The sequence below is a fragment of the Herpailurus yagouaroundi genome, unplaced genomic scaffold (genome assembly GCF_014898765.1).
Source record: "Herpailurus yagouaroundi ecotype Mexico unplaced genomic scaffold, PumYag 28, whole genome shotgun sequence".
Lineage (NCBI taxonomy): Eukaryota > Metazoa > Chordata > Mammalia > Carnivora > Felidae > Herpailurus > Herpailurus yagouaroundi.
Genome location: NW_024412376.1, coordinates 62,205,102 through 62,349,280, shown reverse-complemented (window position 1 = coordinate 62,349,280; position 144,179 = coordinate 62,205,102). Strand labels below are relative to the sequence as shown.

Here is a 144,179-nt window from a genome sequence, read left to right as displayed (position 1 = left end):
ATTTTTCAGGTATTAATGAGGAGTAGTTTCATAATCTCATTTTAATTCATTTACTAACAATATTTTGAGATTCTGAACTACTGGAAGGGAATGTGGTAACAGTACAAAGGTAGGGTACAACCTCTGTTCACAACTCTACACTGTTGGGTATAATTTAAGGTGATAGGTGCTATAATAAAACTAAAATATAAAGAATTGTGGGACTACAGAAGTAAAGGGACTAACAATTCCACACGGAGAATCAGAGACAACTATACAGCAAAGGATAAACCTAAAGGTAATTCTTGGAAGACAAGTAATTAAAATAATAATAACTACTGTCCCACTTATTATGTGCTAGGCCCTATTCCAAGCAGTCTATACTCATTTACTCACTTAGTCCTCATAATCACCTAAGGAGTAGGAACAATTATTATCCCAATTTTACAGATAATGAATCTGAGTTGCAAGTGGTTAAAAAAAATCTGCCCGTGGTCAGACAGGAAACAACATTTGGAACCATATTTGAACCCAAGAAGTTCAGTTTCAGAGTTTGTGCTTTTGATCATAGCCTGTTCTGGAATCTAAAACCACATTGAATGTAGTTTATATTAGCATCCGTTGTGTGCACACGGGGAAAGGGCATGCTAAACAAGAAATATGTAGAAGCTGGTGACAGAGCGCCATATTTCACTCTATTCCTCTTTGAAGTGGGAAATGAGGTCATCTTCCTCAGGTGGGAGAGGTGGGGAAACAGAGAACTGTTGGACTTGAGCAAGTACTTCAAGCAGTAAGAATAGCCACAGCATAGTATGCAGAAAGAACTACTTAGAAATACAGCTAAAATGTTAAACCTTACATTTCCAGTGGTCTAAGTCCATATTGTTATTGCTTGTTTCCCAGCAGATCTCAGAAATTGAGATACTAGAAAATATTTGTTTTGGTCCAGGGTTAACAATAAAATAGGATTTTATGATATTTTTGAAGGAGCGGCTAAAATTGTGGACTTTGTAGTATAGACTGATTAGCAAAAGAAAAATCCTGACAGAGAAAAAACAGAGCTCTGCTATTATATTTCTACCTTTTCTACCTATGAGAAATAGTCTGGAAATAGCAGAATAGTGTGATTAAGAAAGATCCTGAAGCCCTAGATTAATGGGAAGATGGTTATGAATGAATAGAGTTTCCATATGAATGTATGTTGCCTGTTCCAGAAAGTAAGACAAAATGAGAATCAGTTCATATCTGGAGTCTGACTGCTTGTGTTGAAATTCCAGTTCTTAGGAAAGTGGGAAAATTATTTTAACTCTCTGTGCCTGTGCTTCGCTATCCATAAAGTAAGGATGATAAGTGTAATCTATATGAGAATGTTACAAGAATTAACTGAGTTAAACCATGAAATGAACAGATGCCTTCCCAGAGTAAGTACTTAAATGACCACTCCTACTACTAATATTGGTATTGTTATTATTATCATACCCTAATGTAGCAAAGATACAGAGTGTCTGGATGAAGAGTTCACTATACGAACAAAATCCTTAGTTTTGTTTCTTAAAAATATTTATTCAGAATCTGAATCCATTAATATATTTTAAATACATTACTCAGGATTCCTGATTTCTAGGATCTTATAATTTGGAGTTGGAGAGGAACATACTTTATAATTTCGCTGAGTGAGTTTGTATGAGTAAATTTTAATCTTATATGTAATTTGTTGGTTGTGTCCCCAAATAGAAATACCAGTATATATTGCTGTAATTTTCAAAGTGTATAAAGTTTTTTTTTTTTAAACAATCAGAAAGCACAGTGATCAGGTACCAAGTCTGATGAGACTGCCCAAGCAAATCTAATCCGAGTATTCTGGAATCTCTCTGTTCCATAACCACCAAAATGCCCTATGTCCTGAGAACTTTACCTGACTAATCCCCTCTTATCCCGGCCTTAACTAAAATCTGGGACTACCCAGATTTGTCAGAAACTTAATTAACCCCCAGGACAATTATGAATACATGTATTAATGTGCAGCCTAATAATGTTTGTGTTTGTTCATCCAAATTCCATAATATTAGTAGAATAGACAAATTCTTTATCTATTTGGCTGACTTTTTTTAAGTTGTGTAAAATAGTTAATGCTTATAATTGCAGAGTGACTAAGACAGAAACCTGAAAGTGAATAGTAACAACAAAACCCATTATTGAATGTTTACAGTGTACCAGGTATTATTCAAAGTAATTTATATGTGTTGCCACCTATTAGTAAGCAGGTGTTACCCATTTTTTTCACCTTAAAAATGAGAAAGCTGAATCTGATAGAGAGTGTATAACCATCTATGGGCACACATCTAGGTAGAGGAAAGTGTGAGGATTCTAAAATGTGATTATAGTTACATCCCTTGGGGTAATCTTCTTGTAGCATAAATTTCTGCTATTAAAATGGGACCCAAGCTATGATGTATTTTTGGTTTTACATTAAAATATGGGCGGTATAAAATGTGAACAAAAATTAATAACTTCTATTTTTTAATGACCTCACAAGTATCCCAACACAAAAAGTTTACTGCCTTTTGCTTTTGACAGACTTCTTACTATACCATAAATGACCTAAATCTTTTTTTCTTTGGATCAGATCATCAGGGTACATTCCACATGGAGTGTTTAAGACACAATTGGTTACCAAAATCTACCCATTTGCAGACTGTTTTTAAGGAGATATTTTGTAGGTAAATATTAAATGTCATCACTTTATCAGTCCTATCACTCTGGCAGAATTCTGGTCTGTCAGTAGCCTAATCAGTAGGCTAACTCACTCCTCTCACGTGACAGACTTTTCTACATAGTCCTTACTAGAGGAGAATCAGTCCATCCTTAGAAGTAAAACTGTGCTCTCAGCAGCTACATGGATCCAAACTTAATTCTCTCTCACCCTATGGGTCCCTGACAGAATTATTTTATTATTTTATTAAACTTTCTGACTCTGTTTCGATAAATTATCTTCAGGAGGAGTTTTTGGTTTCCAAATTTAGCTGGTGTTGCAATGATTAGCAAAGAGAAGCCTCCTTACTGAATTCTACAGTGCTTCAACCTTCATAAAACCAGACTACTTTTAAAAATCTAGGTTTCCATATCAATGCGTTGCCCTCCAGAAAATCGAGTTGCCAGTAAAACCAGATAAGCCAAATATCTTTATATCTGTGGTCATATATAGACCGTATTCCTGAACAGCAAGTTTCTTCTGTTTATTATGTAAAGTCAACACTTTAATCTTTATTTATTTATTTATTTATTTATTTATTTATTTATTTTTTGAGACAGAGAGATTGAGCCAGGGAGAGGGGCAGAGGGAAAGAGGGAGAGAGAGAGAGAGAGCAGAGAGAGGGAGAGGGAGAATCTTAAGCAAGCTCCATGCTCAGCCTGGAGCCTGACGCAGGGCTCCATCCCATGACCCTGGGATTGTGACTTGAGCCGATATCAAGAGTCATATGCTCAGCCAACAAAGCCACCCAGGCGTACCAAAACTCAACACTTTAAATAGTCATTAGAGGGGTGCTTGGGTGGCTCAGTCGGTTGGGCGTCGGACTTCAGCTCAGGTCACGATCTCGCGGTCCGTGAGTTCGAGACCCGGGTCGGGCTCTGGGCTGATGGCTCAGAGCCTGGAGCCTGCTTCCGATTCTGTGTCTCCTTCTCTCTCTGCCCCTCCCCCGTTCATGCTCTGTCTCTCTCTGTCTCAAAAATAAACGTTAAAAAAAATTTTTTTTAAATAAATAAATAAATAGTCATTAGATTTCCTAAATGTGGTAAGTAAGCCTGTGACTGTTTAGGAGTTTCTCACGAATATCTAGACTTTAAACAAACAAGTTGAAGTAAATAAGCCAACTTTCAAACTTATACAATCTTTATTACCGCTAATATCTGATGACATATGGGGAAATTGTTCATTCATTTGTAGGATCTTCATCCTTTTAAATAATAATTGGAAACATTTTTTATTTCCCTTTCTTGAGTTTTATTCTGTATTCATTGATATGATAAAATTAATGGAGAATCCAAACCATAATAGTAATTAATGACTAAAATATAACGTGTATGAAAAGTTAGAATTAAAGTTCAACTGTCTTCCACTTTTTTTTTAATTTTGTAAATGTTTATTCATTTTTGAGAGAGCACAAGTGGGGGTAGGAACAGAGAGAGAGGAGACACAGAATCCAAAGCAAGCTCCAGGCTCTGAGCTGTGGGCACAGAGCCCAATGCAGGGCTGGAACCCATGAACCATGACATCATGACCTGAGCCAAAGTCAGATGCTTAACTGACTGAGCCACCCAGGCGCCCCTACCTTTTGACAAAGTATAAATCCTCAAACCTCTCCTTTTTGACAAAATAGAAATTATCTTTATAAATATAATTTTATATTATAAAATATTTTAATATAAAATATATTATAAATAGAATAATATAAAACATGTTATAAAATATAATTTACATTATAAATATACTATGGGATATTATATTCAATAATAACCTAATAACCAATAGAAACAATTTGATATTGGATGCTATGAGTGTGAAATTTGGAAAAACTGCAATCAAGAATCTTTCTGTGTTTACTTATTTTTCAATAGAATTGACTTTGAGCCTGGAAAATACAATTCCTATGTACAGCTAATGAATATCAAATTAGCAGATGTTAGCATAGTGTGAAGAGGACGGGCAGTATACAATTGTTATTCCCATTATTGCTTTCTATAAAACTAGGAATCCAGTGATTCATAAAAGAAACAATTAATATGCTTATTAAATTATCAAAATAAAGAATTTTGTTTGAAAAACCTTTTAAGACGATAAAAAGATAAACAACAACAACCTCTTCAATAAGTAATGGTAGGAAAACTGAACAGCTGTATGCAAAAGAGTGACATTGAGCCCCTTTCTTACACATAGACAAAAATAAACTCAAAATGAATTAAAGACCTAAATGTGAGACCTGAAACCACAAGACTCCTAGAAGGAAACACGCTGTCATTTCTCCTATATCTGCCAAAGCAACATTTCTCTAGATATGTTTCCTGAGGCAAGGGAAACAAAAGCAAAAATAAACTACTACACAAATAAAAGCTTTTGCAATTTGCAGTAAACCACTAATAAAACCAAAGAGAACCTACTGAATGGAAGAAGATATTTAAATATGATATACCCAATAAGGGGTTATTACCCAAAATATATTAAAAAGGTACACAACTTCAAAGCACACAAATAGTTCAATTAAAAATGGGCAGAGGACCTGAAGAGACATTTTTGCAAAGAAGACATACAGATGGCCAACAGAAACATGAAAAGATGCTCAACATCACTCATCATCAGAGAAACGTAAATCAAAACCACAAGGACGTATCACCTCCCACCTGTTAGAATAGCTGGAATCAAAAAGACAAGAACTGAATAGTGTTGGTGAGTATGTAGAGAAAAGGAATCTTCATGAACTGTTGATGGGAATGTAAATTAGCGTGGCCACTGTGGAAAACCTATGCAACTTCCACAAAAAATTAAAACTAGAGACACCACATGATCCAGTAATTCCACTACTGAGTTATTTACCCCTCAAAAGTGAAAATGCTAATTCAAAAAGATATATGCATCCTTATGTTTGTTACAACATTATTTACAATAGCCAAGGTATGAAAGCAACCCAAGTGTCCATCGATCAATGAATGGATAAAGAAGATCAATGAATGGGTAAAGAAGATATCACATATCTATGTGTGTGTGTGAGTGTGTGTGTGTGTGTGTGAGAGAGAGAGGCTCTGCACTGACAGCATAGAGGTGGCTTGGGATTCTCTCTCTGCTCTTCCCTTACTCTCTCTCTCTGTGTCTCTAAATAAATAAACTTTAAGCAATAAAATAAAAATTAAAAATTACAGAAGAAAAAGTGGCAGGCCACAGGGTGGGAAAAAATATGTGAATCATTTATCCGATAAAGAATTTGTACCCGGAATAAAAAAAAAAAAAAGAGCCCTCAAATCTCAATAATGAGAGCAAAACAACAGAAACGTATAAAAATGGGTATAAAATTTGAAAGCCACTTCTCTAAGATTTGTCAATGGCAAATAGGCACATGAAAAGATCTGTAGCATTATTAGTCATTGAAGACATAAGTGAAAAACACAAGAAGATAACACCTATTAGAATGACGTGTGTGTGTGTGTGTGTGTGTGTGTGTGTGTGTGTGAAAAGGAAAGAAAGACACTGACAATACTAAATGTATTGGAAAAGATGAAAATGAAAAGATGAAAATCATTTCATTGTCGTTTGGAATTCAAAATGGTACAACCACTTTGGCAGTTTCTTTTAAAATTATCAAATTTTACCATTATCAAATGACCCAGTAATATTATTCTTCATTGTTTACTCAGTGAAATCAAAACTGATGTTCACAGTTTTGTATGTGAAAGTTTGTAGCAGATTTGTTCACAATTTCCCCACACTAGGAACAACCCAAATGTTCTTCAACTTGTGAGTGAATGAACAACTTCTGATACATCCATATCATGCCATGTCACTCAGCGGTAAAAAGGAACAAACTATGAATACATGCAACAGCATGGATGAATCTCAAATGCATACACTGAGGGAAAGAAGCCAAATTCAAAGGCTCCATGCTGTTTGAAAGCCTTTATATGACATTCTGGAAAAGGCCAACCTCTAATGACACAAAACTGATCACTAGTTGCCAGGGTCTGAAGGTAGGTGGCAGAGTCAGAGGGAAATTGTGGAGTGAACAGAATAATTCTTGTGTGCCTTGATTTTGGTGATGGTTACATGACTGTATGTATTTATCAAAACTCATGGAACTATACACTAAAAGGGTGATTTTAGTATATGTAAATTATACCTCAGTTTTTAAAAGTCAAATAAGACACCAGAATCACAACTACCAAACTCTCTAACACATTGGACAGTCTAAATAAATTTACAGAGTGCAATTTTTTTATTATCAAAATATATTATTCCATTGCCTTCTATTATTTAAAACTAAAGAACATGCTTTGGTGAATCAAAACCAAAACCTTAGTCCTTTTTAAGGGGCTGAGACAAAAGCTGTTAATTTGCTTTAAATACTATTAATGTGATTATAAAAATGTTAATGAAATGTTATAAAAATGTTAAATAAATCTTTCATTGGATATAGTTTTTTTCATAATAAAAGCTTTCAAAGGTTTACCTTTTGGGGGTGCCTGGGTGACTAGGTCAGTTAAGCATTCGACTCTTGATCTTGGCTCAGATCATGATATCATAGTTCCTAGGATTCGAGCCCTGCATGGGGCTCTGTGTGGAGCCTGCTTTGGATTCCCTCCCTCTCTTGCTCTCTGCTTCTCCCCTGCTCATGCTCTGTCTCTCTTTCAAAATATATAAATAAGTTTTTAAAAAGGTTTGCCTTTTTTTAAAGTTTTGACTTAAATTCCAGTTAGTTGACATACGATGTTATATTAGTTTCAGGTGTACAATATACTGATTCAACGCTTCCATACATCACCAATGCTCATCACAACAAATGCACTCTTTCACTCCCACCACCTAGTTCACCCATCCCCCCCAATTCCTGTCTGGTATCAAAAGTTTACCTTTTAAGGTAAAATTGACCCCCTGCCTAGAACCATTCCAAGCACAGGTTAGATGACACTTTGTTGGGATCCATTTTAGAGACCTGTCATCTCATAACAGTATGTAAACTAGATTTTCTTCCCCCAGTTCTCTTCTATACTTTTTTGGGATGATCCAAGCCAATGGCTATCTCAACCTGATGATCAAAGAGTTTCTTTAGAAATTTTTTAAAAAGGTATCTTTTCTTATACCAATAAAACCCACATTCTTTTGTGTTGCCTATTGTTTCACTGTGTGATGAAAATATCACAAAATGACATTTGTATCACTTCTTTTAGTTAAAATAATTTAGACATGTAGAACTTTAATTATATGGGGCTAAAAATGGAGAAATTGAAGCAATATTTCAGATTAGACCTTTACTGAAACTTGGCATTTCTTTTCTATCCAGCACAAGTGACACTTCTAACCAATAGCCTTCACGTTTTTTTTTTTTTTTAACTTCTTACCAAGTATTCTGGTGTTGTTTAGACATAATGTAATTTAAAAAAATTAATAGATCATTTTCTGTAAACTTAGTGGAGAAAGTAATGCTTAATACAATTTCACTTATCTTTATGATCAAGATGGATTTCTCATGAAGAAGGTCAAGAAATTATGCTGTAGAATAAGAACTTGGTTTATGACCTTAGTTTCATCCTTTATGTGTATTGAAAAAGGTGCTCAAGATCTGAGTCATGGGGCTTTCTCTCACTCCTAATAAACTTGAGCAGTGTTGTGAAAGGTATCAGTTGAATAGCCAGACGAAAGCTGAGCCTGACAACTTTTTGTTTAGAAAAAAATAGCTCTTTTATGAATTACAGGAGAAATCTCACACACGTGTGCATGCACACACACACACACACACACACACACACACACACCTCTTACAGAAAACTTCTGAGAGTTGAGTTGGGATGGCAATAAAGTACATTGGATATTTGGATCGATATTTTTTTCAGCTTTAAAATAGTACCAAATAACATCTATCCTTACACCTGCCAGCTTCAGGAGGAAAAAAAATGTGCATGCACAAGGCATATTTCTTGGGAGGAAAGAAAAAGCACAGCCCATGATTTGGATGCATAAAGGACCCTGTATGATGCATCATTCACTGAGAAAAATGGTGCACCCTCTATCCAGAGATTTCAAATAACCAAGCAGAAATTTAAGAGGACTGAAAAATAAAATGCCAGCTTAATGAAAATGGATAGGTAGATAAGTAAGTAGGTAGGCAGGTAGAGAAGAGGTAGGTTGATTGATTGATTGATTGATTGATTGTTAGATGACAGAAAAAGTAATTTGAGCCTATACATGTAAGTTTCAAATGTCTCATAAGTGATAGTTTTTCTTAAACAGCCAATTAACAACTGATACATATCAGAATAAAGTTGCTCTGTGGTATCAGAAAGAATTTCTAGCTTTCTTCTTTTCTATAAGTTTCTTACACAGTATAAGCCAAAGAAAATTATACTGTTATTCTAGATACTAACCCAGCGTCTAAATAGCTCCATTCTCACAGCCTAAAGAACAGCAGGGAATACCTTAATGGAACATGGACTGCTTCCATGTATTCTGTCCTTTCCCTGAATCAAATCCTCTGTTTCATAATAAATAAGAGAATTTGTATGGCCATTGGTATGAAGAAATATTTTTGTTTGTGTTAGTCACAAGTATTTTTCCCTGAAGGAGAACTATCTCAAATAATCTCCTCTTTTTCCCTTGTTCAATGCTATATTCTCTTAATCTTTTCTGTTATTTTCATTGTTATAAAGACAGCAGAAGATGAAAAACCACTTCTGTAGAATCTATAGGATATATAGGAGACAAGGAATCTGGCTAACTCATCTTCAGTATTTCCTAAAGATATTCACCAAAAGTCTTGGAAATCTAATAGAACTAGTAATCCTTGTACATTTATTTACATATATATATATATATATATATATATATATATATATATATATTTGCTGGAATTACATCAACTCAGAATGGCTGTCCTGAGGATAGAAAACTAGATTGAGAGTAAAGAAAAAAAGTTTTTTAAAAAGAAAAATGAGGAAACTAAGTTTAATCAAGTAAAGGCATTTTATTAGATAGACCAGATCTTTCAACACATGGAGTATGTATGGGAAAACAAAATAATAAGGCAATCATTGATGGTAAAAAGTTTGGGAACCATGATTTAGAGGCAGGCCATCTTCCTCTTCCACAGAGGAAGCGTTAAGAGATGGTGTTTACAATGTTGAATAGAGATAAGAAATAGAACTTGAATCATCTATGCCTTTAAATCAACAGCTTTATGGAAAACTTTAGACTGTAGTATTATATTTTTAAAGGCTTATTGAAACATTACCTCAAATTTGATCATTTAAGCAAAGGGATTAATTATTTTAGTTATTTCTAAAAAGTTTGAGGCTTTTGGGTATTTCAGTTGGTTGTACATGATACATTCAATACCATTTTGAAAGTTTTAGATAAGTTGGAAATGTCATTAATCAAATTATCTAAACTGTATTTTATGGAAAGTAAAATATGACATATTTGTATACATTTTATTCAGATGTCTTGGATATATAGCCAGGATTCATACATCATATATTTTCTTTTAGCTTCAAAAATAAATGCAATTAATATGCATAATTTATTTGACACTCAGGCTTTTTATTTTTTAAATTTTCTCAAACAAAAGCTATATCATATGATAGTAATATTTGTTAACGTCTTTATTGAGGTAAAATTTACTTTCAATAAACTATTCATATTTAAAGTATAAACTATAAGTTTTGCTATATGTATGCCCTTGTGAAATTACCCCCACAATCAAAATAACAACTACACCCTACCATTCCCAAAGGTTTTCTCTTATGTTTTTGAAATCCTTCCCTCCCACTATTCCTTGTGCCCCATCATTCCTGAGCAACCATTGTTTGACTTAAGGGACAGATACATAATTTGCAAGACCCAATGCAAAATGAAAATATGAGACCCCTTATTTGAAAAGCAGAGAAAATTTTACTTTAAAGGTACAAAATTACAAAGCTTTTTCTTTTCATCCGTAATCTTTCTCATAGCTAGTCATGGTGTTTTTCATTTGCTATTTAATGGCTTTCTAAATAAAGAAAAAATAAACTTTAAAATTATTAGCATGAATTTTGCCATTTATCTTTATGTTATTCAAAGCCAATTCTAAATACAAATATATGAGCATTTAAATGATATACAAAATTACTACAATTACACCATTCATATTTAGTAGCTCATACATGCGTATATATCTTGTTCCTACCAGAAGAGTGGAAATGGGGCACAAAATTTGCAGAATTATTTTTATCTCATGTCTTGATACATGCATGTTCTACCAGCATTGTTGACCTTCAGGTAAGGTTTGGTAAGGAAGGATTAAAAGGAAATGGAACTGTGGGTTGCCTTGTCTTTCCTTTTCCTTCTGTGTCATCATTTTCTCCATAGTGTTGGCTAATATAAGAAAGTAATAGGAATAATAAAGGATATGATAGGGTTCCTTGATTGCTTGTGTTTCTTAGAATGTCATTGCCTGCTTTTTGCCTCTGGTCTTTTTTCTGTTTATCTTTTAAATATGTTTCATTTTTTTCTAGCTCCTTAAACATATAGAATAGAATAATAATAGCTTTACTTTCCTTGTATATTTATTCTATCTTTTGCGTCATGTCTGAATCACTGTTGACGAATTGGTTTTCCTGTTCATTATAGATTGTGTTCCTCTAATACTTTGCATGCCAAGTGATTTTGATTGGATACCAGGCATCGTGAATTTCACCTTTTTAGGTGCAGGGTATTCTTGTATTTCTACAAATATTTTTTATATTTCTTGAGCTTTGTGGTGGGACCCAGTTATTTTAAAAGTCCGATCTCTTTGAGTCTTGCTTTTAAGTTTTGTTAGGTAAGGCGAGAGCTGCATTTATCCTAAGATTGAATTATCCCACTACTGAGGCAAGACCCTTCTTTGTACCAGAAGTGATATCTCTGAATTTTAAAGTCTGCTGCTCTGGCCCTGGCTGTTAGAACAGCCCTGGGAGAACTGCAGCTCCTGTTTCTGATCTCTGAGGTTCTGTCTTCATGAACTGTGTCCTGTCTGGTGTTCTGCCCTACAAACTCTAGGTAAAAGGGATCTATCTCCATTTGTCTTCAAATAAGGAGAACACCGAGCTCCTCCTGGGGTTTTCTTTCCTGAGCCTTGGTCTGGAAATTTGGTAGAAAGCTAGGACAATCATTTGTTTTCCAGCTCTCAGAAATCATTGCCCTTGTCTAACTGCTTAAATATCATTGTTTCATATTTTTTTTTCTGGATTTTTAGTTATTTCAGACAGAAGGTAAATCAAGTCCCTGCTACCTCATCTTGACTAAAAGCAGAAGTTCAGGCAAATTTGACTGTTTACTTTATAGATACACTTTTTTGTTGTTTCTTAATTTCCTAATAAATATATGACTGTGAAAAATTATAGCTATTATGTCTTAAGCTTGTAGAAATTAACTGATTTATAACATCTTGAAATTTCAAGTTTATCATTTTTATTCTGTGTCTTGCTCTTCTTTGTTCAAAGTCCCCTAAGACCTTATTACTCCATATTATGTCCTGACTAAAAGCCTTGGGATCACTAGAGAACATGTGAGAAAGGCAAAATCTCAGCCTTTGCTAATACCTACTGAATAAAAATCTTCATTTGAACAAGATCCTTAGGTTAAACATGTTGAATTTTAAGAAGCACTGCATTAATGGGGTACCTCTTCACAAGGCACATAAATCTCATTTTTAGTTCCTTGACAAAGGAGTTCCTGGTCAAGGTTAAAGACTTTAACCTTGTACACCAGGGAACCCCTGTTGGAATCCAACCATTATGCATTTGCACTCCAGCTCTGACAATTTCTAGATGTGTACATTTGGATAAGGTAATTTATAGTCTCAGCTTCTTTATCCACAATGCAGAACTAATAACACCTACTTTATAGGAATACTATAAAATCAAATTAGATATTACATCTAATATCTGGCATATAATAACTTCCAAACAAATGGTAATTATGATTATTCTTAGATCATTATCCTGGAAGTTTCTGGAATGAAAGGGTCATGTCAAATTTTACTGAATTTCTCACAACACCTAAGAGAGTAGATACTTAATAAAGGTTGACTGATTGTAATGACATTTGAATTTTTCTCTAGGTAATTAAGAGAAGAAATAGAAGTTAATTAAACTGCTTCTAATGAGTAGATTATATGCCTCACTGAGCAGTCATAATCATTGAAGGAGAAAATAGACTCTCTCTACTTCATTCATGTTTTAAGATAGAGTGTGTTCAACCTATTGATTTTCAATGTTCGTCAAAACAACTTCACATGAATTTTTACCTATTTCTTGTTCCATTTTAAGCAGCAAAGTCACCCTGCCTTAATAAAATGTTTTATTAAATACTCCAGCCAAACTTTAATTGAATGTGCAATGACCTGCATTGTAGTGCCATAATTCACCTTGATTATATTGTCCGAGTGATTTTTTTGAAGGAAATGACCATCTAAATAAGAGAGAAAAAAAATTCACCCAAACACAGCATGATTCACTGTGCTGCTTTTTAAATACAAAGTTGAGGGCGCCTGGGTGGCTCAGTCGGTTGAGTGTCCAACTTCGGCTCAGGTCATGATCTCACAGTTGGTGAGTTCCAGCCCCCCACTGGCTCTGTGCTGACATCTCGGAGCCTGGAGCCTGCTTCGGATTCTGTGTCTCCCTCTCTCTCTGCCCCTCCCCCTCTCATGCTCTCTCTCTCTCTCTCTCTCTCTCTCTCTTAAAAATAAATAAACATTCAAAAAAATTTTTTAATAAAAAATAAATAAATACAAAGGTGATGTGACTGTCCTGAAATCTCTACAACATTAATTTAAAGACTTTTTTTCCCTAAACTTCCCCTCCATAACCAAATTTTGATAAAATATTAGAACTAATCTACCAGCACTCTGTCAGGTTGTCCCTCTTTTATGATATGTGAGACGCATTTTTGAAAGCTTATGAAAAATATGGTGTCATTAGACCACAGTGGACTGAAATGGTGTTGCAACCACTTTAAGAGAATAATCTAACAAATGACCATTTTAGGTCAGTGGGGGGGAAAAAAAAACCTTTCTAAACATGATTCAAAAGCCATGTACAAAATAACATACAAGAAATAAAAATGATTTTGTAAATTAATCTTTAAAGACAAACACCATTATAAAACTACTTTAAGGTTATGACATACTTGTTTAATTGATATGTTATAAATAAAAATTATATCTTAGAATTGATGTTGAGAGTGTTTTCCTTCATCTGACAAGTTATAGGCTTTGAAAAGAAGATATGATATAGAATTTATTGACTTTAAAAGAATCAGTTGGCAAAATAATTAGTAACTACGGGTATACCTTGGAGATATCATAGGTTTGGTTCCGGACTACCACAATACAGCGAAAATTGCAATAAAGCGAGTCAAATGATTTTTTTGGTTTCCCCTGTCATATAAAAGTTATGTTTACATGCTATTAAATACAATAGCATTATGTCTAAGAAACAATGTACCCCCCTTAATTAAAAAATGTTTTATTGCCAAAAAATGCTAATCATCATCTGAGCTTTCAGTGAGTCATAATCTCTTTGATGGTGGAGTCTTGCCGCCATGTTAATGGCTGCTGACTGATCAGGGGAGTTGGTGGCCAAACGCTGGAGTGGCCATGGCAATGTCTTAAAATAAGACAACAATGAAGTTTGCTGCATTGGTTGACTCTTTTCATGAACAATTTCTTTATAACATGTGATACTGTTTGATAGCATTTTACCCACGGTAGAACTTCCTTCAAAATTCTCAAACCCTGTAGCTACTTTATCAGCTAAGTTTATGTAATATTCTAAATCTTTTGTTGTCATTTCAACAATTTTCAAGGCATTTTCCCCAGGAGTAGATTTCATCTCAAAAAATGACCCATGGATCATGTGACCCAAATGATTAAAATAAATAAGATTTTAGAGAAATAAATGTTGTTTGTATATTGGATAAAAACATGGACCCAGAAGCCAGACTTCTCAGAGTTATTCTGATACCTCTACCAATAAGCTTTTGGACCCAGGGCATTTTTAAAAAATTTTTCTGTGCCTTAGTTTGCTCATTTATAAAAACTGTGGTAATAGTAAGAGTACTTTCTTAATTTGGTGATGATTAGCAAAAGTACTTTGAACAATGTCTGAAACATAGCACATACCAGATAAATATTAGTGAATACTATTATTATAAATATTAAATTCTGCCTGAACTGAAAAAGATCACTGTTTTATTTATAAGGACATACCAATGCTCCTTATGGTAATATCCATTAATGTTCCAATTGATAGTCTTAACTCTCAGTCATATATCAAAATATTTAACAATGCAATTACAAATGAGGAAAGAATAATATAAAAGGTAGGCAGTTTGGTGGTGATTAAAAACACAGCTTTGGAAGTCTGACAGATTGTGAAATCGGGTCTATCATTCATTAGCATAATAGCTTTGGTCAATCTGTACTTCGCTTTGTGAGCGTCAGTTCCCAAATTCAGAAAATGAAATTATTGGTAATTATCACAAAGAACTATTATGAAGATTTAGTTACAGAAATTTAGGCTTTTTGATACATAAAATCCAGAGTGTATTTAATTTCAGTTATATTTAGAATATAAATATTTGTTGGATTTGCCTTTTGTCCTCACAAGAAAATTCAACTATATTGTGTTAAGAATATATATACCCTAAAAATATCCAAGATTGCAAAGCAGCTTATATATAATGATAAATAAGTAGCACAGCCAAAAATGACACTTAGAAAAGTAGTTTATTTTGGCCTCAAAGGCTTTTATCTTGTTCATTTCTCTTCTTCCAGGTTCCCAGGTGCAGTAGTCCTCCCTTATCCACAGGGGGATATGTTCCAAGGCCCTCAGTGGATGCCTGAAACCATAGATAATCCCAAATCCTGCATGCACTGTTTTTTCATATATATATATATATATGACTGATCAGATATATATATATCTCCATGATAGAGTGCAATTTATAAATTAGACATAGTAAGAGATTAATAATAGCTGATAGTAAAATGGGAAAATTATAGTAATATGCTGCAATAAAAGCTGTGTGAATGTGGTCTCTCTCTCTCAAAATATCTTACTGTACTGTTCTCATCCTAATTCTTGTGATGATGTAAGAATGATGACATGAAGGAGGTGAGTGACCCAAATATGGTGATGTAGCATTAGGCTACTCTTGACCTTCTCAAGGTCAGGAGGAGGGACATATGCATCCAGACTATGGTAGACCATAGATAACTGATAACTGAGACCTTGGAAAATGAAACCACGGATAAGGGGGCGAGGAGGACTACTGTACTGCTTGGCCATCACTAGGAGATGGGAAGAGAATTTAGAAACACATACGGAAGAGAAAATCATCTGCAGTCCAGATTGCTCATTCTAATTATGTTTCTCCTTTACTGAAAGTTAAGTTCCCAACTACAAATAAGACACATAAGGTGTTGGTGTTAAAACTAAAAATTTTTAAATACCGCATTACACTGCAGATAGATTCTTATAACAAGCAAACACAGAAAAGTCTTCGAGGGAGGATTGGGATACACGGCCACCTGAATGCAGATCCCTTTCCCTGTACTCCCAATTTCTCTGCATCGCCAAAGTCAGAATGCTGTTAGGGCCTATGGACTGTTGAGAAATAGGAGACTCTGAATTGGAAAGAGTTCTCCAAATGATAATTAGTAACTAGTATGGTGCTTTTGCCTTTATGGATGATTGAGACCTTATAGACCAGTTTTACAGGGATCCTAGACAGATACCAGAAAGAAGCACATCCTGAGAAGATCCAAGCTTTCTTGTCCCTTGTCCTGAGAGAGTATTAGAAGCCTGGGGAAGAATGATCCTTCTTCTAAGTAACCTAGCAGGAGCACTGGCAAGCTTCCGGCCCATACACTTCCGGCCCAAGATAGACTTATTTCAAATACCTGTGGGGCTTGTGCCATTAGAGTCTTCCAATAACCAGCCCTCATATTCGGTGGGTTAACAAAGGAAAAAACCCAGCCATTTAAGGAATCCCAGCAAACAGAATGATCACTCAGGGTTCAGTTAAGATATAGTCATCACATCAATTATTTTAACAGAAAATGTAAAATAAAGAATGGTTAATGATATGTAAAATCAATATGAATTAGGAAAGTGAAAGGCAAAGGTGATCAGGGAGGTAGCAACTACAGAGAGCAGGTGTTACCCTCAAGGCTGGGGGAGCAAAGGAAAGAACTTAGAAATATTGACACTTGGGACACCTGGGTGGCTGAGTCCCTTAAGCCTCGGACTTGGACTCAGGTCATGATCTTGCCGTTGGTGGGTTTGAGCCCCACAGCAGGCTCTGTGCTGACAGCTGAGAGCCTGGAGCCTACTTCAGATTCTGTGTCTCTGCCTCTCTCTCTCTCTCTCTCTCTCTCTCTCTCTCTCTCTCAAAAATAAATAACATTTAAAAAGTTTTTAAAAAGAAAAAAGAAATATTGACACTTGGAAGAGAGGCCCCACAGAGCTAAATTCAGCCCTCTGAGGGAGAAGCCCTGCTGGGTTAGTAGCGACATCTTTGAGGTGGAGCAGGTGTCACATGGGGCAGGGGCCCAGACTCCTGCGGAAGGCTGGCAGCTGTCTGCTGCTGGTGAATCTGAGCCATGGTGATAAGGCTGGTCTTGTCAGAGCTGGAAGACTACAAACAAGATCCAGCCACTGCTGTGGGTGAGCACAGCTGCTGTCAGGGTGAAGAAGCATTGCTAGGGCGGCACAGGAAAAAGAAACCCAGAAGGCAGCAGGAAGCCCACAGGAAGTAAACAGAAAATAACAAGTCTCTTCAACTCCAACTGCCTGTAGCCTCTCCCTCCCTCTCTCTTTCTCCCTCTCCCTCTTCTTACCCGCCCAGGAGTCACTGGGCAGTGGAGTCACCGTCCCTGCATCACAAAGCCAAAAGTAGAAGGGTAGTTTTCTTAGCTGCAATAACTTAATAACTGGCACAGTCTGACAAAAAATTGAAAACACACAAAAATAAAGTAGCAGGGAGAGACAAGTGGAGATGGAAGATAATGGAAACAATAAGTTGATTCAAGGATAGGAAAATAAAATATCTTTCTAGAGATTGAAGAAATAATGAAAACACATGATTTTCTAACCAAATTAACAGGTGAGTTGAAAGGGAGCAGTCGCCACTGGGATCTAAATTAGTGGCACTGGGATCTAAATCAAATGAAATAAGTACCACAAAGCATAAAACACAGTAAAATAGATTGATATATGACCAAAACAAAGGAAACGTAAGAGATGTAAAGTAGAGATCCAAGAGAGCTAATGAAATAGGAATGTTAGGAGATTGTTAGGAGGAATAATAGGAGAAGAAATAATTAGACAAATAATAAAAGAAGGCGTACTTGATCTGAGGAACTCAGTTCTGCACACTCCAAGTTTCATTTAGTTCCATAGTCCACTGATAGTAAAACCCAGGGAGAAAAGTACTAAACTTAAGATAAAAGGGGTCCCGGGTGGCTCAGTTGGTTAAGCATCCGACTTCAGCTCAGGTCATGATCTTGAGGTTTGTGAGTTCAAGCCCCACATCGGACTCTCTGCTGTCAGCTTGGAGCCCATTTCGGATCCTCTGCCTCCCTCTCTCTGCCCCTCCCCACTCATTCATTTTCTCTCTCTCTCTCTCTCTCTCTCTCTCAAAAATAAACATTAAGAAAAAGAAAAATCTTACAAGTTTCCAGACCTATAGAAAAATTACCATCAAGAGAAAAAGAATGGGGAGGGGAGGAGGAGAGAGCGAGAGAGAGAAAGAGTGTGCATGCACTGGACTGGCATCAGAATTCTAATCCAAAATATAGGAAGATGGAAGCTAGGAAGAGTAAGATCCTATCCGTTAATTATGAAGGAAAAGGACTGTAACTGAAATCAAATCAAATAATTGAAAAGTTAATATAAACTCATTTCTTCATAATAAAAAATCTATGACAAATATAAACAAATTTATATAGATATAAATAAATATAAATATAAATATATATTATGCTTCAGCATCAAAAGCGTAAATAAACAAGATACAGTTATCTAACAGTAAATTATTTTAACTAAGGTGGATTCTCACAGACTAGTTGGAATTCAATTTTTCATAAGATAAGGAGTAAGAGAAAATCTAAGAAGGAAAACAAAAGCACGAATTATACCACAAAGGCTAGTGTTACATATTCTTAGTGTCTTCAGTGTATTAATATCACAAATGTTAAGAAAGGAAATCCTAGAATTTATAAAAATTAATGTTTATCAGAAATGGGTGAATCTTTTAATAACAGGAACTCTGAATTTAGAAAAATGTAGACAAACACTCTTACGTGAATATCTTCTTTTTAAATAAGAAATGGAAAACAATGCATATAGAGTCCCCATTTGGATGTAGAGCTATTTATATAAGCCTTTTTACAGCAAATATTCTCAGACTTAAAACCTCAGGATTAATCTCTAAATAAGCAAAATTTGAAGAGCATAAAATGAATCCTAGCATGTTTGGCTCTTGCAAGGCCTTTAATGAGAAAACAGATTATCTTTGTCATCTGTTATTTCCAGTTAATTTACAAGCTAAATAGAAACCCTAACTGCTAATTCATCCTAAACAATTCTGGAATAAAAGCGTGCCATTTGTATATAGTAGAACAATCATGAATCCAGGCCAAAAGATCTTCCTAGCAATGAAGACATAAATATAACTAATCACGGACAATGCAGAAGAACGAACCAAGCCATTTTTAAGAATGTGCCGAGATTGTGAACTTTATTTCAGATGCAAGATCTGCACCTCCCATGCCTTGCATTGTAGGTGCTCGTTAAAAGTTTGTTGCTGATAATAGGTTCTGGTTTTTTTTTCCCTTTTGTACTTGAGGACTTTGGTTAGCATCACATTCACTAGCTACAATATATTACCATTGAATATTTATCAAATTATTGAATGGAGGAAACAAGGATTCCAAAACCAAAATGATTGACTGACAATAAGAATCATGATTATTTTATGATTATGGATTATTAGGTGTCACTTTATGTTTTTATCCTGAGCCAGAAAAAATCACATTTGTGTGTGTGTTTTCACTTTTCCCTTTGAATAATGACACCGGACCCCAACCTCAGCTGTTGTTGTTGTTGTTGTTGTTGTTGTTGTTGTGTGGTCGTCATCATCGTTATTGTTTCCTTCCCAAGGTCTGTGAATGTTTTTAAGTAAGTTACTATTCTGTTTTACATTTTCCAATGTCTTTCTTGTTTTGTTCACAATTGTTCAGTTGTCTAAACATGTGTAGAAACAGGAACCTGGGAACTAGGTTTTCCTGCTGTATTCAGGAACGTAAATACTTGGAAGGAAGAGACTATTCATTGACAATTGCTCGTTGCTGACTCCAGTATGCCAAGGAAAACATTGTCACTTTGTTTTTTGAAACGTTCTTGTATGAGGTTTGTTTGTTTTGTTATAAATGGTAAGGGATGCCTGTTTACTTAGAAAGATTGTGCACACACCCACAAAAATAATTCACAATTTTATTAATACAAAACTCAAGAAATTATATTTTTTCTTTAGATATTTTGCTTTTTTCAATAAAGAAAAAAAGCGTTACAAGTGGAGTTGAAAACTTTTGTATGCCTCACCTGCTTCCATTACCTTTCCTCCCTTCCAGAGTTTACCGCAACCCCAAGATTCATGTGTACCAATCCCATGCTTGTTTCTGTTAATTGTATGTTTTTCTGCATGAGGTTGTTTTTATTTGAGTATAGTTGATACAATATGTTACATTAGTTTTAAGTGTACAACTTAGTGATTTGATAAGTTTATATATTAAGTTATGTTCACAGGTGTAGCTACCATCTGTCCCATTACATCACTATCACAGTTTCATTGACTGTATTTCTTGTGTTGTGCCTTTTATTCCTGTGACTTATTCATTCCATAACTGGAATCCTGTATCTCCCTCTCCCTCTCCCCTTCACACATTTTGTCCATCCCCAGATCCCCTCCCCCTGGCAACCATGAGTTTGATAGGTCTGATTCTGCTTCATTTGTTTATTCATTTTTGTAGATTCCATTCATGTGTAGAATTACATTGGATTTGTCTTTCTCCATATGACTTATTTTTGCTTAACATAATACCCTTTAGGTATATCCATGTTGCCGCAAATGGCACAGCCTCATCCTTTTTAGGGCTGCATAATATTCCTCTGTGTGTGTGTGTGTGTGTGTGTGTGTGTGTGTGTGTAACACATTTTCCTTATCCATTGATCTATTGATGGATATTTAGGTTGCTTCCATACCTTGGCTACTGTAAATAATGCTGTGGTAAGCATGGGGTGCATAAATCTTTTCAAATTAGTGTTTCTGCTTTCTTTGGGTAAATACCCAGTAGTGGAATTATTGGATTATATGGTATTTCTATTTTTAACTTTTTGAGAGATCTCTATAATGTTTTCCACCATGACTATACCAATTTACATTCCCACCAACAGCGCATGAGACTTCCTTTTTCTCCTACTTGCCACTTGTTATTTCTTGTCATTTTGATTTTAGCCATTTTGACAGGTGTAAGATAGTATCTGATTGTTATTTTGATATGCATTTCCCTGATGATTAGTGATGCTGAGCATCTTTTCATGTTTCTGTGGGTCATCTGTAGGTCTTCCTTGTAAAAATGTCAATTCAGGTCCTCTGCCCATAGATTTTAAGTTAGGTTGTTTGTGCGTTTTTTGGTGTTCAGTTGTAGAAGTATCCAATATTTTGGATATTAATCCCTCATCAGATATACCATTTGCAAATATTTTCTCCCATTCAGTAGGTTGTCTCTTTGTTTTGTTGATGGTTTCCTTTGCTGTGCAAGAGCTTTTTATTTTGATGTAGTCCCAACAGTTTTTGTTCTTACCTTTGTTCCCCTTCCCTCAGGAGACATACCTAGTAACATTTTTCTAGGGCAATGTCAAAGAAATTACTGCCTATGTTTCCTTCTAGGAGTGTTATGGTTTTGTGTTTCACATTTAGGTCTTTAATCCATTTTGAGTTTATTTTTAAATTTGATATAAGAAGGTGGTTCAGGTTTATTCTTTTGCATGTCTCTGTCCAGTTTCCCCAGTACCATTTATTAAAGACACCGTCTTTTCTCCATTGTATATTCTTGCCTCCTTTGTCATAGGTTAATTGACCATATAATCGTGGGTTTCTTTCTAGGGTCTCTATTCTTCTCCATTGATCTATTTGTCTATTTTTGTGCCAGTGCCATACGTTTTTGATTACTACAGATTTGTAGTACATCTTGAAATATGGTATTGTGATACCTCCAGCTTTGTTCTCCTTTGTCAGGATTGTTTTTGCTATTCAGGGTCTTCTGTGGTTCCATATAAATTGTAGTACCATTTGCTCTAGATTTGTGAAAAATGCAGTTGGTATTTGGATAGAGATTGTATGGACTGTGTAAATTCCTTTGGGTAATATGAACACTTTAACAATATGAGCCCTTCCAGTTCATGAGTATGGAATATCTTTCCATTTTTTTTGTGTCATCTTTAATTCCTTTCACCAGGGTTTTATAGTTTTTGGAACTGTTTTTAAATTATATGTGAAGTTTGGGAGAAAATAAATGAAAGACTAAGTAGCAGAGAGCTCTAATGCGAAAGCCATAGTTTCACTGACCAGCTAAGCTGCATGTGTTATTTATAAGGTGCCCCGGGGCAAAATTGTGACAAGGCATTCCGTCTTTTCATTCTGTCTTTGTCTATTAGTTTCTTTTCTACATAGATTATATGTACTTACATGCCACCTGGAACAAGCCAAAGCAGTCAATAAAAATAATCTTGATTACTAGATAATCCACCATTGTGAACAGTCTACCACTCGTATCTATCTTGGCCTGTAGCCTTGATATTCTTTTTACAGCTCTAGATCAGTGGAGGATTCAGGCACATGGGATATGTGCTCGCTAGGCTTTTATTTGAATTTTTGCATGTATCGCCTTCATTTTTAAGACAATGGGAAAATACAAATAAGTGCAAATAATAAAATGAACAATAATTATACTTCGTTAATGTTACAAAATATGTCATTCCAGACTTATTTTTAAGGCCATGTATATACATACATGAATGAAGTATGAATAAATGATTAAATAAGAAATGAATGAATGAATAAATAACAAAGTGAGAATGTGTGTGTATGTGTGTGTGTGTGTGTGTGTACACACACCCCACCCCCTCACCTCTCCAGATGTTCACTCAAATGCCACATTATTAGTGAGGTGCTCTCTGGCTGCCATGCACACATACATGCACACAAACACTTTGTATCTCCTTTCTTGCTTTAGTTTTCTTCTTTGCACTCAAATCAGTATTTTTTCGAGGTGTCCATCTACCCCCCTCACTGCCACCAGATTTAAAGCTCCGTGAGTACAGGATTCTCATCTGTTTATTCAACCGCTATGCCCCAAAACTTAAACCAATGTATGCCATACAATGATTGTTCAGTTGTATAGTGGATGAGGGAATATAAAAGTCTGGTTGATTCACAACTAACCTTGAGTGCCAAGCATAGTGAATTTAAAGTTCAAAGGAATTTTGTGTCTGTTTCCCTTAATGGTCTAAGAAAGAGTTGCGTTTGAAGCGAGTATTTATTTATATATCTGAAAGGTGAGGGAAAGAGGAGTGAGGATCTCTGCCTTGAGGCAGATGTGCCTGCAGCGTTTGGGGGAAGACCCAGGTGGCCAGAGCTGCTCCAGCAGGGTTAGAAGGTGGTGGTAAGAGATGGAGGCAGAAGACAATAGGAGGCCCAGTCATGGAAGGCCTTAATGCACTGATAGAGATTTATTTAATGTGTGTGTGTATATATACCTATATGTGTATATATATATATATAATATTTAGGAAAATTCTCCAATGTCAACTATTCCTTGCTTAAAAATACTTGAAACACTAAAGATTATAGAATGGCAAGTTCATTCTGAATCCCAAATAAACTTGAATTCTTGAACACAGACACATAGTCATTAAGAAGACTGTTACCTGTGAAGTAAAATAACTTGTTCCTTAATTTTTGAAGCTATATTTCTGTAGATCTAATATTAAAGATGGATTTGAGTGGCATAGGATCTAAAACTTAGATTTGGAAAGTACTTTCCTAAAATGCGAACCTAAAACATTCTAACAATCCCAATACCACTTGGCATTTTGGGATGAAGGACAGGGAGGAGTCCTAGAGAAATCACCCTACAATCTTATGTCCTCAGTATTTTGCCACACTTAATTTTGAAGGCATTTTCTGGCATCCCTTTCAGATTCTTCCACATGCCATATTTACATTAACTAAGAGACATAATTGTAAGTCGTGGCTAATTTGTTTTTAAAAAGAAGAGAAAGAACCCACAACAAGAAGCATGTTAAAAATAACACTGAAAATATAATTTATGTATTAGACTTAAACCAGTTAGTGTCAAAATACAAGCTTCCATTCCTAAGCAAGTTTAAATCTACATCATTACAGTATGACATGATGTGTCTGAATAATAAAAGACTAAGGTTTCAGAAGAAGTGACCCTTGAAAAATATATCTGTTTTTCTATGTGTGTTTTATTTAAGGAAAATGGTTAACTGCACTTGACCACTTTCTATCTATATGCAATTGCACTTACAAAAAAGATTCATCATTGATTATGCTCATTCTTAAATAAACCAGTCAATAGCGGGCCTGAAATTAACAGATGAATTTTCAGATATGGAAACAGAATAGTTTTACACCAGCGATACAAAACAAAAATACCCTAGCCATTAATGTTTGGGAAGTTGTTTGAGGTTTTGAAGTGTTTTTTTTTAATATCCTTCTTTTTGTTTTATCATTTTTTAATGTTTCTTTATTTTTGAGAGAGAGAGAGAGAGAGAGAGAGAGAGAGAGAGAGAGAGAGAGAGAATGCGTGGGGGAGGAGCAGAGAGAGAGACACACACACAGAATCCGAAGCAGGCTCCAGGCTCTGAGCTTTCAGCACAGACCCCGACCCAGGGATCGAATTCACAAACCGTGAGATCATGACCTGAGCCGAAGTCGTGCGCTAAACCTACTGAGCCACCCAGATGCCCCCGACTGCTTCTAAAATTATAGTGATGTCTATATGTGCGCACTTAATCAATGGAATCCCTGAAAAGTCTGGCTAACTGAAATTAGCTTATTATCAAAATGGGCCGATGAAACAATAATTATAACACTATCATGATTTTTTTTTATTCTTACATTAGATAATATAGAGTGTAGTTTTAGCCTCAGGAGTAGAATCCAGTGATTCATCTCTGATGTACAACACCCAGTGCTCATCCCAACAAGTGCCTTCCATCAACCATCTTCCCCACCTCCATCAACCCTCAGTTTGTTCTTTGTATTTAAAAATCTCCGGGCGCCTGGGTGGCGCAGTCGGTTAAACGTCCGACTTCAGCCAGGTCACGATCTCGCCGTCCGGGAGTTCGAGCCCCGCGTCGGGCTCTGGGCTGATGGCTCAGAGCCTGGAGCCTGTTTCCGATTCTGTGTCTCCTTCTCTCTCTGCCCCTCCCCCGTTTATGCTCTGTCTCTCTCTGTCCCAAAAATAAATAAACGTTGAAAAAAAAATAAAAAAAATAAAAATCTCTTACGGTTTGCCCCCCTCTCTATTTTTATCTTTTCTTTCTTTTCCACTATGATCATCTAAGTTTCTCATATTCCATATATGAGTGAAATCATGGGATATCTGTCTTTCATCTTTCTCCAGACTGACTTTTTTCACTTAGCATAATACCCTCCAGCTCCATCCATGTTGCTGCAAATGGCAAGATTTCATTCTTTTTCATCATTGAGTAGTATTCCAGTGTGTGTGTGTGTGTGTGTGTGTGTGTGTGTGTGTGTGAATACACATCTTCTTAATGCATTCAGCAGTTGATGGATATTTGTGCTCTTTCCAAAGTAGCTCTTTGGAGCTACTGTTGATAGCACTGCTATAAACATTAGGGTGCATGTTCTTCTTGAAATCAGCACTCCTGTTTCTTTTGGATAAATTCCTAGTAGAGCAGTTCCTGGGTCATAAGGTAGCTCTATTTTTAATTTTTTGAGGAACCTCCGTACTGTTTTCCAGAACAGTTGCACCAGTTTGCATTCCCACAAAAAGTGCAAGAGGGTTCCACTTTCTTTGCATCTTTGCCAACATCTGTTGTTTCCTGAGTTGTTAATTTTAGCCATTCTGACAGGAGTGAGGTGGTATCTCAGTGTGGTTTTGATTTGTATTTCCCTGATGATGACCGAAGTTAAAGCATCTTTTCATGTGTCTGTTTGTGATCTGGATGTCTTCTTTGGAAAGTGTCTATTCATATCTTCTGCCCATTTCTTCACTGGATCATTTGTGTTTGGGGTGTTGATTTTGATAAGTTCTTTATAAATTTTGGATACTAACCCTTTATCCAATATGTCATTTGCAAATATCTTCTCCCATTCCATCGTCTGCATTTTAGTTTTGTTGATTGTTTCCTTTGCTGTGTAGAAGCTTTTTATCTTGATGGGGTCCCAATAGTTCATTTTTTGCTTTTATTTCTCTTGCCTTCAGAGACATGTCAAGAAAGAAGTTGCTGCAGCTGAGATCAAAGAGGTTGCTACCTGTTTGCTCCTGTAGGATTTTGATGCTTTCCTTCTCACATTTAGATCTTTCATCCATTTGAATTTTTTTTGTGTGTGCGTATGATGTAGAAAGTGGTCCAGTTTTACTCTTCTGCATGGTACTGTCCCATTATCCCAGCACCATTTGCTAAAGAGACTGTCTTTTTTTCTATTGGATACTCTTTCCTGCTTTGTCGAAGATTAGTTGACCATATATTTGTGGGTCCATTTCTGGGTTCTCTATTCTATTCCATTCGTCTATGTGTCTGTTTTGTGCCAATACCATACTGTCTTGATGATTACAGCTTTGTAATACAGGTTCTGCTTTGGTTTTATTTTTCAACATTACTTTGGCTATTAGGAGTCTTTTGTGGTTCCATACAAATTTTAGGATTGTTTTTTCTAGCTCTGTGAAGAATGCTGGTGCTATTTTGATTGGGATTGCATTGAACGTGTAGATTGCTTTGGGAAGTATCAACATTTTAACAAAATTTGTTCTTCCAATCCATGAGCATGGAATGTTTTTCCATTTCTTTGTGTCTTCCTCAATATCTTTAATAAGCTTTCTATAGTTTTCAGTGTACAGATCTTTTACTTCTTTGGTTAGGTTCATTTGTAGGTATTTTAAGTTTTTTGATTCAACTGTGAATGGGATCAGTTTCCTGATATCTCTTTCTGTTGCTTCATTATTGGTGTATAGAAATGTGACCAAGTTTTGTACATTGATTTTATATCCTGTGACTTTACTGAATTCCTGTATTAGCTTGAGCAGTTTTTTGGTGGAGTCTTTGGGTACTCCATTTAGAGTACTATGTCATCTGCAAAGAGTGGAAGTTTGGCTTCTTATTTGCCAATTTGGATTCTATTTATGCCTTTATTTCATTTTTTTGTCTGATTGCTGAGGCTAGCACTTCCAACACTATGTTAAACAACAGTGGTGAGAGTGGACATCCCTGTCGTGTTCCTGATCTCAGGGGGAAAGCTCTCAGTTTTTCCCCATTGAGGATGATATTAGCTGTGGGACTTTCATATATGGCTTTTATGATGTTAAGGTGTGTTCCTTCTATCCTAACTTTCTTGAAGGTTTTTATTAAGAAAGGATGCTGTATTTTGTCAAATGCTCTTTCTGCTTCTATTGACAGGATCATATGATTTTGATCCTTTCTTCTATTAATGTGATGTATTATGTTGATTGACTTGTGAATATTGAACCAGCCCTGCAGCCCAGGAATGAATCGCACTTGATCATGGTGAAAATAATTCTTTTGATGTACTGTTGAATTCAGTTTGCTAATATCTTGTTGAGAATTTTTTCATCCATGTTCATCAGGGATATTGGTCTATAACTCTCCTTTTTAGTGGGGTCTTTAGTTTGGAAATCGAGGTAATGCTGGCTTCATAGAAAAAGTCTGGATGCTTTCCTTCCATTTCTATTTTTTGGAACAGTTTGAGAAGAATAGATGTTAACTCTGCTTTAAACGTCTGGTAGAATTCCCCTGGGAAAACACCTGGCCCAGGACTCTTATTTGTCAGGAGATTTTTGATAACTGATTAAATTTCTTCACTGGTATTGAGTCTGCTCAAATTTTCTATTTCTTCCCATTTGAATTTTGGTAGTATGTGAGTGTCTAGTAATTTGTTCATTTCTTCCATACTGTCCAGTTTGTTGGCGTATAATTTTTCATAGTATTCTATAATAATTGTTTGTATTTCTGTGGTGTTGGTTGTGATCTCTCTTCTTTAATTTGTGATTTTATCTATTTGTGACTTCTCCCTTTTCTTTTTGAGAAGTCTGGCTAGGGGGTTATAAATTTTGTTTATTCTTTCAAAACACCAGCTCTTGGATACATTGATCTGTTCTACTGATTTGTTGTTTGTTTGTTTTTGGATTCTATAGTGTTTATTTCTGCTGTAATCTTTATTATTTTTCTTCCATCTTTGGGCTTTCTTTGCTGCTATTTTTCTAGGTCCTTTAGGTGTGAGGTTTGGTTGTATATTTGGGACTTTTCTTACTTCTTGAGATAGGCCTGAATTGCAATGTATTTTCCTCTTAGGACTGCCTTTGCTGCATCCCAAAGGGTTTGGACTGTCATGTTTTCATTTGCATTTGTTGTCATATATTTTTTTATTTTCTTCTTTAATTTCCTGGTTGAACCATTCATTCTTTAGTAGGATATTCTTTAACCTCCACATATTTGGTACTTTCCAGAATTTTTCTTGTGGTTGATTTCAAGTTTCATAGCATTGTGATCTGAAATTATGCATGGTATGGTCTCAATATTTTTATACTTGTTGCAGGATGTTTTGTGACCCAGTATGTGATCTGTTTGGAGAATGATTCATGTGCACTCGAGAAGAATGTGTTCTGCTGTGTTAACATGAAAAATTATAAGTATATCTGTTAAATCCATCTGGTCCAATGTATCATTCAGAGCTGTTGTTTCCTTATTTATTTTCTGCCTAGATGGTCTGTGCATTGATGTAAGTGGAATATTAAAGTCCCATACAATCATGGCATTATTATCAATAAGTTTGCTTATGTTTGTGATTCATTGGTATATATATATACACACACACACACACACACACACACATATATATATATATATATATATATATATATATATACATTTGGGTTCTTCCATGTTGGGGGCATAAACATTTACAATTGTTAGCTCTTCTTGATGGATAAACCCCTTAATTATGATATAATACCCTTTTCCCTCTTGTTACAGTCTTTGTTTTAAAATTGAGTTTGTGTGATATAATATGGCTACTCCAGCGTTCTTTTGACGTCCATTAGCATGATAGATGGTTCTCTATCCCCTCACTTTCAATCTGCAGGTGTCTTCTGGTCTAAAATGAGTCTCTTATAGGCAGCATATAGATGGATCTTGGGTTTTTATCTATTCTGATACCCTATGTCTTTTGATTGGGGCATTTAGTCCATTTACAATCAGAGTGATTATTGAAAGATACGAATTTAGTGTCATGGTGTTATCTGTAGGTTTTGTGCTTATGGTGACCTCTCTGGCCCTTTGTTGTCTTTGCTGCTTTCCAATCACAGAATCCCTTTTAGGATCTCCTGCAGGGCTGGTTTAGTGGTCATGAACTCCTTTAGTTTTTATTTGTCTGGGAAAGCCTTTATCTCTCCTATTCTGAATGACAGCTTTGGTGGATAAAGGATTCTTGGCTGCATAATTTTCCTATTTAGCACATTGAATATTTCCTGCCATTCCCTTCTGGCCTGCCAAGTTTCAGTGGACAGGTCTGCTACTACCCTTATGTGTCTGCCTTTGTAGGTTATGGCCCGTTTTTCCCTAGCTGCTTTCAGAATTTTTTTTTTTTTTTTTTTTTTTTTTTTGCCAGTTTCACTATGACATGGCATGGTGTTGACCTGTTTTTTGTTGATTTTGAAGAGAGTTCTTTATTCCTCTTGGACTTGGATGCCTATTTCCTTCCCTAGATTAAGGAAGTTCTCAGCTATAATTTGTTCAAATAAACCTTCTGCCCCTTCTCTTGCTTTTCTACTTCTGGATCTCCAATGATACAGATATTGTTTCATTTTATGGAATCACTTAGCTCTCTAATTCTCCCTTCATGGTCTAATATTTCCTTCCCCTATTTTTTTCCAGCTTCATCAGTTTCCATAATTATATCTTCTATTTTGCCTATTCTTTCCTCTGTTTCTTCCATCCTCATTGTCACTGTACCTAGTTTATTGTGCATCTCATTTATAACATATCTTACCTCATTGTGACTATTTCTTAGGACTTTCATCTCTGCAGCAATAGATTCTCTGCTGTCTTCTATGCTTTTTTCAAGCCCAGCTATTAGTCTCACCACTGTTATTCTAAATTCTTGTTCAGATATATTGTTTGAATCTGTTTTGAGCAATTCTCTGGCTGTCATTTCTTCCTGGAATTTCTTTTGAGGAGAATTCTTCCATTTTGTCATTTTGGCTAGGTTTCTGTCTCTTACATGTTTTAAAAGCTTGTTATGTGTCCTGAACCTGTGGGTACTACTATATTAAAAAAGGGTCGTACACTGTCCCAGGCCTGGCATTTCAGGAAGTGTTTTTGGAATGAGTTGCGTGCACTCTGTTGTTGCGTTTTGGCTGCTCTATCCCACTGGTCTGTCCTCTGCAAGGCTTCTCCTTGCTTGTTGTGGCGGAGTGTTTGGACCTTCCACCAGGTTGCTTTGATTTGTTCATTGATATAACCCTGGAAAAAAGGAAAGGGCAGGAGGGCAGCCTGATCTCATACAGGAGAAAAATGAAAGGGGAGAAAAGAAGACCAAGCAGAGAATCAAAAGAACTATACAGTTAGTACAGAGAGAGAGAAAGGAAAATAAAGAAGATACAGAAAAGATGTAAAAAGAATAGAGTAAAAATGCTTGCTTAAACAAACAAAGCAGAAAAAAAAATATGTTTACCAAAAACAAATCAGAAACTATGAGCCTGATTCCAAAGGAAAAAAACAACATAGAAAGAGAAAAGAAAAGGGAACAGAAGAGAAGAAGAGAAGAACAAAGAGACAAATAGACAAACAGAGAAACACAAAAACAGTTGTCTGTTGGTGCCTGGGACTGGTGGCAGCACTGGTCTGGAGGAGAGGCTGACTGCATTTTATCAGTCAGTCTCACTCCAGTAAACAAGCAGTTACCAGGCACGGAGGGGTGCGGTTTGGTGTAAGCAGGTCTCACCTCCACTGGGGGCCGCCATCCTGTTCTCTGAAGCCCCACCATGTTGTTGTTGGGGAGAAAAATGGAGACACTCCAATCTCTCCTCCCAGACTGGGTGTCTCAAACCACACTGTTCATGCAGCCCTCAGAGAGTAGTGCAGGCAGTCAGCCTGCCCTACTCCACAGTCTTCTGCACGTTCTAGACACTTGGCTGGGATTCAAAACCCTATGTCTTAAGGGGCCTGCACCCTGTGGACCCTGTTCTGGTGTAGTGCCCCTCAGCCCTGCTGATAAAAAGCCTTTGGCTGGCTCCTGCAGGGTCATTTCTCCTTGAAGAGGCAATAAACCCTCTTCCCACAGTGCTCAAGGAAGGGGACTGTTCTCTCCCAGTGTGTCCCTGAGATTGCTACAGTGCCTCGGGGCAGCTCCCTCCCCCACAGGCACACATGCAGGGCCAGCTCAGGTTAGAAGAAAGTCATGCACTTTGGGACCTCTGAGCTTCAGCTCCTAAGGCTGTTTGCAAAATAGAAACTGATACTGTCCATATTTCTTGTTCCATGGTCCAGAGTGGTTTTGGTTGATACTGAAGCCCTCTCTCTTTCTATTCCTTTTGCCTCTCCACAGAAGGGGTTCCCTCCCCTCCATGCCTATGCCATTTTCTCTCCCCCAGTTCACATACACGAAACCTCCATCCTGCCAAGCTGTTCCCCTCCACCTGTGGAGATCTTTCTGCCACTCTGCAGATTGATTTCCTGGGTGTTCCAAGTGATCTGACCTCAATACACCTGGGTTTGAGGGACAAAGAAAATCCCAGTCCCCCTACTTCTCTGTTATTTTAACTCCTTCAACACTATCATGGTTTTTAAACAGCTGTACATAGTGCAGCGTAAAGATGCATGTAGTGAAAATGCATGTAAATTGTGTAGACAGCACAAGTGTCTTCTCCTTAAAAGAAATTAAAGTTCAGGGTTCTGAGTTCTTACAAGAAAACTAAAAATAACTTCATCTTTATCTTTAAAAAGAATTTAAGTAGGCCCCTTTTATTGTTTTCTCAGATCCATAATAAGGAACTCAGGGTATCAAATGATCAGTGAAAATGACCATTACATTAGTTAAAAGTTGGTATGTATTGGGGCGCCTGGGTGACTCAGTTGGTTAAGCGTCTGACTCTTGATTTCAGCTCAGGTTATGACCTCACAGTTTGTGATTTTGAGCCCTAACGGTACAGATCCTGCTTGGGATTCTCTCTCTCCTTGTCTCTCTGCCCCTCCCCTGCTCTCTCTCTCTCCCTCAAAATAAATAAATACACTTTTTAAAAAAAGTTGGTATGTGTAAAAATTTATAGACCATATGAAGGAAATTTTTAAGACAAACTAAATATTCTTAAGTGAAATGTAATGTCAATAAAGGCACGTGGCTGGAATTAAAATCTTTCAGGTTAAAAAGTAAAATGAAATTCAACTAAATAAAAGTGAAAGGCTCTTTCTTACCAGGACCCTCAAATGGATGGATGAGAACATTTTGTGTAAAAAGAAGCATTCTTAAAATTGTACATTTAGGAAGGCTGCTCTGTATGGATGTTGGGGCGACATAAGGCAGTAGCTCATGTTGAGCCAGGCCCCTCCCCCTCCGTATCCATCTGCACATCACCCACTGAGTAGTTGATATGGTGTTTGAATAATTTATATCAGCTCAAGAGTTAAACTTGACTGCTCTAAGGATAAATGTATTCCCTCACACACCCATCATTGATTCATTTAGGTATGAAAATGTGTACCAATTCTGACCAAAGAGATGTGAGGAAAAGTTTCCTGCAGATTTCTGGAAAGATTTTCCTCAAAGATAAAAATGGGAAGCTCCGCCCTTTCTCCACCGTCCACAAAGAATGAAGCCTAAACTCCAGTGCCACTGTTGACAATAACCATGAGGTCATTCAACCTTAGGAGAAAACCACATTGCTGGTAACCAAGTGAAAAGGTAAGAAGAGAATCCAGAATTGTTTATATTTGAGCTCCACAATGAACTAATCCTAAAGCCAGGCCTACTCCTGGAATACTAGTCATATGAGTTAAGAAGTGCCTTTTACTGTTTAAATCCATTTGATTTGCATATTTCTTGCATTTTCAGGCATGGTAACGGATAAAGGACTCAGTATATATTTGGCTCCAGGGTAGAACTAAGCATGAGCTGCCAGTACTACAACCCATAAGAAAGAAAGTCATAGTCATAGTTTAAAAAAAAATATATATATAAAAAAAAAAAAAATATATATATATATATATATATATATAGAATCTTTCAAATGAAGAATGTGAAGGCATATTTTCATTCTTTTCTGTAGACAGTCTTAGAAAGCCACTTAAAATGGCAGCTGCCATTTGATCCTTAAGTGACTAGGACCTCTGTGAGTACCTCCTACCTGGGATTTGGTATGCAGATTCAACCTCTAATCTGGATTACAGGGAGAATTTCACAGTGCGAATTTTGAACTCCGCTTGGGAACCTCTTTGAAGATCAGCCAGAAGATGATGGAAGTGCAAATAACATGCAGAAGCTCACGGCTGTCCTTCTGTAGTTCATGCTGAGCCGGCAGTCATTCTCCCAACGTGACAGAAGTCAGATTACCCTGAGCATCAGCCTTTTACAGGTTATTATGTTCTCATCTTCAAAATGCACTAATCCCCCCCCTCTATTTTTTTCTGAATTTTACAGCAGGAAATGCTAAAATTATGATTTCCTTTTAAGAAGTATACATGAATCTTACTAAGAAGGAAGTTGGGGGAGTTGTTTGTTTTTTTTTTATTTTGGGTAGCAACCAAAATAAATGGTTCTACAAGAGTCAACATTTTCTATTTTGTTTTGCGTTATGTACAGATGCTTGGTTATAATTTCTATTAAGTGTTAAGTCTCATAATGGCTTTCTTTAAGGAAATATTGTACATTTTTTGGCCCAATTTGAACATAGGTTGCTTTTAGCATGAATAAAAATACACTTTTATTAATGCATGTTTAAGTGTTTTTATGAATACAAATTTTCTCAAAAATTGCTTCATTTCTAAAGCTGAGATTGTGTGAGTGCTGAAACCTATCGAGTAGTCACAGTGGACCATGCTTAGCAAGTGTAAATATAGAGTAATTTACGTCTAATGAAATTAAAATGAATCATAATTAAATACAAGTCAAATTAAATTTTCGAGTAATTTCCATTACCAAGAGGAATGTCTTTTTTTACTTATACCCCATATTAAAAACCAAATTAGTCCCTTCAATGTATGCTATAAAACAGAAAACAACAATTTAAAAATCAATATTCTTGCTATTAATACAAACATCATGATAACAAATGATCCCTTTAAAATACAAAAACAAAAATTAACTATTTTTATAAGTAAAAATGACTTTGCACACACACTCAGGTTTCAGTGACAGAAAATGAACAGGTTTCTATTTGTACTTTCTTTTAAGAATCGATTATCAAAGACCAAATTGAACAAAAATTATTGTATGTAAGAAAAGTCAACTAAAGTATGTAATCACATTTGTTTCTGTTAAGCTTTTTTTTTTTCTTCTCACAGCACAGAACATGGGACTTCATTAAATCTCAGCATTTACATATTCATGTAAGTAATTTTTTTCATTATGAGTTACTAGTTCATATCATCATCTTGTTTGGGGTGGAGGCAAGTGTCAGCTCTTTAAAGTACCTAGGCATTATCTCTCTTTCATTAAAATACATTTTTACAATTCTACATAATCAGTACTATTACCTCCAGTTCCATTAAATACCAGAAAAAAAAAAACACCCGAAGAGCTACTTTGCATTGTAATATTTATTTCTAATGTACAAAAACACAGACTCTATATATATGAAAAATAAATATTAACCACAACCAATTTTATGTTTCCTCTTTTACTAATAATTAAAAGTAGCATTTTGCAGGGCCACCTGGGTGGCTCAGTTGGTTAAGCGTCCGACTTCGGCTCCGGTCATGATCTGTGGTCCGTGAGTTCCAGCCCTGCATCAGGCTCTGTGCTGACAGCTCAGAGCCTGGAGCCTGTTTCAGATTCTGTGTCTCCCTATCTCTCTGCCCCTCCCCTGCTCATGCTCTGTCTCTCTCACTCTCAAAAATAAATAAACGTTAAAAAAATTTTTTTTTAAATAGCAGCATTGCATATCAAATCCATTTATCTTAAGAAAACTGAAATATATAGGTGAAATACAACGAAACAATCTACATTTTATAGGGCATTATTCATCATATTGTTAAAACGTGTAAGAATAAAAACGATAATTTGGTTATACATGAAGCCAGTGTTAGTGTCCTGTCTGAGTCTTGTTCTGCCAGGATTGGTTAAGGGTCTCACCCATCATTGATCACAGGGCCACCTACTCACCTGCATGGGGAAGAGCTGGAATATTCTCTAGCTGGAATATTCTCCAGGTGAAACAAATTACCTCATACTGCTGTCAAATCTCCATGTATCTCATTAATGCCACACACTCTCCAAATGACTGAAGCAGTTTAGAGTTGCGCACACACATATTTCTAACCCCACAAACAAATCAAATGACTACTTAATTGTTAATTTTTTTTTTAAATCAAAAACATATGGGCACTATGGAGAAAATAGGCATAATTGAAAACATAAGAAAACATCAGCCATTTGTGGGGCTTATACCTTATTAGGTACATATTGGGATATACCTTATATTATATAAAGTATATTATATACATTATATTTATTATAATATATAATGTTTTATATATATTATATAAGGGGACATTTTGAAAAAAAATAGGTGCTCAATAAGCATGCGAGAAGATGCTCAATCTCATTCTGTTAAGAAATAAGATAACCTTCCATATTAATGAAATTTTTAAACTTTATGAAATATAGTATTGGATGCACAGTTATGCATAAATGCATGTAATAAGTATACTCATTTCAAAATTTTTTTTAATAACAAAAAATGAGAGAAAGCAATTGGTTAAAATTTTTCCCTTCTTTCATTTCTGTTTCTTCTTTCCTGTACTGTAAAGCTTTCTTTCCTCTCATTCATCAAATATTTAGCAGAATGTTTATTCTGTGTGAGGTATAATGTAAACTCATAAGGAGTCCTTAAAAAATGTTACATAGTAGCCTATTTTTTTAAGTTTATTTATTTATTTTGAGAGAGAGACAGACAGCAAGAACAGGGGAGAGAGAGAGACAGAGACAGAGAGAGAGAGAGAGAGAGAGAGAGAATCCCAAGCACAGTCCCCGCTCAGTACAAAGCCGGACTCAGGCTTGATCCCCCAATACTGGGATCATGACCTGAACTGAAATCAAGAGTCGGATGCTTAACTGAATGAAGCACCCAGGTGACCCCCTTTTTTTTTTAATTTTGAATTGTTTTTAATTTCAAAAAGATCACCTCAGCTGCAGTGTGATTAACAGATTTGAGGAAACTGATAATGATAAGAGGACAGAAATAATGGACATGGGCAGAGCAGTTATACAAAATCAAATCTCAGGATATTGTATAGATAATAAAAAGAATAAAATAGATAAAATACATATTTTTTTTCAGGAAGGATAACAAAAATGTTCATATTAATTACTTTTAGTGAAAGGAAATACAAATTAAGGAAACTGGACAAAAGTAGATATTTTATTTCTTTTAGTTTCTGTATTGCTCACATTCTTCTGATGGTTTATATAACTTACTTTTTTTGAGAGAGTATGTGCACACGCAGGTGGGGGAGGAGCCGAGAGAGTAGGAGAGAGAGAATCCTAAGCAGTCTCCACCACCAGTGGACCATAGGGAGCTGGACGTGGGGCTCCATTCCACTTTCCTGGGATCATGACCTCATGACTTAGGCCTAAATCAAGAGTCAGACACTTAACCAATCAACTGAGCCACACAGGTGCCCCTAAACTTTTACAATTTTTTAACAGAATTAACTAGTTTAAGATTACAGGCTATTTTGATTTTTTTAATGTAGTATAAATTAAAAGTAATTATAATTAACATTTAAAATGTTTTCTCCAATTTATGTTGTTCTTATAATTTGTCCCAAAATATTTTATAATTTTTTAAATGTTGTGATGCTCTTTTGTTAGGCTTCCTCTTCTTCTGTAAATTTATTTTCCCTAATAAATAAAGAATTAGGAAACACAGTTGGTGAGATATAATTTACACTAAAACAAAAAACAAAAGTAAAAAGCAGGAATTTTTATTTCAGTTCCCTTACAATTTATTGAGTTATCCATGTCTGCTGCCTATTTACCCTCAAAACAGGGCATATCTTTTTGCAAGAATTTGATTTTACACAGTCCCTATAGTTCCACACTTCAGACTCACATTCTGAGTTAATTTGCTTGCAAACAAGCCAAGATGATGCAATCAATATTTTTAGTGCGTTCTATTACACTCGAATAAAGAGGCTTGAAATGAGACGAATTGCCAAACCAAACTGTCTTGTTTGGTAAAAGACAAATAAGAAAAGGCATAAGGCCATCTTCAAGAATCCTTGCAGACCGTTAATGGGATTGTTTTGGCTGTGTAAAATTAGTTTCATACAAGATTTGTCTTTTTGTGATTGGCTTATATAACTTAGTATAACATCTCAAGTTTCATCCATGTTGTAGCAAGTGTCAGAATTTCCTCCCTTCCTAAGGCTGAATAGTATTCCATTGAATGTATATACCACTCATATCCATTCATCTGCAGAAGGGCACTTGGGTCGCGTCCACTTTTTGGCCATTGCAAACGATGCTGCTATGAACGTGGGTGTGCAAGGATCTGTCCGAGTCCCTGCTTTCATTTCTTTTGGGTATAGGTCCAGCAGTGGAATTGCTGAATCATATGTCAACCCTGTGTTTAATTTTTTGAGGAATGTGATGTTTAAAAAGATACATTTTGTGTTATGTTTTCTTTACCACAATAAAAAACAAAAGCAGGAACAATTAATTTCAGCTGGATGTAAAGATTCTTATCTCCCAGCAAGCCCACAGACTGTGCAGCAGAGAAGCTCTGACAAGTCAAGCAGCCTGACTCTCCCCTTCACACACAATCCATACTGACTCTTCTGCGTCTGGACTTGTACATCTTTCAGTTCCCTGATGTTTACATTATACCCGTCTTCCCATCCCAACAGGATGTGTGTCCTAATGCACAGCCAGCCACTTTTGGACATAGAAAGGGTCTTCAGACCCAAGTAGTTCACAGTGTTTTCTCAGATTCAAAATAGTTTAGAGGCCAGAAAACCTGGGTCCAATTTCTCCCTCTGCCATTTACCCAAATTGTAATTTTTTTTTTTTTTATTCAGGGACACCTAGGTGGCTTAATTGGTTAAGCGTCTGACTTCAGGTCATGATCTCCTGGTTCGGGAGTTTGAGCCCCGCATCGGGCTCTGAGCTGACAATCCAGAGCCTGGAGCCTGCTTTGAATTCTGTGTCTCCTGCTCTCTCTGTCCCTCCCCTGTTTGCACTCTGTCTTGTTCTCTCTCAAAAACAAATTAAAAACATTAAAAATAAAATAAATTTTTATTTACTGTTTGCTCATTTATTCATTTTTTAAAAAATGTATTGAGCGTCACTCTGCCAGGCGGTAAAAATGCAAAGAGATTATGTCATAAATCCTCTGTCAAGAAGTTTATATAGTTACTTGGGCAAGAATAGCCGCCTAATACCCTTTGCAGGGATAAAGTAAATAACTTTTTAAAAGTAATCCATGGAAAAGGGCTTTGTATATTCTCAAGCATTAAATGCATGAAGTGTTATTAGTATTACTCACACTGGCTCCCTGTTACACTTAGGATACTCTCAAATCCACATAAAAAATTAGAGATTTTAACTGTAAAGTAAAAAAAAAATACCATTCCTTCTATATGCAGCAAAAAGAAAAACAATAAAAAGTTATGACAAGTAATGATATTTTTTAACATTAGAACTCTAGTCCAGTTTAAACATTTTGCTTATCCAAATTTTGTTTCCTTTCCATGAGCCACATACTTGTATTTACCAATGACTTTCAAGGCATATTTACATAAAGAGAAGGTCTGCATAGCTTTCTCTACCTTTAATTAAAAAATGAAAATAAGGACGCCTGGGTGGCTCGGGTGGTTAAGCATCTGACTTTGGTTCAGGTTATGATCTAATAGTTCTTGGGTTCGAGCCCTGCAGTGGTGCTGACATCTTAGAGCCTGAAGCCTGCTTCGGGTTCTGTGTCTCCCTCTCTCTGACCCTCCCCTGCTCACGGTCTGTCTCTCTGTCTCTCAAAAATAAATACTAGAAAAAAAATTTTTTTTAATGAGAACAGCATTTAAAAAACTAAGAGAGGAAATAATCCCTGCTTTACGAGGACATTTAACATGCGAGAAGAGGTCCTACAGGCAACCGTCTATGGGTATACCTTAAATGACCTAATACATCAAAGAGCCGAATAAATAGGGTGTGTTTAATGATAATAATGCTGATTCAATTAGCCATCATTTCTCATTCTTCATTAATTTCTGATAAATAAATTTTCTTGTCTCTTTTTTCTATTCAGTCTTAGGTTAAATGGGAATGCTACTTGCATGCTAATTATCAGCAGTTAGATGCCCCAGTTTTCTTAGTATCAGGTACTCCATTAACAATGCGAAAATAGAGGTGCCTGGGTGGCTCAGTGGGTTAAGCGTCCGACTGCAGCTCAGGTCATGATCTTGGGGTTTGTGAGTTTGAGCCCCGTGTGGGGCTCTGTGCTGACAGTTGGGACCCGGAGCCTGCTTTGGATTCTGTGTCTCCCTCTCTCTCTGCCACTCCCCCACTCATGCTCTGTCTCTCAAAAATAAATAATTTTCTTAAATGCAAAAATAAACCAGCACTGGTCTCTATTGAAGTGAAAGAAAACAAAAATATTTTATCCTGGTTACTACATGGTTAGCAAATAAAGATGCCTTGCCACTGAAAAAATTACAAGCCAGGATGAAACATTGTAACTAGTCAAACATTGGATCAGCTGGTAAGATAAGATGGGAAAGCCGTTGGGGAAAACCAAATGTCAGTAGCATCTTTCAACAGAGAAATTTAGAGAGGAATTTGCTACTTGGTTTCAGTTTCAGAAATTAACCAGGTTATTTGGAATGATCATCAGGATGTCTGTATTAAAAACAATAAAATGTGTCTTAGTCATGACGAGTGTTAAAATGTATACTCATTCATTGAATAAATGTTTCATGAGACTGGGAACTCAGGGAGGTTTCATAGAGAAAGGGATACACATATTGAGATGAAAGGAGAATTAACATTGGCAAAGTCAGAAGAGTGAGAGTGTGACAAGTATATACATAGTAGCAAGTACAATGCATGAGAAAAGCAAGAAGAGACATATTTTAGGAGGAATTCAGTATTTGAGTATTAAAGTTATATTACAGCTGGAAAGTTATCAGAGCAGATCAAGGAGCTTGCACAGAGTGTATTATGCTAAGTGAAATAAGTCAGAGAAAGACAAATACCATATGATTTCAATCATATGTGGAATTTAAGAAACAAAACAGATGAATATAGGGGAAGAGAGGAAAATAAGATAAAAGAGTGGGAGGCAAACCATAAGAGATTCTTAAGTACAGAGAACTGAGGGTTGCTGGAGGGGTGTTGGGGGAGGGGATGGGCTAAATGGGTGATGGGCATTAAGGAGGGTACTTGTTGGGATGAGCACTGGGTGTTATATGTAAGCGATGAATCACTAAATTCTACTCCTGAAACCAATATTACTCTATATGTTAGTAAATAGAATTTAAATAAAAACTTGAAACAAAACAAAAAGAGTATGCAATATCTAAGGAGTTTCAACTTCTTCCCGAAACAATACAAATGTCCCAAACGTTTTAGCCCGGAATGGCTTCAAGGGTTACAAAAAGAGTAGGATGATAATTGTGTTCTTTCTAATGATTTTTGAAATGCACCTGCTAATCCAAAACCGGGAGCCCTAAATTGTGATAACATTTCAGTTGTCCTGTGGAGATGGTTGTGTCAGAGGTATTGTGTTTGGAAACTGAGTGTGTCTTTATCTCTAAAATAAAGAATTCGCATCAGAAAATAAAGTCATTCCTCCCACCACATAGACAGGAAGAAACTGCAGGATGGAAAGAGAAGCCAGATACGCACTTATTAGAGCTGGTTACAAGAAAAGCCACGGAAAGGCGAAGATGTCTCTCCAGACATGTGTCTGACACGTGGTAGGTGTTTAATGAGTACTTGCTCACTGAACAGTGCAGTGGTACAGACTGTGGAAAGGGGAAATTACAGAGGAGAAGCTGAATGCTGTGTCATAGAGTGAGGTTGCAAACACTAAAGGAATGGTTTTACAAGGAGGAAGAATCGAAAAAGAGAAAGGAGTACTAAAAGACAGCTGGAGGGAAAGGAAATGTGTAATTGTGATTTATTCTTAGAGTAGCAAAGTCCTAGTAAAAAAAAAAAAAAGAGAACACTGAGTAAATTTAAGAGAGGCTATAAACCAGCTGCAGTACACAGAAGGAAGCATGAAATAAAGCTGCATGGTACACAAGAGCCCTGAAGGGTAGGACTGGCTTCCCTGAAAACTTAGCAAGGAGGAATTGGTGTCTAAAATGAAGCAGATCTGAAAAATGTAATTATCTGTTTGGGTTTAATGTAAACGCATAGCAAGTCCGTTCTTCAGTTTTTCCATGAGGAGATTAAATAAATGTCAAATAACCAGTTTGGGTTGAAAGTCCAAACTTAAGAACCTTAATCAGACTGTGTCCCAAGTAGAAATATTTTAATCTGGATACACTTATAGGCAGACTGACTTCATATTTTATTATGAAGCACCCTAGCTCTACTACCCAAAGAGGCCACAAAGCCAGCCTGAGCAGTCAATTTTGAGGCTGAGAATAAGGAACTCGCTCGCTTCCCACCTTATGCAGGTATAAGAACCACGAACAGACAACGACACTGACAGGAGGGATGGACGGAGAGGAGAAAACATTTTCTGAATAAGGATAATCCTTGAGAACTGTAAAACCTCATATTTCGATTTTATAATATGGAAACCAGCTCTGTGTCTAAAATAAATTAGCAACCACCTAGATGACTTGTCGAATGGATTCCTTCTTTCCTTAGAATTTTTTACTATCTTCTTTTTAGGGAAATTCAAATATTAATGTTGTTATTGTTTCTATGATGATCCTTTGTCAACTAAGGTTTATCAAGCACATATTATAACTATGTGTTCGTAAACTTTCATTACCTTATTTCATCTTTATAATTTTCACATAAAGTAAATATTAGTATTATTCCCATTTCAGCTGAGACAAAACTCCACTTCTATTAACCTCAGCACCCATATCATTAAATCTTATTTATGGACTACTTCCTTTTTGCTACTTACTTAACTTGCTCTCTTGCAAGAGGGATTGGATTGGATTTCATCGTTGTAATCATTGGAGGGCAAAGGCAAGGTGGCTGGACATAAATAGATTTATTGACCATCAACTTTGCACCAGACATCACATGGATGCTTTCCATACTGTATTTCACTTGATGTCAACAACAATCCAAGGAAATTACCAGAACTTACTATATTGCACAAGTAAGGAAACTGATTTTGTGAGTGTGTCAGTTGCTTCAGACCCATCAGTTACTAACAATGGAACTGAAATGTGAGGAAATACTTTACTCCAAATCCCGCCGGTAGAACTATTATGTATTTTCTCCCAAATTAATATTATATATATGTTTCTATCTAGTATTAAAATAAATATGTACTCCTTAATATTCTAAGTCTGTATACATTGATTAGATTTGCCTGTTTTTTAATGTTTTTCTCTAACTACGTTGGTGGATTTCCTCCATACCCTGAGACCATCTCATTCTCTATAGTTACCAGATACATTTATCTCTTTTACATCCTGTCTTTCTTTCTAAGAGTGACCAGAACAAGAAACTTCTTTTATACAAAGAAATGATACATTTGTAAAGAATTGACAAGACAAAGGACTGGAGGTAGTAAATCGTGAAGTAGTAACTAGGAAGATAAGGCTTAATTTTTTTTTTAATATGAAATTTATTGTCTAATTGGTTTCCATATAACACCCAGTGCTCATCCCAACAGGTGGCCTCTTCAATGCCCATCACCCCCTTTCCCCTCCCTCCCATCCCCCATCAACCCTCAGTTTATTCTCAGTTTTTAAGAGTCTCTTATGTTTTGGCTCCCTCCCTAACCTTTTTTTTTCTTCCCCTCCCCCATGGTCTTCTGTTAAGTTTCTCAAGATCCACAGAAGAGTGAAAACATGTGGTATCTGTCTTTCTCTGTACAATTTATTTCACTTAGCATAACACTCTCCAGTTCCATCCACGTTGCTACAAAAGGCCATATTTCATTCTTTCTCATTGCCAAGTAGTATACCATTGTGTATATAAACCACAATGTCTTTATCCATTCATCAGTTGATGGACATTTAGGCTCTTTCCATAATTTGGCTATTGTTGAAGGTGCTGCTATAAACATTGGGGTACAAGTGCCCCTATGCATCAGCACTTCTGTATCCCTTGGGTAAATTCCTAGCAGTGCTATTGCTGGGTCATAGGGTAGATCTATTTTTAATTTTTTGAGGAACCTCCACACTGTTTTCCAGAGTGGCTGCACCAGTTTGCATTCCCACCAACAGTGCAAGAAGGTTCCCCTTTCTCCACATCCTCTCCAGCATCTATAGTCTCCTGCTTTGTTCATTTTAGCCACTCTGACGGGCGTGAAGTGATATCTCAGTGTGGTTTTGATTTGTATTTCCCTGATGATGAGTGACGTTGAGCATCTTTTCATGTGCCTGTTGGCCATCTGGATATGTTTTTTAGAGAAGTGTCTATTCATGATCAGGCTTAATTTAACAGGGTTTATTTGTAGTGATGTCTTGGCCCCAAACACACCATCTCTGGTGAATGTGTTCCTTCCTTTTTGTCCAGGGAGGATACCTCTCACATGACCCATTTCAGGACAGAGTAGGGAGGGAGGAAGGGCAGAAAGACCTTCCTGCTACTTCCATTTTCTCAGCTTCCTTCAGCTTAAGATATTCAATATGCCAAGATGTCATATTTTGGGACCCTCAACACCAGCCTCCCTTCCCACACCTGTTCCTTCTTCCAGAAACCACAGCAAGGCACAGCACACAGTTCTGCTTTCTCCCTTAGTTCAGGACTGAACCTGGAATTTCCCCTCGGTGGCCCTTGGTAGCTTGCTGAATTCTTCCTATGGAACTGTGAGTATAACAAAATTGTAAAACTCTTTCTTGATCTGCATCACCAAGCCTCACCCAAGGCAACATGGATAAAGCACCTGGCCTCTATCCATTAGAAGCCAGAGGCAACCCTCCCTGCCACCAGTCATGACAATTAAAAATGTCTCCAGGCGAATGTTCCCTGTGCGGACAAAATTGCCCTCAGTGGAGAACCATGGGTTTAGAATATTCTCTATCAACCTCTGACCTTCAGTAGTGCTTTCCTGACATCCCTTATCTCAGCTCCTCCAACAATAGCTTAAGCACTTAATTTTCAATTAAACTTATTTCTGGCTTACACAGAATAGCTTCTGTTTTCCTAACCAAATGTGACAGAAATGTACATAACTGATATATATATATATATATATATATATATACACATTTGCATATGAGCAATCCACAATGTATTTAATTTGGTCATATAAAATATTTAAATAAGAGTTCAAATTTCACATGCTTTATGATATAACCTGTTTCTTTCCCACAGATAATTTTTTCAATAGAAAAGAATCCTTACTTTCAAAAGAATACTAATTTAATTTTTTCAGAAAAATACCCATCTTCTACAATTGATTGCACTTTGAAGGAAAATATGACCTATTTGGCAAGGTTATTTCTTGGGAGATAGCTACTGGCCTGTATTTTTAGAATATGTGTATGCAAGAATTGGATTGTAATTTCCCAAAATGTGAAATATGATAAAAGCCAGCCAAAAATAAAAGTATTTGATGTGGTTGTGGTACAGACTATTTTTGACCATGGAGGCATATGTAAGACACATGAGAGAGAAAGTAGTATTTTCCCTTAATTGTCAATGGCCTAACTGGACTAGAGCCAAGAAGAAGTAAACAGAAAGAACTAAGGCTGCCATGCTTCCAACTGGGTCAGATATATTTGACGTTAGATCTTACTGACAAAACAAACCAACAAACCAAAAGGGCCTCTTCTCACTTGCTCATTAATCTCACCTCTAGTGTAGTTTGATTAATCTTCTCACAGATAATAGTTTTAAAACTTTACTTATTAATACACTTGTGTAGCATAATGGGCTTTGAAATTCTCCAGTGAAGGGTATTATAGAGGTGCCAGGTAACAAGAGATACAGTATAAATCTTGACTGAATGTTTCAAAGTCTAGAATTTCATGTCTTTCTTCTCCCATCTGTGCTCTAATCCTGCCTCTGAGAAACAAAGCATTGGGGGCACTTCACAGTGTGGTGCAGAAAATATAAATAAAACTTTAAAAAAAATCTCTTCTTCAGTAAGTCGGTACCCACTGAAGTCATGCCAGCCTATGAATTACAGTTTGCTGAGGCTTTAGAAATGAGGATAAAATTGCAGGATATTATATTCCATGTGAAATGAAGAAATGTTTCTCCTTGTACGTATGCCATATAACAAAACAATACTCTGACCTAAACTGATGTGTTTTCTGAAATACTCTGTTTCTCAGCCTCTGAGATCTTTCATCCATATTCATCAGTCCGTTGTGCAAAGTTTATAACATTCAAGCTATGGACTGAACACGCTACCAACCACAGTTCTGGGTGTGGCTCCAGCCTGACCCAGTAGCAGATACATTTCAAGTTTAAGAAACAGAAACAATTGTAGCATGTGAGAATTTACTCATTTCTTTTCTCCCCTGAACCTGTTAATAAATTAGTTGCTAAAGGTATGTTGTGGGTCTTACAGACTCTGAGCTGTGAATGATATAAAAACACCATAACATGAAATCTCTGCTAATAAACAATTTCTTGACCAAAAAAAAAAAAAAATGAAATTGTAAAGGTGTCGGATACATTTGGCTGAACATTATCTTTTCCTCTTTGTCTATCTGGACAATATGCTTTATGATAGGTCCCTTATAAATCTTTCATTCCTAGCCCTGTCAGTTAAGTTTTCCCTTTTCTGTGTTTCACTATATTCAGGAAATATTTACTGAGTCTCTACTATGTAACTGACTCTCTTCCTTGACTTTATTAAGAAAAATGAGACATAGTCCCTAATATAAAAGAACTTACACTTTAGGGTATCAAGAGTTGGCAGGATAATATTTTGAAATATCAGCCATGGCATTGTCCTCCTTCATGTAAGTCTGTGCCTTCCCCACAATACGGACATCATCTATTACATCAAAGAGGTGATGTTCCATCAGAATCAGAAAAAAAAACACTATTTTTTTTGCAGACCAAGTTTCTTTTTTTTTTAATTTGAAATGTAATTAATATACAGTGTTAAATTAGTTTCAGGTGTACAATATAACGATTCAACAGTTCTATACATCACTTAGTGCTCATCACAGTTAAGTGTACTCTTAATCCCCTTGATCTGTTTCACCTATTCCCCTACTTACCTCTCCTCTGGCAACCACCAGTTTGTTATCTGTATTTAACAGTTTGGTTTTTTGTTTGTCTCTTTTTTTTTCACTGTTGTTTGTTTTGTTTCTCAAATTCCACATGAGTGAAATCATATGGTTTTTCTTTGTCTGACTTATTTCACTTAGCATTACACTCTCTAGGTCCATCCATATTGTTGCAAATGGCAAGATCTTATTCTTTTTTATGGCTGAGTAATACTCCAGTGTGTGTGTGTGTGTGTGTGTGTGTGTGTGTGTGTGTACCACATCCTCTTTACCTATTTATATACTGATGGACCCTTAGGTTGCTTCCATATCTTGGCTATTGTAAATAATGCTGCAGTAAACATAGGTGTGCATGAAAAAAAATTTTTAAACCGCCCCCCTCCCCACACACAAACACATAGGTATTCATGTATCTTTTTGAATTAATGTTTTTGGGGTTTAGGGATAATACCAGTAGTGGAATTCTTGGATCATATGGTAATTTTATTTTTGATCTTTTGAGGAACCTCCATACTGTTTTTCACAGTGACGCCAATTTGCATTCCCAGCAACAGTGCACAAGGATTTCTTTTTTTCTCCACATCCTTGCCAATAGTTGTTATTTCTTGTCTTTTTGACTCTAGCCATTCTGACAGGTATAAGGTGGTATTTCATTATGGTTTTGATTTGCATTTCCCTGATGATTAATGATGTTGAGTATCTTTCCATGTATTAAATCAGAAATCAGTATCAGAAAAAAAGATTTTAGTATCAAATACCTAAGAAGTGTTGCAATATAAACAGCACAAAGGAAAGAAATTCCCTTTCTTTCCAGCCTAGGTAAAGTTTCCTGGAAGGGCTTTAGGAATAAATAGACATTGTGAGTCTCTGAGGAGGAGGAGGGCCTTACCCCTGTCTGCCCTAGAGCTCATGATGGAGTATACTCAGATTGTTTGGGGGGAAAAAGTGGGAGAAAGGGGCCCCTTTTCCCTTATTTAAATACAACTCAGTGAGGAGCAAGAACCAGGTTATCTTTCCACACTCTGATAGATAGTATGGTGGGAATCGTAAAGTACAAATAACCTACCTAGGACAGTCTACCATATTTTCTTTCACCCCCCACAGGATACAGGAAGAACCACTAAAAAATAGTTTTTAGAAAAGTATAAATAAATCTGAAGTGGAGACAAATGGAAACATAGATACTCAATAATTAACCTTAGAGAAAACAGAAATGAGGAAAAAGAAGCAAAGACAGATAAAACAGATAGAAAATACCTAACAAATTGATAGATTTTAATCCAACTATATCCATAATCACATTGAGATGTGAGTGGTCTATAGAAGACATCAATCAGAATAGACAAATTTTTAGGTTGGATAAAGAAAATCAAGATCCAAATATAGGTTTTCTGCAGAAAACCCAATTTAAATACAAAATATAGAGATGTTGGAAGTAAAAGAATGTAAAAAGATGTACTAAGAGAAGGCAGGAATAGTAGTGTTAATGTTCTCATAGTCTTTAGAACAAGGCATACTACTAGGTATAAAGAAGGATATTCCATAATGTCAAGTAACCAAACAAGCATAAACATCCTAAACGTGCATGCCCCCAAGAACAGAATTTTAAAAACATAAAGCAATAACTGAAGGAATTAAAAAGAGAGAGACGATTCCATGGTTACAGTTGGAGATTTCTACACTTTTTTCTCAGAATCAATAGAATTGCTAAACAGAAATTTTGCGAGGATGTAGAACATCTGAATAAATCTATCAACCAAATTGAACAGACAATTGTGGAACACTCCACTCGATATCATTGGAATTAATGCTCAGTAAAACTGCACATGTAAATTAGCACTCACAAAGATCATATTCTGGGCCATAAAACAAACAGAGAAACGTAACAAATTTAAAAGAAGTAAGGGTATAATCTGGAACAAAACTGAATTTAAAAAGAAATCAAGCAACTGGAAAATCCCCCAAATATTTTGAAATTAAATAATACATCCTTGGGGCTCCTGGATGGCTCAGTCGGTTGAGCATCCGACTTCGGCTCAGGTCATGATCTCACGGTTCATGGGTTGGAGCCCCGCGTCCGGCTCTGTGCTGAACACTTGCTCAGAGTCTGGAGCCTGCTTTGGATTCTGTGTCTTCTTCTCTGTCTGCCCCTCCCCTGCTCGCGCTCTGTCTCACTCTGTCTCTCAAAAATAAATAAATATTAAAAAAAAATAGTACATCTTCTATAGGTAATGAGTCAAAGAGAAAGTCACACAAGACACAGGAAATTAGAAAATATCTCTAGTTGAATAAACATGAAAACTCAATATATCAAAGTTTATAAGATAAACTATAAATAAAGTAGTGCTTAAAGGGAAATTTATAGAATTGATTTCTTATATTAAAAAAAAGAATTAATAACCAAAACTTCTATTTTAAGAAATTGTAAAAAGGAGAGCAAATTAAACCAAATGAAATCAGGAGGGATATAATAAAGATAAAAACAAAAATAACAATAGAGAAAATCACTTAAATCAATAACTGTTTTTTTGAGAAGTTAATAATTTTGATAAACCTCTAGTCTGACAATTGTACAAAAAAGAGAAGACATAAATTACAACTATCAGGAATGAAAGAGGTGACATCACTAGATATTCTACAGATATTAAAACGTGAACACCACCATAGTAGTTTGCTAAAGATGCCATAGCAAGACATCACAAATTGAGTGGCTTAAATAACAGAAGGTTATTGTCTCACAATTCTGGAGAGTAGAAGTTCAAGTTCAAGGTATCATCAAGGACTCATGTTCCTTCTGACGGTAGTAGAAAAAGGATCTGTTTCATGACTCTCTCTCTCCTAGTTTCATAGTTTCTTGGCTTGTGACACATAATTCCAATAACCTAACTTCACACGGTCATCTCCCTGTGTACATGCCTGTCCAAATTTCCTCTTTTTATAATACCAGACATTTTGAAGTAAGGGCCTAACATACCCCAGAGTGACCTCATCTCAGCTACCTCTGCGAATAATCTGTATCCAAATAAGGTTACATTCTGAGGTACTGGAGATTAGGACTTTGCTATGGTTCCAATGGTTGTGCATGGGCCCCCCCCCCACCCCCCACATTCATGGGGGGGAAATCCCAACCTTCAAAAATGATGGTATTAGTAGGTGGGATTACGGGAAGGAGCCTAAATCACGAGGGTGGAGCCCTCACGAATGGGATGAGTACTTTTATAACAGACCCCATAGAACTCTCTGGCCCCTTCCACCATGTGAGGGCACAATAGAGAAGTCTGCAACCCAGAAGAAGGTCCTTACCTGGCCAGTCTGGCACTGACTTCCAGCCTCCAGAACAATAAGCAATACATTTCTGTTGTTTGCAGTATTTTTATAATAGCAGTCTGGATGGACCTTTAGGGACATAAACTTGTCCAAAATTTCTCAAGAAGAAATAGGTAACCTCAATAGTCTTATACCTTTTAAATAAATTGAACTTACTGAATTTGTAGTTAAAAAACTTTAGACAAAGAAAACTCCACACATGGTTAGCTGTGCTGTCAAAGTCTAACAAATATTTAAGGATGAAATAAAACCAATTCTACAAATTGTTCCAGTATAAAAAAGAAGAAACATTTTTCAACTCATTTTAATGAGTGAGTGTTACTCTGATGCCAAAACCAAGCAAAGACATAAGAAAATTGCAGACCAACATTCCTCATGAACTTAAAAGCAACATTTTTCAAAATATGCTATTAAAAAACTCAATAATATATAAAAAGGATAATATATCATATCCAAATGAGGATTATTCTAAGAATTCAGTTTGTTCCACATTCTAAAGTGAATTGATACAATTTACCACATAGCAGACTAAATAAGAAAAAAATATGAAATTCTATACTCAGGAATAGTGTTTTACAGAATTCAAGGTCTATTCATGACAAACATTCTCAGAAAACAAGTATGTGTATGCATTTTATATACATATATGTTTATATGTATTATTAAAATTCTAAAAACTTTGTAAAGAAACAATATCATAAATAAATGCACAAGAGATTTGCATACACCCCATAGAATATATGTGGGTAAAAAATAAGCACAGTGGTTATTAGGATGGTACAAATGTTAAGTCACAAAGAGATACCAGTATCCACCTAGAGAATGGAGAGCTCATCAGGACGCAGAACAGTGAGAATTGGCTTATAATGCTGATGGTAAGGCAAAATGGCACTATTACTTTAGAAAACGGTTTGGCAATTTCTTATCAGGCTATACAAAAGTACCATATAACCCAGTAATCCCATTCCTAGGTGTTCACCACATAAACTGAAATCCTATGCCCACACCAAAGCCTGTACATAAGTGTGTGTAGTACAGCAGTTTTACTTATAATATCTCAACACATAAAACAAACCAAATGTGTCCCAACAGAGAATTAATAAAGTATGGTATGTCTGCATAAATAAGTACTACTCAATAACAAAAAAAAATCCATATTGATATAGTCAGCAGTATGGATGAATAGCTCGTGCATTTTGCTAAGGCCACATACTATATGATTTCACAGTACATGACATCCTAAACAAGGTGAATCTATGAGAGCACAATGCATATTTGTCACCAGGGACAGTGGGGGCAGGGGGGCAGTGCAACCACAAAAAGGAACAAGGGAATGGCGGAGGAAGAGGAAGGAGGAATGCTTCTAGATCATCTTGATTGTGGTGATGATGGTTACTTACACATGCATTTGCCAGACTCTGTAAAAATGTGCCCTAAGAACAGAAAACTTTACAATGTATCAGTTGTATCATAATTTTTAAATTAAAAATAAATTATCGGAACATATAGCCTGGGCATTCAGATTAGTCCTGTTCACAAAGAACTACCCCAATGTAGTCGCTGTACTCACTTGGTTTTTCACCAAACTCCTGGAAAGTAGACATTTAGTTTCATTAGTCTCCACACCCCAGCACCCAGTACAATGTCTGGCAAAAAAGCAAAGTTCTCAATAAAAGTCTGTCATGTCTTTAAGTCAAGTGGCTCAATTGACTGTTTTAAAGCTCAACCAACACATCTGATCGACTGATTCTATATAATCAATATCAGAAAAAATAATATTGATGCAAAATAAAAAGACACACTACACGTGGGTGATACAGCAGCCAACTATAAGAATCCCAAACGGCCTTCGATGAAACGTGTATTACTGGCATGAAGGATTTATTTAAAAAAGAAAAATCCTGCATCTGTGGGGACATAAGATTGATGTGATTAACAGTGAAGGTGGAAAAAATGGCTGCAGCTCAAGTTGGGACTTGGGAGAAGGGAAATTGCATAACTTAACATAAATTATCAAGATCCTAGGAGGTCTACCTGAGTTTCTCTTATAGCTGCAAAGGAAAGAATCACTCAAACACAGAAAGGAAAAGCTGCTCTCCTGGGAAGGTGATAAGGAAGAGTCTGAAAAGCTCAAGCAGACTGATGCTCAATGAAAGGATTTTCAAAGGATTTTCATTCGAACCAGCTTAAGCACAATGGGGTCCAGTGAGGGTCTCCCTGCACCAGCTGCCCTCCTCCTTCTTAGCATGTTTGAAGTGCAGGGTTGTGCCTGGAGCCCAGGGCTTTGGGTACCCATTCAAGAACACATGCATTTTTCCATGCTCATTTGCTGGCAGAAATAAGAGCGATGTGAGTCAGTTCAGTCGATGTGAAGCACTTCAGTGTCTTTTTCTGGAACCACCGAAGAGAGACAGAGAAAAAAAAAAAAGATTCTATTTGATAGACATTCAATAAATTATTTGTTGCAGGAAGGAAAGAAGGAAGGAAGGAATTGATGAGTGAATGAATAAATGAACAGGGCCATGATTTGTGTCATTTGATGCTGAAAATAACAGAAGCCAGGGAAATCAACAGTAATGATTAACTGGTACACAACAGCCTTTTAGAATTCAAACCCGGTCTCCCTTACTCCTCCTCATATACACGTGGATTTGCTGGGGATGTGCTCCATTAGCTTCTGTTTTTCGTTTCCAAATTCTAGATAGACTTGTTCTCAAGGAACTCTCTTCTGATACTCTCTCAATTCTCTGCATTTGTCTTTCTTTGCCATATATATATATATATATATATATATATATATATTCTCTTCACACACCTTTTTAGAAAGAAGACTCATTCCTTCATGTGCCCGTAGGCTGCTCTTGTGTTTTATTCTTGTGAATAAACAATATAACACCCTTGATTTCTTGGTATTTCATTAGAGATTCTACCTACGATCTATGTGATAGCATTTTCATTCTTTCAGCTTTAAAATAAAATAGAAAGCAAAACATCTCCTTTTTCCTAATGTGCAAACTTGGGGCTCCCATTTCTTTTATCAAGAAGACGATAATGGATGATGACAGAATACATATATATGAAACTATTACCCAAAGGAAATTCCCTTTACCTCATTGTGAGGCACAGTTCTACCCATATGACTATGGCATTAAAACACAAATCATGGACTGAAATAAAGTCAATGCCTTTTTGAGACAAGCAGTAGAAATACATGGTAAGCTACATCAACCGACGTTGATGCCATCTAAACCTCAGTAAGTTACAACTGCCCCTAATAGTGCTTGTGTTATTCACTCCTGGAAAATAGGACACCAGGAATGTCATGTAAAGCTAGTGAATAGAAAGTATTTAGTTCCATTTTAATTTTATGTCTTTCTAGTTTGCATTATTTTCATAAGGAAGTACAGCCAAAATCCTATAGTACAATTTCAGAAGTTTGGTAGTATTTCATTCAGTTAACGATTCGTCGTGGTCAACTCACAGCCTTCCTCTTCAGTTCCCTTCCAGTGGAAAGTAAATGGAAATCTTTGACATATACTTACCCCACAGAGCTATCAAGACTTAATGTAAAATAAAAAAAGAACACTCTGAACTCTGAACTCAGTAATGTGTACTATAGAATGAGGAAAATATGTATAGTATTTAGGAGATTTTTTTTTCTCCAAATATTTCAACTTACGGTTAGATGTTAGTTGGATCAGTTGCATTTCTAACTGATGGGTTGTACTATATGTAGATATTGGTGTTGCTAAACTTTAGTTTTTTGCATGATTTTTCATGTTCAGGTTCTCATTAAGTATTCAGCTAAAAAAAAAAAAAAAAGGGAGACTCGGAGACCAAAAAAAAAAAAAAAAGGATTGCTCAAGTCACACAGCTGGCAAGTGATAAATAACCAATTGTAACTTTCTTCTAAGTGTGTCCATCTTAAAAGTACTGAATGAAAAAAATTATCAGAATGATCTGAGGAATATGCTGATTTTAACATTGTCTGGCCTTTTATATGGTATATTTCATAAAAAGTGGCTTGGTGATTGGTGTTTACAGTGGAACAATGATTCAATATGTAAATAGGGCATGCAAGGTTACCCTTAGATCCAATTTTTATTTTTTTCCTGGTAAAGCATGCTTCTACATCTAGACTACTGATTAAAGAAGAACTCTGAAAGACTCTTGTGTTTGTGGGTTTGTTTAGCATATATTTTTTCCCTAAGGTTCATCCGCACTGGATCTTTGACCTGTTTTCTTGAAAATCTGGGAATTTTCTTCCAATATGACTTACCTCCACAGTGGAATGATCAGGCCCACTCTTAATTTTCTGTTTTAATGTTTATTTATTTGGAGAGAGAGACAGAGAGCAGGAAAAGGGCAGAGAGAGGGGGAGACAGAGAATCCCAAGCTGATTCTGCGCTGTAAGCACAGAGCCCGACACAGGGCTTAATCTCATGACAGCGAGATCATGACCTAAGCTGATATCAAGAATGAGATGCTTAATTAGCTGAGCCACCCAGGCTCCCCAGACCTACTGTTTCTTTAAAAACATCACCTACAAGTCTGCAAAGAATTTTATTTATTTATCTATCTATCTATTTATTTATTTATTTATTTATTTTAAGTTTATTAATTTTGAGACAAAGAGACCAGATGCAAGTGGAGGAAGGGCAGAGAGAGAGGGAGACACAGAATCTGAAGCAGGCTCCAGGCTCTGAGCTGTCAGCACAGAGCCCGATGTGGGGCTCGACCCCACGAACTGTGAGATCATGACCAGAGCCAAAGTTGAATGCTTATCCGACTGAGTCACCCAGGTGCCCCAAGAAGTTTATTTAATGGAGTTTTGCAAAATTGGGTCGTCCAATTCCCAAAGGGAGAAAACATTTCTGAATCTGAGGCTAGTAAACAAACTGAAATTCTTACAATTTCCACAAAGTGATAGAGATGGCTTCTTGTTATATATTATGCTTAAACAATGAACAGTTCCCAATATATTTAATATGTATATCTGACAAAAGCTAATAGTATCTTATTTTGCTAAATATGAACAGCACAGTGGTTTAAAAGATTTAAGACAGAATTTTGTGCCATCATTATTAAATGATGAAAAATCCTTACTGTGTCCATAATGCTTTGAATCAAATTCCTCTGTCATTTTATTGCCTCAAATTTTTAAGTTTGGCTATTGTAACGTTGATCATGATCATTTCTTGTTTTTTTTTTTTTTTTTTTAACGTTTATTTATTTTTGGGACAGAGAGAGACAGAGCATGAACGGGGGAGGGGCAGAGAGAGAGGGAGACACAGAATTGGAAACAGGCTCCAGGCTCTGAGCCATCAGCCCAGAGCCCGACGCCGGGCTCGAACTCACGGACCGCGAGATCGTGACCTGGCTGAAGTCGGACGCTTAACCGACTGCGCCACCCAGGCGCCCCGATCATTTCTTGTTTTTAATGCCACAAAGATTTGAGGGTTATTTTCACACTGCGTCTTCTCAGTGCTTCAGTCCCAGAAAAGTTAGGCATGTGCTAGTCTTAGAGTGAAGTTTACATTTAAAAAAAAAATGGATCCTTTAAACAACAAGAGCTGAACGAACTCCCAAATGACCAAAGCTGGAATAATTTGAGCAAGACAATGAAGAAGCATTGGGTTTTCATCCAAAGTGTAAAGTAAATAACCATGGGTTCCTACTGATATGAATAAATGATTGAATAAATGAATAAATGAGGGAGAAGATACTAATCTTCTGTGCAGAACTCCAAATAAATTGTACAGATACTTTACCTTAAAGGAGGTAGAACATCACTGTCTACTTCCTAAGCGCAGGCTTCTATCCAAAAGTAATTTCCATCCAAAGATGATAGTATTGAGAGTGGGGGAGAGAGTAACCTGACAGTGGAGAAACCTGACAAACACTACTTCAGCCATGAGGTAAAGATTAATGTTGGCCGTCAAAATCATGTTGGTAGTATGTATTCTTCATCTGAAATGATAAAAATGACACTTTGCTCTGTGGGCTTCTTCCCCAAACCCAGTCTAATCACAAAAAAAATCACAGATTAACGCAGTCTAATCACAAGAAAAACATTGGACAAATTCCAGTTGAAGAACATCCTCAATATTCTTGACCAGCACTCCTGACAACTGTTAAGGTCATCAAAAATAAGGAAAGTCACAGCCTGTTACATCCTAAGGAAAAGCTGTCACAGTCTAAACCCACCCTAAGGAGACATGATAATGAAACAATGTGTATCTTGGATGGAATCCTGGAACAGAAAAATATATTTAAAAATAAGGAAATCTGAAGAAACTATAGAAGTTTATTAATAATTATAACCAGTATTGGTTTATTAATTATAACTATGCTAATGAAAAGGTTAATAATAGGTTAAACTGTGTATATGGAACTCTATTTTCTCAATTTTTCTTTAAATCTAAAAATGTTCTAAAAATAAAATCTATTAATTAAAAAAATTGGGTCATTCAATTGTGTTAGGATAGTGAAACTAACAAAATACTTTAACCTCTGAGGAATTTGAAGTTAGAGTATTCCATACTGAAGAAAACCTTATCAGATGACAGAGTACTTGAAAAATCACGTCCCTTTATAAATTTTTAAGATCTCGTTTATTATTTTAAAAATCTTTATAAATATGTTTTTGTTTTATTTGTTGCAAGATTATAATAGAGCAACATCAAAGATTATTTTTAATGGAATGGAATGAATATCTCCTCAAGACTTTTCTTTACATTCCTTTTCCATGTTCCTTCCTGTCTTTGTTTATATGCATATATTACAAGGTTGCCTTAAGTTTAGAAATGTCAAGCTTGTTCACTTACATTATGCATTTTTCTTTTATATGTCCCTTATAATTATAAATTAGGTGGCTGAATAAGTTCTTTCCAGTTCATTTAAAAAACAAATTCTTTTTGAAAACTTAGATGGAAACAAAATGAAATAGAAGAAAGGAGCATACACTATCATTCAGGAGTGAATTGTATTGCATTTGACTCTTCAACATAAGAATGACTTGGTTTCTTTCTAAGTTATTTTTTTTCTTTTGTTTTTCCCTCGAGTTAAGCTATGTTAAGTTCATTTTCTAAATAACTGAGACTAAAAAAATGCAAAAGCTGTGATGGTTTTATTTACTATAGACATCAAAACATTTGTGGTCACGTGGAACTATAATTTTGCCACTCTACTAAATAAATTGTTAATCTCCAAAATATTCTTATATTATTAAATTGTAGAGAAAATGTGATTATAGTCAGCTTAGAAACATAGTAAATAAAAAAAAAAAGAAATGAAATAAATAAAATAAATGAATAAAACAGATAAAATATTAAAGGAAGCCAGAAATACATCTTCAAGTCTGTGCTTTAAAAAAAAAAAATAATTGTAGGGGCGCCTGGGTGGCGCAGTCGGTTAAGCGTCCGACTTCAGCCAGGTCACGATCTCGCGGTCCGTGAGTTCGAGCCCCGCGTCGGGCTCTGGGCTGATGGCTCAGAGCCTGGAGCCTGTTTCCGATTCTGTGTCTCCCTGTCTCTCTGCCCCTCCCCCGTTCATGCTCTGTCTCTCTCTGTCCCAAAAATAAATAAACGTTGAAAAAAAAATTAAAAAAAAATAATTGTACATTTATTCATATCTTATGACTTGGAAAATGCAGCCTCATGTGCAAATTTTAATTGGGATTATATACTATATTTCAATTCTTAATTTGCTTTCTCTGGTTTTGCCATACTATTTACATACCAGAAACTAAACCTTGGTCAACTTCTGAATACTAGATACTTATTTATTTCAACATACAAACCAAAATATTTATTTTGCAGACCTTCTTTGCAAGGCAAAGTTTTTAATATGCAGCTTTTATACCAATATCGGATGCTTTTAGAATTTATTTTTTAAGCTTATTTATTTATTTTGAGAGGGAGAGTGCCCACATGTGCACAAGCTGAGGAGGGGCAGAGAGAGAGGAAATAAGAGAATCCCAAGCAGGCTCCACACTTTCGTTGCAGAGCCTGATGTGGGGCTCCATCTCATGAACCATGAGATTATGACCTGACTGAGCCACCCAGGAGCCTTGGATGCTTTTAGAATTTAAAGAGCATTATGTTTGAACCTTAAAACTTTTGTAATTTATCACCAAATTTTATGCTGCTGTTATTCAAGGACACTTTCACATAATCTTATAACCTTGCAGAATTCATTAACAAAATCATGCCATTTTTTAATATTATGTGTGAGGCCCTCTCATAAGAGTCTTTCTTTTTATATATTATTCTTTTAAATCTTGCAACAACCTTGTAACACCAGTACTATTTTACAAATGAGAAAACTTAGGTAAAGAGGAACTAAGTAATTTGCCCAGATAATTATTAGACAAGCGATTTCATAACGAGCTGTGGGACTCAAAAGCTTACGCTTCATTACTTGACCAAAATTTAAACTTTGAATAATATAAGCAGTTCTTTTAAATTATAAGACTTATAAAGAGGCTCTGAAAATGCCTGGGCCTTCAGAATTCCACAGATCATTGCCAAAGATGTTTTGTCTTTGTGCAACTGGTCAAAGAGTGAGTTTAATAATACAGTGCTAAATTCAGTCTCCCTGTTGGTCGGTCTCAGGGCACACAATCTCTACCTTCTTTTTGTTGTCTAAAGTCCTGCTGGTGACTTCTAACCTTGTCCCGGTGTTGCATTACTTCACTCACATGTTTGCAAACACATTAAATTTCCTTCCCCCTTTGTCTTTCTGCACACTGCTTGTACATATCTTCAATCAATCCTAACATCTCACAGAAATCTTGAAATTGAGCAACAGATAACATAAATCAGTCTGGAGACAGTTTATTACTATAAATAAACTTGATCCTAGAAAAAAGAGGGAGCAAACTCTGAACTAAGTTAATGAGACAGTTTTTATAGAGACAAAACATGCACTTTTAAATTTCATTATATCACATGTCATACGATACAGCTGAATTTTTCCATATACATGCAACTCAAATTTTGATTAAAAATTTTAAAAGAACAGGGATGATGTCTTATTGATTAACCTGGAGTTGTTTGAGGTTTGTGGCTGGGCTAGTCCAGACAGATTTTGTAGCCAGTAGAGAGAATATATACTGTTTAGCCAGTTGAGCTACTTCTAAGCAAGTGACTGAGCCAGGAAAGGAAATTCTTTTTCTCTTTAAAAAAATGACTTTTGGGGCGCCTGGGTGGCTCAGTCGGTGAGCGTGTGGCTTCGGCTCAGGTCACGATCTCACGGTCCATGAGTTCAAGCCCCGCGTCAGGCTCTGGGCTGACGGCTCAGAGCCTGGAGCATGCTCCCGATTCTGTGTCTCCCTCTCTCTCTGCCCCTCCCCCATTCATGCTCTGTCTCTCTGTCTCAAAAATAAATAAACGTTAAAAAAAAATTTTAAAAATAAAAAATGACTTTTAAAATTGTGGGGGAGGGGTGGGAGAAATGTCTGAATTCCAAATATTTTTAGTTTCATATTTCATACTACATATCACAACATCTTTATTTTTACACCCAGCCTGCTAAAATCAGTTAAGGTATGAATCCAATACTTAGCTGTGATTTCAGTCTTAACTGGGCTTCTCAACCCTACTCCAGTGCCTTCTACATGTCCCTGGACAGAGCTCCTGTTCTCCAACAAAGTTATTCAAAAATTCAAAGTCTTTAGTCATGTTCCTTAATGAAATTCTTCTTGTTATAAGAGAAATGTAGGGTTTGACATTCATTGAGAAAATTAATGCTAAAGCATAAAATTCTTGTACCTTATCTAAAAACTGATTTTATCCTCACCGTTCTCAACCTGGTGCCCCCAGTCTCAGAGGAAGAAGGATAATATCACTCATTGATGGTCTCTGGGATCGCTCCTGGCTTCCACCTCAGGGACCTGACTAAACCTAGTATATTTTCTCACTGTAGGATCCCACTCCCCTCTTCCATGTGAGATTTCCTCCCTCCATATATATAATTGCAGTCATGTGTCTCCTATTTTACCAGCTGTTTATACTTTGTCTCCGATTTGATCATTGGACCTCTGTCTTTTGCCTTTACCACTCCAGTGAAATAACCCTGATCAAGTCATAAACGACGTCTTAGGAGTTAAAACCAAAGTGCTTTTCATAATTTATTGATCAGTGATATTTTGCACTGGTGATCAATCTTTTCTTGAAACTAACACCTCTCTGTGATTGGATGCTAGGAGTCTCTTCACTCATCCAAAAATGTTTTCTAAGCAAGGGACTGTCCTCAGCACTTGAAATGTATCAATGAACAGGATAGTTAAGGATCTCTGCTCATGGAGAGCTCATATTCCATTGGGAGAAGACAGAATCAATATATATAATGTATAAATAATTCTATAGTATTTTAGAAATTAATTTTTATAGGAAAAGCAATTAGTGGAGAGAAAAGGTATCAGAAGTATAAAGGATGGGATGAGTTGCAGCATTATATTTAGTGGCCAGTGTAGCCATTACTGAAAACGTGATATCTGAAAAAATTTGGAGGACATGAGAGAAGTATCCAAGAAGAAATGTGGAAGGAAGAGCATTCTAGAAAAATGGACAAGCTAGACATAGACGCTAAGGAGCATGCTTGTGTGTTGAGGAATAACAAAGGCAGTGTAGCTGGAGTGGAATAAAACAATGGGAAAATCAGGGGAGGAAAGATCAAAGAGTGACAGGGGCCAGAGGATCTAGAACTTTTTTAGGCCATTGTAGAGACCATGGCTTTTCCTCTAAATGAGCAGAGGAGTGACATGATTTGACCTTGCCTTAAAAGGGCACTCAGACTATAATAAGAATAGATTATAGTGGGTAAAACCTATTTTAGTAATCCACTGAGAGATGACGGTGGCTTGAAAAGGATGGTCGCCATGGAGATGATGAGTGGTCAGATTCTGGCGTAAGCCATATCCCTGCACATAGATTTTAAGAGAAATCATGAGATCAGGCATGAACTGAAGGGTTTGAGCCCCAGCAATAGGAAGAACAGAGTGGCCACGATGAGGTGGTGAAAGCTTCAGACATAGAGTAGATTTGACAGAGAAGATCAAACCCTCCTTACATATCTCTGTGAATATGTAAAGTTGACATATCAACATATTGAATAAGCAGTTGCATATGAATCTGGAATAGAAAACATCATCTGAGCCAAAGATGTGTATTTGGAGTCATCAGCACATAGATGATATTACCTGGAGCTATATGAGCTGTATGAGACACCAAGGGAGAAATAGAGAAGAAAAGAAGACCAAGGATGGAACCCCAGGACAATGCAACATCATGTGTCAGTCAGAACAGGAGGAGGCAGCAAAGGAGACTGAATAGCAGCCAATGAGGTAAGAAGGAAAGCAAAAAGAATGAGGAGTCAGAATCCAAGAGAAGAAAGTGTGAAAAGGAGGAGTGAGTCAGAATCCTTGATTTCAGAGTTCCCCATCCATCTCTCTTGTCTGTCTTGTCTCTCAATACGACTTGATTGCGTTGACTGCCTTAGCAGCTAAATCACAATCTTGGCTCTTTGTGTTCTTGGGGACAACTAAAACCTTCAGATGTCTTCTTCATTTAAACAACTCTACACAGGTAGGGAGTGGCAGGTGGGTGAAGGTGGTCAAAAGGTACAAATTTCTAGTTATAAATAATTGTACATCCTGAGGAGGTAAGGCACAGCATGGTGATCATAGTTAACAATACTATATTGTGCATTCGAAAGTTGCTAAGAGAGTGGATCTTAAAAGTCTCATCACAAGAAAAAAATATCTGTAACTATGTGAAGTGACGGGTGTTGAAAACAGCTCGGTGATCTTTTCACAACATATACGTATATCAAATTATTATATTGTATGCCTAACACTACTACCATGTTAGATGTCAATTATATCTCAATAATAAAGAAAAAATCTTAAAAGCACTAAGAATTTTCCTGTGCATACAAATAAAGTAACCACCTCTTCAAAAAGGAAATTCTACAGCCTACTTTCCTTTATTCAATTTTACATTATTTTAAAGTTTCAATATCAGGGTGCCTCAGTGGCTCAGTCGGTTAAGCACCTGATTCTTGGTTTTGGCTCAGGTCATGTTCTCACAGTTTCATGAATTTGAGCCCCATGTCAGGTTCTGTGCTGGCAATGCAGAGCCTGCTTGGGATTCTGTCTCCTTCTCTCACTGTCTCTCACCCGTACACGCTGTCTCTGTCTCTCTCAAAATAAATAAATAAACTTAAAATAAAAAATTTCAATATCAAACTTAATATCTATCAATATTGTTTATCACTTGTTATTACATTATTATATTTTTATGTATATTGACAATGTAGTGCTGAAAACCGGGAACATTGGAAATCCTGGAAGTGGAGGGGCGCTAAAAGCATCCACAAATGCAAATGTTAATTGCCATATTCCTAGGGTCTAAGACTTTTTTTTTTTTATAATTTTGACTTTTCAAAATCAGTGTCTTGCAATTCATATGTGTGTGTTTGATATGATAATTAGATATGATCTAACAAAAGCTGTTTTCAAATTGACGGTGAATCTTAAGCTAAATTAGTGGTACCGTAGAGGAAAAAAATTCTGTATTTTCTCTCAAGGGACAGTAAAAATAATGGCTAAAATTTATTAAACCTCAAGTGCTATCCATGCTCCATAACTAACAGTTGCGCTCATTTAATGCTAAATACAACCTTATGAAGTAGGGAATGTGGTTTCACCAATTTTATATATGAGACCTGAAGCTTCAAGAAGCTAAGTTACATCCCCAAGAGTATATAATTAGTAAGCATCAAAGGGAAACATTTGCCCAGATTTGACAACAACTCTGTACTCTCAGCCACCATGTGATCTAAAGCACAAAGACTAAAAACCCTTATAGGGACATTCATAATCATAAAGAGAGAAGCACTAATGTGTACTTTGTGACCTCAAATTTCCAATTGATCGTGTGTAATAATGTCTTAACATTACATTGTCAATTTCCCTTAAAATTTTATGGACCTCGAGAGAGATCATATTTTTCCCTTTGTCCCTCTAAAACTTTTTCATCTATCTACTTCTGTGGAATACGAATTTTAAATGTAGGGTTTGATTTATATATTTGTAATTGCTTTATTTTATACATACATAGGTACATATATAGATGAATTTTCATATTCTAATTATTCTCAAAAGAGCTCTCAAGGCTCATTCTCATGTAAGTACAGCATATATTTACTGCCCACCTTTATTCTTCAGCAATTTCAACTTTAGTGTAATAACTTTTATGATTCCGTGGCATAATATAAATCAAAGCCTTCAAATGGAAATCATTTTCTGTTCAGTACTGTGAATTTTGTTGCAAAATTATTGATAATTTTGTTATAAGCATAAAGTTATCGTGATTTCCCTTTAGTATTCGATAAGCTGCAATTTGGTGCCTTTGAGTTTGTGATTGTGGGGTACACACCAGCCAGAGTAAGTTTCCTCAGAATACTAGGCTAATACAGTTTTAGATGGCAGATCCAAAGAGATTATAGCATACCTCAAATTCTCATTGAAAAGCAGAAAGTAGCCTGTGTTTACATTTTTATTACCTGGCATTTACCTTCTAATTACAGTTACCAGTTATCATATTTATGGTAATTTAAAAGAAATGTGGCTTTTTTGCCCAATGGCTCAAATATTCTACATCATTTAATGGAAAAATTGCTACCCAAGGCATAGAGAAAGAAATGGGTATATTTATAGTGAAGTTTTCTCTTCATCTAGATTTTTAATTATGGGGTTGTGGATGATATTGTGGGAATAACCTCAAGCGGTTACTAAGAATAAGGATGCAAAACTTACTGGTTATTCAAATATGTCAAGCCCTTTCATTTGGAAATACAGATGAAAACTGTAGGAATTAGATTATTCAACAGTTATCCATCCAGGTTTGTTTAGAAAAATAGTCCAAGAGTGACAAGAAAAAGTTGTTTTTCCTTTTTCCCCAAATTTAATTAAATTCTTTTCAGGTATTGCAATATTTTTACTTAAAATATTGTTAAATAGACATCTTTATACCTTAAGGAAGTTATTATGAATAAACTCAATAAAGTCTAGGATTAAAAAAAATTAATGTTTATTTTTGAGACAAAGACAGAGCATAAGCAGGGGAGGGGCAGACAGAGAGGGAGACACAGAATCTAAAGCAGGCTCCAGGCTCTGAGCTGTCAGCACAGAGCCCGAGTGGGGCTCGAATGCACGAACCGTGAGATCGTGACCTGAGCCAAGGTCGGACGCTTAACCGACAGAGCCACCCAGGCGCCTCTAAGATCTAGGATTTTTAATGATCTTTAATCTTTGGACTCAGAAGTTCAGAGATAATTGAAAAGAGAAAATTAGATGGAATTTCCTTAGAAACAGCAAAAATAAACATCATTGACTCTACCATTGTGCCAGTTACAGATCTAAGAAAGCATATTTACTCTTTAGATACACATTCACTTGAGAATGTAATAATTACCAAACTGGAATTCACCACATAGAGCCCCAAACCCTTTATTCACTAGGAAGTTTTATTGAAAACAGCCAACCATGACTAGTTAAAAACTTTTCTGGGGTCATGAATGATGAATCAGCCTCCAGTTTTATTAGTATACTTTATATTATGATTCTTTTTTTTTTTTTCAACGTTTTTATTTATTTTTGGGACAGAGAGAGACAGAGCATGAACGGGGGAGGGGCAGAGAGACAGGGAGACACAGAATCGGAAACAGGCTCCAGGCTCTGAGCCATCAGCCCAGAGCCCGACGCGGGGCCCGAACTCACGGACCGCGAGATCGTGACCTGGCTGAAGTCGGACGCTTAACCGACTGCGCCACCCAGGCGCCCCTATGATTCTTTTTTAACTTACACTAAAGATTCTATAATTGATTCACATTGAGGTGAAATTTTTATTTTACAAGTTGTGTTAGCATACTTTGAATATTTTAATATTTCACTGAATAAATCAAGGTCAATGTAAAATATTTAAAAAAGCAGTCCTAAGATTAATCCAAATTTTAGTTCTCTGTCAAAATGGTCTATTTATTTCTACCTGTATCAGGTAAGATTAGAGTCAGCTGTGAGAGACAGAAAGCACAAAACAGCAGCAGCTTAAACAAGATAGATGTTTGTTTTTGGGTGTAAGTATTCCTGACCCACCACTACCAGGACAGAAGGCACTTTACATCTCCTTGCTTCTTGTTCTCAAATGGTTCCAAGATAGTTGCTCAAACCCCGGCAATCAAATTTTATTACAGCCAGCAGAAAAGGAAAAGAGACAAAGAAAGACATGCCTCTTTCATTTAAGGGCACTTCCTAGAATTTGCCCACAATTTCTGTTTACATTCCATATAAGACAATTGTCACATGTTGATATTTACCTGAGGATCAATGATGGTGGAAAATGTATTATTTATTCTAGACAGTCCTGTGCTCAGCTAAAAATGAGTGCTAAAACCAAAGAGAGGGAGAACAAATGTTAGGTAACAACCAGCAATATCCGCCATATAAGCTTTTGGCTTGTTAGCTCTATGTCTGTGGCACATCCGTGGCAAATAATCCCCCATTTCAAGAGGGATCTATTATTCAGAAGTACATGTTAATTACATGACATTGTCTACATGCTTATCCCTTCGAAAACAGGCCCAGTTGATGAAATGGAAATGATTTTTTTCCATACAGAAATTGTCTTGAGTTTATTTTAGCAACAGTAGTGTCACATGACTCTATAGAGCATGAACATGTGCCCCTGAATAACAGTGGGTTGTGTAAGTGAGTGACCGTGAGTTTACACCATGTCCTCCTGATGTTCTGCTTATGACTAGTTACATGTCTGCTTAAATAACCAGTGATCTTACACTTTATTATATATTTCATCAAGTTGCATAATATTGAATTGACATTTGGTAAATAAATAATTGTAGAAGTTTCCCAGTAGACATGTTCATAGGGTTGCCTGACACCTAGGAAATTGACTCTTTCTCGGGTATAATTAGCCTTGTTATAAGCAGGTCAGTTGTTCCACACTGCATCCAGAATCAACACATCCGAATCCAGCCACTTCTCAAAAGTCTCTACTGATAGCCACCATCATCTCTTACCTGGATTGTTAATTAAGCCTCTAACTGGTGTCAGTGCTTCAGTCTATTTTTTCACACAATAATGAGAGCTAGACTTGTAAAACATAAATCAGATCCCTTCTTGGCTCAAAACCATCTGAATAAGAGTAAACGGTCAAGCCCTCATTTGGGCCTCTAAGTCCCCACAGGATCTGTTACCACCACTTCAACCCACACTGTCCCATTAACTGTCTGGCTCTGTCCTCTATTTCCTTCCTCTGCATCTTTCTGCTACAACCAAGAAAGACTTCGTGGAGTATGTCAAACACATCAAGCATGCTTCTATCTTTGTCCCTTTGCACGTTTTCCCTTCTGACTAGCATGACTTTCTTCCAGTTGTTTGTGTCTCAGACCATTATTTCTTTCAGTTCTCCACTCAAATGACACCTTACATGAGAGGTCTTTCCTTGTCATGCTAAATAAGAAGGTAAGTCCCTACCCAAGACACTGTACTCCCCTCACCTTTTTTCACTTTGCTCTAGAGCAGATATCATCATAGAGCATGCTACATATCGCTTTGCTGACTGATTCGTTTATGGTTGTATTTCCACTAGAATGTAAGCTCCATGAGGGCACAGACTTTGTTTGATGCACTGTTGTATCTAGAACAGTGCCTGATACGCACTGCTGCTTAAAAACAAAGAGATATTAAATTAAAAAATTAATGTACATCCTAGAGTTCTTTCAAAGTCCTTGAAAGGGCACAGTCTGATTCTACTTATCAGCATCTTCAATGAAGAGATAAAAACATACAAGGCTCATGGTGCCTGGGTGGCTCAGTCAGTTAAGTGTCTGGCTCTTGGTTTTGGCTCAGGTCATGATCTCATGGTTTGTAAGTTCAAGACCTGCATGGGGCTCTGTTCTGACAGCATGCAGCCTGCTTAGGATTTTCTCTCTCCCTCTTTCTCTGCCTTCCCCTGCTCGCTCTCTCTCTCTCTCTCTCTCTCTCAAAATAAATAAATAAATGTAAAAAAATAAAAATAAAAATATCCCAGGCCTTCTTCACCATTTGTTTTAGGAGCATTAGTGGGTGCTTCAAGAAGACAATTAAGAAATAGAAACTCCAGACTCATCAAGTTGTATCCATTAAATACACATAGCCTTTTGTATGTTAATCATACCTCAATAAAGTGCTCTTTAAAAATCACAATATAGTATCCTGTTTTATACACAAGGGCTAGAAAAATTATAATTCCATAATAAGTACTTTTTCCATAAAGGACTACTGACAAAGAATATAGTTATGTAAATTCTGTAGCTGTAGGTGTAAAAAAATCTAAATAGAAAATCCTAAAATATTTATTGAAATATAAATGAGAAAAATAGAATAAATTAAAAAATGGAATAAATATGGAATATGGACTAAATGGAATACATATCTGTTGAAATTATTTTTGGTATTTTTTTATAGTTTGTGCTTTAGAATATAATTTAACTCTTTAGGAATAGTAGTGAATTTTGGATTTTTTTTTTTTTTGTGCCACATACAGGTCTAGATTCTATTAACATTCAGATAATTATGTCTTAGTGCCAACTACTGTATGCCATTTAAATAAAAATAAGCTAAACTATGAATTGATAAAGTAGCTAATGGTATTATGAAAACAATCTGAAGTATATGTTATGATAGCTAGGTATAGTCACAATTTAAAAAGTATCCAAAAACGTTGGTTAAATCATTCTATGTTAAGAAGGAAGGGATATTCAAATTATAATGATAGGCCCTTTGCTTTATCTTATTCAACAAAATTTAGATGAGTTTGTAGTTGAAATTCTCACTAAACTTGGAGATAATGCATGTAATAATGGCTGACGTTTCTATTGCTCCTTCCATGCCTGGTGCTATCCTTTACTTTAGTTGATCTCTTATTAGACTTCTTATTAGATAGCATTAAATGTGGGAAAACAATCTCAGCTAGGTTAACTACACTACCCAACCTCGTGTAACCAGTAAGCAGCAAGGTTGAGGGCAGAATCCTGTTTGATTAGACTCCACAAAACACGCTTGTAACCACTACTCCAGGATGCTGCTTATGGGAGGTAATAGCTCGCCCTGAAAGCACAGGTTGAGAAAGAAATAGAAGCAAGATTCAAAGCTTGCATCATAGTCTATAAAGCATATTGAGTTAGGAAACTTGGGTTCAGCCCTGGCTCCATCAGTAACAAAGCATGATCTTAGTTCACTTGGATCTTCAGTTCTAAAAAATAGGATGATCATATTAAATAAGGTCAATTAAATATTCTCTAATATCTTCTGTCTGAACAGTTATATGAATTATTGCTTTAAAAAAATTATGTGCGGGGTTATCTGTCTGGCTCGGTCAGTGGAGCATGTGATCCTGGATCTAGGGGTTGTAAGTTTGAGGCTCATGTTGGGCGTAGAGATTACTTAAAAATAAAATCTCTAAAAAAATAAATAAATAAAAGGTTATGTGCAATGCATAATAAAGTGACCTATATTGGAACAGAAATCTGAATGGTTACATAATCACGTTTAATATGAGTCAATTGACTATAATCTGGTTGCTCAAAAGCAATAAATCTTTAGAGTTCATGAATATTTGGAGAATATCTAGAAAACAGGGAATGATAGTCCCAATGAATTGTGCATGGCTCAGACAGTGTTTTCAGTACCCATTAAATTCTGAACCTAATCAAATTGGTGATCTATGTAATATATTGAGTTGAAATTTCAGGAACCAAGTCAGGATACAGGATTTGGGTGGGACTGGTCCAGAAGTATGAAGGTATGATGGTTAATTTTATGGGTTGACTTGATTGGGTCACAGCGTGCCCAGATATTTGACTAAACATTATTTCTGGTGTGTCTTTGAGGATGTTTCCAGATAAGATTACCATTTGAATTGCTGTACTCTATAGAGTGGATTACCCTCCTCAGTGTGGATGGGCTTCATCTAATCTGTTGAGGGCCTAAGTAGAAGGAAAAGCAGAGGAAGGGGAATGCATCTCTGCCATTGCGCTTGAGCTGGGACATCAGTCTTGGTCTTCTCCTGCCCTAGGATTGAGACTTATGACATCAGGTGCCCCGTTCTCAGACCTTTGGACCTGGATTGGAACTATACCACAACTTTCCTAGATTTTCAGCTTATAGACATCAGATTGTGGGAATTCCCAACCTCTATAAATGCATGGACCAATTTCTCACAGTAAATCTCTTAGATAGAAAGATGGTAGATAGATACTGATTCTGTTTCTTTGGAGACTCTGACTGACAGAAGGAAGTCAGTAAAGTGAAACTATAGATTAGATCTGGCATTCAAAAAAGGTTTCATCCACGAGGATGAAGACTTTACAAACCCAGAGTCAGTCTTCTCTTTCCCACCAGAGCCATGCCTGGAACAGAAAAGTACACGAATACAAGACTCGATAATTCAAAATGTAAAAAGAAGGAAGAAAGGAAGGGAAAGGAGGAAAGGAAACAGAGATGAGGGGAGAGGAAGAAGAGGGGGAAAAGGAGGGGCTAAAATGAACAATAAAGAATAATTGCCTAGGGAAGAAAACAAAGGAGAAGAGAGGAGAGGAGAGGAGAGGAGAGGAGACAAGAGAAGAGAAGAGAAAAAAGAAAAGAGAAAGTAGTAGTAGGTTTGGCAGATAGCTTGGCACATGTAGTGTGCTTTGGCTATAGAACAATATTTGCCAGAGAAAGCACCTTGCCTGAAGAGAAATGCTAAGGGAAAGCCAATGGTCTAAGAGAAAGGAAATTTTTTCATAAGTGTCAGTGCAGATTATTCCAAAATTTTCTGTGACATATAGGCTATGTAGATATATAGATATGTTTTTCATATACATATGTTTTTCCAATAGCAAACTTCATTGCCAAGAAAATAAAATATTCTTTGCATGCAAGAGACACAAAGTTGCACACTCTTCTTTAAACATATGTCAGGGAATACATTGGACTAGGAGATTGTGACAGGCTTCTCAGATTTGTTTCTCCCTTTCGAAAAAAAAATATTGACATGACTTATGCTACCTTGTGTGGTCTGACACACAGAACAGCCTTGCATTTGTTAGCACTTGCACTGGGCAAGTGGGTAGAGTCACTCAGCATAGTTACCCTAAGGCTGAGCCCAGATGGCGTTCTCTGAGAAGAGCTCTGCAGGAGTTTCACAAGCTGCACATTTATCGCCTCTCCTTGGGTCAGGAACAAAACCTTGAAAGGTCCTCCACCGACTATATCTCCTGGAACTCTCCAATAACATCACTCCCACCCCACCCCCATCGCTTCCTTTTTCCTGCAAAGAAATCTGTTTAAGTTACCAGCACTCGGTCTTTTTCCGAAACTCCAATCTGGAAAGTCTTCTCTTTTTGTCTCTCTCAGCCTCCATCATCCCCCTTTTCATTCAGTATTTGTTAACTCTAGAAAATTTTGCCGACTCATTCCACAAGACCTGGATCATTCAAAATGTTCACTGCTCTAACATAAATCGGCAGTCCAGATGATGTTATTTTGTCATTTGGGATACATCACACTAAAATTGTTCTTGTTCTCTTTGTGCTTTTTCTTAGGCAAAATCTCATAACAGAAAGAATAACTCTTATGCTTTCTTTTTAACTCTTCTCTTTCCTTAATTAACATCCCAACACACACACACACACACACACACACACACACACACACACGCACACACCCAGGCACACACATTTTGTCTGATTAGGATTTTTATTCAGGGAGAATGAATAAATAAGCACATAAGATTATCACAAATTCCCACATTCTTTTCTATACCTGAGATTGTGTTCACTTCAATATAGAATTACTCTCCAATATCAAGAAGATGTTGAAAGAATATGCCATGTGACATGCTTATCAGAATCAAAAAAGCGAGGCACCTGAGTGGCTTAGTCGGTTAAGATCAGCTCAGGTCACAATCTCAGGGTTCATGAGTTCAAGCCTTGCATCAGGTTCCATGCTGACAGTGTGGAGCCTGCTTCGGGTTCTCTCTGTCCCTCTCTCTCTCTGCCTCTCTCCTGCTTGCCGTCTCTCTCACTCTCTCAAATATAAATAAATAAATAAACAAACTTTAAAAAAAAGAATTATAAAAGTACATTGGAAAAATAAGGGCTACTATTTTCTTCATTTCTTGGGAAATTGGATACTTCCTATATAAGAGTAACAAAATCATATACCTCATAGAGACACCAAAAGAAGTATTTTGCCTTCTCCCTAAAGTACCTGATGAGAAGTTGTCTCCATTTAGTCATGTCATCTCAAACTCTATTAGTAGATTGGAGATTCTGGTCATTATATGCACACAATGTAATTAATATCACATAAAATGGGTAAAGAAATTAAGTTTTCTCAAAATTCATTGTCTAAAATGGAAGATTTATAAAAATAGTTTAAGGAGCATTTCTACATTGTGAGCATTTTCAAATGGTTAATTTCTCCAATAAGTGATAAATAGGGCCTAAAACAAATCAAGAAAATGTCCCACATTTATACAGATGTTAAGTATAGGACCTGAGCTTCAAACCTGTTCTTTTTACTCCACGCCCAAAGCTCTCCATAATAATCACAGATGCTTCAAAAGAAAACAGAGATATATTTTCATGACACATCCCAAACAGTATGCTGTGGTTTTGTTGCTTAAACAAGGATGTGATAAGATGATTAGAGAAGCGTCATATACAGACGGGCTGATATTAGATAAACAAATCCAGAATGTGAAAAAGTCAAACGTAGAAAAAGAAAAAAAAAAATCTCAGTCAGAAAGACCCAGGCTTGGAAAAGAAATCAGAATGGTGTTGCACATCAGTCTAAAAGGTGATGCCATCCGTCCCATCTTAGGAAATGAGAGGTACAGAGGATTAAACACAAAGATGCTTCTCACCTTCCACAGTTTTCATTCCTGCCAGACCCCCAGGCCTGTGTTTCTCACCGACAGCCGGCACTGACGGACTTGGCTGCCTCTGAAGACGGTTGCCATAGCACTACAGACAGTCCCCAGCTTACAATGGTTCAGCTTACGCTTTTTCAAATTTCACAGTAGTGCGAAAGTGATACGGATTCAGTAGAGACCTTAACTTCAAACTTAGAATTCTGATGCTTTCTTGAGCTAGCCATCTGTGGTAGGATGCTCTGTCGTGATGCTGGGCAGCAGTAGCGATTCCGAGAGGAAACAACCAGCACGCTCACGACAGTTCTGTGCCCATACAACCATTTCAGTTTCAGGACAGCATTTGATAAATTACATGAGCTATTCAACACTTTCTGACAAAGTGGGTGTAGTGTTAGATGATTTTGCCCAGCTGTGAGCTAGTCTAAGTATTCTCAGCATGTTTAAGGGAGGCTGGGTTAAGCCATGATGCTCTATAGGTTAGATGTGTTAAACACATTTTCAACACGATATTTTCAGCTTATTATGGGTTTATTGGGACGTAAGTCCAAGAAGATCTACACTTGCTAAATTTACATTCTTTGTTTGCCCTAAAGAGATGGCAGAGATAATTCCCAGAGTGGTTCCATATTTCTCACTTTCTCTAAAGCCTTGATAAACTGTGTCTCATAATATTTTTAGGTTTTTCTTGTCCTCACTGGAACTCAATGCAAATATTCTTCATAGAGAGTGACTGAGAGATAGAAGATGAAGTTCAGGAACATGGTTGGGTAAAATATATGTTGTCAGGGGTGTGAGCATAGACAGGCGCGGGCACAGAATTATTTAACGACCCTACAAACAAGTAAGCTTATTTTTTTAATATTTTTTAATGTTTATTTATTTTTGAGAGAGAGAGAGAGAGAGAGGGAGAGAACAAGCCAGGAAGGGGCAGAGAGAGAGAGAGAGGGAGACAAAGAATCAAAAGCAGGCTCCCAGGCTCTGAGATGTCAGCACAGAGCCCGACACGGGGCTCAAACCCACAAACTGTGAGATCATGACTTGAGCCAAAGTTGGACACTTAACTGACTGAGCCACCTAGGCACCCCCAAACTAATAATTTTAAACATCTAAAGTAGTAGAAGTAGAAAGGAATCAACCTTTTCTCTATTTTTCTGAGGAATCTTGGCTCCAAATTTGGACACCCCATTCAGCAAAAGGAAGGCCTGCAAGTAAACAGACCCGGCTTCCTCTGGAAATAGATGATTGACTATTGTTACTAGACCATAGCCGTTGGGGGAAAAGAAGGCTGAGAGGACCTCTTCCCACTGTCAGTCTCCCTGAGGACAGCTATGGTGAATAAGAAATCCTTAACACTCTTCCAGCAATGATTAGTATTCCAACAATGATTTAGCAACTTTTATAGATTGAGGTCTGGGAAGCTGCCAGCCTCGTTCATCTCGTAATCAGCTCTGGATATGTGGATGTGGAGGAGGCTCCCATAAGCCCAGGTAAGCACTTTTTATGTATCTTAAGAACAGATTGACATAAAGTGGTTTTCAAGTGGTCTCGTTCATCATTCTTCACTCTTCCCAGCTTCCTGTGGTGCATAATATGATCCCACCTGGATCGTATCATTGCCTCTAATTGTTCCACTCCCCAAACCCCTGGCTCAAATGGGCCACTCAGACTCCACCTTCCTCTGCTTTTACGTGCTTGTCCAACCACGCCCAGCATGAGCATCACATGAGAACTGAGTCCTCCAGCTTTTTCATACTCTTCTTTCTCTCCACACGCTTCCTTCTTCCTCTTGTAGCACAGGGTCCATCATACTGTTTCTTGACCATATCCTAAGGTCTTCCTACGTGATCAGATATGTCTATTTTTTTTTTTTTATATATAATAGCCTCTGGATTTTTAGTCTTGCTTAAGAAGTTCAACATCATCTCTGGTTTGCACCTGTAGTTTCCTAGATGTCCTCACAAAACTTTTATTCTGTTAATTTTACCCTTCCCACTTTAAATCCTCTGAAACCTATCTTCATGTCTTTAAGGTAAAGGCTAATATTCTTTTCATCCAGATGGAAATTTACTTTTGCAGACACTCATTATAACATAACAAACCCTTTCCCAATGAATTTAACTGCCACATTAAGTTCTCATGTATTTTTGGATCTAATATTGGTCTTTGTATTATATTTTACTAAAGCTATTTGTCTACTACCATGTGAATACCATATTGATCCATTTATAATTGCTTTCTTGTATGTTCTAAGTCTAGGAAAACATGTCTTTCTATGTTATGGTTTCTCAAAATGTTCTCGGCTGAACTTTGGTATCTGTTCTCCAGGTAAATTTTAAGATTGTTTTATCCAGTTTTATCCACACGTACACAAAACACATATTATCAGGATTCCAATTAATAGTTCCTTAAAGATATGTCTCTGTTCTGAGAAAGTTACATTTTGTAATTTTAAATCATTCTATCTAGAACATAAGTCTTTCCATTATGCCTACTCAAAGACATGGCTCCTTTTCCTCCCCTGCTGTTTCCTGAATCATTAGTTTTTCCTCCTTTTGAGCATTATTCCCATCAAGATACAAATATTTTACTTATGTGGTGTGGTAACTAAAGAAGATCACCATAAAGGCACTAAGGGGGATTGCTTTTTTCTCTGCTTTCTTATTTAAAAAAAAAAAATATATATATATATATATATATATATATATATATATATATAACCCCTCCAAGGGTTTTATTTTCCCTATCTCTACAATTTCTTTGCCCCCTTTCACTCTAAACCTCACTCCAGTAAGATTTTGTTCCCGATACCATTCCATGGACACATTTTATTTCAGGTTCACCAATGATCTGCAAGTCGCTAAGTCCAATAGCTTCGTTCACCTTTTCTTGCCTTGTCATCAATACTCGACACGTCTGATCATGCTTCACACTTTCATTGGCTTTCACTACAACATATTCAGATGAATTTTCTCCTTTGCTGCTTCATTTTTAGCTCTCTAACCTCTGAGAGCAATATGGCTCATTCCGTGAGTCTCTTCGTATCTAAATATTCCTCCCTTCCTTAGTGATCTCATGTTTGAGATGGTGACCGCAAACACTATGTATATTATAAAGATTTCCAAATTTTTATACCTCTGGCATGTAACCAAGTTCATGGGTGTGTATCTAATTACCTCATGGCCTCTCTACCTAAATATCTAATAATATCTCATATTTATCAACCTTACTAAATTCTCCTGTTTCTACAAATCTGATCATGAGAACCCATGGCAATCAAAACTTCCATTTTTTGAATCCTGCTTCCCTCTCCAGGCTTAGCACTCCATAATTCAGCCACAGCTGTTACTCTAAAATGACATGTCCTCCTTTATCACTTCCATGTGTTGGATCTTCCCCCACCTCTCAACTCCGTCGCTAGCAGCCATTCATCTGATTAATGTCTCCCTTCCTCAAATTCTAGTATCATTTATTTTGTGTTTCTTGCTTGCCATATTCTGTCTTCAATACAAGTGGTCTGTTTTGTTGAGATGGTCTAAGAACTCTCGCGGGACATGAAAAGGAACTCTATCTTTTTAGGTTTTTAACACACATACTGCAGGGGTTTGAAAGTAGCAGTTGCTTAATGAAATTGAGTTCCAGGGATTTTTATTAATAGTACAGAAATATTTGTCTCATGTATATAAACAATAAGGACAAGTTGTTTAGAAAAAGGTAATTTTATTTACACATTTCAATGACCTACACCGAAGCTATAGAAATCAATTTTATTAGAAGCAGAGAAGAGATATCTGTATTGTTTAACATTATTGTCATAGATCACAGCATAAATTATGCTTAAAATTCTGACAGTTGCCCATCCTGTCTTAGTTAATATCGCCAATGGTACATCACAGTGTGGTTTGTCTGGCATGTTTCTAATACAAATAGTGATGTATTAAATTATTTAAGAAAACATTTGGTCAGGTAAGTCACTGTATTATAATGATACTGAGAATTATAGATAGCCCTAAAATTACGACTTTTCACTATGAACCAGTATGTTTTGGAATATGCGAAGCTTCTGTCTGAACAGATATCACTGAATGGGACCCAAGGCACTTTTTGAAAGCATATATTCACTTTCTCATCTGGGTTGTCTCCTTTTCAGCTTCTTTTTTTCCATGCACTTCATTAATCTTGCCTCCTTCCTCTTCTCCCTTTCTAAACTTTGGCTTGAGCAGAACACGCGTGAACTGCTTCAGTGCCCCTGTACGAGCGCAGTGTCAGAAGTTGCTGACAAACAATTTAAGTGTCCATTGTCTGGACCGTCTTTCATTGTTCTGTTTGACACCTACCTGACGACTATCAATAAAGTGTCCCAGCTATTAAAATTCAAATTTAATAACTAAAAAAGTTCAGTAAATGGATGATTCTAGATTTATTCAGTGTTCTTATTAACTGCAAGTGAGAGATTCCTGAAATTCTCTTTATCCTTTTTTATAATGAAGATTAGTTTACTTTGTTGTCTTGGGAAGTATATTATATTGAATAAAACGGACTCTTTTTTGAGAGTCTAGTATTAATATTCAGGGCATGTATATCACATTATTATATAATAAAGAAAACAGTGGATTGGAAAAGTTTTTCTAAATAGACAGTGCCATTCAAAAATGCTCCGGGAGGGGCGTCTGGGTGGCGCAGTCGGTTGAGCGTCCGACTTCAGCCAGGTCGCGATCTCGCGGTCCGTGAGTTCGAGCCCCGCGTCGGGCTCTGGGCTGATGGCTCAGAGCCTGGAGCCTGCTTCCGATTCTGTGTGTCCCTCTCTCTCTGCCCCTCCCCCATTCATGCTCTGTCTCTGTCTGTCCCAAAAATAAATAAACGTTGAAAAAAAAAACAAAAAACAAAAATGCTCTGGGAGTTTTTAATGGACATTTTTAAAGTAAACTTTTGAAAAAAGCTGTTTTTTTGTGTGTGGTACCTCATTTTTTTAAGGAAAAAAAAATGACACTAATTAAAGGTTCCAGTTAGATGGGTTAAAGTTAATCAGGATTGACTACACTTGAACTAAAATTCTTAAAATGACACACATAAACTTGGTTAACTTTTCTTTTGAGGCCACATATTGCATTAAAGTCAGTGGTTAAATAACCAATCCATGAAAAAATGACAGTTTCCTTTTGCCAACATTATTTTAATTGTAAGTTCCAGTTTCTTCAGCATTTTTTTGTTTGCTAATTTGTAACCAACTTACGTAGCACCTTGGTTTGCTGTTCCAGGTACTGTGTTGGTTTTCCTTCTTGTCCATAATTAAATTCAAGTAAATATAGCCCCCAGCTTACATCTTATAATAAGTAGTTAAGTGTTTGAAATTTTCCGTTAGTCATGTTTCTGTATTTTAAAATTTTAATGTAAAGTGTTGGGTTACCAGTTCATATCTTAAAAGTCTAATTTAGCACATGGCATATGTAATGTGAATTCAAATCCTTTTATCAATTATTACATCTTTCACTTTATGTTGTATAAGTAATTTCAGCTTCAAGAGGAAAAATTTCAATCCTGGTTTTATTTTACATAAATGCAACTTACATCTTCCAAGTGTTCTTTTTCTTTGCTCAATATAGACCCAATCCCCATGTATTTAAACAAACTGGTTAAGGAAGCTGTTTTGAGTTTCTCTTTATTTGATTCGGCTGTGTATTTCTTTGGTGTAAAACATGCCTTCCTAAGGAAGAATAGCTTTCTCTTCTTTGCAAGTGAAATGAATCACTCACTAAACAGTGACATAAAAATATGGATTAAGTGTTTAGTTAACCTATGTGACAAAGTGAGGTAAGTCCACCATGGCTGAGGCCAATGAAACGGAAGGATGGCTCCCTGAAAAAGATCTATCATCTGCCGCCGACTCAGGTTGATTGTTCCCTGGTACCATATGAAAAAAAAAAACTCCCAAGGAGGGGTTGGTGTGTGTACCAAATAACACATACCAGTCATTTGGCATGTTAGTTATAATTGCAAAATCACAGACCTAACCTCTAGAGTTTCTGGTTAGAATACCTGGAGTAAGGTACAGTTAACACCACCTCAATAACTTTGTTACTTCCCACTATGTCTACTGCATTTGACTCTGAAGCAGATGATACATGGGCCAGACCCTGAGAAAAAAATACACTAGACCCCATGCTTCTGTGTTGCAATCTTTTTCTGCCATTCTGGTTAAAATTGTCAACTAGTACCAAGTTCATACAATTCAAACTAATCTTTTCCCCATCCTATTTATTACATCAAAGCAAAAAGTTGGGTAACCCAGAGGTTGGGGAATTCAGTGCTGTGGTAGAATAACATCTTGAAGTATTAATCAACATGTATCCCTTATATTTTATGCTACCCTGTGACCCTCTGGCATTAGGGAAGCTAAATTATAGAGCATCTATCAACTGCTGTAAGAAATGTACTCAAACAATCAAAGAACAGCCTGCTGAGGACCAAAAGCCTACATTTTCATGGGCAAAAATCTAGCCAACAAGGGAAACCCAAGGCAAAAACATACTAGACTACTCAAGTGAAATTTCACTGCTTCTGTCCCCTTCTCTCTCATCTTTCCCAACCTCAAGATGAAAAGTAACTCCAAAAAATTGGGGGAAGAAGTGAGTGAGAAAGAGTTGTAGACATGAATAGATATAGTGGGATCTGAGGTAGAGATATCCATGCTCTGCTGAAGAAAGTCTTGAAGGACAGAGAACTCCAAATATTTTGAGGGCAACATGTGTAGAGGGAAGCTTTGCCTCATTTTTCCTGATGGAGATAAAGAAAAGGAAAAGTCCTCAGAGTAAGTCTGGATTCAAATATGTCCAGAAAGCGTCTCGCAATTTCCTTATGCTAGGAGTAGATGGTTTCCTTTTTCTCTAGTAATCAGGAAGGGGTGAAGAGGTGTATGAAGCCTCACAGAGTTTCTGTGGTCTCAGCATACACAAGAAGAACAGCATGATTCCTGTGCACCCAAGAGAGGCCCAAGCATTAACTGAGTCCTAACATGACCCATGGAGCCACCGGCCAAGATTCCAGGGTGTCACGGAAGCAATCTGCATGGGCAAACACACACCGACCGGACTGAACAAGGCTGCTTCAGAAGATGCCAGGGAGGGAAGACGGCAGCTACCCAGAACAGATGCCGTCCTTGGTCACCTGGCACTCTGCAAGCTCCTTGAAATATTACAGATACAACCGAGAAAAGAGGCAGTGAGTAATTTTTTAGGTGGGTGGAAGGATAGTCACCTAGTGTAATTCGGATTTATGTTAGACATATCAGTTGGGGAAAATATTTCAAAAATTTATTTCTTAAACATCTGAGTTTTGGGCTGAAATGAAAACTTATTATAAAAATTCAAACTATACCCGTGACAGTACATTTTAAATGAAGACAGATGATTAAAGCCTTTAACTATCCCCCTTCAACCCTGGATGAGCAATGCTTTTAGTCCATAAGCCTCTTTATGAGAGCACTTGTACTTGCCATGCTGTCCGTACAGTCTGTCTTCCAGCCGAGGACTGTATTTATGGCTCAAACACATTAGGAGCTAGAGAAATAGGTTCTCTTCTTGGCTTTGGATGACACATTGCCTCCCACTACTTCTGTGAGTGCCACCAAGTGCTGGTGCTCAAGAACCTGTTTTTTTACCCCTTATTTCCTCCTATTTTTAGATCTTTCTCAAAGACACTTTTATGAGCCTTTAATTCATTCCTGACTCTCTTTGTTCCGACTTTTTGTTTTGTAATAACCAGTGGTAAAATCCATTTTGCCCTCACATTTTCACCAGAGCTTCCTTCCATCTTTCATCATTCCCCTTCTTTCCAAGCAGCATGCTTGTATATGTTACTCTTCAATCTAAAATTCATGTGGCTAGTATATATGTATATGTGTATGCATATGTATATGTATATGTATATCACATTATATATCCAAAGGTGACTGTAACAAGAACTCCTGCCCTTTATGCTCTTCTGTAATATGACTTCTCTACATATCCATGGAGAAGTAGAGTGCATTCCTGTACCCTTTAAATCCTGGGACTGCTTTGACCAATAGAATGTCACAGAAGTGACATCGTTTCTCTTCTGGGGGAAGACTTTAACTGGCATGACAGCTTCTGCTTCTTGCTTCTCAGAAGCCAGTTGCCACAAGAAGTGAAACTCTTTTTCTGTGGTATCTCAGCTACCTGGAGATGCCTTGGAGGATAAAATATTGTAAGAAGAGACCAAGAGGCCAAGGAGAACAGGGACTCCAGACATATAAACATCTTGGATGTTCTTCTTGACATAAGAAGCCATCTTGGATATCTATCCATCAAACCTGCACAATATATAAGAGACTCCAAGAGATACCTACTCATTAAGCCCAGGCAACCAACACAACCATTGAGAGATAATGCTTCATTGTTGTTTCAGATCATTCAACTTTGAGGTGATTTGTTATGCAGTCATAGATAACAGAAACAAAAGACAACCATCATTTGCCATATTAGTTTTTCATTGTGAGTGAAAGCAGGGAAGGCATTTCCTGAGGAAGTAATGATTGAAGTAGTTATGAAAGAGAAATAGCAGCTAACTCACAGAATCAAGGAGGAAAAAGAATCTCAGATATTAAGGGAAAGAAAGCCATTTGACTGGAGTAAAGAGAGCAAGAGAAAACATGGTGAGATGCTAGTCGAGTCCATGGCCACATGCCCTTCAAGTTTTGGCACTTCCAAACAGAAACCGTTCTATCCCATGATGTTCTTTTCCTTTCTCTATGGGCTATTGTCATTCCACTCATTTAGAATGTATTGATATGCTTTCTTGGGAAAATCAGTATGCAGTTATGCTGCAATGCAATCATGTTAACTCAATATCCAATGTGTGTATATCACTAAAGTGTAAACTGAAAATTATATTTTCTTGTATAAAAATGGCGTATATATAATATGTGTAATTATGTTATGGATATATTGGGTTTTCAATACATGTTAAATGTATATTTTATGAATGTTGATGAAATAAGATATGTTTTCTAAGCATGATATATATCACTTGTCCTTCAAAGGCTAAATCTCTTTGCACTACAACAGAACTATTCAAAACTCTCCTTAAAGTCAGCAGGAAGCTTAAAAAAAAAAATGACCCAGATATCATTTGGCAGCTTTACTAAGTTGCGGTGAATTAGTCATCAACTCTTTAAATCACTCCAGTTTTGCCACAATGTGGAGACTCACAGTTTGCAAATTGTCAAAATATTATAACCAAATTTTATCTGAATACACATCTACTTTGATGACATTTTTTAAAAATAAAGCTTCACAAATTGGGCATAAGAGACATCAGATCTCCCTCAGGTCTGAGGAGTAGAGTGATGGGGATGGGGAATGCAGAATTGGTGACAACAAGCCTTCTGAATGAACACAGAAGTTTTTACCTGTAGGTTTTGCTCCATGACTAGACTCTTGCGTCCTTGACCCTATCCTGCCATTTGTTTCTCATCCTTGTGATCACTGATGAGAACTTCACAGCAGGATGCACCCAGAGTGACCAGAGAAAGGTTTGACTCCATTTTCTTCCACGTACCTAACCAAAAACTTGAGAAATGAAGAAAACAGAACTGGGTGAGAATGAGAAAAGATTTAAAAGAAGAGGCAAAAGGAAAAAAATGTATTGTCCACATTTTTTCTTCAGTAAGAACTTCATAAACATTCACGTAAGTGACATTTTTGTCACTAACATGTTTCGATCTGGATTGCTTTCAATGGGAAAACATAAATAATTAAAGGTGAACATAGTTCTGCAAATATTCTAATGGTAATTATATCTAAAGGTAATTCCTAGCCTTCTCAGTGTTAGGAGAGCAGAAATAATCAATGGATATGAATAAATTAATAAAATTATCAGTAAGCTTTTTTTTTAAGAAGTCTAAACAATAAGTGGCTCTTTGACTTTTGTAATCCAATATGCAAATACATTTTCAGATCTATATCTTTGGGCCAAATTGTTATGACGCCAAAGGATTTAGAAAATGCAGAGGTTATTTTATTGACCTAATCTTTCTGTTTTTCTAAAGTGTGACATTCAAAGTTACCAGTCTGTTTGGAATTAATAATTTCATAGAGAGATGCTAGAGGACCTTTAGGCCGAAGCAACAATAGCGCTTCAGTATATGAAAGGTTTATCACAGAAATTTAATTATTGTTTGATTTGTGGTTCTATATTTAATAAAAAAGAGAATCGACTCATCTTAATTTCATGTCTAATCTCTTAAAATATATAATATATATATATGCATAGTGTATATAAATATCATTTATAATATACACACACACATATATACACACACACACACTTTCTTTGTGTTTTTAATTTTTTTTAACGTTTATTTATTTTTGAGACAGAGAGAGACAGAGAGAGACAGAGCCTGAATGGGGGAGGGTCAGAGAGAGGGAGACACAGAATCTGAAACAGGCTTCAGGCTCTGAGCTGTCAGCACAGACCCCGACGTGGCGCTCGAACTCACGGACCGCGAGATCATGACCTGAGCCGAAGTCGGCTGCCCAACCGACTGAGCCACCCAAGCGCCCCTCTTTGTGTTTTTATATATTTATCCGTACTGCTTTACTCGGTGTAAGCTCACTTTTATTAAAGATGTCTAAACACAATTATGAGAGATTCTGATTTTCAGAAATGAATATACAAAAATTCACTTTACACATGTGTTCTGAAGAAGCTTTATGGGTAATTTTTGAACAACCTCCCCCTTGGTTATACAGTGTAACAGAACCAATTCTTACCACTCCACTGAAAGTACTCCCTTGCACAGAAGATCGTTGCCTCTGTGCTCATAAAAAGGAATCCTAAATATTCCTAAAACAACTTGTTTTCTTCTAAGGAGACACACGGAAGGGTTTTGTTTGCTTTGTTGGCGTTGTTTTAGTATCCTTAGGAGAGCACAAGGAACAGGTGTTGGTTGGCTCTACTTAATGCTTGAAGGAACTGAAATTTAACAAAATTAAAAGACTTCTGTTGTCAAAGGAAAAAAATCAGAGGCGCAAAGCCACCTCCTGGAAGATCTACTTGCTCTGTGTCAGGTCTGGTTTAAATTCCACCCCTCCATAAGACTTGGCTGTCGACACCTCTTAAGTCTATGCGGCATTAAGCTAAGTATTCTAACTTCTCACTTCTCAACTTTTCAACTGCAGAATGATTGCCACCTAGTTGATATCTCTTTGTGCGTTGGTATAGAGGTTATATGTGAAGTTATATATGACCATATATATATATATATATATGTGAGGTTATATATGACCTTACTTTTTCAAAACCAGAACTTTTAGCAGTCTAGATTTGTGGTAAGAGCTATCTATATTGCCTGGTTATAATAGACACACATGAAAATCAAAGAAAATGTTCAAAACTGTAAGCATAAGCAGATAATCGTCTTTCTCACATAAAACTATTTTTTGCAGGTCTTCATAGGTATATATAACTGTCTTTGGGTTACTTAGGTATTTTTATCAGGTGTTTCCTAGTGGCAAATAAACACTACATGCCTAAATTAGAGCCCAGAAATAACTGCACAAGCCTAGGGGGGTGGTGCAAGTGCATTTTCAACACAATCTGCTCTCTAATTATAAGGTCCAGCTTAGTCGATGTATCTTGAAACATAATTAATTATGATTTGTTTAAACACTGCTTAAAATACATTATTCTTGATTTCCTAAGAGCTGGATTACAGGGAAAATTTTAATTTTAAAACTAGTAGTGTTTATAAACATCTTAGTATAATTTGCATTATATTGCATTAAAGTTAATGCAATAATTATAAAGTTATCAGCAATTGCCCACATGCAATTTTAAAAGGAAAACATCATACAATATAAAGGGGTATAAATTACAGGAAAGAAAAAATATTTTTATATCAAATCGACTCATAATGAAAACATTCTTATTTAGATAAAAGAATCCAAATGTTGTTCACATCAAAAATTCTGGTCATAGGGACGCCTGGGTGGCTCAGTCGGTTAAACGTCCGACTTCGGCTCAGGTCATGATCTCGCGGTTCGTGAGTTCAAGCCCCGCATCGGGCTCTGTGCTGACAGCTCAGAGCCTGGAGCCTGTTTCAGATTCTGTGTCTCCCTCTCTCTCTCTGACCCTCCCCCGTTCATGCTCTGTCTCTCTGTCTCAAAAATAAATAAATGTTAAAAAAAAATCTGGTCATAATTTGCATATTTATTGTGGTAATGTAAAATTTACCATCTTAGCCATTTCTAAGACTACAGTTCAGTAGTGTGAAGTATGTTCCCATTGTACAACCAATCTCTGCAACTTGTTCATCTTGCAGAATCGAAGTTCTATACCCGTTGAACAACTCCCAGTTTCCCTAATCTCCCCTCCCCATCAAGCTCTTGGCAACCACCATTTTACTTTCTGTTTATGAATCTGGCTACTCTAGATACCTCATGTAAGCGCAGTCATATAGTATTTGTCTTTCTGTGACTGGCTTATTTTACTTGGCATGATGTCCACAAGGTTAACCCATGTTGTAGCATACATACGAATCTCCTTCTTTTTTGAAGCTAAATAATATACTACATTCTGTTTATCCTTTCATCTGCTGATGACCTCTGGGGTTATTTCCACCGATTAGCTCTTGTGACCAGTGCCGCTATGAACATGGGTATACAAATATCTCTTCAAGATTCTACTTTCAATTCTTTTGGATATTTACCCACAAATGGAATTGCTGGATCATAATGGTAATCTTATTTTTAATCATTTCAGGAACCACCATACTATTTTCCATAGTAACTGTGCCATTTTACATTCCCACTGACACAAAGTTTCCAGTTTCTCTGCATCCTCAACAACGCTTCTTTTCTGTATTTTTGATAATAGCCACCACAGTGGGTGTGAAGTGATACCTTATTATGGTCTTGATTTGAATTTCCTTAATGGCTAGTGACGTTGAACATCGTTCCACATGTTTGTTGGCAATTTGTACACCATCTTTGGAGAAATGTCTGCTCAAGTCCTCTACCTAGAGGTAATTGTTTTTAACAGTCTCATGTATTTGCTACCTTTTCTAAATAAAAGGTTTGTTGGTTTGTCTGTTTTAAATCAGGGTTAATAAGATTCAATATTAGACGAGAGGAAATTTGTGAAATAGTTCTCAGGAAATTTTGTTTTGTTTTGCCTTCTAGTTTGTCTTCAGACTTCACCAGTTCATAAGAGAAAAGAAAAAGAATTGTGCATTGGTCAATTAGTTGAATTTGCTGAAAACAAGTTCTGACCTAGGTTTGACTTGATGAGGAAATTCTTGTACCCTCAGCCAGAAATGTTTACAAAGGTGGATCAACAGTGGCAGTAACACCACAGGCTAGAATACTTTTAGGACCCAGCAGAGGGCCCCACCAGCCCTGAGGCTGTGGTCTTTTGAAGACCAGTAGTGGTTTCAGAGAGTCCCGAAGTTGCCGAGTTTCAAAGCCAGAATCTCTCCCGGGCCTTAACTGTATTTCTAAAGAGCAGTCTTTGTTGCTCTTGACCTCCCTGCCTGGTAATTTTCTAGGCTTTTGTTACAGTCACTTGAGCAGGATACTGCCTGGTTCTTCTCCTTTGGAAGAATTAGTCTCAATCCTCTTCACACATTCTAATTTCTGCTCTTGCTTCCTTGTCCTTGGTCCCTCTAACCAAGCGTCCTCAGCTTAAGCATAACTGATGATTTTTCTTCTCATTCTCAGGTACATTACCTACATCCAGCTGCACAAAACTAGTCCTTTTTTTCTGGCAATCTCACCCTTTTATTTTTCAAAGCTATTATTTTCTCTACTTAACCTTGAATTTTTAATTACTGCTCACATTGTACCCTACCTTCCTTGTCAAAGTTGAGGGTGAGCCAATCTCAATTCTTCCCTGGGAAGAGAAGTCCTTCTCTAGTGACAGCTTTATGTGATTCGAAGATTGCCAACCTCTGAAAGAAGCTGATCCACAAACAGAAGAGGGATGGTCAGGAGGGCGTCAAGTTCCAAGTTTAGTCACCCCTTAGGTCAAGCTGCATCTTGCCCTTCAATGGCTAAGCAATCCAGCTTTTCAATAAAATCCTCTCTTTGCCAGAAAGAATTTAAATGGATTTCTATTACTTGCAAACCAAAAGATTCAAAATGAATATATTTATCTCCTGTGGCCACTGAATCCCCCTCCCTTTATGAGATCCTAAATCTGGCCTGGTCAGGACTTAGCTTTCCTTTGTTTGGCTGGCATGACCTTTCTACAAGACTTTACTGAAAATATATGAAGCAAATATACTACCATTGTCCTGTGAGAATTTCTCCTAGGTAGTAGGTTTTCAAAGATACTTCAAGATTTAATAATTTTTCCTTTAAGAAGACATTTAAAACAAAAATTGTCCCTCTATTACCCAGGTTAGAAGGCCTTACACCTGTATGTACTTGTGTTTTCTTTTCTTTTTTTTCTTTTTTTAAGTGTTTATTTATTTTTGAGACAGCGAGAGCATATGAACACAGGGGAGGGGCAGAGAGAGAGGGAGACACAGAAAGTGAAGCAGGTTCCAGGCTCTGAGCCTACAGGACAGAGCCTGACACAGGACTTGAACCCACAAACTGCGAGATATGACCTGAGCTAAAGTCGGATGCTTAACTGACTGAGCCACCCAGGCGCCCCTGTACTTGCATTTTCTGATGAAGCATCTATGAACATCAGTCTTGCCCTCTTGGCCTCTTGGCTAAATAGCAAGTTCATTTAGGTTTGGTATGAGTGCACCTGTCTCATCTTTTTCCAGGCCCTTCAACGTTGATTTGAATTTGGACTTTGATCAAAGAGGACTTATGTACAAATGAGCTCAGGGCATTACAGGTAAATATACAAGAGCATTCTTAATGTAATGGTTTCAGGACTGTAGGATGGGAATGGGTTTGGGGCACAGGAGCCATTTTGGTTCATTATTAATTTTATGATGAATGTCCATCTGTGAGGGGTAGGGCAGACTGAAGCCCAGTGCTGTAATCAGTCATATATGAATGTAAATCGAAATGTGAAGTTTGTAATGAGTCTACAACCAGGGACTTTTAGCAGCTCACGTCACAGAACTCCAATCTCACAGCCTAGCCCATGTCCTGATTCTGATGTAAGGAGATAGTTCAAATATTCCATGAGAAATACACCTCTGTACATGTTCAGAAAATCCTTTGTGTTCTTTGCTCCCATGAAGGGTAATCCAAAACGGACAAAAAAAAAAAAACAAAACATAAACAAAAAAAACAGGGCAACACCTCTACTCATAAACTAATCATTACTTTACACCTCAGTCTGTTCATGCCTGCTTCAGGCAAATTTCCATGAGAATTCTAAATGTTTTGATTGCTCAATAAACCACTGACAAAATGCAAGGGGCCTGAGCAGCCATAGCAGGCCTCCCCAAGCATGAATTCCCAAAACCTACTTATTTGCCAGCAGATGCAATCTTCTGATCTCCAAAGTTACATTTGCTTGGAGCCCAGCCTTTGTTTAGATCAATTAAAGTGCCCTGGGCAAAATGCATGTCTCTTCCTTTTATGTACTTTTCCCTCTGAGTTGCCTGCAATGCATTTATTATAAAGAGAAATTTACCAATATGAAAAAGCTCATTTGGGAGATTAAAAACAAGGCTATTTGGTTCTAGAAATTCAAATTTCCTCTCACCTTTTTATTCACAAATTGGAAGTATCATCAGAACCTTCTTTGGGAGGAGGAGGATATGTTCTTGAATCCTATGTCAATTGCTAACTGAAATATACTATTTCATAGTAAAGGAGATACATGCATGTTTTGGAAAAAAGAGGCTGTTTAAAGAATCTGGGTGTTCCTATTTTGACTGAACTTCTTTAGGGAACATATGCCTATTCCAGTCTTATCAAAATTAGAGAGGGTTTTGAAACTCTTTGTTGGGACTTGGTGCCATGTGAAGGGTAGCTATGGAGCTCAAGTTTAACCTGGAATTAAAAATAGAAGTGACGGGTTAACCTTAGGGATCCATTGATCATATAGCTTTCCAAAAGGTTAAGAAATGTCAGTTATAGGACAGAAAATACAAGGCAACATTGCCACCACAGCCCAGCGTTATAGGGAGGCTAAGCTAAACAAAATGCAAACAGATGGCCAACTACTATCAGTAAGTGAAATATCTCTTACAATATTAGAATATGGATTTCAAATTTTCTCTCTTATTATAGCCTGCTTGTTTTCTTCTTTGTAAATGTTCGAGATTTCATGGGACCTTGTTATTGGGAATATACTGGAATTTATGACTACTCAAATTTAATTCTGAAGATTTTAATTTTATCAAAATTTAGAAATATTACATTGAGTCTCCAGAATTAAAAATTACCAGTATTTTAAATCTAGATCTAATATCTCTTGTAAAATATTTTCATATAATCCCATGAAGAGCTAGAAGAACAGGAATTATTATTTCTAATTTATAAATGATAAAGCAGTGTCTCAGGAATCAATATGGAACAAAGAATAGCAAAGCAGAGATAACTTTTCAGGTCTCCTGGAAACTCAGTGCTCTTTCCAACATAACACAAGCCATTAAAAAAAAAAATCTCCAAATATCATACTAGCAGTGAAACAGTTTCTATAGAAACATATGAAATGAAATTTTGTTGTTTTAGTTTTTGAAGTGTTCTACATACATTAACATTGATGCCGAAGATATATTTGCCAAGAATAAAGCTTACATGTAGGTGTGAGAGACTTTCCAACTTAGCATTTGAATCCTTACTGGATGGAATTTATGTTTCATGGCAACAGACATATCTCAATCCCATTAATCCTCAAGTTTTACTAAAAGGTAACAGTACCATATTTATCCTTGCTAATTGATGGATCTCTGTGAAAAGGTAGGAACACAGTTTGCTGTTGTCATAGTTTTAATGGATCAGTTGTGGATTGTTTTTATAGAAGGTGTTTTGTTGTTTTGCTTTCTCATTTTGCTTAGATGAGGGCTTTAAGTTTGTATCAAGATCCTGCTTCGAAATCAGTTTATATATAGGGGAGCCTGGGTGGCTCAGTCAGTTAAGTATCTGACTCTTGGTTTCAGCTCCAGTCATGATCTCGTTGGGCTCTGTGCTGACAGCATGGAGCCTGCTAGGGATTCTCTCTCTCCCTCTCTCTGCCCCTCCCCTGCACACATGCACTCTCATTCTCTCTCTCAAAAATAAATAAATAAACTTAAAAAAAAAATCAGTCTGAGCACCTCGGTGGCTCAGTCGGTTAAGTGACAGACTTCGGCTCAGATCATGATCTCGCGGTTTATGGGTTTGAGCCCCGCGTCTGGCTCTGGGCTGACAGCTCAGAGCCTGGAGCCTGCTTCAGATTCTGTGTCCTCTTCTTTCTCTCTGCCCCTCCTCCACTAACACTCTATCTCTCTGTCTCTCTCTCTCAAAAATAAATAAACATTTAAAAAAATTTTAACAAAAATAAAAAAAATCAGTTTATATATAATAGCTTATCATATTTTCAACTTTGTTCTTTCCTATACTCAAAGATAACCAAATGCCTATGGCAATGGTTCCTCTCTTTATACATTCAAAGTCATGCTGACAACGAACCAGAGTCTCACTTTCTGAACCTTGCTGAGAATCCTCATGGATGATTTCCTGACTACTGAAAGTCTCTGCATACAAATTTCAGAAAAGAAAAAGAAACTCATATGATCATCTGGCCCTTCTTTTACTTCCACTGATGCATCATCAGGTTTGGTCATCTTTGCCCATCTCATAACAAAGAGATAATAAGAGATAATAATTAAGAAATCATTTATTTTCAAATCTTCCCTATAGGCAGATCTTCTCCATCAAAATCATATAACTTTTTATTTTTTAATATTTTCTAAGTATTGTTACCTTTAACTTAAATTCTTCCTATTACAAAGATCATTCATTAATATTAAACATTGTTTTGAATGTGAGTTAAGACCTTTTTTCTTCTTCTATATGTAAGTATAAAACTATTTAACTATTTAACATTTTCCTGATAGTGTAACTATTTAACATTTTCCTGATAGCTATACTGGAAATAAAATTTTAAATTTAATTAAAAAATTTCTTTATTGATTTTATGAATTGGGAAATAATACTGAGTCACCCTTCACCTTTTATTTTCCATATTTTCCAGTCTCAGTTTCTGTGACTCATCCATAGACCTTATACTGTCACCTATTTCTTCAGCTTTTCCTTCTATTTAATATTCAGTAATGAAAACACAAAATCTTGGCGCTGTGTTTTCACTTATTTTTTTGACAATGAACAAGTTACTTAGGCTCTCTAACATGATTTTCGTAATTGATAAAATATGCATAGTAAAGCTTACTTCATAAAATGTTGTAAGGATTAAGTGCAAAGTAATTGTATACGATGCATTTAGCACAGTGCATGTAAGCACGTGGTAGATAGTATACTCTCTGTAGCTCCTAAGCAGAGGAGAGGAGCATGGGGAAGGTCTATAACTTATGAGCTATTTCTCTGTAGAAAAGGAAGGAAGGAAGGAAGGAAGGAAGGAAGGAAGGAAGGAAGGAAGGACCACTAAATTAGCCTTTACCACAATTCATGGATTCCAAGGAAAGGATTTTCTCCCCACGCTGGCCAGTTCACAAATGCTGTCTGTCTTTTAACTATCCACTGCAATGGTGTTAGCAGGGATGGACAGTGTTTTTGGTTTTGCCTACTGGCCTCATCCTAAGTAGGCTATTTCTTTGCAAACTTTGTATACTCTGATTGCTTTACACCCCTATGTTCCGCCTGCTGTTCTCATTTCCCCAATTCCAGAACTGACGTTACTATTCTTCAAATTGAGGGCACCCTGGGGATGGAAACCTACAGGGAAGCAGAATGAACTTAATCCCATTGTTCGTTTCTATTCTAAACTGCTCAGCAAGCAAAGAGCAACTCCTTACAGAATGTGTTGCTCCTGAGAGTGAAAGGGTAATGAACTGTAAAACCAGATGGCTCAGTCCCCTAAAGCCATTACAGGGTTAACTTCCCACAAACATGGGAGCAGGGAGGGTGCCACCTCCTGCCGATCATCTCCTCACATCCCCAGTATAACTACCCGGTTCTTAAAAGAAGTCTCCTTTTATTGGGGAAAAAGAAAATGTTCAAATTTGTTACGATGAGCAAGCAAGAACACAACTTCTCAATTCAATGTTGTAGAAAACTGAGAGAGACTGTTTACGTTTCCTCCCGGTAATTCCAAAGAGTTGATACTGTAATGTGGGAAGCTAGATGGAAGTTCTTGCCTGTGGGTTGGGAGAGCACAAATGCAGGTCAGTCTCTCAACAGTGAGCTCTGTGAGAAGCTCCATGCCAGGGTTCCTCTTTTTCTTTCTTTTTTCTTTTTTTTTTAATTTTTTTTTTTTTGATGTTTATTTATTTTTGAGACAGAGAGACACAGCATGAATGAGGGAGGGTCAGAGAGAGAGGGAGACGCAGAATCCCAAGCAGGCTCCAGGCTCTGAGCTGTCAGCAAAAAGCCTGACCCGGGGCTCAAACTAACAGACCTTGAGATCATGACCTGAGCCGAAGTCGGAAGCTCAACCGACGGAGCCACTCAGGTGCCCTGGGTTCCTCTTTTTCTTATGACCTTTCTGTCTATAATTTGATGTAAAGAATTCACAGGGCTATATGGCCCCTGTAAAAGGCTAATGACAACTGCATATGCACATCAAGGGAAGGTTCTTCTCATGAAAAAAATTAGAGCTTTTACTACAAATAAAAGAATACTGAAATCCTAGTCCTGGTCCTGTCCCTTTCTCTCCATTCTAGTTTTTAAATAATTTTTTTACGGACAATGACAGGGACCACATGTGGTATTATTGGTCAATGTATTTTTTTTTTAAGTTTATTTATTCTGAAAGAGTGAACAAGTGGGGGAGGAGCAGAGAGAGAGGGAGAGAAAGAATCCCAAGCAGGTTCTTCATTGTCAGTGTGGAGCCCAAGGTGGGGCTCGAACTCATTAACTGTAAGATAGAGACCTGAGCTGAAGTCAGATGCTTAACTGACTTAGCCACCCAGGCACCCCTGGTCAATGTAGTTCAAAAGACATCTCTTTTTCTCAAAACTTAGTGGAAAGTGCCTTCATCCAATAAAGGTAAGATGAGAAGGAGAAGCCAGCATTGTTCATTTGACCCACATTACAATTTTTATTGTCCTTCAGCTTCTTTTTTTTCAAATTGTAATACGTGAGAAATCAAATACAACTACAAATCTTTCAACACTATTTTCATTACAGATTGTTCTCAAATATGGCTATTTTGCTTATGACATGAAATTTCAGAAAACTCTTCCAGAAATTCATTTGTGAGACCAAATGCCATCCCTTTGATATCTAGTTTCTACAAGGCACACACAGTCTTTATGGGAAATCCCAAATAAATCACAGGTTCCCACTGGAGGACATAACTCACAGTTTCATTTTCCTAAGTAGAATATTTCAGAGTATTTATTAGTCTTTGAAGAGAAAGCTTGTTGGTAATGTTAATTTGGCTTTTAATTTGCTTTTATCTATTTCTTATTTACTGCTGCTTACCTTCATTACTAACGGGGTAGGCATCAGGTATAAAATTTTATGCTACCTCTAGTTGCTAAATCCAAGCATGTAGCTATATCCACTACACTTAATCCTGATTAGTAAGGAAGAAAAAAAAAGTCTGCACCCAAAACCCCATTTAGCTGTTTTCACGGAATTAACTTGCCCCAAGAAATCTATGAGCCAGCAATCAGTCAGCATTTTGCGAAGAAATGTGCTATTCATTTAAACTAGCAACCTACACTGAACATCCATGGGCTGTGTCTATGGTCTTAGTCATAATACCAGAGAAAAGCAGAACAGCTCGTGTGACGCAAGAGTTAAGTCGGAGCTATTCACGCTAAAGCAGATCAATGACAAGAGTTCTAAATGAATGAAGAAGGGATAGTTATTTGATTGAAGTCAGTTAAGGTAGAGTATCATTTGCTAAACTTAGCAAGTCAGGTGGGAAAAAAAGGCAACTGGCACCTGTCCCGTGCCTCAACAGGTGTGTTACGTGAGTCAGCTCCTTTAATCTTGACCACCTTGCAGCGAAGGCATTATTATCTCCATTTTGTGAAAAGGAAACTGAAGCTAGCAGGGGTGAAGTCATTTGCTAGGAAATGGTAGATGTTGGATATGAAATGAACTCTGACTAAAAGAGTTTACACCTTATCCGTGGCCTGCTGCCCAGGCAGGAAACCTGTCTGGCATCCTTCACTAATTCATGGGGCTGCAAACAGGGCACACTGAAGAGGTGCTGTACTGGGTCATCGTGGGGTAGTTCCAGCTGGTGGACAAATCGACAAATGGGCCCACTTAATGTACAGGGGAGAAGATTGAATGGGCCCCTAATGAATAAACAATATTTTAGAATATTGACCTGGAAAATGAGTATTAAATTATCCCATTTCGTTGGCCTTTCTTTTTGAATTGGGAATACATTCAGTTGGTAAATAAATAAGAGCTGTCCAGTGTTAAGTGGGCATCTACCTTGGCCCCGAGGGCCCGGTGCCCATCTTCTTCCTCCCATATGTGAACTGTTGTTTATGCAGGTCTTACTGCCATCATTCTTATGCAAAAGGTAGCATAAGATACACATCGTTGGGCACCAAGCTTTTTTCCCATGACAGCATGTGGTGGGGCTTTCTCAGTGTTAGTGCCTGGTGAAGCCTCCCCACTCGCATTTGCCAGTTGTACTGCTGCAATGCATAGGTACACAAGGATATATTTAATGAGTCTCCTTCCTATTGATGGACATGCTTTTCAAATTTCTTGCCATCTCAATTTTTGTTTCTTTACCGTGTGTCCATTTTTGTCTCTTTCAGTGAATTAACTTGTACCTTCTTCGTTTTAAACATGTCCAGGCCTATCTGTAGGTAAACTCTCCAAGTGGGATTTCCAGATCAAAGAGAAAATGAATTTGCGATTTTATTACCTAGCAAGTAAATCGCTTCCAGAGGAATTGTAGCAGCCTGTATGCCCTTTTGCAGTGTAGGAGCATGCCTGTTCTCTCGTGGACTTTCAGAAAAGAAGTTTTTAAACAATCAGATTTGGGGATCTTTGTCAGATAGACATTTCTGATAGACAAAAATGTCATTTTTGTATACCTCTTCCACTGTATGTTGCCCTTGGTTGTTGTTTGCATATGTGAAAACTGCTGGAAATACGTGTTGATTGTATACCTCACCGCTTTATTGAAATCTTTAGTTGCTTATGGTGGTTTTTCTGGTGATTCACTGGGACTTTTCCAAGTATATGATGACAGTGTCTGCACAGAGTGATAGTGTCACCTTTCTTTACAAACTCAATCCTTGTTTTTTTCCTTTTCTAATTGTAATGGCTACTAACTTCAGAACAATGTTAAATAATAATGGTGATAATGAATTTTCTTGATTTAACCTTGACGTCAGTCGGCTGTATCTCCTCTTCTTTATTAAGCACAAAATGATTTTTATGCTGAGGAGTAAATTGTATCCTGTTTCTATAGTGTTTTTATCAAGAACTATTGTTGTGATTCATTAAATGTCTTTTGAGAATCCATGAAGGATATATATATTTCTCTTTAGGTATGTAATTAAAAGAACTGCTATATTAATAGCTTTCCCAATATTCAACTGTGCTTGAATTCCAGGAGTAACCCACTGGTCATGATAAAATATTTTTTAATGTAGTGTTGGCTTCTGGTTGCTGATATTCAGGGTTTTTTTTTAATAAAAAATGATAAGCTAATTAGGTCTATGGGTCCATTATTTTCTTTTTCATGTCATTTTTGCCATGTTTTGTACCAATTTACACAGGAAGTCCTCATTTTGCATTGTAGTGTGAAACTGTAAAAATGACCATGCCCCCTAAAACCATGCAAAGGGGTCTTAATAACCTTTGAAATCTGGACAGACGTTTCCCAGCAGCACCCATAGTTGTGCTGTTTCACCAAATAACGTTAATCAATTCATGCCAACTCCTAAGACAATGAAACCAACTTTTACCGGCAGTCAAGTTCAGTCTCCTCATAATCACTGTATATAGTTTCAACCATAGTGGCTTCCTGTCCTCAGCACATTTTAACTAAAAGATGTTGAAACAACTTTGGTTTGCTTTTTTTATATTTAAGAAACTTTGCTGACATGGTTTGCACTGTAACTTCATGGAGACTTGGATCTCACCTTATCTTTGCTTTGCTGTTGCTATGTTTCCTTTTTTTTTAATTTTAGAGAGAAAGAGGCAGGTGGGGGAGGGGTAGATGGAAAGAAGAGAGAGAGAGAGAGAATCCCAAACTGCAGAGCCCGAAGTGGGGCTTGATCCCATGACCCTGGGGTCATGACCTGAATGGAAATCAAGAGTCAGACTCTCAACTGATGAGCCATACAGGCACCCCTGTTGCTCCTTTTAAATCTTCTCTTGTATCCAATTCTACTGCAGCATCATCAATTGTCATGTCTTTGCTACACTTAAACCTTTGTTGGCCAATTTCCTCTTTCAATATTCCATTCTTGTAAAACGATACATGGGTTTGTCATTGGGAAAACAAGAAACAACACGATCTCATGTTTTGCTCTCTGTGCGTAAAGCGAATGACAGATACTCAATGACCCGTCACCAATAGACTTTGAAAGAGGTGACATGATGGACACTGGTCATAATTCACATCTGTTATGTACACAGTGATTTGTGGACAGAAAGCCAGCAGTGAAGTGTTTACTTTATGCAATTACTCGTGGTTAATACATCATGGTTACTGAAATTTGAACCCTGTTGTTGAGGGACTAGTGTTATTTAACAAAACTATAATAACAAGTTCATGCATTATGAAGATTGCATACAAAGTGTCTGAAAAGTGTTTTTTTCCACAGTGTTTTAGAACAGTTTTAAAGACATTAAAATTTTCAGCCCTGTCTCAGAATTCTCCCGTAAAATGATCTATTCTTGCTTCTTTTTTTTTTTTTTTCCTGCCCCAAGATAGCTATATTTCTTCTGTGGAAATAAGATGTTCAGAGTTTTAAAAATCTTATCTGGGGTCAGTAGTGGTCAATTATATTTTCTAAGAAAATGATCATTTTTCTTCAAGGTTTTCAAATTTATCTGAGTAGCATGAAATAGATAGATCTCAATGTATGCACCAAATAAGGTGGGTTACCTCAGGTTGATCTTTCACCTTAAAAAAGTATGTTTTTGCTTCATTCTTCTGTTATCTGAGTTCTGCTGCTATCGGGCCGTCTTGCTGTCCCCCTTCCCCTGAAACAATATTTGCTGCCCTTCATCCCAAGAAGCTTAGAAGGTACTCTTACCTGATCACAGCACACCCTCCCCTTTTATTTGAATCTGTGGATTATGTCTGTCTTCTGATTTCACTGAAAGTGAGGCATACAGGTTTTATTAATGTCCATCTTGTTAGTCTTGCATAAAATCCAGAAAGACAAAGAGAAATTCGACCTTGCCTTCATGTTTATACTAGAAGTAGTCACTGGCTTTTCAACACAAAGCTAAACAATTCTTTTTTGATATGTACATTTGGCTCAGTAAAGCTGGAGTTCTTAAAACTAAATTATTTGTGAATTCTTTTGTCATGGTAGCTGCCAGGGGCTTGGTTTGTGGGAAAAGTGTGATTATTAAGGGAGAGTTTGATAATGTGGTTTTTGGGAGATGATGGAACTGTTCTGTATCCTGATTGTAGCAGTGGTTATATAAATCCACGTCTGTGATAAAATTTCAGAGAACTATTAAAAAATGAAAAAAAAAAAGGGGCGCCTGGGTGGCGCAGTCGGTTAAGCGTCCGACTTCAGCCAGGTCACCATCTCGCGGTCCGTGAGTTCGAGCCCCGCGTCGGGCTCTGGGCTGATGGCTCAGAGCCTGGAGCCTGTTTCCGATTCTGTGTCTCCCTCTCTCTCTGCCCCTCCCCCGTTCATGCTCTGTCTCTCTCTGTCCCAAAAATAAATAAACGTTGAAAAAAAAAATTTTTAAAAAAATGAAAAAAAAAAACAAAACCATGGGGAATACAAATAAGGCCTGTGGGTTTTTTTTTTTTTTAAGTATTTTTCAAAGTCAGTTTCCTGGTTTTAGTAAGTGTACTATGATTATGTAATATCACTGGGAGAATCCAGATGAAGAGTACACAAAAACCCTAAATCATTTTTGCAAGTAAAATAAAAAGTTTGCTCACATTTGAGCAAATTTTTGCTCTAATTCTTAGATCTATTTCTTCCTATAGAAACTTAGACCTTTCAGATATTTAGATATACCACAAATAGGTAGTAAGAAACCCAGTAATATCGTTTAGTCTATGCACATTCAAGACTCAAATGTGTTTCATTATGTCATGGTTGTATTTTCATATAACATGGTTACTTTCACTTGAAAAATTGGATAAAAAATTTCTCAAAACTGGGATATGTAGGACTGATTTCTATGCTGATCTTCAGTGGGAAAACAGAGGCATCTCTGTTCAGTAGTGTGATAGGTTAAAGAAGGAAGTATGATCCACTTTTCTTTGAAATAATCAAATTTCACTGTGCATTCTCTTATGGGGAAAGAAGAATGTCAGAATAATTAATACAAAAAGTGAAATGTAAAATCTTAGAGGTTGATGTGGGAAACCTGGGAATGGGAAAGCATTCTGCTTGGATTAAGATCTGTCACATGATTGAGACTAATTTTTCTGTGTCAGTTCATTAAAGGAGGAAGTTGAACTAGATGGCCCAAGGCAGCACTTTACAAAGTGTGGCCAGTTTTCAGATAATACTGAGAAGCTGCTAAGGTGGCTGGCTGGGTTTGGAAAGCCACCAATCCAAGGTAAATTTTACATCAGAAATGATTGTTTTAAGCAGGACTGTAACACTATCCATTGCAGAAATAGTGATATCCCTATCTGACAACCGATTGAAAAAGTGAGAGTTCTTAAACCAACTCGTAAATTCATTTTCAGACCTTAGGGAAACAGTTATTCTTAATTATAATTGCTTTTTATCCATTGGAAATTCTGGATCACCTTCAATCTTTATTCTTAAACATTCCCCTATGAGTATATTTGACTGAAATATATCTTAAATAGCAGCTTTAGTGCCATGAAGTCAAAATTTTCTTTGAGATTTTCTGAAGTGCATCATTATCATGAAGGAATTCATTACTCAAGATCTGAATAGGGTCACTACAAAAAAAAAAAGGAGGAAATACTTCTGATAAAGCCTCTATTTGACTTTATAACTAATAACACATTTCTTTATTGTAAGCTTTATTTTATATTCTCTCTAGCTTTTCATTTAGTTTAAAAATGACTGACCAATGTTTTTCTTTCCCTTAAAATATATCTTTTAAATTGTTTACCACCTCCATGGGGTAACTACTTGAAGTTTTTACTCTCTTTTCAATCTATATTGGCATGTACTTCAGTAAAAAAGGAAAAAAAATATTTTTCTTTAATGCTAATTAAAGACTCCTTTTTTTTTTTTCCTTAACACTAGTTCTTACCCTGAAGCCATTGACATGTTTTTAAACTATTCCTGTGAATATTCCTGAGAGACACATTACAGGAGAACCAAATACAGGCAGATGACTAGGGGGACATTGCCCACACTTGCCCCTCTTCTCTCACAAAGGTTAAGGGTGTCACTCTGGGCACTGTCATCGCTGCCCTGTGACAAGGGCTGGAACCTACAATGACTGAGTTTGGTTTCTTTTCTTCCAGGAAGTACCTGTGAGTTTGGACAGAGAAGATGCCTATATCAGACAGAGTAAGGTTTGATGGGGTAAATATTTAGCATGTGGCCAAGCATGATGTGGCCACAGTGGGCTTCTCCCTTCTTCTGAAAGGCCTCGACACTACTAAGACAGTAGTAGGGTCGAGGCTAAGAAAGGCCTCGACACTACTCTGGGAATACCAAAGGACAGCTTGTTGAGTGAAGTGTAAGTATCCAGTCACTAAGGCAGTGACATGAAGCTGATCTCTTGATTGAGTCCCAAACAGCTCTGCCTGATCTCCACATGTTCTCTCATCTTCTTCATAAATACATTTATATAATTCTTCAAGTTCCACCAAATAGACGGAGACACACACTGACAAAAAGATCCATCCAGTTCTTGGTGTTGTCAGCCTGCCCGTCACATTCCAGCAACAAACGACCTTCGGGGTCTGAGGACACCTCCCAACAGTAGCACCAGCTTCGCTGCCTTGTTCCCTCTGAACCTACAAAGCCTAAAGCTCTCAGCTTATTTTACCCTCTAGTCCCTTCGAACTTGAGTTCTAATGTCTTGGCCATTGGTTTCTCTCTTCATTTGATTTGAATCATACATGCAACTATCAATGTCTCTTTGTCCCCCTCAACTCATCCTCTGACCTTGTTGGTGGTAGACAACTCCCCATGAATCCCTCATGTTTCTGCCCATCTTGTGACATCATTTGTCTGGAATAGCTTTTCGAGGATGTTTGTGTAGCAAATAGCCTTGGAAATATAGTATTTCCCCTCAGTGCAGAGGGCAGATTTCTTTGCCGTCTAAGATAAACACAATGGCTTTCTCCCGAACAAAGTTTGGGCAAGTCTGCTAGTGGCACTTTAATAAGATGGAGGGTCCTAGGCTCATAGTTCCTTAGCTGTGCAGGTAGGGTCCTCCTGGGTCTGCTTCTGCATCATTCCCATAGAGCCTGGGGCAAGGAGAACCGATGCAAACGCGAAGCCCATGATGCCTGCTGTTCTATGAGTAATAAATGTCTTTGTCCCTGACCTAAAGTCTTGTGTCTTCTGCTCGTGTCTATGAAACTGCGGCACGCTGACTTGTGAGCTTGTAAGTGGGGTGAAGTGTGTGATGTTACAGTTCTCGATATGCTTCAGTTGACATAAGCACTGTGGCTAGCATTTTCTAGCTGGGGTTTCCTAGCATTTGTGTCCTTTTCCTAATTTCACCCTGATTCCCTCTTCAGAATTCTGTATTCCCTATTGGATGCTATCTGAGGAATATAATTTGATGTTCTGTCCTCTCCCACCTAAGAGATGGGAGCATAACCCAAGCTAAACTTGCTGAAACTTAAACAGAATGACAGAAACAATGAAAACAATTAGCATTTTTTATCCCAGCTCCCTAAACAAATACTTCCTGCTATTTCTGAATATCCTTTTCCTAAAATCTATACATAACCTGAACTCTGCCTGTGTCCTAACCAGTTTTGTGACACTTCCCATGAATTTTGTGAATTTCTAATATTTGCCACATACATTTCCTTTGGCTTGAGTTAGTTACTTCTGTCTCCTTCAACCAAAGATTTCTAGAATAAGCAGCCTGGGTCTAGCACCCTGGAAGTCATGATGTGTTTCATATGTGTGCGGATTGCCTTTTCACACAACGTGGTTACCCTTCACTACAGTTTGGGATTTGGAAACAAGACAATATTAGACACATAAATAAAAAGAATAAAGGACTCTAAATTTCTAGATTTTGTAGATCTTTTCTCTGTCTACAAACTTATTTCAAAGCATTAATTTAGTATCTACTGAGCACCTCCTTTATACAAAAACTGCTAGGAATATGGCAGTGAACAAAAGAGAAAACGTCTCTTTCCTCATAGAGTTTACAATCTTATTCTATTCTATATCCTATTTTTACTCTTTCTTTAAAAAGAGGCTGTTAAAATATAAATCCTTTGTGGGCATAAACCTCGTGCGTTTTTTGTTTATCACTTTTATTGGTGACTAGTTATTAAGTGTCCGACAAATATTTACCGACTAAATACACAAATCTCACTTCCAATGAGAAGTTGCTAACACTGAAACATCTGCATTTTTGGTCACAAATAATTGCCCAAGACAAAGACTAAGAGCATTAGAACCCAAAGGGATTAAGGGGTAAATAAAGTTCTCTTTGTATTTAAATGAGGGCAATTTAAAGGTCTTAAGTTAGTATCAGTGTGACAAATTCTCACCGTCTGATGGACACTGAAAGCCATTCTTTATTAAATAAGAATTTGCTAGAAACTAAATATGATTACTATTAAAGAGAACAAATAATAAGTATGAGAAATGCAAATAATAAAATAAATGGCATTTTTTGCACAAATCAAATGAAATAGAATTCAGAACTTTAAGGCGAAACCATAGTCTTCATTAATTAGTTCATACAATCTCATCTTGCTGTCTCTTTTAGAGCCTCTATTTTTGTTTTAAGATCATTTCATTCTGGTACTCATTTTTTAACTTTTATGTCATCAGTCTTATTTCATTTTTAGTGGGCTTTTTTTTCTCACACGTCCAACTGTGTTTATTGCAGCTTTCTATTAAAATCGACATCGAATGAATTATTACCAGGTCTCAGATCAGATGTGTGTTACTGTACCAGGAGAACTTCTGGTGGATTCTTAGAGAAAGGGCCGGGGAGTGACGAATCTGCGATGTGGAGCTGACAGCCTACGCTTTCTTCCCTTGTTGCTTCCCCGAAAACCACTGATAAAAGGTTTGCTACGTAATTAAAGGACAAATGGATACGTTTTCTCGATTTTAGTGACAATTACTAAGGTCTTCTTAAAAGAATCAACTGAATTCAACTTAGCTGCCTCTGGTTCCAAAGAGGTCAGGCCAGGCTGGCTATCAGCTAAAAGCAATCCAACAGTCAGCCACATATGTTCTAATAAATGTTGAATAATTGGCTTGTTTTTCTGTTACATTCAATACACGCTAAGTGAATGGAACAGATGGGAAAGCAGTGAGAAGAGAATACATACTATTTTTTACTGAGTCTGATCACTCTTAGAGCTTGGGTAAGCTCAGTATGTTTTAACAAGTGGACCAAAATAGCAGAATTTAAATATTTCTCCCACAGCTGTTTCTGAATGAAAAGAAAGTGCCACGAAAGGAATAGTAACTGAACACTTACTATGTATGAGCTAACCCAAAAGATACAAAGATGAGTAAGACTCAATTCCTGTCTGAAAGAAGATTGCAGCGGGAGAAAAGGAGACAATATGTTTCACGTAATGCAGAAAAAGAACCATAAAAGTATGAAATACGGCAGTAATTGAAAAAGCACTTCTCTATGGTTGGGAGACTGGGACAAAGATCAATGTGAGCGGAGAAACAGCTCTGGAGGAGCGTAGAGGGTTCTAGCAAAAGCAACTGAGTCTGTGGGGATTGGGGGGCAGAGGGTTTGGTGTGTGGCCAGTGGCAGGTGGGGGCGGGGGGAAGGGAGTGGTAGCAAAAATGGAGGCAGCAGCAGCAGCAGCAGGAAAGACAGGTGAGAGAGAGTCTGTGCAAGGCTTTCTGTGCCATTCTGTAAGACATGATAGATCTGGACGGTTTCCAGGAGCAAACCGTCCTCAGGGCAACGTTCTCAAAAGATCACTGGCGCCTACCTGAAGGACAGACCGCTGAGGAGACAGACTGAAGGCTGGCTGGAGTCTGTGACCAGAAGAGGGCCATGCTTTAAGAGATGCATCTCAGTTTGCATGGCTGACTTGTGAGCTTGTGAGAAGGCACAACACAGAGGAGAGGAGTGCTGGAGGGACTTCTGGCAGACCCGGCGAGGCCCTAAACAATGATGGTAGAGACAGGCACAAGAATAAGAATGTCCAGAGAGTTAAGAGTTAGAGTCCCCCGTTAAGGACTGCTTCCTGAGGCACCATGACTCTGCCGTGCATTTTCTAACCCATGTTTTTTTTGTTTTTTTTTTTTAATTTTTTTTTCAACGTTTATTTATTTTTGGGACAGAGAGAGACAGAGCATGAACAGGGGAGGGGCAGAGAGAGAGAGGGAGACACAGAATCGGAAACAGGCTCCAGGCTCTGAGCCATCAGCCCAGAGCCCGACGCGGGGCTCGAACTCACGGACCTCGAGATCCTGACCTGGCTGAAGTCGGACGCTTAACCGACTGCGCCACCCAGGCGCCCCTCTAACCCATGTTTTAACAGGAATTCTTTAAAAGACTGTGGAGCGGGCCACTCGTCTCTTCACAATTTATTTTTGGGAAAGCAAAAGAGAACAAAACATTAGTCCATGCAAAGTTAAATTAACTTATTTTTTCCTGAAGGACGTCTCAGAGATGTGAATATGGTAATATGCGTGTTGACTGCTCAAGAGAGGAGACTAGCACAGGGCATTTGGGAAGCCTAGTAGAGCATTAAAATCTGTTTTAGACCTGGCCACACATTTTGGGAGCCAAGTGAGGTAACGTTACCTTGGAGTTTTAAACCTACGTGCCTGAGAGAGTCATGTGGGAAGTAGAAGCCCTCTTAGTGATTCAGCTGGGATGGGTATTTGGTTTTCTAATCAAACTATTGATTATTTAAAATTTCAGTCACAACGCTTTGTATTTTAACTTAAAACGTATAGCAGGGCATCCCTTGGTGAATTTCTTGAGGAAGGACCAGAGGCTTTTCTGCCCAGAAGGGCTCCCTCGGGATTTTCATGTCCAATTCCATGTCTAAGCCATACCCATACAGCTCGTCTACAATATCCGATGTCAGTTTCTTTAAAGTAGAATGGAACAGTCTATTCACAGAAGAACAGAGCTGATATTTAGGTAAGAAAGTTGATGGCTATCGGTTTGGATATACTGAACATACAGTGTCTTTAAAATACACCTGTGGCTTTTTGGCAGGTATTCAGAAATGCATAAATTGCCTTTCCATAGGAGAATTAATCACAATTACAACATTTAAAAAATATTTTTTAAATGTTTTATTTATTTTTGAGACAGAGAGAGACAGCATGAGCAGGGGAGGGTCAGAGAGAGAGGGAGACACAGAATCCGAAGCAGGCTCCAGGCTCTGAGCCATCAGCCCAGAGACTGATGATGCAGGGCTCGAACTTACAGGTCATGAGATCATGACCTGAGCTGAAGTCAGACAATTAACCGACTGAGCCACCCAGGCGCCCCAGTAAGAGCATTTTTTTTTAAATGTATACAAGTGTTTGTGCTTGTTGTGTCTACCTACTAAAATGTACTAATGGAGTTATTAAATTACAATCAAATCTCATAAAATCAAATGGTCTCATTTAACCCCTACCTTCACAATAAATATTATTTTCAGACACAGGAGGTTTATATTTAGATACGTGGTTATGGCCTACCATCTTGGTCAGGGTGATGGTCAAATAGATATGTTTGGTTTGTAAAAAATTATAGGACCGTACCTTAAGATTTGCATATTTTCCTGTATAGGTTATCATTCAGTGTAAGTTTACAAACAAAATGGGAGGAATGTACATCAATTCTTTTGGGACCTATCATTAGATCACATTTCAACAAGTAGACCAAAAATAAGTAAAAGCTGTAAGTAAAACTTCTTCTAAACATTGCAAATATATTCATGTATGAATGTGTTTCTTGTTATCTAAATTTTGTCAGTATGGGTAATGATCGTGTACATTTAAGACTAGTAATCTAGGGGCACCTGGGTGTCTCCGTCGGTTAAGTGTCTGACTCTTGGTTTCAGCTTAGGTCATGATCCCAACAGTTCCTGGGTTCAAACCCTGTGTAGGACTCTGCACTGACAGTGAGGAGCCTGCTTGGGGTTCTCTCTCCCTCTCTCTCTGCCCCTCCTTTTGTGCTCTCTCTCAAATATAAATTAACATTAAAAAGGAAACACTTAAAAAGAAGGAGTATATCTAAATATGCAGTAAGTTTCAAATGAGTCCATTGTAATACTGGATAATTTTAATTTTACTATACTAGCAAGACGGGTAAGCAAGAGGCCCTATTCTGAAACAGGATTTAAAAAAAAATTTTTTTTTTAATGTTTTTATTTACTTTTGAGACAGAGACAGAGCATGAGCAGGGGAGAGAGAGGCAGAGAGAGAGGGAGACACAGAATCTGAAGCAGGCTCCAGACTCTGAGCTGTCAGCACAGAGCCCAACACGGGGCTCGAACTCACAGATTGAGACCATGACCTGAGCCGAAGTTGGACACCTAACTGACTGAGCCACCCAGGCGCCCCATCCTGAAATAAGATTTAGTGCGTGTATTTGCTTGATAATTGAAAATTTCCCCCAAATCCAGGAATCTAAGCCTTCAGAGTGTATATCACTATTAGTTGGAATCCTTCCAACTACTAGGGCAAAGGAATGGAAACCTTAGTCATTGCCAAGTTCTCACAGTGTATGTCTTTGGACCACCAGCTAGAAAACTCCATAAAAGTTTTAGTCAACCAGTCTGTTTTAAAATACTTCTACGTTCATCACCCATTTGTGTTTAAGCATTGTTATTAAAAAGTTGAGTTAGATTCTTATTAATACAACACATTTAGAAAGAATGTATGGTAATTACTGCAAAACTCTGTAATTATCATAAAATTGACAGATAATACCTAGCTGGCCTTTTCAGAAACCTCTCTTTCGAATAATATACTGTATGTATTTACACACACGCTCATACATGTACAGGATGTTGTGTTCTGGTGGGAAAAGCAGAACATGAAGCGATTCAACTTTACCGAGTGAAGAATACATAGAAATTTATTTAGAAAACGAATGACCACACTTGCAATAAACTCCAAAATATCAAGTGTGAGATGGCCATACTGTTCTGATGATCACGGAGCACGCATGCACACAACTGATCAGGTTACGCAACCTCAGAGTCATGAAGCCAGACATGGGGAGGTTCAGCAGTTACATGGTGATCAGTCGGCGGGAGGGGGGGGGGGGAGAACACCAGGTCCTTACAGAAACTTTTCAGAGACATAAAATCTAGATCTTTTTGGTTTTCTACCTTCTTCTGTGAAGTTTTTACAACTTAGTTTTTTTCTTTTCTTCTTTTTTGGTAGAATGTTCCCAAATTCATTTTCTCCGTACTCCGTATTTATTTAAAATAAGCTAACAACTTAAAAGTAATAGTTGTTTCTACTGTAAACATGTCATGCACGTTCTGGTGGTTCAAGGGTAAAATTAAAACAAGATATCCTCTAGAGAGCAAATATATTTATTATGCACTTTCATATACATAGGGATTTTTGCTTAATATAATACAAGGAATAAAATAAAACTTTTACAATGTGAAATTCAATGTACATTTTAGGCTATTTACATACCCCAAACCAAGGAAACAATAAAAAGAAACCATTTGTCTGCAACTACATTTGCTGAGAAGTGTAAATGGAGCAACATTAAGCAAAACGAACATTCGCATAGCCAAACAATAATGAGAAAACTACTCCTGTTTCTAAGTAGTGACTTGTTTTTGGTAAGGACTCCAGTAGGGGTGGGGAGTGAGGAAGGAGGACAAAAGATACGGGCATCACCTTGCAGTATGCGGAGTGCCAGTCACTTTTCCTTCCAAAACCTTTCCTACACACATTCAGATTTTAATTTTTCATTACTGTTGTTGTTTTTGTTTTTTTTGTTTTTTTTTAAAATCGCTTCCCTTATTATCAACTCATGACTTTTAGGGAATGGGCACAGGCGGAATGTTAAAAAGTTATAAGCACACGGCATCATATGCGTGTAGTGACGCCAGGTGATTTACAAAATTGAAGCATTTTGATGTTTAAAATAGCTCTTTAGGCATTTTAAGTTGGGGGACTAGTTTTTACTCTTCTTAATGAAGCAAAAGCTGTTTTCAGTCATGCTGTTAAATCCCCAAAGAAACAAGTAGGCAAAGCAGGGTATCTCCAGCACTCTTATCATCCTTATCCTAACTAAAAACCTCTTCTGTCCTATTCCAAAACACAATGAATATAAAAACACCCAGAGGACTACTTACTTTTGAAAATCATATTTTTCCAACAGGTTCTCTTCCTACCAACTGTTTCAAGTGTACATAATATGGATACGAAAACATTTAGCTCTTGGAAAAACATAAATCCCTTATGTAATGAGTCATATCTTTGCCCTTTGGCCACAAGGTGCATTTTTGTAAAAAACAATAAAATTAAATAAATACAATTCCAATAATTCAAGGTTAATAGAAAAACTGGCAGCTTTCAGGGTTCTCTTTCTAAAGAAAAATACACCTAATAAGAAATTAGAGCTTCATCTTCTACAGTAATGTAAATGTACTGTATTTGAGATATGAGTAACATTGGTTCTAATAATAGTATGTATTCATATTTATCAATAGAATCATTAACACTTTTAAGGCTACTTTGCAAGAGTCCTATTAAGTGTATTTAATAAATGTCCCATAGGGACAAAAATTCAATACTTGAAACATTCACATTCGAGTTATCAATATTGCCATGTCACCTTAATATCGATTGACCTTATCTCCTATTCCTGATTATGACTGATGACACAAACAGAATGTGTTTTGATGACTTTAAAAAATAAAAACAAAAGCCTCACGCGAAGATTCAAGTGAGACACTTATCACAACTAATCACACGTTTCTATTCCTGTGAACAATGTATCCCATGTACCCTTCATGTATGAAGAGGACAGTACTGACCTCTGTTATTAACTAAGACATTTTCTAAAGGTTGTTTTTCCGGTAGTGGCAATGTTGTTGTGCTGAATCTCCAAATTCTCTTTCCTCATTTCTCTTTCTTATCAATAGCACATGGGAAACAGAATTTCTGGGCTTTCTAAAATTCACAAGGCTTATTCAAAGATCAGACTCAGAACCATGGCTTCTTAACAATAAATCCCAGCCTTTCCGGACATACACACGGCCCATCTAAGCCAGCTCCACTGGTTTAGTCCATCAAGAAGGCCAGGCCGTGGGTCCGATGGTCATCTGAGCCAGTCAACTTTGTGTTCCTTGTCACAGACTTCACCTTTAACCCTGCCATCCAGTTATCCTGTGAGCCAATTGTCCAAAGAAGAAAACAGGAAAGAGTATGTGGACAGAAAAGTGCAAATCCATCACTATCGTTTACCAAGTACCAGTAAAAAAAATACACACGTGCTATGACTGACAGGTTAATGGCGTCATCTGTGAAGGACGGCACATATTACACATTCATCAAAAATATTTATCCAATTAACCACTAAAATGGATTCCGCTGATTTTTGAGTTGGGGCTACCTGGGTCATGCAGTGATTTATAAGATAGAAAGGACTGAGAGAAAAGCCAGCATTAAAATCGACACTGGTAAATTATATTGTACTTAACTGGACAGTTGAGGTAAGTGTAGTCGATGAATTGTTCAGGGATCAAAAATCTACCCTCAGACAGGTGCATCTCCCTCTACGTACACACTCCCTGAGGCATGGCTTTGTCCCTGAGAATTTTTATGCCTCAGAAATGATAGTCTGTCTTCTTGGAGGTGGAATGACAAGCGAGTGGAAGGTGAAATTGCATCCCAGTGAATGAAACAGAACTTTGTTCTGCCTATAGTGTGTTTTTTCCTCTATCTCTCTCCCTTTCATCCTTTCCTCTGTTTTTCTTTTTTTCATCTTTAGCCAGAGACCAGGAAGATTCTACTGGGAAATCCATATTTAAACTACTTAGAGCAGCTCCCTAAAATACTAGGATTATTTTCAAAAAATCTGTCAAGAAACCATTTTTCACTTCAGTGTGGCATTAAATAGAAACACATTTTCAACCAATGCCGAAGGTGTACTGAACATAAAATAGTTGCATGATTTATTTTATTGAGCAACATTTTTAAAGATACAAGAAACAAGCCATACACTACAACGATGTAAATGTGAAACAATATGCTTAAGTTTCATTTGCCACAAAAAGAAAAAAATAAAATAAATACAAAGGACACTGCCTTTTCGTATATATTTGATCATGGCACATGCACATTTATCAAATCTTAACTTAAAATACTTTACGCAAATTTTTTTTTTCAGCTTTTATCAGGGAACTGCAGTATACATCTGCATTTTTTTCAAAAAAGTGCTTATTCTTATGTAGTGAATACAAAGCACACAAAATGAAATTTTTTAAGCACAGAGGGTTACATTGAGAAGGCAGCCTTACTATTTAGGCACATGACAGTAATTAAGGTAACTGTACTGCAGATATCACATTCTTCACTTTTTTTTTTTTCAGCAAATCAACAGGCATTTTATGTTTTCATCCAGTAGCTGAAGAACCACTCCAATCACAATGTCTTCTGTTTCACAGAATAGGAAACTAATGCAAAAGTTAAAAAAAAAATTAATGTCTACATTATACTTATTATATAACTACATATAGTTTTAAGACCCTATATAATTATATATATTTATGTATTTACTATATAAAACATAAAGTGGACACATCTATTAGAGATTCATTATTTAATTTACAATCACTTTTAAAGAATCCACAAAATGTTTACCTTCATTAATGTGTTTTACTGTGTAATATATATGTATACTTTGCCTTTACAAAGTAAAGCACAAGATAGCACAAGAGTTAGAGGGTTGTACCATCAGAACTAAGTATTTTTAAAATAAGTCACATTGGAGAATGAACTAACTACTTTATACAAATTATTTCGGAATGAGATTTGACCAGTCATCCATAGATTCAGATTGAATGGTGTTTACTATTAGAAAGCACAGGAAATTTACAATTTATAATAATGTTTCACCTAAAATACCCCTAAAATATATCTCCAAAGACAAAAAAAAGCAAGAAAGCAAGAAAGAAAGCAAGAAAGCAAGAAAGAAAGAAAGAAAGAAGGAAAAACAAACCAGAAAGACAAGGGATATTTCAGTTTGCTAAAGAGTACATTTTTTTTAAAGAATGAAAAATGATTAAGCAAAGTGGGATAAATATACCTGTAGTATAAAATAGCAAAGAATCCTAATGAAACCATTGGATTTATCTCTAATGAGAGAGATGTGCTTCTGAAAAAGTATCTATTATATAAAATTATGTATATATTTTCTCACTAAATTCCCCTATGTAATTAGTGAAGTGTCCATTGTGGTGGAAAGAAAAAAAAAAGTTTGTATTTAAATCTGATTCTATTGTGAGGTTTAAACATGTAATTCTTATGTGTAAATATAGTGGGCTCTAAATACCCTCTTGTGCATACATCCAACTTAACATCTTTCCTCACCTCTTCTTGGTGTGTGCAAATTTTATTTGGAAGATTCTTAAGAGATCTGCCATAGTAAAAATTACCTTCAGCTGATTAAATCTTTGACTTCTTCCAGGGTGAAAAAGGAAGGAAATTAACACTGACTACCTATCTACTAAGCACTACATATACTATCTTATTCAAACCAAAAAGTGAGTATTACAGAAATGGTCCTCTCCTCTCCCTCTATTGCCACCAAAGAATTTCTAAGAAGGGAAATGACTATGTAAGAAGAAATTCTTACTGAGATTCATAAGTAGTATATTCATTCATCCATTCACCTACTCAATACATTTTTACTGAAAAACTAATATAGGTCCAAACAGTATTCCAAGTACATGGAATATAGCAGAGAACAAACAGATAAAAACCCCTACCTTCACAGAACTTATATTTTAGTTGGGAAGAGACAAATAATAAACATAATAATAAATATATAACGTATGTGAAATAATAAGTTCTTTGGATAACAAAAAAACCCAGGAAAGGCAAAAAGAGAATGCTGGTGGTGTGGGGCAATTCAAATTCACAAGGGCACTAAGGGAGGTGCTGCTGAGAGGATGTCATCTGAACTGATTAGGCGAGGGAACTGGCCACATGACTATTAGGGAAAAGAGTATCCTCAGTAGAGGGAACCACACTTTTGATATTTTATTCTTTATGTTGATGAAATGTTACCTTTTATAATGGTGTTTCCTTTTTATAGTTGAAGCTAGGGTCAGAACCCTCGATCTGAAGCTTCAGGGCTTGTTTAAGGCTTAACTCCGTCTCTGAGGAAGGATATCCCTCTAACACTTCCTGATGCCCTCTGTCTTGTATTGTCCGTGGGACTGAAACCCTACCAAGAAAAACCTGGTTGCTCTGAAGATGATAATTGGGATTTGTCATTATTCCATTTCTCTTCTTCTGCTCCCCACTTTGTTGATGAATAAGAAATTGCTGTTGAGATCGACCAATTTCTTGCTGAGTTGAAGGTACCATAATTTTGCACTGAGATTCTGCTGGCGTCTGTTTAGGGGGTGCACTAGTACCAGATTTGGCTGTAGGTCCTCTTTTATCAAACTGAGTCATTTCATACTCTAAAACCTTTGGCTGTGAAGAATTATTTTGTTTAGCCTTTTTTCCAGCTGCCCCCGATTTGCTGGAATTTTCTGACTTCCCCCCTTTATTTGTTTTAGTTGACTTCAAACTGGGTTTTACTTGGCTCCACTCAAATTCACTACTCGGTGAATTATGGCTCTGTCCCAGGGACTGTGTTGTGGAAGACGGGGAAACGATGGACTGTCGACTTCTACTGCGCGGCAATGAATGCTGCTGAATTTGTTCTGTAAATGACAGGCTATGAAAGCTATCAATTGGCACTGTTTGGGCTGTTGCTGTAGATGAAGTAGTTCTCAAAGATGAGTTTTTTGAGCTTTTCAGGGAATTATTTGACAATGACGACTTCTGACGATCGACTGTAGAATCTGGAGATTCCGAAGGAGAACTGAATGCATGGGCTGGCCCATTAGGTAAACCACGCAGTGAAGGCTGCACATCCCCTCCACCAGTACTGCCAGAACTATTTGATTTAATTGTTAATGACTGCATTTTTGAAGACGCCGATTGTAGAGGTTTTTGCTCCATTGTATGAACAGGAGACGGGGAACAGCCATTCAAAGTAGATGCACCATATTTTTCTAATAATTTAATTATTTGAGAATGTCCGTTTTTGGCTGCAACCCGCATAGCAGTGCGTCCAAATTGATCGGCATGGTTTGGATCAGCACCGTGCTCTAACAAAACCTGCACAACATCAATGTGCCCTTCCTGGGCTGCAATACAGAGGGCAGTCGCACCTTGATTGCACGTATGGTCAACTATGGCACCATGCTCAATCAGAAGCTGAACCACTTTTACGTGGCCCTGCCAAGCTGCAGACTGCAAGGCAGACCGCTTTTCATTGTCTGCAGCGTTGATGTCAGCATGGTAGGTTATCAGAACCTGCACCATTTCCAAATGGCCTTGCCAGCAGGAAACATGAAGTGCTGTCCTTCCTTCGGCATCGCTTGCTTCTACATTTGCACCGTTTTCTAAAAAATACTCAGCCATCGTAAGCTGGTTTTCTAAGGCCAAAATATAAAGTGTAGGCCTACCATCAGCATCTTTGTAGTTAACGTCAGCTCCGTGGCTAAAAAGTAATTCAACAATGTCCCTATGCCCTTCTAACGCAGCAACACGCAGCGCATTTCTTCCATCATAACCTCTCTGATCAACGTTGGATTTATTTTCCAATAAGATTTGAACACAATCATAATGACCCTCTTGCGAAGCTAGTATGAAAGGTATTCGTCCATCGTTATCGATCTCATTTGTTCTAGCACCTTGTTCAATAAGTGCTTCACATATTAATCTGTGACCTTCAAAAGCTGCCATATGCAAAGGTGTCCATCCAGCATCATCTCTGTGATTTTCATCTAACCCTCTATCCAGTAAGGTACGTACTACCTCCACATTTCCTTGGGCTGAAGCTATGCTGAGGACTGTCCTGCCCTCACTGTCAATGCTATCCACTGCTGCACCCCAAAACAAAAGTGTGTTTACAACTGACGCATGGCCCATAGAAGCTGCTGCTAGGAGGGGTGTGCGACCGTTGTTATCTGTATGGTCTACATCTGCTCCCCCTTCTAGAAGCAAGTCAACCACATCGACATGTCCTTCATAAGCAGCTACCAGCAACGGAGTCATGCCATCTTTATCACAATGATCTACTTCAGCACCTCGGTCAATTAAAAGACTGACAACCGATGCATGTCCTTTACTTGCAGGCACACAAAGTGCAGCTACAGAGAGAGCGGTCCTGCCGTCGACATCCTCATGATTCACTTCTGCTCCGTGGTCCAGCAGGTGTTCCACAATTTCTCTATGTCCCATGTAGGCTGCTGCTATCAATGCAGTTCGACCTTCATTATCAGCTTTGTTGACTTCAGCACCATGTTGTAGCAAATTCAGTACAATATCCTCGTGACCCCCCCACGCTGCCGCTCTCAAGGCTGTTCGGCTATCAGCATCTGCACAATCCACTTTTACGCCAGCATAAAGTAGTGCAGAAACTACCTCCGTATGGCCACCCCAAGCAGCAGATCTTAATGCTGTCCAACCATCTTGATCAGTATGATTAATGTTTGCTCCACACCCGATCAAACAATTAACCACCTTGGTATGTCCTTGTCTAGCAGCTAGGGTAAGTGGTGTATGTCCATGAGTATCTTCTATCTCTAAATCTGCTCCCCTGGAGACAAGTAAATTCACGACATCAAGATTGCCACTGTATGCAGCATTAGCCAATAATGTTCTCCCATTTGAATCACATTGATTTACTGAAGCTCCATTATCTAATAATGTCCGAATGGAATCCTCTCTTTCTAAGGCTTGTCGGACTATGCATGATGTGCGGTCATCTTCACTGTTGACGTGCGCACCAGCTTTAACCAACAGCTGTAGCACTTCTTGTTCCTTGGGTATTAAAGTAGACAGAGAATCTCTGACAGGTGTACCATTCCATATCATCCAGAGAGCTAACTCAGCTGTCTCTAACTGCAAGTTTGAATTAATTAAATGCAATGCAAATTCTTGTGCTTCCAATGGTGTTAAATTCTTGGCTTGACAGGTATAACTCATAGCCAACATTCTGTGTCCTTCTGCTGCATTACATAAATACTTCTGAGTGCAGTGTTTCACATCCAGAAGCCACTCTGCAAAACTATAGTGAAACAGTATTTTAGTATTTCCTAGTCCATCAACAAGAAGTTTGGAGAGGACATCTAACTTACGTTGAAAGTCTTCCAAGGTTAATGACATATTTTTAGTCCAGACTGCATGATACAATTCTGTTATGGTCAAAGGCCGGCAGGCTGCAAGAATCACATTCAAAATGGGCTGGACTTTTGCAAACTGTTTCCTTACAAAAAGTCTCTGACACAGCCAGAGATACAGACCATTAAGAGTTCCTGGGATGTCACGAATCTCTCTTAACATAATGAAATTTTCTACAACTCCGTCTAGAACTCGTTCTAGATAAAGAAAGCATCCACTGCTTTTAATGTGAAGTTGATTTAACATCTCTGCAGTTTCTTTAGTGAGATGTTGTCGCAAAGCTTCTTCTTGATCTAAACGATGAAGGATGTACTGCTGAACATCCTTAACGATGTATGCCTTCCGAAGGTCATCTAAACTTATTTTTCGAAAACCTACAGAGAGAAAAAAGTCGGTGTCATCAGTTGAAAATGATCACAGAGGTTGCCATATATTCAAAGAGGATATCTTCAATACATAATAAACTAATAAGCAAATAAATAGATAACAAATCAATTAATACCAATAAATTAACACCTATGAGTATACAAATCAGTTCTCTTTTCCTTCTGTAAACACATTAAAGATAGATAAATTATTTCATTTTTCTGTCTACGAATGCAACTGTTTCTTATTCTTTTAGTGGCTCAGAGCTCCACTCAACTTTAGTGATAAGGGGTACTAAACTCAGCATTAGGACAGTCTTACATGCGTATCCATAAAAGCACCTTGGTGAGATTTTCTGAAGTCCCAAATGACCAGGAAAAAAAGTTGCCAGACAAAACCAACAATACTTGTTTGTTTTTATAAGCTGATTTTTTCACATGAAAAATGTATATATTTCCATCCACATACCTGAATATACGCTAGCTTTACTTATGGGACTGAATATTTACATCCAATTAGAGTATCACCTGTCACTGCCTTTAAATTACCACTGTAAGTGTCCTTTCATAAATAATACATATAAAATGCTTATGATTTGGAAAACAAAGCTCTTTCACCTCTAAATGCTTTATAATATGAATTTAGATAGAATAAATTTTTTTTAAATGCTTACTGATTTTTGAGAGACATGCACACATGGAGGCGGGACAGAGAGAGGGACAGAGAGAGTCCCAAGCACGCTTTGTGCTGTCAATGCAGAGCCCGATGCAGGGCTTGAACCCATGAATCATGAGACCATGCCCTGAGCAGAAATCAAGAGTCTGACACTTAAGTGACTGAGCCATCCAGGTGCTCCTGGATAGAATAAATTATAAAGTTCATCATTCATGATAGTTATTTGTTCATTTAAACAGAACTAAGAATATCTGTTAATCAGTAATCTGAATATCCTGAGTTAAAGTTACTGAAAATAATTGCTTTTTTAAAATTGCAACTTCTAATCCCTATACATGTAATTCCCTTAGTATGAATACGCACAATTTAATACATTGGTATCACAACACTTTTAGCCATTTTTTTTTTATAAGAAAAGGCTGAAAAATGTTCAAAATTTTTAGGGGAATAAAAACATGATTTACTGAAATGTTGGACCATGTGTCTGTTGAACCACTTTTGTATTCTTACTGAAAATATTTCTTAGGGATGGAACTTCTCAGTGCTGGTGACAGAATGACAGTGATAGGATGTGTGCCAATATTATAAACTGATGTTCACTGCAATTATTTATTATACTGAAGAATCTGTGAGAACAGGGACTAGTTCTGTTAAATCCTCAGATATGAGTAGATGAAACTTACTTAGAGCCAGTAAAACTCTTAATGTTCCTTCCCTGTAGTGATACACTCGCAAATTCAATTCTGAATACATACATTTCAATTCAAAACCCATATATTTCAACTTAAAACATTAGCAAAAAGCAGAAAGAAATGTATAGGACATATACAAGGAAAACTGAAAAAAGATCTAAGAAAAAAAGTTGAATAAAGAAAAAATATGCTATGTTCATGGATGGAAAGAAAGTGTATATTTCAAACTTCTCCTAAATTAAAAGTTTTAACCAAACTTAATAATTCTTTGGTTTATATCATTAATAGTTCCAATTTTTAAAAGTATGCTATTAAAGTCAATCTAGAGGAATAAAGGTAAAAATATGATTTAGAATAATAACATTGGTGACAAAGAGGGCTGGGAAATAACTGAACAACAACAACAACAAAAAATAGAAATACTAAATCGATGTGGCATTTGCACCAAATGCCAACAGATAGTTTAGAAGACATGACACACGGTTTAAAAACAGATTATTAACACACAGAAAGTACACACAAGGCATTAATTACACTTACCAGTAAACATTTTAGTAACAGCCTTACTCTGTTTTCGGGCAGAACACAGAAGCAATAGCCATGGTGGAAAGAACTCATGGTGACCAGCTAAGAGCTCTGCGACAGTTCCAGATAAGCTGGTAGATGTTTGTTCACCTTCGGTAATGTTACACCCTTCATCCACAGAGTCAACAAGTAGATATAGGCTTTGTTGGGGAGGCTTCATTCCCAAAAGAGGGAGTAGAACACACCTGTAAAATACATCTGTATGAGCATTCTCAATATTACTGGCTACAATGTTATTAAGATTTATCATTCAAATATTAGTAATATAGATTATAAATGTTTTAAGAAGAAATAAATTTAGGCTTTAGAATAAAAATATTGTGTAAGTTTCAGTTCCTTACTTTAAGAATACTAGTCCCAAATAGTTCACATTTTCAGTAACAAAATTTTCCACAATAAAGGGTGTGCATGAGTGTGTGTGTGTATATGTGTGTATTAGTAAGTCAGCATAATTAAGGGGAAGGATAGTAGGAACTTTAGGAAACTAGATTTCAATACTCCTTTCCTGACTTTTTAAATCACCAATAAAAAGCTTGAGTTGCTTATAACCAAGTTAAAATGTGTTGCAAAGGAAAAAGAAAACAACTTTGGGGATCACTTTAATAAAAAGAAAATACCAAGGGTCCTACAGAATTTAGAAATGTTTTATCATCATTTCTCTTACAAAATGACTGCAGACTATACTAGCTTGTCACATATACATTTTATTTTAAAAGATCGTATAAAGATAAATTACTATAACCTAGGTCCCATTTGATATATGTTCAAATTTCAATGTAAAGAGCAAATTACTAGGTTTAATTCCACAGAACAATGCATTTCCTACTCAAAATTTACAGAGCAATTGAATATAACTTTTTCATAACTGAAACAATGCTCATTCATTTTCTTCAAATGTTTACTTGAGCATGTCATGTGGTGAATAGGCACTGAAAAATACAATAGTGAAAACGGCATGATCCATACAGTTATGAATACCAAAAATTTACAGATAATCCTTTCTACAACTCTCTTCTTAAACTTTCAATCCCATAGCAACCATGATCGTTTTTATCACCTCGTCCTACCAACATTTCTTTATAAATGTCTCTCAAACCCACCTCAGTCTGTAACATCATTTCTCTCACCTGGACTGCCACAATCACTTGTATGTTCTGTATGTTACATGTTTCCAACCACTTCCCCAGAGTTCCTGCTGCAGCCAAAGCAACCTTTTTAGAATATTACTCCAGCCACACTAGCCTTCTTTCAATAACTTTTATTAGATACAATTACACAAGGACCTTTTCATTAGCAGTTTTCTCTGCCAGAAATGTGCTTCTTTTCTCTCTTCATGTAATTAACTCCTCCTTAATCTTTAATTGTAAGCTTGAGAGTCACTTTCCAAAGGTTGAATCCCTATAGTATGCTTTCATTGTATTAAATATTTCTCTTTCGTAGCAGTGTCAAATTTGCAATGTTATACTTACTAATTTAATGCCATTAATTTTTATTTCTTCCTTTATACTGTGAGCATCAAGACACAAGGACTATGTCAGTTTTGCTCATGAATGTACCCCAGGACTTAGCATAGTGCTGTGCCCATAGTAGATCCTAAATGAAGACTTGACATTGTTGTACTCTAGAATGGAAAACAAATAACTTCAATGCAGTATACTCAGTGCTATGATAAAAAGCAGTAAAATTACTAATGTGGTAGATAAGAAATGACCAACTCAAGACGGGTAGACAGGAAAGGCAGAGAATGTCAGAGAAATATTCAAATATTAGGTGCTCAAGATGAGTTAAGTTTTGAAGAAACAGTTATTCTCCAGGAACTGGGAAAATTTTACAATAAACTGTAATAAAAGGAAAGCAGAGCAATCTTGGCAGCAGGAATATACTAAATTTGGGAAAACAATTTATTGTACCTTATTGTACATATTTCCTCTATCATGAGAACAAAGAAGTTTGATGAAAAACAAGTACTACAGTAATATATATACTATAGTATATAATATACTAATGTACTATATAATCACTACCACTTGATAAATAACACACAATGCTGTGGGAGTACACAGAACCTACTTTTGATAGGGATGGGAGTTGGGGGGAGGGAAGCCAAATAAACAAGCTTAGCCAACAGAAAGAGCTAGGGTAAAGACAACACATAGGACAAAAAAAAAAAAAAAAAAAAATCTAGTTTAGGCAACAGCACATTTATCTTGAAGAAAAGAAAGACTTGTGAACAAAGTCTGGAAGAGAAGAGTTAGGAAAATGAGTAAATACTGTGTTTTATAAACGTTATTATGAAATTTGGGCTATGACCTAAGGGTACTAAGGAGTCAACTGAAATATTTTAGACAGGAAATTGATACATTTATATCTCTGTTTAGAAAGATAACTGGCTACATTTGAAGGAAAGCCTGAAGCAGGTAAGTAGAAGAAAAGAGTGAGATCGGAGGCCACTGCTTATAAAAAACGGTGGGGCAAGGGGAGAAGCAGGGGGACCACTTCTAACTTTAATTCAGTGTTTTATATGCTTTAAGTACTTTACATACCAATTAACTCATTTTATTCTCACATAAACTTAAGATGAGTACTATCATAATACCAATTTCCAGATAAGGAAATCAAGGCACATGAAGATAAGTCATTTATCCAAAGTTAAAGAAAGGAACTCAAGTCCAAGCTGTGACTCCACAACTTATGTAAGGCTGGACCCTTCATCCTGGTTTGCCTAGGACTTTCCAAGTTTTAAGCACGGAGTCCTAGAAACTAGCTGCCCTTCATCCCCACTCCCCACCCCCAGTCCTGGGCAAACCAAGGCAGTCAGTCACATTAGTCTACACTGTTATCTACTAGGATCTACTGATTATACTTACAGCAAATATTATAACAGAGTTGAGGGAAATCTGGTGGGTGAAATTGATGATTTTATTGCTTTTGCTTACTCTGGGTTATTTGTTTTTCTTTGCTTAGTTTCTTAGAAACTAATTGTTTCACACTTTTCTTTTTTTAGTTTGTTTAATGTTTGTTTATTTTTGACAGAGAGAGAGTGAGCGCAAATGGGGGAGGGGCAGAAAGAGAGGGGAAGACACAGAATCCGAAGCAGGCTCCAGGCTCTGAGCTATCAGCACAGAGCCCAATGCAGGACTCAATCAAACTCACAAACCATGAAATCATGACCTGAGCCAAAGTCCAATGCTTAACTGACTGAGCCACCCAGGTGCCCCTCACACTTTCCTTCTAATAGTAATCCCTTAATGTTATGAATTCCCTACTATTTCCAATACCATTTAGTTCAAAATAATTTCCCTTTGATTCCTTCTTTAAATTATAGGTTATTTAGAAGTGGGTTGTACAGCTTTCAAATATCTGGGGATTTCTTAGTTTTTTTTATGTTATTGTGTTATCATTATTCAATTCAACTGTGATGAGATAACATACTCTGTATAACTTACATACCCTTCAATTTATTAAGATTTGTTTTGTGGCCCAGAATATATCTATCTTACTAAATGGTTTATGGGCACTTGAAAAGAATGTGTACTGTCTGCTATTGTTGGGTAGACTGTTCTACCAATGTCAGTTAGGTCAGTTTGGTGATAGTGTTTTTCAACTGTTCTATGTACTCGCTGATCTGCTGTTTATTTGCTCTATCATTATTGAAAGGGGAGTGTTAAAATATCAGAACATAAATGTGGCTTGTCTATGTGCTCTTGTAATTCTATCAGTTTTTGATATGTTGAAGCTTTGTTATTATAGGAATAAACAATTATTATGATTGTTATATCCTTGAGAAATTGACCCCTATGTCATTACAAAAGATCCTCTTTTATCCTGGTAATATTCTTTTCTTCAGAATTCACATCACCTGACATTAATGTAGCTATACAAGTCTTTTCTTTTGATCAGGGTTAGCATGGTATGTATTTTCTCATTCTTTTTCATTTAACTATGTGTCTCTTTATATACAAGGTATATTTGTTGTGGCCAACATATAGTTAGATCTCATATTTTTATCAAACTCATTTAATTAGGATATTCACCATTTACATTTAATGTGATTATTGATATAGTTCAGTTTAAACCTACCTTGTTCTTATACATATCATTTTGCAATGTGTTAAGCTGCAATGTTTTGCAATGTGTATATCCGTAAGATATATTACTAGGATTACAGTTGCTAGGTTAAGGGCATATCTGTGTATACTTTGGTAGTAACTGACAAAATACTCTACTTAAAAATTATATAAATATACATTCCCAACAGCTGTGTAAAAATGCCTATTTACTTCTTCCACAGATACATAAAAATGGCACCATTATAGTTTTAATTTACATTTGTTTCTCATGAGCCTATCATATTTACATATGCCTAGGAGTCATATTTCTTTTTTTCTTTAAAATGTGTCTTTATATCCTTTTACCCATTTTACAAAAGATTATCAATTTTTTCTTTTCTTGGTACTCTTTAGTATAGAGAAAATACATTGTTGTTAATTTTTCCACCATTTGTTATTTTCATTTTTGACTTTTTAAGGTTTTTTTAAGTTTTTTAAATGACTTAAAGTCATTTTTGACTTTTAAGGTTTTTTTAAGTTTCTTTTTTTTAATTTTTATGTACATCAAAATTAATTTTTTTTCTCTTATGACTTTTGAGTTTTATGTCACATTTTTGAAGGGCCTTCCCAACACTCAGCTTAAAAAATATTTCCTCATGTTTTCTTCAAAACTTTGAACGTTTAATTTTATTATTTATTTACTTATTTATTTACTTTAATGTTTATTTTTTTCTGAGACAGAGAGAGACACAGCATGCGCAGGGGAGGGGCAGAGACAGAGGGAGACACAGAATCAGAAGCAGGTTTCAGGCTCCAGCTGCCAGCACAGAGCCCGACGTGGGGCTCGAATCTGCAAACCACGAGATCGTGACCTGAGCCGAAGTTGGTCGTTCAACCAACTGAGCCTCCCAGGCGCCCCTAATTTTATTTTTTAAATCAAATTAATTTTGGCATAAAGATGTGAACTATGGTTCCTAAACACTATTTTTTCCCCACATGGCTCCGCAGTTATCCCAAAACTATTTATGAAATTATCTTTCTCCTAGTGATTGGAAATATCTCTTTTCACAGAGTAAGCTTTCATATACATTTTGGGCATGTTTCATCTCCTCCTGTTGTCTCGCCATCTCTTCTCCAAGCACTTTTATTTCTGCTTCATGCAATTGTTTAACTCAGGCAATTGCTTATTAATTACATTTTCATTTAAGGCAATATATTTGGCCACAGATTTCTTTTTGTTCCAGGGCAACATTTTTCTGGTGAGTGTTTCCTGTGTTCCTTCCTCCTTTTGTTCTTGAGATACATTTTTATATATCTACGACAGCTCTTCAATAAGATTAAGTTCCCTCTGGACCAGCAATTGCAAGTTAGTGTATCCAAGGTCCAGGCTTGTAAGAATTCTCCTTATGACTCAGAGCTATAAGCATGAAAAATTTCTTTGAGCTTCTACTTCTCCCCAGCCAATTAAGATCAGAAGCTGTGGGGATATATATAAGGCAGGATTTCTCACCACAAACCCCTCCTGGACTACCCCCCAAATGTTTGACTCCTTCTTCCCTGCCTTCTTTGTTCTTCCTTTCTGCCTAATTGGGTCCAGGGGAACTTCCAGCATAAGTCTGTAACCTGTCTCCATGGTTCAAAAAAAGAGCCTTTATACTCTTGATGATATTCAGAGTACACACTTATTTTGAAGAATAAATGTTCTGCCAGTTTTGTCTGCATCTCAATTTGATATTAACTTCCACATTTTATTGAGGTTTGGTTTATAGTTCTCTCATTGTTTTACTTTCTTGTTTTTGTGCTATTTTCCATGCCTTACTCAGTCATACTATAAGTCAGAAGCCACTCTATGGCTTTAAAAATGTTGAGATATTTTTTCTAGCCCTGACCTCAACCTAAACTCAAAAGTAAAAATCTCCCAAACTGTCTGCTATCTATCTCTGTGTGTATGCCCCATAGGCGTCTCAAATTTAGTATGTTTAAAGACGTATCCTTTTTCAATTTACCCCCAAAATAAGTTCTTCCCCACCTGACTTCCCCATGTCATTTAATGTATCTCATCATCCCCTAGTTTCTTAGGCCAAAATCTTAGGATCCATTCCTGAATCCTCCCATTTGTTCCAGCCACATGACTCTCCTTTCAGTTTTGTTTTGTTTTGAAGCCAATGTATTTGGTACTCCCTCCTACTAAAGTTCCCCCAGGCAAAATTTCTTATCCTTTATGTTTCAACACAAAGTTTAATCCCGAAAGGCACCTTCCGAATCACCATGTCTTAAGAAGCCTTTATCATCACTTACTGCTGTTATTCTAAAGACTCCATCTGACTGTTTTCTTTGTAGCATTTATCCCATTCTCAAATTAACTTATTGTATTATTTGTGTGATGTTGTAAGGCTAAAGTGAAGCTCTTCCAACTCCATACCTCCTCCCCTAGGACGTACTCTCTCCTCCTGCCACACTAGCTACTCTTCTTCACAGCTTCCCAACCTTTCAATTTTGAAATATATGTCAATATTTGTATCTTGGATCTTCTTCCATTCACTTTTTACGTAAGTTTATTAATACCCTGAAACCAAATTTATATATACAGTCAGCACCTCTTTTCTTCATCCAGACTTGTGAGTCTAACTTCTTACTCCACTTCTCTGCTTAGTTGTCTAATCTTGAACATATTAAAACCTAAACTTCAGACCTCTAAGCCTCATCTTGCTCCTACCTTAGTCTTCTTCTTTCCAGTAAAGAGCAATCCTATCCTTTCAGTTTCTCAGGCCAAAAATTTTAGAATCATCCTTTAATCCTTTTTTTTCCTTTTCATACTTCACATCCAATGTGCTACCAGCTAAATCTTAAAAATAATCAACCACTTGACCCAAGTCCAAGCACCATTGCCTCTTACCTATTACTGCACTGGCCAGGTACTGATTCCCTTGTTTCCACCTTCAACCCAATTCTCAAAAAGTAAACAGTTAAACCAGATGATGTTACTACTCTGTTTGAAAGACCTGATGTCTTCCAATCTACTGAAAGTAAAAATAAATGTGCTTACAATAGCCTCGAAGTGCATACATTGTATGAATCCTATTTCTCTACCTGTCTCCTACACATACTCCTTTGTTCACTCTGTTCTAGCCACACAGGCTCTCCAAAAAAAATCCTGTTTTTTTTCTTGGATTATATTAAGCCAACTCCCACCTCAGGACTTTTCACTTAGTACTTCCTCAGTCTGGAAATTCTTGTCAGAAACTTCCTTCACAATATCTTAATCTCCCCTATATAAAATAATAACTCTTCTCCCACAACCTACCCAGTACATCACTACTCTCCTCCTTACTCTAGCTTGATCTTCCATACAGTATTTATTGCCAATAGATATGCTATATATTGTTAACATTTTATTTTCTACCAGCCACGTGCTCCAACCCTCAAAATGTAAGCTCAATAAACACGTTTGACATTTCCATTTTTACTTACTAACATATACCAGTATGGCATCTGGTACATTCCTAGCATCAATATATAATTGATAAATGAATGAATGAATGAATGAATGAATAGACCAATGTAAAAGAACTCAGAAATACATATGTATGTATGTGTATCTCACAGTGGTATTATAGATTAATAGTGAAACACATGCCACTCAACAAATGCCAGTAGAACAACCAAGTAGAGAATGCGTTTTTAAATATTAAGACCCAAAAAAGGTAAAACATAAAGGAAATAACTAAAAAATACTCTTTACATTTCAAAACAAAATTTTCAGACAAAATGACAAGTGCCAAAGGATCAAAGATGTTTAAAATAGTAAGTTATCATTTCACATTCGCTTTCTAAAACACAAAGAACAATGACAATACAGCACCTGTTGGTGATCTACACACATCTATGAGGACAAACTGATACAATGTCAAAGCTTTAGTGCTATCTCACAGAGCTGAAGATGAATATACATACCCTATGATTCCAAATTTCACTTCTAACTATGCAATTTGGAGTTACCCTTTGCTACTTTCCTCCTAGTATATGTCCAAGAGAGTATCCAAGAATGTTCTTAGCAGCACTGTGGTTTTTTGTTTGTTTGCTTGTTTTAGAGAATGGGGGGGAGGGGAGGGGCACAGGGGAAAAAGAGAATCTTAAGCAAGCTTCGAGCTCACCACAGAGACTATCTTGGAACTCAACCCCATGACTCTGGGATCGCGATCTGAGTGGAAATCAAGAGTCAGACGCTCAACTGACTGAGCTACCCAGGAGCCCAGCAATACTGTTTCATAAAAGTTAAAATGCTAAATACATCTTAAATGAGTATCAACATGACAACAACAAGTGAATTATACAGACTGGAATTATATATTATATAGTAGTGAAGAGGAATCATATAGAACATGTAACAACATGAACAATGTAAAAAAAAAAATGTTACACGGAAAACATTACAGAATACTGCTAGCAACACAACACCATTTATATAGAACAGTGGTTTTCAAAGTGTGGTGTGAGGGTCCCTAAGGGTATCCTATACCCTAGAGCATTTCAGAGTCAGAATAAAACTAAGATGTGATTTGCTTTTTCATTGTAGTTCTCTCTCAAGGATAGAGTGGAGTTTTCCAGAGGCTGCATTCAAAAGCAGAGATGATAATCCAATATATTAAGCCTAATATTAAAAAGATTTGAAAAAAAGGTAAAACAATGTTCTTCTTTTAACTTTGTGTATTCTTTTTGTTTTTTTTTTGACAATATTCATTCTGTCATTAAAATGTTACTTACGTTCATATGTAATGAATTTATTATTAAATATTTATTCATACATTATTTTAAAATTTTATTAGTTCAAATTTCAATTTTTTTAAATGTTTATTTATATTTGAGAGAGAGAGAGAGGGAGAGAAAGACAGCGCGTGAGCAGAGGAGGGACAGAGAGAGCCGGAGACAAAACCTGAAGTAGGCTCCAGGCTGAGCTGTCAGCACAGAGCCCCAAAATGGGGTTTGAACTCAAGAGTTGTGAGATCATGACCTGAGCCGAAGTAGACGCTAAACTGAATGAGCCACTCAGCCTCCATAAGAGGGGTCATCTTATGGGTGTGAGTAGGTCAAATTTAGCAAGGGATACCAGGGAAGATTCAAATGTAGTTTTTTTTTTTTTTTATGTTTAATTATTCATTTTGAGACAGAGAGGGAGTCTGTGCAGGGGGAGGGGCAGATAGGGAGAGAGAATCTCAAGCAGGATCCAGTTCTGTCAGCGCTGAGCCCAACACGGGGCTCGATCTCACAAATTGTGAGATCATTACCTGAGCCGACATCAAGAGTTGTATGCTTAACTGAACCACCCAATGTCCCCTAAGATTTTATTTTTAAGTAATCGCTACACCCAACGTAGAAATTGAACCTACAACCCTGAGATCTAGAGTGGCAGGCTCAACTGAGCCACCCAGGCACCCTTATTTTTTCTTTAAAACAAAATAGTAAATCTAGATTTAAAGTAAATATAGCAAAATAGGTAGGTAGATGCATATTTGTTTTCTTATTTTATTTATTTTCCTGTATAAATGATAAACTTCAGGGATAGGAACAATCATTTTCTCAAATTCTTTTTCTGCAACCATTTCTTGTACTTGGTGTCATTAATTTTTATGTTTCAATTCCTGTGAAGTCTATGGTGTGCGAGTTGTTTCTCTCGCTATAGTAGCAATTAATAAACATCATAACTGAGATTTAAGCTACAAACATTTTTTCTCTTTTCTAATGAATATAAATTTTAAATGATAATCTCAGAAAGATTTATAGGAATGAAACTATGAAACACAGAAGAAACTAGGGATTTATAGAAGATAGGCAAAATGTGACCTCATGATTCACATTATAGAATATAAATCAGATGCCGCTAAAAAGTTTTCCATTTTATAAAAATTAATTTTAGCATGCATTGTAAGAAACAACAAATAAAATAAAAAAATACTGGTTCAAATGGATCTCTGTCATTAATAAGTATATAATCTATATGTATAAATCACTCTGCAGAAAAACATGTACTATTTCAAACGGAATGTGGTTAGAGCAACACAAATTATAAATGTGACCAAATTTATGATGTTTTTTAATTAAAACATAGTTATTCCCTCAATTCAAGAAATAGTTACTGTCTTCTATAGTCTATGTTCTGGAGATATAAAGGGAACAAGTCAGGTAGGTAGTCTGCTCATTCCAGTAGGTAGGCAGAAAGTCAAAGTAAACACATGAAGCAAAGTAACTTCAGATCATGCTAGACACTGAAAATTAAGAAATAAAGAAAACAAAGTGGGAGGATCTGATTTAAGAAACTGACTGGGTGGGGAGATGTCTCAAAGACTTGATGGAAAGGAAAGGTTCTCTGAGGAGGTAATATTAAGGCTGGCACCTAAGTGATACCAGACAAGTAGCCATATACCAATCTGCTGGCTGGAATGTCACCTATTTCAAAACATGATAAGGGTAATGATGTGGATGCAGAACAATGAGCAAGGATGAAAGTGATACAAGCTGAGGTCAAAGGGTAGGCAAAGACTGGACCATGTAAAGCTTAGATTTTATTCTTAAGGTAGTCAGAAGCCATTGGCAGGTTTTAAGCAGGTAACTAATATGACCTGATACTTTAACACTTTGTAAAGATAAGAGGGACAATAATAGCAACAGGAAGACCATTTTGGGAGGCTACTGCAGCAAGCTAGGCAAGAAAGAATAGGAGTAGCAGCAATGGGGATGCAGAGAAGTGAAGGTACTTTTATCACTGAAATAAAACAAAAGTAGCTAATGGATTGAGTGTAGTGAATGAGTGAAACTGAGGAATCAATGATGATTCCTAAATTTTTGAAGAAAATTACGGGTTTCGATATGAAATATTATTTCCTTAGTTTTTTTATTGTTAGCAATTTTTACAACAGTGGTATATCATTGGTTCCACATCTCTCTCATCTTCTTCTTTTTTTTTTTTTTTTTTAATTTTTTTTAACGTTTATTTATTTTTGAGACAGAGAGAGACAGAGCATGAACGGCGGAGGGTCAGAGAGAGAGAGGGAGACACAGAATCGGAAACAGGCTCCAGGCTCCGAGCTGTCAGCACAGAGCCCGACGCGGGGATTGAACTCACGAACCGTGAGATCATGACCTGAGCCGAAGTCGACGCTTAACCGACTGAGCCACCCAGGCGCCCCTCTCTCATCTTCTTGAGCCAAGAAGCTAACCAAGGATGTCATTCTCATGGTGATGCTAGAAGCAAAGAGGATAAGCCCAACTACTTGTGCACATCTTAAGCCTCTGTTTGGATCCTGTCTACTGACATCCCACCAGCCAAAGCAAATGACATGGTTGACCCAAACAGAAAAAGGCAGAGAAGTATACTTCTCCTCTAGTAGAAGGACTTCCAATATCATATGGCAAAGAGCAAGAATACACGAAGAGATGAAGAACAAAAACAAATAATTCAATCTACCACAGTTTCCATGTATTCAAATCATGAGTCATAACTGTAAAAGGTCAGTAGTTTCTGGAAAGCTCCAAATCGTTCTTCTAGATAGCCACAAGTAACGTATAATTAGTTCTCTTAATTAATACTTATTTTTATTAAGCAATTACATGAGCATTTAAAATCCTATCTTTTTACCAATGATTATACTTAACTATACACATATACAGTAGAAAAAAATAACATTAGAATATTTCTGAGATTAGAATAACATGAAAGACGAACTGATTTAAAATTTAAGACAATTATATATAGCATGGTCAAAGATAACTAGAACAACCGTAGGGTAAACAGGCAACCAATCAGAATATATTTCAAAGATATATTTTTTTAATTTTTTTAACGTTTATTTATTTTTGAGAGAGAGACAGACAGACAGAGTGCAAGTAGGGAAGCGGTGGAGAGAGAGAAAGGGAGACAGAGAATCCAAAGCAGGCTCCAGGTTCCAGGCTCTGTGCTGTCAGCACAGAGCCCAATGCGAGGCTCGAACTCATGGACCGTGAGATCATGACCTGAGCTGAAGTCAGAAGCTTAACAGACTGAGCCACCCAGGCACCCAAAGATATTTTTATTTTTTTAATGTAAGCTCTATGCCCAACATGGGGCTCGAACTCACAACCTCGAGATCAAGAGTTGCATGCTCTACCAACTAAGCCAGCCAGGCACCCTTTAAGATATTTTTAATGGCAGAAAAGTAATTACTTATTTTACTTCATAAAATCAAACCACTTTACCATATAGAAACCATCTTATTTCATAATTTTTTTTAAAAAACAGCAAAAATGCTAAAAAAAAAACTGAAAAAAAAACCTGTAACATAAATAACAAAGAAAAAATCTATATCCTTATTGTATGTATGAAGTTCTTACTAAACCCTAAGAAAAATAAGAATATTCTTACTTCTCATATCTCCTAAAGACTTTAACATTCTTTCATATGCTTAAAATGTTTCTTGAAACAATAAATGAACTTATGTGTTCTAATCAAGTTTTGGAAACACGAAACATACTTTAAAAGAACAAAATGAAATTATCCAGACCTTTCAATAGAGGTAGGCAGAGAAATCTGAATTTGTTGTATAAGTTATCACAGTCCTCAGAGGAAGGACCTAAAGAAAGCACTGTTTTACTATGGTAAAACTGACCAACTATGAACAAAAGGAATTAGAAGATAGAGAGGCTAAAATTACTTCTAGGAGTAGATAAATAATATTCTAGATTAGGTAAAAGATTCAAGAAACATTCCAAGAAAAGGATTAAATGCTTTAGAATAAACTAATATAAGAGAAAATAATCAAAGCAAACTCTAGAAACAAGCCTAGGGCAGTGCTTCTTAAACTTCAATGTGCACAGGATTCACTCACTTAGGAAATGGGCTAAAAGGCAGACTGAGATTCAACAGACCTCAGATTCTGCATTTCTAATAACCTCCAAAAGTAATGTTGATAATGTTGATCTTAAGATCACACTTTTAAGCAGAGTCTAGGAAACAAGAATTAAGAAATAACTTAGATAAAGAGTCACTTTTCCCAGATTTCCAAAAAATGATCAGGCTTCAGATTATATGCTTGTATCCTGTATCCTTCCATCTTGGCACTTGTTAAGCCTGCATTTCTACATTTATTTTTGTGATTATTTGTTCAATGTACTTCCCTCTCGCCCCTACCACTTAACTGTTTGGCTTACAACTTTAGCCCTGACACTGACCACTTATCTGGCACAGAGCAGGTGCAGAATATGTTTCAGAAATAAATGAGTGAGCCAATGAATAGAAATGCTGAAAGAGATGCTGATTTGAAAAACACAGCAAGGTTAGTGAAGAACACTCCAGTGAAAAGATACATGTTGATCAGGGCGAGGATAAAAGCTGTTGACGCAGATTTGATTGCTATCACATTAGATATGTTGGTGCAGATTCGATTGCTATCATACTAGATAAGAACGCTGGTAGCCATGTAAATAAATAAAGTTATTGAAGGAATGTGTATAAAGAGAGAAGATCTAAGTAAGCTTCGATGGACAAACACCAAGAGGACAAACACCTACAGGGAGAGAGACCAAAGAACATAGAGGATTTTGAAAGGAAGAAATTACAGATAATGAAAAAAGTTCTAGAATGTATCATCTAAGGCTAAGATAGAGTGAGCAATGAGTTCAGAAGCTACTCGGCACAAACATCTTTCTGTGAATATACACATATAGAAGTCAGACTTCAGTAAGTTAAGAAATGAGGTGACACATAAGTAGTAGGACTTGTGTACACAAATTAGAGATGATATGAAGATCTGGTAGGAAATAAAAAAAAATACACTTTTTGTCAGAGTACTAGGAAACACGTTTGTGTTTGAAAATGCCAGTAGCAGCTAGGCTGGCACATATGAACAGGTAAAGTGGTCGTGGAATAGAATAACAGAGTTGGGGGGATGAATCAAATTAGGGCATGTAGGCCCCAGCTGAAGACAGCAGCTAACATGGCTCCACGAGATTACTGATTCAAGAGAATGAGAACCTAATTTTGTCAAAATTTCCACTTTTTTTCTGAGAAAAACCAGAAATCTGGATGTGTGTATGAAATTTCCTGAATTGGGCAAAAGTATTCAACCTGTAGGGAATAACTTTACTCTCTCTGGTCTAAAACAAAACAAAACAAAACAAAACAAAACAAAACAAAACAAAACAAAACAAAACAAAACAAAACAAAACACAGAGTTACTAAGAAGTAAATGGAAGAATGGCCAAGCAGAACTAAAAATGTGACTGAAATTAAATAACATAAATATGCAGGAATATGTTATGCCATTATAGCATAAGTGATTAAAGGTTGAGGAACGGTTCAGCAAATTTTATGGAGGAGCAACAGGAACCAAAGGAAGCAGCACTTAGATATGAAGCATAAAAAAGAACCCATCAAGGGTAGAAACAAAAGGTTTTAGGAAGGGAAAGTGGGAGGTCCTGAATGAATGGCAGTCCATCTTAAAGTAAAAATAACATGGTCAAAAGTTGGAAACAACAATTTGGTGAAAAATGACTATGTTAGACTAAAAGAAATGTAGAATTTTGATTTTGAAAATTACATTAATTCATTTATTTCATTTAAAATGTGAACTGCAAAGACACTTTACAAGATCTTTTAATCTGGTAATATTGAAGAATGGATAATGATGGCTATCTTAAATAGTACTAGTTATACCAGACAGACGATGGAAAGGGAATATTTTGCCTTGAAAATACCCCATAAAGGAGGGTAAAAAGGAAGCACACGTTCCAATCTCATTCTGTTCTTAGTCCCTTTGTTGAGTAAGCCAAAAATACTTGCAGCCAGTTGAGACAGAAGATAGACATCTGGCCACTTAAAACTATCTGGACCAATGCCATATTCATACATGCTAAAGAGTACACATGGCAGGTTAATAAATTAATAATCACTATACTAGTCTGGTCTACACTGAAACCTGACCTAAACGATATAACATTTCAATTCCCTTCCTTATGCAAGAGCTTCAGCTATCCTTCAATTAGGTTCAAACATATTCTAGATAGGTAAGTAGCTTTATTCCCTCATTCAAATGATAATCATTTAGCACTTACTACATGCAAAGTGCTGTTCAAAGCACTATGGTAAATATAAAAAAATTAACCAGTCATGAATAACGTCATGAAGAGCACATGCCTAATAGAAGAGATAACAGAAGATATATGCATAAATAACTAAAGAAGCTAAAAATCTAAAGAGATACAACTGAAAAACTATAAATGTTCAAAGAGAAGGAAATAAAAAAATCAGAAAGAAGATTCAACCACTTGAGGGTTCCTATTTGACATAAAACACAAATGTCAGTTTGGTCTTCCAGTTTCCGATTCTTTTCTTAACAAGCTACTCTCACTTAACAAGCCTTTCACTACCAACACAACTTTTTTTTGGCTAAACTCTCAAAGTTTAGAGTCAGTTACCTAATTCTTCATCACAATTTTATTCCACTTACACATTACAAAGAACAAAATCTTTTTACTCAAATCTGGAAAATTGACATCACACATAGAAAACTAATAACCTGGTCTGGCAGATTTTTAACTAGAAATAAAAATTAGAGAATAGTGTCTACCAGAAGCAAAAATTTGTATTTCCCAGTTCCACATCCATTTAAATCTCCAAGAAGATCCATGGGTGCAATAACTATGATAGTAAGATTCAGAAAGGAGTTTCTAGTTGAATGAAATAATCATGTTCAGTTGTGCTTCTAAAGCAGTCACAAGATCTGAAACTACTCCACTCCTTCTCACTTTCCCTAAACTTAGATGCCTTCATACTTCTGTCAAAAATAACTGGGATTTGGCTTACATTTGTATGACTACCAGGAAACTCTAACACAAACTCTAGAAAATACACAAAATATACAAAGTTTTGCAATAAGAGTGTGAAGGGAAAGGCAGAAGGAAAGAAATCAGACTTTGGTTTTCAGGTAAAAATGTTAATTGTCATCAATTAGACCATCTTAGTTCCACCAACAGAAATGAGAAAAAAAAAAATCTAAACAGTAACAATAGCTTTGCACTTTAACTAATCAAGATAGAAAAATGGAAAAGGGAAAAAAAGAAATTAATAGGTCTTCATTCATCATTCCCTTTAGCAGATCATATAATTCCTTACACTAGTCTTAAAACATTTATGTGTTGCATGAACACTGTAACAGGCATTTATCCCAAATATTATTTCTCTTTATAGAAATAAGATAAATATTATAATAAGAATTTAAGCTCCATGAAGGCAGGGTATTTTGTCTGTTCAACTCACTGATTTATCTACAACTGAACTGAACACACAGAAGGTTCTCAATAAATATCTCCAGCTCAACTGTGTTTAAAACACAAAAGGCTCTCAAATATTTGCTGTGAGAATTAATGAAAGTCAGAATAAATTTTGTGACTACTATGTCTAAGAATTGTGATATCATGTCAGAGGGGAAAGAAAGTAGCAGCATTTAACTAGATTAAAATGACATTCCTCTCATTTTTCTTATCATAGAGAAAAAGTGATTTCAATACACCAGCAATTAACAAGTTACCACGTAGGTATATGATTTCATGTAAGAAGTTTTTTTCTGGCAGTACGTATTCTATCTAGTATCATTAAACATAAAAACTAGGTAAATAATTAGGAAGTAAAACTGAAGAAACGTTTATAAAATGCATTCATTACGGAATCACTTCTCTGCAATTTCCCCAACTTTGTTCATCTGTCAAGAACTAAGATTTCTCTTTATCAATTTTCTATTACTATTAAATTGTTTTACAAATGAATATATGAAACCATTAATATTATCAAGTGTTAGACAGATGTTAAAAAAGTAATAAAGTGGGTTTTGAATTTTTTTTCAAAAGCAAAAAAAGATTTTACTTCTCTTTGTTTATATTTCATCTCCCATCATATCACTTTGATCTCTGTCTCTCTCAAAATATTATAACTTCTTGAAAGCAATGATTATCTACCTGTTGAATTACATTTCTCCCTGCCTACACAAAATAGATTCCTATTAAAATTCTCTAAGGCCTTATTTAACAAAAATCAATCACAAATAGAACCTACTATAATAGAACCTACAATAAAATCTTGGCTATCCAAAAGTAAAGGCTTAGATTATCTAATGCCATAGACGATGCAAAAATATTTCTCTTTAACTGTATTGTATTCTCATACTTGCATTTGACTATGGTTATATGAAAGCTTCAGAGTCTTAGAGGAAATGTACTCTATGAATTATCAGAAACAGTTGTTACAGTATCAGAGTTACCTAATTTATTTAATGATTAACTACTTTAATGATGAAGAAAGAAAGTAACCCAGGCTTTTGAAAGATCCAGAAGGAGATTAAGATCACCAAAATGGTCCAAAAAGAAAGGCTGTGCTTCCTCTACCAAAGTACAGCCTGGGAATACAAAGTGGTTAGTTCTTTCTGTCAATCAGAAAATCAGCACCGGTGTGGTTTTCACATATAGCTCTAATTGCTTCTCATTTCTCTTCAATTATTTGATAACTAAAATTTACACAGGAAAAAAAAACCACAAAACAGGACCATCTCAGTAGACGGACCTTTTTCAGGAAAACCTATGATACCATACAGAAAGGTCTGCTCAAGATCAGAATATAGCAAAAATGTACAATTAGACATGGATTTAAATATTTAAAGGCATTAGAAATTTACATATAAATTTCAATAAAATAAAATGTATAATTACCGAATTTAGTTGGACTAAGTTTAATGTAGTTAGCTAAGCTCTTTGAAACTGATTTTCTAAGGTGTTAAATCCAAGTAACTTCTAAGAAATGAAATTATAAGAAATGAAAATTCAGCTCTTCGACTAGTGACAGTATCTTCAGAAAAAGTAGGAAGTCAATAGGAAAAGAGCCGCTTATGCCCAGAGACTTTTAAGTCTCTTAAAAGGTAAAGTTTTACATATTGAAGACTACGTTATTGAATAAACACATTCCATATTTAAAACTGTCCACTGAAGCCAGTATCTCCTATTTGTGCACCAGTTATCACCTAACGGATTTCCTTCTTATTTAAAAATGATTGAATAGTTTTAACCCTGATGTTGGTGGCTAAGAGCAAAAAATAAGAGATTTGCCCTGAATTTTACTGGACTGCACTTAAACATTAAAAAATCTGCAAGAATAGCACACCTCTCAAAGACGCATCTCTTTGGCTGACTTTTTTTTTTTTTTTTAATGTTTTTATTTATTTCTCTTAGGCTGACTTTAATATACCCCTCCCACGTTTGAATTCCATACCACTATCCATAAAGATCATTCCAGACTACTACTCTGTCACTTATATGGGCAATCTGAAAACTCCACTCAAGTCACAACTGTGACACACCCCCTGTCCTCCACAAATTCTAATCTACTCTCCCCCTCTAGTCCTTCAAAGAATTTCTATGATTACAAACCTGTATACATGCACACATTCTTCAAATCCCAGCTCTGCCTGCCACATACAAGACTGTAACCTTGGACAAGTTACAAAGCTTTCTGTGTCTCAGTTTCCTCATTCATGAAATGGGAATAATAACAGTACCTACCTCATAGGATTGCGATGAAAATGAAATAAGTTATTATTCGTAAATCTTTTAGAACACTGACACATAGCGTTTGCTATTATTGTTAATATTTTCAACACCACTTAAAACTTACGTTTTCATACCATTAAATCTGAAGACATCATAAAAACAAATATCACTCATTTCACAGCAATTCAAATCCTACTCAAAAGACTCCTAGAGACACACAGAGAGACAGACACATACAGCCACATATACACACACGTATGCTAACTTCCATCGCACAGTACACCTACATCTTTGGGGAACAAACTTCCACCTGCTAAGAGCTACTTACTGTGTAGAAATAAAAGTATACACAAAATGAGTAATTCAAGCAGCAGTGAGTCAATAGCAAGCACAAAAATAACAATCTGCCTGCTTCTTTTAACAAGCAGAGGGTTGAAAGGCAAAAAATTATTTTCAAGGCATCATGTCTTCTTGAATACACTTTGAATCTGCAACAACTCTGAAAAGCAACTTACTCCCCTCCTAGACCACTCCATTTACCAAAGGAAAAAATGCTTAATTGAGGTTAAAAAAAAAAGTTGTTTTTCATATCACTCACTAAAAGTAGTAAAATTATGCCAGATTTTCATTATTTTATAAATACCACATATTTAAAAGTACTACTTAACTTTTTGTTTACTCGATAGGGGAATAAATCCCAAACATAGATTTTCTTCAGATTCTCAATGGCCAATGATCTCTTTCAAAAATAACTTGAAGAAAGACTACTATAAGCAAAAAAGATTAGATTCTACGCTGAGAGTTCCTCTAAATTCAGCACCATTTATAATATGCCTTCCCTGAAAATGCAGCCCATTTTCCAAGCAGCTAAATGGTTTTTTCTACCATAAGAAATATCTCTTACCAATTATAGATAATACTAGAAAAATAAATAAGTAGATAAGCAATTGTCCTAAGTTTGAAATAAAAATTAAGTTTCTGTTTCATATTCTGTTATTGAAGAAGTAAAAGAAAAGACATACTTTTAATTCATATCCTGTGCAACATTCAAAGCTTAAATTTTGTTTTTGATACTCAAAGTAACACGTGTATTTACAACTACAGATTATCCCCAAATGCACGGTAGTACAGGTACCCCTCAAAATTTAAACAGACAAAAAACTAAAACAAACAAACAAAAAACCTAGGAAACACGTTAATTTTTGCTTAGAAACCAGAATCATGGCATTCTTTTTGTTACCTTTTAAATGCTTCAGCTGGGTTCCTTTCACATTCTCCAGGCTGTAACAGGCTTTGGACTGCTGGATCCCTTAGCTTATCCTCATATCCTTGGAGTAGTCCACTGCGGCAGATCTGGGCAACTAGACCTCTAATAAACCCTCCAACACACAAAGTATCAGAGTCCTGGGCTTTGCAGAAATGAAAGGCCAAAGCCTGGCGATGTAAACCTCTCTGCAAGCTCGTAGGTGAACTTGGCCACAACAGCTCAGTACATAGGGCTGTCTTGCCACTGCCAGGCCCTCCTACCAACAACACACCCCAGGCAGCTCCTTTTCCAGAGACAACACTAGCATTATTCCCAGAATTCATTACAAGGGATGGTGTGTTGACAGCACTATTGCAGCAGTTAGTTTTCTCCTGGAGGCAATGCTGAAGCTTGTGGAAAACCCACTCCCTACAGTAAAACTGCTTCCCCTGCAGTAAACTCGTTTGAGCCATTTTGCAGACTTTCTCTTCCCAAGGATTAGTCATAATAGGTTTCTTATCTTCAACATTTGCTAGATCCTGGATACGTCAACACAGGTCTTTACATCCATTAGGACATAACTTGCATATTAAGTTGACTCTGAATGATACAGTAACCAGTTACAGTAAAACTCAACAGCCAGAGATGCCATTTGCCAATCGAATGTGCATGACTTTATTTAGCTCTTTACTCTTGATTATCAGCAGAAAATATATTAGTTTAATTGTTGAACTGGTGGAAAATTGCCTGGTTCCAAAGCGTGGCAATACTTTTCCTAAATCTTGATGGGTCACATAACTCCATGGTTATATCTGGAGTTTATGTGATTGTGGATGTTTCAAGTGTGCAGATGAGACAATACATCTGGAAAACTAAAGATAATGCCCAATCTTTCAATGTGTACAAAATGCTTCTCCAGATTCCAAGTGTTAATTCTGTATCTGAAAATTAGATGCAGAAAAGATGTCCATTACAGTAAATACCATCAAAGCGATCCCACGTATACGGTTGATAGGTAGCTCTGTATTTCTTGTTGAAGGATAGTCACTCAAAGTACTAGACCTTGCCATTTTCAGGCATCTGGGCAACTGCCAGGGAGGGAACTGTTTTAGATTAGGGTCTTTTATGTGGCAGAAAGGACAGGCCACTGTTAACACATCCTTAATCCAAAGTATTGATAAAATGCCATTTTGTTGGAGCGTTGATTCTTAATGAACCTGTTCACAGGTTCCTAGCTTTAAGATATCTGGGAAATCAACAATTTCTACAAGTAACTAAAATAAAACAAAAATATCTTAGTGCATAATATTATATGTTAAGAGCTTACTTACTTAAAAGCTTACAAAAGGATATAATTTTCCAGTTAAAATAATCTCAAAAACCCATATACTTTAAGAAAATCCATATACTTCATCTTTGGCACTTTAAAAAAGTTGGACAATTACCCCCAGAATCATAATTCCACTTTCCTTTCTGTATTTTACTTTCTCTACGGTTATGCTTCCCAAGCAGCTACATTTTCATCCAGTTACCCTGGATTTTTTAAAAAGGCTTTATGCACACACAGTAACATCCTTAACTCTAGCCAAAAAGGTCTTTCCGACAAGCTTGGTAGAACAGCGCCAGTTAAAGGAAGCTCTATTAAATTGCACAGTCCAGCCAGTCAAGGACTCTGTTTACTCGACTAGTCACACTTCTTTGTTGATAGTTTGCAAAATCTAGGGGATGATTACTATGGTTGCGGCTGGATGGGAATGGGTTAAAAAAAAATAGAGGGGGAGGATGGGAATAATCTTAACACGAATGATAAAGCCAAATACAAGTACAACGTGAATCCTTCCTTCCTCTGCGCCAAAGATAAATGTTTCGGATGGGGGTGAGGAATGGAATCTACTACTGTGGCCGGAGAAAAGGCTGCCGGGGAGAATTCCTTCCGAGACAGAAAAGGGATAAGGAGTAGAATGCTTCAGGGCTGGTGGGTGTTTGCCTACAGTTCCGGCCTCTAGTTTCAGCTGATAGACAAAAGGAACTCCGGGATTCCCAGAGACGGGAACCACCTTCGGTTTGAGCAGCCTCAAGGAGCCACAGGGGGGCCACCTCGGAGAGGCCACGGACGGAGGTGCAGCCTCCACACCGAGGTCTTCCCTTCCAGAAGGCTGGGAACGCCCCAACACCCCGCCCCGCCCCGAGATTTTGGGGTGTGTCTTTTGGAGGGGGAGGGGGTGCCCGACGCCCTTGCCAATCCCAGATGAGGGGTCGCCTTCCAGTAGGCGCCCAGTTCTGCGCCCCCACCCCTCGCGCCGTTCCCGCCCCCACCGGACCCACGGCGGAACGAAGGGGACGGAGACTGCAAAGGGTGGGTGGGTGAGTCAGCCTCGAGCCCAGCCACAGCCCCCGAGCTTCCGACCTGAGAAGGGGCCTCGCTTCTACCGCCGATGCCGCCCCTCGGTTACCTCGGCCCCAGCCGCCGCCGTGGCCGCCGCCGCCGCCGCTGCGGACTCTAAGCCTCAGACACTTGCTCCTCTGAGAATCCGCGGCCGCCAGCGCTCTCGGGACTCCAACTGCAGCCTCCTCCTCCTCCCGGCCTGGGGCACGCTCTCAGCTCCGGATCCTCCTGTTGGCCCCCGGCAACTGCCAGTTCCAGCTGCCCCAGCAGCCTCGGTCGTGCTCCTCCCAACCCCCACCAGCCAACCGCCGCCGCCGCCGCCGTCAGGGCAGTGACTGTCTCAGGCAGCCCGGGACTCGGCCGGCTCCGCCCCGCCCCACTCCGTGGCCCCGCCCTCCAGCCCAGGCCCCGCCCCCACCCGACCGCTCGGCCTTTCTTCGCCCGCCGGCTCCTCCCCTTACTCCTCCCCTCCCCCTGCGCGCCGGCCCGTCGCCGCCGGTGCCTGGGCGTGTGCGGGCGCCTGGACCCGCTGCCCGCCTCGCGGGGGAACCTTTCTGGGGGTGGCTTTCGGGTCCCGCCTTTGTGGGGGGAGGAGAAAGGGGCGGGGGCTGCGTTCTCACGTCCCCGAGCTCACGCGAGTCGCTGCCCCCACCCACCCCGTCACCACTCGGCCCCGAGCCTTTCTTTGTCTTTCAGGCCGAGGACTCGCAGGCTTTGGGGGCCATATCCGCTCCTACGAAGGGCAGTTGAGCTGGGAGAGTTGCCCCTTGCCGCCTTCTTAACCCCCTTGTTCCAAAGACCACTCCAGACCCGTCCTATTCTTCAGTCGTCTGGGTTCCCTTTTCAATCCATTAAATTCCGGTGATGCTTTTACTTTCTCAGCCTGAGACTGAGAGAAGCAAGGAAAGGACTGGGAAGAATATTGTAAGAATAAAAAATAGTGGGGCTGTAGCGCGACATTCCCATCGGCCTCATGAAAAGGACGTGGCCTCCACCAGGTGGAGGTTGAAAGCAGTCATGAATCGGTCTCAGGCTCCTGTCCTTCTGGACACTTGGATGACCCGCAGAGGCCACTCTAAGGGAAAGAGTCCATGGTCGAGGTCAGACTGTAGAATCAGATAAACTGTCCTAGAGGGCCTGACTACAGGCAGTTACTGTTAAACAAGACAGGCCAGTTGTTTGCACTCGCTTGGACCTGGGTTATTTAGATTCCAGGTTTCTGCTGGGAAGGTAAATGTACTGTCATCTGACAGAGTAGAAAATGTGCTATCTTTATTATTTTATTATTTATGCTAAAGCCATGAGTTCTCCATCTCCCGTTCTCCATTAATTTCAATGTTTATTTCCTAAATATTAAACCAGCCTCCCATCTGGTTTTTCTGGAATTGCCAAGTACAGCTATCCCACTTAACTAGAAAAGCGTATAACCAAATAGATTGTACTTGTGCTTACCCTTCCGTTCTGTTTATTACTAGCCTATCCATGGCATTTGAAGCTTGTTTATCTTAACATTTGATTCATTCTTTTGTGACTTCTGAGATTCTTTTCCAAAACACAAGCAAAAAAGGCAGAAGATATAAATTCTCCAGAATTAGAGAGATGAAAATGGATTTTTTTAAAAAACTACAAGTTTGATTTACATTTGCTTAAGCAATTTTAATTACCACTTAGCTTGTTTGCCATGCAGCTTTATAGTCATTGACTCCTTCAATGACATTTCATGGCTGTAATATTATATGTTTAGAGAAAAAATTTAAATAAGTATGTACATTAAACTATCATTTCCATTAAGCTATTTGCTAATAACAATAATTAAAATAATTTCTGCCCAATAGAGAAGTTACAGAAACTTAGTTTAGTGGGCTCATTTTTTTAATGATAACTAACCATCTCAGAATGCTGGTTGAAATAGCATCAGCGATAACTGAGCTTTAATTAACCTTCAGACTCATTTAGAATTTTTTTGCTTTAAAGTTTATTTCACATTCCGCTTTTATGGCTTCTGGCTTTTCATAATAGAAAAATTCCTGAAGAGCAGGGTCTTTGCCCTACACAGCCTTGCATTCCCAGCACTTAGCAAGGTTCCCTACATGTGAAGCCTGTCTGTTCTTTCATTCTGACAATTACTTACTTATAGCATTCCAATGTACCTGGCATTATGCTGTGCTTAGTGGTAGGTTATACACAATTGTGGCAGGATGAACACAGTTTCTTAAAGTCTGGGGGTGTTGTTGAAGGGCAAAGGAAACTTGGGTTTACTTTAGCCTTCCTTTCTTTTCAGAATATCCATTTATCTCCCCAATTTTTGGTATGAAGCAATGATGTTTTCTGTTTCTTCCACCTCCTCTAGACCGTATTTCTGCCTTCAAATCTCTCTCACCAAAATCCTGAAATCTCCATTTTTTGGGGAAAAAACACATATGCATGTATATTAGACATGTATTTAGACATATATTAGACATGTGTACATGTATATATCTAATATGTGTCAGAGAATCCCAAGCAGGATTTGGGATTTGTCAGTGCAGAGGCTGACCTGGAGCTTGATCTCACAAACTGAGAGATCATGACCTGAACCAAAAGCAAGTGTTGGACACTTAACCAACTGAGCTACCCAGGCACCCCAATGACTTTTTTTTTTTTATTTTCTCTGTAAGTGCTGAGGTACCTAGTAAGTTTAAAGCAAACTCTAATAAATAAAATATATTCTCAATTTAAAAATCTTTATGTTGAAATGTGCAAAGTTTTCAACCCAAATCTTTTCACAGAATCTTTTAACCTCACTCAAAGTAACATCATTCAAGAAACATTTTTACAAGACAAAGCTTATCATGTACATTCTCTTTATGTTTATTTTGATAGTTTCAACTAAATTTAGATACTGCAAAATTATAGGTCTTCTCAAGTTTTGATTTATTTATTTTGATTTACTTGTTTTGAGAGAGAGAGAGAGAGTCTGCACACGTGCCCGGGGGAGGGGCAGAGAGAGAGGGAGAGAGAGAATCCCAAGCAGTCTCTGTGCTATCAGCGTGGAGACCAATTCTGGCTCAATCTCATGAACTGAGAGATCACGACCTGGGCCCAAATCAAGAGTGGGATACTTACCTGACTGAGCCCCCGGGGTGCCCCAAGGTCTTCTCAGTTTTGATCCACTGGATACAAAATAGAATTTTATTCAGTCAAAAACAGAAGGTCTATGAAAATATTCTCCTCACAAGTTGATTGAGGTGTTCCAAAGCACAATTATAAATTTGGAAACTGGGTCTTTGATAATATCTGTAATCTGTCTCTCTCTCTCTCTCTCTCTTTTTTTTTTTTTTTTTTTTTTTAACATTTACTCATTTTTGAGAGACAGAGCCAGAGCAGGGGAGGGGCAGAGAGAGGGAGACACAGAATCTGAAGCAGACTCCAGGCTCTGAGCTGTCAGTACAGAGCCCGATGTGGGACTTGGAGATCTCCAAGAACTGTGAGATCATGACCTGAGCCAGAAGTCGGATGCTTAACTGACTGAGCCACCCAGACACCTCTGTGCTCTTCGGTTCCTTCTTTGATTGGTAGAAGTATATTTCAACATCCTATTTGCAACTTTTGTTTTCAATAATTAACAATATCTAGAAGTTGCAAAAGTCTAATATTTTAATTTTAGAGTTATGATGATTTTAAATGAAATGCTATGAATATTCAAAGGATTAGTTTTGGTCCTCTAGTTTAACTAACGTAGGTCATTCAGGTTTGTTGACAAAGTAATTCTTTAAATAAACATTGCTGGCGATCTTCAGACAATGCCACAAATTTAAAGAACTCTGTTTACTGCCCCAAACATTGAGCTTATTTGCTATATGCCGTACTACGGAGTAACTCAGTCTCTATTTCACATATTTCAGCTACACCTTACCTTTAGTTTTCCACACTTACCACTGATTCTCACAAGTGGCAGCCTGGTGAGTTCATGCATGTCAAAGCAGCAGCCGCAGCAGGCCAGAGCACATCTGACTGGTGTACCAAAATGCCTGGTAGGATCAGCAAGCTTGAAAGTTTCTCTATTACAAAGACTGAGAGTTGGCTGTACCTAGCCTCCCATATCAAACTGTATTTTTTTCCCCCATCTGGTATCCTGCACACTATCCTTGAAAGGAAGGGGTTAGTTCCGTTGCATCAGGAAAGAGCCCGGAAAAGAGTTATTGCTGGCAGTCTTTCAAATTTTACCACAAATTTAAAGAACTCTGTCCACTGCTAATAATGCATCTCATGTACTATGAAACAAGACCGTAGCAGAAGTTGCAAATAAATATGAAGGTCTACCAAACCTCACCCAGACTATTTTAATAGTACTGCTAATAACAGTGCTTTGTTTACACAAATATGCACCAGTTACATTACTTAAAATGGACCTGATGTGGCCCTGGACTATAGAAGTCTTTGACATAGTAAGCATAATGATAGGAATATCCAGCTGGGGCTGTCTGCTTAAATACTCTTTAAAGGAATGCTTATTTAAGCTTTACATTTTAAAATTACTGTTGCCAGCTGTATTTGTTTCTGTTGTGGAAAACAAGCCTAAAAATAGTTTTTGCTTGTAAGATTTGTAAGGTATAGTCCTTTTCTTCAAGCGATTAAACAAACTCCAAAATAAGATATATTTTGCAGATTTACAAGCTAACTGGAGTAAAAACTCATTAGCTGTGGTTACTGAGTAGCTGGCTACAATGCTCTACCTTCTCCTACAGGCTCCTAGATAGAACAGAAAACTCTCGGTAAGACCCTAAAATTATACCTATAGTACACGTGATAGTATGAATCTGAAGTTCATACCCTTGTCCACCTCCCAAAGACAGCAAGGAGCTTAAAGAAACAAACTATAATCTTCTAAAATATGTCCCTCCCTTGGATTCTCATAACTGCTTTCTCCTACCTTTAATTTTAAAGGTTTATACATAGTTTAAATGCCTAGGTCCAACCACAAAGTCACTACCACCCTTTTATCAAATCTCTTATCCTGATAAAGGTCATTTGTGTATTCTCTGAACCACATTTTAAATATCTGAAACAGCTGAAACTGACTTAGTAATAAGTTATATTCCCGACTTTTGTGTCATATGTGAAAATAGCAATAATTACGTATAATAATTTTGAAATAATGCAAAATGCCATTGGTCAAGATGGACCTCCCTAATTTTATTATGTCTATGTACTATGAATTCTTTGGTAAAATTTCAGTGAAATATGAGAAAGAATTAATGTCTTCATTTGGTGCACACAATTTGTCAACTTGATAGGTCCCCAGGTAAATGAGAGATATTATTTTATTTATTGTCCTTAATCTCTCTGCTTTTCTAGAAACCATACCTTATTTTGCCTTTTTCCAAGACTCTGTTATTTGCTACACCAGTTTACTTTGGCATCAGCAACCTCTGAGAGGTAGGTTGTATCAATTTGGAGGACTAATACTAGAAAGCATAAAAATAAACTGAAGGAAGAGTCTGTGGGAGTAACTCATCCTAGAAAACATTTTCCTAAGGTCACAAAGGCTCCTGTGAATCCCACACTTCTCATCCCACGCAAGTTGCCGGGGAACTCATTTATGTTTTGCTGTAGTGGTGGAGGCAGGGAGAGTCGTGTAAAATAGTAATGTCAAGAGGCCTGTGGCAGGGTGGTTAATTACCCAGAAAGTTTGTTTTGTTTTTTTTTTCTCCATTAGGCTAGATGGTAAATGACCTCCATGAGGTAACTCATAATTTCCTTACTAGTCAGTTTTATCTACATGCCCATATTTCTTATTAGCACACTTCAGTTTAGCCTAATAT

The 144,179-nt window shown here is 37.0% G+C and overlaps 1 protein-coding gene and 1 long non-coding RNA gene across 3 annotated transcripts; one reads left to right on the top strand and one right to left on the bottom strand.

The window, feature by feature from the left end:
• The first annotated feature begins 32,800 nt into the window (after positions 1 to 32,800).
• Positions 32,801 to 99,670, top strand: LOC121029957 (uncharacterized). Its single transcript, XR_005790003.1, has 4 exons — positions 32,801 to 33,010; positions 33,496 to 33,680; positions 34,609 to 34,653; positions 98,703 to 99,670. It is a non-coding gene; the product is annotated as an uncharacterized LOC121029957 (long non-coding RNA).
• Positions 99,671 to 105,901: 6,231 nt separating this feature from the next.
• On the bottom strand, positions 105,902 to 138,709 carry ANKRD50 (ankyrin repeat domain containing 50). 2 transcript variants are annotated; one of them, XM_040474445.1, is made up of 5 exons: positions 138,443 to 138,709; positions 135,984 to 136,930; positions 116,088 to 116,317; positions 110,638 to 114,188; positions 105,902 to 109,022 (listed from the first exon to the last, which is right to left on the bottom strand). In XM_040474445.1, exons 2-4 carry the CDS (start codon positions 136,493 to 136,495, stop codon positions 110,641 to 110,643), a joined length of 4,290 nt encoding a protein of 1,429 aa, XP_040330379.1. In that variant the 5' UTR covers positions 136,496 to 136,930; positions 138,443 to 138,709; the 3' UTR covers positions 105,902 to 109,022; positions 110,638 to 110,640. The 2 variants fall into 2 exon arrangements, with proteins under 2 accessions (XP_040330379.1, XP_040330388.1); XM_040474454.1 differs by lacking the exons at positions 135,984 to 136,930; positions 138,443 to 138,709 and adding an exon at positions 117,602 to 118,127.
• Positions 138,710 to 144,179: the final 5,470 nt, after the last annotated feature.

What these genes read in the sequence shown, in the direction of transcription:
- ANKRD50 (XM_040474445.1), bottom strand. Translation starts at nt 136,495, where the DNA reads ATGACTAATCCTTGGGAAGAGAAAGTCTGCAAAATGGCTCAAACGAGT. An exon ending in CCAGCTGAAGCATTTAAAAG is followed by an intron (nt 116,318 to 135,983) that starts GTAACAAAAAGA and finishes TGTATTTTACAG; the next exon opens with GTGTGTTCTACTCCCTCTTT. An exon ending in TGTTACTAAAATGTTTACTG is followed by an intron (nt 114,189 to 116,087) that starts GTAAGTGTAATT and finishes TTCTCTCTGTAG; the next exon opens with GTTTTCGAAAAATAAGTTTA.